This window comes from Puma concolor, chromosome A3 (genome assembly GCF_028749965.1).
Source record: "Puma concolor isolate L17-30 chromosome A3, mPumCon1.1.hap2, whole genome shotgun sequence".
In the NCBI taxonomy this organism is placed as follows: Eukaryota; Metazoa; Chordata; class Mammalia; order Carnivora; family Felidae; genus Puma; species Puma concolor.
Window position 1 is genome coordinate 17,699,442 of NC_141669.1, and position 144,179 is coordinate 17,843,620.

Here is a 144,179-nt window from a genome sequence, read left to right on the forward strand (position 1 = left end):
TAAAATAGTTTATAAGCACCAAGAGTAAGTTAGCATATGGCAAGTGCTTCTAATTCAGAGGCTTCTGTGACGTCACTAATTGAAATGCTTCCCTGGTGCAATGAATCGCATAAAGAGCACCTTCAGGTTTGATCCAGGGGACCTCTGGATTTCTTGGTTGACTGTCCAGCCAAGATGAACAGCCCATGCTTGGGTTTTCACAAAATGTCCACCTAAAAGCTGATTTCTGTCATTCGCTATTAAGAGACCTAGCCAAGTACAGAGACGATTCTAAGACCTGGTTTGAGTACTAAGATATCTGGGTGGCCTCATGTAAATCTTAATCCTATTGGACCACTGTTTCCTCACTGAAAAATGAAGAAGTGCTGTTTCTATCTAATTAGGTGGCAATTTGGCTAATCACCCCAAGTGGTGCACTTTTGTGGGTGAAATAGGGCACTGGGGTAATGGGTAGAAATCAGGACTGTTGGGGAGCCTGGGTGGCTCAGTTCGTTAAGCATCTGACTCTTGGTTTTGGCTCAGGTTATGATCTTATAGTTCATGGGATCAAGCCCCACATTGAGCTCTGTGCTGACTAAGTGGAATCTGCTTGAAATTCTCTCTCCCTCTCTTTCTGCCCCTTCCTGGCTCTCTCTCTCTCTCTCTCTCTCTCTCTCAAAATAAATGAATAAACTTAAAAACAAACAAACAAAAACACATAAAAAAAGAAATCAGGACTGTTCCAGACTGTTCCAAAATCTATGGTCCTCTTTCTAATGCCAATTGTTTAAGGAGATTAAGATATATAGATATGCTTAAAAAGCCCTATTGAGCCCAGAGTTACTTCATCCTCATTAAAATCCTCTTCTTCCGTCAGAAACTCTTTAACTAGTTCTTCTCTTAAAAACAGAGAAACTCAAATAATAACTCTAACAAAGAAAAAGTCAATTATCTAGAAAGTAATATGCAGACTTAACCACAGGAAATTAGTGTGAAATTGTGGATGTTAGCCCATTCAGGAAAGCTTGAGAACATTTTAGAAAAAGGGCATATATGATATGATATGATATAATATAATATAATATAATAGTATAGTATAGTATATAATAGTATATATATAGCATACATATTTTATATGTATTATATATATTTTACATATTATATGTAAGTTTCCTAACAATAAGTTCAGCAGGCCAATGCCAAAGGCCTGGGTACGTTCAGGAAGCAGCTGGGGCATCAGTCCATTGAACTGGGTTCTCTTGCGCTTCTGGAGCAACACTTTCCCATAGCATGAGTTCCTATGTTAGGAAACAAGTGGAAATGTATGGAGACTTCCTGGATAAATAGTGCATCAGATCTAGCCCAAGCTTTAGCCCTTCAGGTATAAAAAGTATGTCTTCCAAACATAAGTTTAGGGACCCTGACGTCTATAAGAAGGCTATCTCAAGAAATGTTGGGGCACCTGGGTGGCTGAGTCGGTTGAGCATCTGACTTTGGCTCAGGTCATGATCTCATGGAGCCTTCTTCCAATCCTCTATCTCCCTCTCTCTGCCCCTCCCCTGCCCTCCCCCGATCTCTCTCTCAAAAATAAATTTAATTTTTTTTTTAAAAAAAGGTATACCTCACTTGTCCAAATGACCTCAGTTATTTGTTTTAACATTAACATCTTGCACAACCATGATCCATTGTCAAAATTATGAAATAAACATCAGTATATTACGATTACCTAAACTACTGAGTTTATTCAGAATCTGAATATGTAATTTCTTTTTACTTTGGCTCTCCAGTAACCATTTAATTTTAGGAGTATGTTGATCTCCCCAAAAGTTATTCATGCACTTCTCAAACAAACACAGGGAGAAGCCCCTGACAGTAACAAAATAGTTAATTTCAATATCAGGAGAATCACTTTTTCCTAAGAATGGTTGGCATTGAGTATGTATGTGTGTGTCTGGCTTGGAAGGGGGGTGATATTTGTTTTCTCCCCTTTAACCAATTTCACAATTGAATGAGCCTCAAGCTTATCTCTTGCTTCAGCAACTCAGAGAGACGCCCACCACAGAGCTGTACCCAGCACTTACTGATAATCTAAGTACTGCATGTAATAGTCCCCTGTGTGCTCCCGGGGGAATATCCACAGAGTCAGGAGGTAGTGAAGCAGAGCATTTATTTCCAGATACAGTCACGCTTGTCTTTGGTCAAATTGTGCTCCCCCCCGCCCCCCCCCCCCCCCCGCTAAGGACTGCCCATTTCATCTTCTAAATCACTGTTTTGAGGCTTTCTTCACAAAAAAGAGCAGAGCAGTCTCTCAAGTGGCTAACACAAGGAGCTGGAGACCAGAATTGGTGGCTGGAATTCTATTTTAGCTGTGGTATTTGGTGTTATAGCACTTGGATTTTGGAAGTCAGTGGCAATTGAAAGAACATAGAATTCAAAGCCTTCTGAACCCGAGTTTTAATCCAGGCTTGAACACGTGTTCACTTTGTGACCTTGAGACATGGCTCAAAGTCTCTGTGTCTTAGCTTCATCTGTTACACAGCAATAACAGTGCTCACTTGTGTTGTTGCAGAATAGAATTGGCACGTGCTTATGTCTGGCAGGTAGCAGAAGGTCTACATGTACAACTTTTTCTCTTTAGCCACATCCATTGTCAGGAAAAGAAAAATAACATGTTGAATTGATATTCAAAGCAGCAAGGGATGTTTACTGAATCTGCTTTCCTTGGACTTGGTCTCTTTCTGAGGAATTCTTGCTAGACTTTTATGGCTGTTGGTTCTTAAATTTATCCTTTAACCAGAAGTTTCTGGTTCTAACTGGGACCAACACAGAAAATAATCACCAGTCACTGAGGGTTTTCAGTTTGGCCCCCAAGCCCCCAGTGTGACTGTCTTCACTCCCAAGCTTGGAGATCTCCAGGGTTCTTGATCTTGGACTGAACTCCAGTTTTAACCTGGCTTTCATGACCTTGAGGGACCAGAGCCAATTTTACACAAACAAACTTGACCCTCACTCTTCTTTGATACACATCCTCTCTTATCTCCTTGGTTTCTCCTCTGAATCTCCTTAATATAACAGGCAGTTCTCTTATCTTTGGAGAGTTCTGTTCTGCCTCCTCTCCAGCTCACTTCTTGAATCCTAGCTGAGGTCTCCATTTCCTACCCCTCCTGACTTGGAGTGCTCACCTGAGGTTAACACCTGGTGCTACTTTATGCTCTAAGTATTCCTGGGTGTCTGCTTTGGGTCCCTAAAAGAAGTGTAAATGTCCTACATGCTGAGAACTTCCCCAAGTTTTGTTTGTTTGTTTGTTTTGTTTTTTTTACAACCTAATAATCACACATACACACATGCAAGATGTCTTTAATCACCACTTTGAAATTAGCTGTTCTGAAGGCATTTCTTATACAAAACATAATTTTGAAGGCTCTCTCTCTTTGCATGAGAAATCATTTCAGTAGATCACTGTGTCTTTTTATACTGGGTAGTCAGAGAGTACCCTTTCTACTTCTAGGAGGAAGTCAAATTTTAAAAGTAATGCCAAAATCTCCAGTGAAGAAAGCTAAAGAATATAGAAAATATTTCAGAATGTCTGAGTTTGTTCACATGTCCAAAGTTAGGTCTCCTTTGGGCATGGAGGCAGAAACTAGAACTTATGAGTATTTAGAACTTTGAATCACTTGGTTCTAGATAATTCTTTCTACTTCAGTGTATATAAATCTCACAGAACTGTGCCTATAATTTTTATGTTAATCAAAATGATAAATATAATTTTCCAAAATAACATGTGGGAGCCTCTAACAAAAGGTTTGTAATATTCATCAACATCTTTCAGTGCTATTTAGGGGGAAAATTCAAGAAAACTAGGAATAATACTATAACAAACACTCATGTTTCCAACACCTTAAATTGGTGGCTGTTTACATTTTGTCTTTTTTTTTAAATTGTCATGTATTTAATTAAAAGTAAATCTTTAGGGGTAGTTTTGTCTTTCCTTTCACAGCCAGTCCCATTACCTATGCTCCTTTTTAGAGGCAACAAATACCACAGATTTAAGATCTTACTGGCCTTTATGATACATATAATGTGGCCTATTTTATGTATGTGCTTAAACACTTGCAAAAAGTAGTGCTATACCCATTGATCCCTATCAGCTTGCTTTTATCCCTCAGTTTCATGGTTTTGTGATGTATATGTGTGTATGTGTGTGAGTTTGGTCTAATCCATACTATAAGTAGATCATATTGTATTATATGTTTATGTCTAATTGGCATTTAAGATATTAATTGGCATTTAAGATACCGATTTATTTTGATACTATAAACCAGGCAGTAGGGGACGCACTTATCCAAAAATGGAAATTACGGAGACATGGAACATGAACATTTTTAATATTACTAGATAGTACAAAATTGCTCTCCAAAGTGGTTGCAACAATTTACACTCCCCCAATTTGTGAAAGTACCAATTTCCTTTCCAAAAAATGTGCTATTGTCAAAAATTGTATTGATTGAAAATTTGACTACCAGAAAACCATCACTGTTGTTTTAATTTACAATCCCTGCTATTAAGGATGTTGAATGACTTTTCATACATGTAGTTGCTTTTCAGGGTTCCTTTTCTATGAATTGCCTGTTTGTACGTTTTTCAACAGTGGGATATCTTTTGTCATTGATTTCAAGTGCTTTATATAAGTTTTATAGCTGGTATTAACTGTTGCAGGTTATCCTAGTCTGTGATGCATATTAATTAGGATACAGGTTAAGGTACTATAACACAGTGGCACTAAAATACAGCGGCTCAAGATAGGATATCTCATTATCTCTAATATAAAAGCCCAGGTTGTCACAACAAGGCTGGTGCCATGGCTCTTGTGTTGTAAGAGTCTCAAGCTATTTCTATCGTGTTTTTCTGTGGAGCTGAAAACTTCTGTCTCATAGTCCAGGATGACAGATCCAGTGGTGGTCATCATGAAAGCACACTCCCAGCAAGAAGGGAAAAATTGTAAGGAGGGACAAACTTTTCCTTTTTAAGGACACGACTTCGTCAAAATGAAGCACTTGCTCTCATTTTACATGGACCAAATTTTAATTATATGGCCACACTTATCTGCAGTGGAGTTTGTGAAATACAGTCCTTAGCTGCATGGTCATATGTGCAGCTGAAATTCTCAGAAAGAAGAAAGAGGGCCATGTTTTATTTTTCTCTTTGTGTTGGGGTCATCTTGAAGAGAAGACCAGCTGCTGAATTTCAGTTGCTGTTGCTCACTGAAAAGCTCTTGTCCCCTCCTCCTTCTCCTCTTTGCCTTTCTGCAAAGGGGGCCATCCCCTGACACTATGTCCCCAGGTTTGGGACAACTTAGAAAACAATGTTCCTCTCCCTCAGTCTTTTAAGAATCTTGGGGATACAAGTTTATTTCCAAAAGAGAAAGATGAGAATGAGTAGTATTTTCTCACAGGGCTCCTGCTTTAACTGTGGTGGTGGTTACTAGTTTTCTTAAACTCCTTCTCTTCATAGAAAAATGTGACAGCAATCCAGGTTTATGAATATTCTATGCAATAGCCATTTGAGATGAACTCTTTGCATCAATTTCTAAACTAAAAATAATAATAATAACTGCTTTTGCTCATTGCCATAAATTTAAATAATGTTGGAACATCATTCTTCCACTCAAGGTGACATTAGTGATAAACCTGGGATGGGTGCTCTGTAAATATTAATAACATACCAAAATGTGTAATTTGTCAGTCAATATTGCGACAAAATTGGCCTGAATAATGGAATATGAGGCATCAGTGACCATCAGAACAAACTCAAAACGTGCCCAGATTGATTAAAAGAATTGGCGAAAATAGTTAATATACAATTGCTTTTTAAATGTCTTTGCATTATTTGGTTGAAAGATTATTGCTGGCATCACAGCACGACATTTTAATGCCATTCAAAGTATCTTATTTTTTAGGAAAGATGTTAAGAAAATGTAATTCACAAATGTTTTAATTTTTATAACTAGCACATATTTATAACTAGGAAATAATACACATTAATAATGGCTCAGGAATTTTGTCTTTTAAAATAAAAAAAGGAAAATTAGAAAATGGAAATAGTAAGCAATATAAAATCTAACCCTCCATTCAAGACACATAGATATGATAGATAAAATATATTTTAAAAATTTAAATAGATAGTGAAATGTCTATGCTCAAAATCATGAGCACAATTTCTGAGTAAAACAGACAAAAAAATCCAGAGCCAAAGGATCTATGGAAAATCAGAACCACACAGAGATGATCTGGTCCAATTTTCAATGCTAATCAAGAAAAAGAAGCCAAAGGCATCTCATGTTTGGTAGGAAACAAGAATCCTGTTCCCTATGTGTAGGTAGAGATTAAAACTCTACACCTTTTGGGGGTTAAGCGTCTGACTTCAGCTCAGGTCATGATCTCACGGTTTGTGAGTTTGAACCCCACGTTGGGCTCTGTACTGAGAGCTCGGAGCTTGTAGCTTGCTTCAGATTGTGTCTCCCTCTCTGTCCCTCCCCCACTCTCGCTCTGTCTCTCTCTTTCTCTCTCAAAATAAACAAACATTTAAAAAAAAAGACACTACACCTTTTCAGCATACTGAACTCATTTTCAGTACCATCCCACACTCTACATGATCTCTGGACAATAGGGAAATTCCTGAAGTCAGTTCTGTATTTCAGTTCCCACAGTGTCAGGTCTTTTACTCATTCTGGGTATGTGTTTTTCTGAAAAATGTCTTGCCTGGTATTTCTACAATATATAAATATTTTGATTTGGCACCACAAAATTGGAGATTTAGATCCCAACAGAGAATCAAAGACAGGTGGGTAGATGTATAGATAGATTATATTATTAAATATCATATAATATTTCCTCAATAACTTTCTCAAACGTAATCAACCACAGCTCTTTAAAAATTATGTATATATATATATGTGTGTGTGTGTGTGTGTGTATATATACATATATACACACACACACTTTAAAACACGTGTATATGTTTCTTTAAAAAATCCTTCTGAATTCCATTATTCTAATGAAGATGTCCCCCACTGTTCAGTTTTGCTGCTGCCATGAAACACACACACACACATACACAAATGGTAAAGGAAGGGGTGAAGGGAATTTACAGTATGATTACGATGATATGATGAAAATGCACTGTATGAGATTCATCTGTTGTATGACTTGTTACTGTGCTGCTCTCTTTAACTGATTATACACACTTGTGAAAGCTTTAAAGCACAGAGGTATATTGTGTATATTTGATTAAATGTTGACTTTGTGTTTTTTTCTCAATGCCAGTACCGGTAAGTCTCTCAATCCAAGCTGCAGAAACACAAACTAACACATCTGAGGTTGCTACTGTGTGCCAGACACTGGAGTATACGCTTAAATCTCTTGACACATTTTACATCTATAGCAACTACTTGAGGTAGATATAATTATACTTTATAAATACCACAAATGAGGAAATTGAACCTCGGAGAAGTAGAACTTCCCAAGATTTCCAGCTATGAGTGCAAGAACAGTATTTGAATCTAAGCTTTTATTCCAAAATACATAATTTCTACAGAAAATCCTTTTTCTTAGAATTTAATGCTCTACTGGAATATGCCTTTAATAGCTATGTACAATTCGGCATGAATTCTTTTAACTGAGTCACATTTTTGCAAACATAATCTTTCATCCAAGTCTTTTTATTTTTTTTTCTGTAGCTACTGGCAATAGTTACTCATTTTGAGTAACACGAAAAGAGGAAATTGTGGAGCAGAAACTCTTTTGTTTTCAAACTGGGAAAGAAATGTGTAGGTGAAGTTTTGAGAGAGGCTGCATCTTGGGATTATATTAGCTCAAGCAATACAAGATAAAGCCAAATACATTTTGAATGCAAGATAAATTATTGCAAAATAGATCATATTTGATGTACTTAAAAATGGATCTTCTGCTCTGGATCCACAAGGAAATGTGGAAATACAATGTCATCTATTACATTAAGTATGAAATCTGATCTCAAACTGACTTTCACTCGGCCTGCCATGTATTTCCATGACAAGAAGGTCTCCCTCAGAAAAGTTTCTTTAAACCAGGTTAAGATTACATTCCCTACCGACTAACATCATTTTTAGTTTTGCCTAAGTGTTTCTAGCTGAAGAGACGACATCTTTGGAGCCAAGAATGCACATGGGATTACATAGGCACAAAGCTTCTTACCCTCAACAGAAAATTCCAGTCTGCCATTTGTAATGACCACTCTCCCCAGATTTTTCAAAGCAGTTCCAATTTCAAAATTTATGTCCCATGGTCATTATATATGTTCAATCAAGCCTATTTCTCATGATCACAGATAATTCTTAAAATCAAATGTATACAAGTATATCCTCTTAAAGAGTAGTAATGAAAGACCTCAAGCAGGTGCCATTTAGGTCTATTCAAACTTTTGTCTCCTGTTCAATATGAAAACCACCTACCAAGAAAAGCCATAATCCATTGTACCCTTCCAAATATATTACACAAAGCAGGCTTATGAGTGTTTGTCACATAGTAGGTACACAGAAATGGCAATTTTAGGTAATATTAATTCTATGCTGAGGGATCCTCTACTTCTTCAGGAAATATATAATGATATACATTGTAAAATATTAAGAACACAGAGCATGTAAAATTTTAATGTGCACACAAAAGTCTTTTACAACCTCCTCACTCACTAAGTGGTCCCACATTAAAATAAAATAAATCTTCACCCAAAGAGAAAGCACTTAAAATGTGCAGCTCTTTCAGATTTTAGTTCCCCAAAGAATTCATTTTTCTTAACAGTGTCAGATATAATAAAACCATCCGTTTCAAGGAAAAAATAATTAAAGCACTTAGCATGATGTTTTACTTTCAGTGTTTAAAAATCAGCTATTTCTTATGATCAGTAATTTGGGATTCCATTAGATTTTATGATACTAAATATAGATTTACACAATAGATACTAATGACTCTGGACTCTCAGACACTTGTTACTTAAGTTATAAACCAGGATATCTGCCAAAAATTTATGTTCCTAAAAATTATGCAGAGAATGCAAAATGATGATGAAGTAGGGCACAGAGAGGAAGAACACAGGTCCTACAAAATGATGTTTTCCATGTGTTTCACATTCTTTTAAAGCCAGGGCCATATTTAAAATTTTTTTTAACATTTATTTGTTATTGAGAGACAGAGAGAGACAGAACATGAGCAGGGGAGGGGCAGAAAGAGAGGGAGACGCAGAGTCCCAAGCAGGCTCCAGGCTCAGACCTGTCAGCACAGAGCAGGATGCAGGGCTCGAACTCGCAAACCGCGAGATCATGACCTGAGCCAAAGTCACTCAGGAGCCCCGCCAGAGCCATGTTTATACAGAGACAGCCCAAATGATGAGTTGTTTTTATGTATTCATTTTAATATATACATTATAATATATACATATAAATATGTATAGGGTGCATCAAGTATACTACATGGGATCTTTTACACCAACTTAAAAAATACATAAAAAGAAAAAAAAAAGGAGTTCCATTCCCTTATAAATTAGGAGCAATACAAAATAAAATGCGTATAGTTTGATGTGCTGAAGCAATATTACTGGAAAGGACAGAGAGCACTGGGAAGAAGTGTTTACTTGTGAAGGTGATCTGCAAAGATCTGCAAAGAGCGTAAAGATGAACATGTGGGAAAGGGGGGAAATTCAGCAGAGCATGAGAAACATCTTATGGAGGCGCCTTCCAGGTCTTTGCTGGTGAGGAGGGTATTTTAAATCTATGCTTCTCAATACGTTTTCCTTCAAGAACCAAAACCAGAAGCCTATTGAGCACTTGTGTAAATGTCCAGGTTTCGCCTGGAACTGTTGGATAAGAATCCATGAGGATGAGGCCAAGACACATGCTAAACCCATACCTGGGCAGAACTTGTATGCTGTATTGGATGCACAGAGGGTGCAGTGACATATCATTTAGAACTCACAGTAGTTTCTCATGACCTCTTCCTTATAAGCTGCTAGCTATAATACTTTCTGTTGTAAACAAAATGTTTCTAATGAGTTGATGATGTTAAATCTTCGTTTTTAAATGATACAAATACAACAAATCCCTTAATCAAAGCATTGTTTATAATGACAGACATTTTTTATGCTTTCTTGAATAAAATCACCTTCCTAAAATCCATGTCATTTTCAGAACTGTGTTAATTGTTCCATGCATTGCCACTGGGTGAAGACAGACACTGTTCGTGCTGGTTGGGGGCAGTTAGGTTTCTAATGAGCAGAAATATCTGTAAGGTCATTAAATAGCATGCATTTAAATTAGTCTGCACCAATATCTCTATTATGTTAATGCTAATAATAATAAATCCCTACCATTATTTGCATATCACATTTAAGATAAAATCTAGACTAACTTTAAAAGCAGAAACACCTGGTGATAATTTGCAATGCCTCACAGAAAATTTCAGCTTTATCTATTACTCAATAATTTAAATCTGATTATATCTCCCTGATCTAAATAACAAATTTCTCCCAACTCCCTTCTTAAGTTTAGAAGCCTTCTAATCTTCCTTCATTACAGTGATAAGCATGGACAGAGAGACTATTGTCCCAATATAGAAAAAGTAAAAAGCAAAATAATAATTAAAAAAAAATACCACACATAGACCAGGTCTAGTCCCCAAGCAGCAGTTTATCTTCGAACAGGAATTTGCCTTGTTAGCATCCATAAAAATCACTATGTTGTTGTTTTATTTCTTGATGTACATCTATGCTTTATTTACAAACAGCTTCAGGGGCACTTGGGTGGCTCACTTGGTTAAGCATCTGACTTTATTTCAGCTCAGGTCATGATCTCACAGTCGTGATATTGAACTCTAGTCCAGCCCCGCAAGTGGCTCCATGTTGGGTGTGGATCCTGCTTAAGATTCTCTCCCTCCCTCTCCTCTGTTCCTCTTCCCAGCGCACACTATCTCTTAAGAAAACCACAAAAAACTGGGGCGCATGGGTTGAGCATCCGACTTCGACTCAGGTCATGATCTCGCGGTTTGTGAGTTTGAGCCCCGCGTCGGGCTCTGTGCTGACAGCTCAGAGCCTGGAGCCTGTCTTTCAATTCTGTGTCTCCCTCTCTCTCTCTGCCCATCCCCCGCTTGTGCTCTCGCTCTCTCTCTCTCTCTCTCTCTCAAAAATAAATAAATAAGTGTAAAAATTTTAAAGAAAAACACAAACAAACCTCAAACAGCTTCATTGTGACTGTTATTTCTTCTTCCTATCTAATATATACCTATCCACATCCCTAGGCAATATATCAAAATTAGGGATGATTTTGTTCATTCTTATTACCCTGATCTCTAATGTGATTTATGAGGTTAATATGAGTAAAAGACATTTCTAAATTTCAGATTAGTTAGAAGTTTAAAATCTTCTTAAAGCTTTATCATCAGAAATTTCTTGAGATATGCCATTTTCCTTTGTCTGACATTTACAATAATATTTATTAAAACAGATCTATGTTTACCTTTATGTGTACTGTATTTTTTTTTATCATACTATCAATTCCTAAAGCAAACAAACAGAGAAGTAAAGACTAGTATTGAAAGACTAGTACATTTAGGGTAAGAAAAGGATCTGTCAAAGGATCCGTCAAAAGGATCTGCTCACTGCTTTCCAGAATTTCATATAGCCTCTTTCTAAAAGGACACAATCTGAAACCAAACAAAGAGCACAAATGATAGCCATTATCATTCAAGCTAAAAGTAGTAACTGTAAAATTTTATTATTTATCAAAAAATGAGGGTTTGACAACTAATGTTTCTTTAACTCCAAAAACTGCTACTGTATGCCAAAGAGCTTTTTCATGTATCTCTGATGTAAATATGAATAAGTCATATTCCTTTAGCTGCTCATTATCTGGGGCTTGGCTTAAAGCACTAGAATAAATAACTTAGCACACAAACTTGGAACTTCCTGGTACAATGAACAACAACTTTGAATATTTATTTTGCTCTGCTATTGTATGTGTCTAATTTGCCCTAGCCACGAGTCTTTTACTTGTTTTATATCAATACATTGTATGGCTAAGAATGGCCTTGTTTGATTTTTTGTAATGAGTTCTCATTATTCCTGTATGGCAATTCTCCATATTTGTGTTTACTCATAAAGGTGTGAATGGTATCATGGATCCATGGTGGCACATTTGGCTATTTATTAAGGTGAGTGTCACTGTGTTTAATAAAATGAGAATTCAAGTTTGGTGATTCATGGAACATTTTTGACTACCTTCCAAATTTCTTTAAATTAGCTTGTAACTATACACATTTCTAGACTGACTGCAGATGCAGACCCAAAATAACCTCAAGAGCTCATAAACACTTTAACTTTCTCTTATCGGATCATCATGTTTTATAATTTTGAGGTTCATTTTATTGATGGAGGAATTGGAGCAAATTAAAAAGAAAAACTATGTACAAATGGCTTAAATAAGAGCCGTATGTCAAGAAAATTGCAGCCAGAATCTGAAATATATTAGCAAACATTTCTAAGGGAAAATGTTGAAAGAATAGGACAGTTTAAGGAGATGTACCTTAATTTATGTAGTTGCCAGTTAGCTCTTGACTGGGGGATACCAATCCATTGTCCCTGGCTTGTGGCACCTGGCTCTGGGACTACCTTAGTACCAGCTGGTTTCCAGAGAACCAAATGAGATTTGGCAGGTTCACAACAGGTGTAAAAATTATTGTCAAGTAAGATTTTCCTTATTTCCTTACTTTGCTTGCTTATTTACTTTTCGAGCAATAGGATTTTGTCATTCAAACATTTTTGTTAGTATTTTAGTTATGTAGATTAGTTCATCTGAACTTTAACTTTTTTGTCCAACCTCTTACAAAATAGAGGCAAGCACCTTACAATACCCCTCCAGGTTATGATCTAGAAACTGGGTAAATAGTCCCGTGGAAAGAAATGACAGCTTCGTGAAGAAATCCATGCCAGTGTGAAACTGATAATTTACATATATACCTCTTTTCTTTTTAATTCTAGTAAATCATTGCCATTAATTCATTCAACAAATATTTATTAAGTATCTACAATGCACTAGGCAAGCGTATTAATAATTCTATATTTGTGGCAAGTGTTATAATTAACATAGGAAAGTAGGGTGAGGGGCACCTTGGTGGCTCAGTGGGTTAAGCATCCAACTTTGGCTCAGGTCATGATCTCACAGTCTGTGAATTTGAATCCTGCATTGGGCTCTCTGCTGTCAGTGTAGAGCTTGTTTCAGATACTCTGTCTCCCTTTCTCTGTTTCATCCCCTCTCAAAAATAATTTTTTTTTGATTTTTAAAAAAAGGAAATAGGGTGATAGAAAAATCAAGTGTTCGGGTGAACTAATTGAGATGAAGTGGTTGTGGGTTTTGATGAAACCTGAAAGATGAGAAGGAGCCAGCCTTGTAAGAATGAAGTATGGCAAGATGGCACTAGAATCCAGGCAAAGCATCTGGAAAATGCAAAGTCTCTGAAGTCATAAAGGACATGACCAGAAGAGGGAGAGGCTACCATGAGGTAAAAAAAGGAGAGAGACCAGGCAAGCAGGGCCAAGTGGACCAAGAAAAGGAGTTTCAGTTTTCTTCTAAAATGAGTGGGGGGTCACTGACAGCTTTCAAACTTGGAAATGATATGGTTTTACTTATGTTGGAAAAAAATACCAGTCTGGTCGTTATGAAGAAAATGAAACATGGTGGAGTAAATGTGAAAGACCAATTAGGAAGCTATAGAAACTGTCTTGAGATATGATTGTTTCTGAAAATATGATCATAAGAGTAATTGTCAAGAGGAAAGGGCAAGTTCAAGGTATATTTTGTGGAGACACTCATGAATTGTCAATAAATTTGATTTTGCGAATGAGGTAAAGAGAAGAATCAAGGATGTTATTTCAGGTTTATGATTTGGCCACAAATTTTGGCCATTTAAGTATAATGGCACTCTTAAAACAGATGAGGAAGAATAAGGGAGAAAGTGCTTTCTGGAAAAGTTTCAAAATAAGTTTTGCTTGTGTTAAATTTAAAATGGTCTTGAAACATCCAAGTGTAGACATTTAATAGACAAGTTTGTAACCTGTACTTCTAGTGTAATGGAGAAATCTCAGCTGGAGATAAGAATTTCATGCAGATACTGGTCAACATACGGTGAGAAATGGATCACCTTGGGGTATAAGTGGAGATAATTAAGGGCTCTGTATTATTCTGTGAGGCATTCCTCTATTAGGCAAGTAATGAAAAAGGAAAAATGAGTCAATTAAAATAATCAAATGAAAGCCAGGGAGAGGGCATGGTGTCATATGAGCCAAGAGAGGAACATCCTTTATCAAGGAGAAACTGAAGAGGTTGGTTGGACAAGGACAGAAAAATGGCCATGGAAAAGAACACTTTCAGTGGAGTGATAAGGACTTGACTGACAGGGAAGGACCTGGAAACATTGCTCATAGGAAACTGTTTGGAAAAATATTGCTCTAAAAGGAGAGCAAAGAAATGGGAATATAGCCAGAGGGACATAAGGAGAAAAGGGACTTTGTTTTGTTTTGCTTGTTAGGTTTTGTTTTTTTCTTAATGAGAGATTCTAAAGCATGTTTCTTTGTTTATAGAAATAAGAAAACAATAGAGCAGAGACTACTGGGATAGAAGAGATGAAACAAATGAAGGAACAAAGCCCTTGACAAGGCGAGGAGGATTAAGATCCAGAGTCCAAGGGGAGAGACTGGCCCACCAGAGGGGTCTTTTGGTAGGCGATGTCTTTTTCATGGGATTTGAAGTCATTCTTTTCTAAATTAGGCCGGAAAAGTCAGTCATCCAATATTTGAAGGTTACCAATTCATCTTGAAGAAAACGTCCTTCAGAGCAGAAATGTGAAATGCATTTTTTTTTTTTTTTTTTTTTTTTTTTTTTTTTTTTTTTTTTACCTCTCAGAATCCCTAAGGGAGAAGTTTGTTCTGGCTCACAAAGACCTACATTCAAGAGTTGCCTACATTCAAGGCAAGTAAGAAACATGCTTGGAAAAATAATGAAGAATCCTGAGGGATTGTGAGAGAAAAATCACCAGATCTTGAAATGAGACAAATAAAAGTTAGTTGGGTTTTTATTTAACAACTGTATAGTAATTTGAACTTGGTGACATGTAACACTGTAAGTAAAATCCTAGCTAATAGATATCACTGTCCGTTATAACAATATAAGCTGCAATTAAGAAAAAACCTAAACTGAATGGGCTGTAATAAAAAAATGGAGGGGCACCTGGGTTGGGGGAAGAGTGGGTTAAGCCTCTGACTCTTCATCTAGACTCAGGTCATGAGATCCAGCCCCACATCAGGCTCTTCACTCAGCACAGAGCCTGCCTAAGATTCTCTCTCTTCTTCCCCTTCTGCCTCTTTCCCACTCACATGTGCAAACAGTCTCAATAAATGAATGAATGAATAAATAAATAAATTAAATAAATAAATGGAATCTACTAGAATCTGAATATTTCAAGGATGACATTTAGGCATACTTTGGTTCAGGGTTCAAACAAAGTGTTCAGGGCCTGCTTCTCTCCTGACATAAATCTATTTTGCTATCTCAATTCTGAAACCTGTCCTTCTGTCTCACATCAGATGACTACACAAAGCTCTCTTTTTAATTCTCATTGAAAACATATAAAGAAAAAGATGAGCAGCAAACTGGGAAAAGAATTTGAGGGGTGCCTGGGTGACTTGGTTAAGCGTTTCACTTTGGCTTAGGTTATGATTTTGTGGCTCATGGGTTTGAACCTCACAGTGGGCTCCCCTCTGACAGTGCCAAGACTGCTTGGGATTCTCTCTCTCTCCCTCTCTCTCTCTCTCTATCTCTCTCTCTTGCTCTTTCTCTCCCTCCCTCTCTCTCTCTCTCTCCCTCTCTCCCTCAAAATTAAATAGGCTACATATCACAGAAATATAAAAGTGGTTGATTATAGATTCTTTGTTGAACTTTACTTCAAGATAAATGATTTTTTAGGTTGTATTTCAAATTTAATATTTTTAGACACAGTTGCAATTCATATAGTATGACAGCCTTTTTCAGAGTGCTCTCTGCTCCTCTTCTTAAAACACTTTTCAATAAACACACTGGAAGCCAAAAAACCAGCTTCAGACAGACACTCAGAAGCATTTTCTAAATCCAACTAATCAAATGATAGTGAGGATTTAAATAATAAGTCAAAAATAAGCACTCAAGAATGAATTTTCAAGAATAATGCTAGTCACAAACTAGTAAAGAAAGGGGAAAATAAACCTCTCAAAATGCATAGCCATACACTATTTTAAGGATCTCATAAAATTTAAAAATGTTCTATGAATCACCCAACTTAAGTATCTGTGATTGCATTAATTACTGCCCCTTTCTGCAGACCCAGGCAGCACATAATATAGGACTGCTTTCCACGTGGGAGTGGAAACTTACAAAGTGAGCATTATTGTCCAATTCTGCTGGGATACACATCTTGATGGGCTCTGGAACATTGCAGATACAGATTCCTGGCCCCATCTCAAGTAAGTATGGGGTGGTTCTCCAGGCTTTCTCAGTTTTAAGAACACCTCAGTAGATTTAAATGTATAGCCCAGGTTGAAAAATACTTGTTTAGAGCATGAAAGTAATTCTTAAGGATAAAGCTTAGTGAAATTAAGAAACTCACTCTTTGACAAGTGTCATTACATATAGTATCTTTGGCATAATGATGGGTATTCACAGTATCTGAAAATTAGGTCATCTTCATTGAAGCACTTGGTTGCGGTACTTGAATCCAGCATGTCTAAAACAACTGCTCTCTCATCTTTCTCCTCCACTCCCGAGCCAGCGCTTCCAGCTCATTGTACCTCTCTTCTGACACACTTTCGATGCAGTTCAGACTGCCTAACTCCAATATCCCTAGTTGACTCCATCTTAAATCCCATTACCAAATTAATCTATCTTGGGCATAACTCAGTTCATCAATCCTCAGTAAGTCTCCCTTGATTACTGCACAAAGCTTCAGGCTCTCAAACTGCCACTTAAGGCCCTTGACCATCTAAACCATAGACAATCTCTCCCACCTTATTCTTTTATTTTCCTCCACAGTCTGTACATTGCACCTAGTCACCTGATGCTTTGTGTACCTATCCCTACTCTTCCCTGCATATGTGCTCTTATTTCCAACTCTTCACACAGTACGTCCAGTCCCTACCAATTCAAATCCCACCAACCCTCCAATTTCAGCTCACATTTTGTCTATTTCCCAGTGCTTTCCCTGATGCTTCTTCCATTTAAAAGTATCTACTTAATCCAACTAGTAAATAATTTGTACTTTTTTTACCCTATAATGTTTCACTTTACAGAGTCAGTATCATCTTATTACCTATAGAATATATAAGCTTTTTAAAGACAGGATTCCTGTCTGATTGATGGGTTGTCCTGTTTCAGCATCTTACATCTATTTATTTTCCAGAAACATTCATTAAATTAATATATGCATTAGAAATACTTTTGATGTGGGGCGCCTGGGTGGTGCAGTCGGTTAAGCGTCCGACTTCAGCCAGGTCATGATCTCGCGGTCCGTGAGTTCGAGCCCCGCGTCGGGCTCTGGGCTGATGGCTCAGAGCCTGGAGCCTGTTTCCGATTCTGTGTCTCCCTCTCTCTCTGCCCCTCCCCCGTTCATGCTCTGTCTCTCTCTGTCCCAAAAATAAATAAACGTTGAAAAAAAAATTAAAAAAAAAAAAAAAAGAAATACTTTTGATGTATCCAGGAACCTCAAAATATAAAACCAAATAAAACTCTCTATACCCTTGCTCCCCCTAAACAACGACAACAATGTCTTCTGATTGGACCTACATATTTTGAAGATGTAAGCTTACACCAAGTTCTATAGAAGTTTGCATCAGATTCTAGAGAAATAAAATTAAATAACACCTGTCATCTTGGAATAGATACAGTAGAATTATCAGAGTGCATATGTTCAGGGTTGAGATAAACAAGTAAACACATATTTTGTAACATTTATAATTTCCATTATATTTAATACAAGCTAGTTATGCACAAATTTCTACATTTTCACAGGTGTGCAAAAGGGGTTACTTTAACTGCGATTTTTAGTAATGCTTAGTAATACTCTATTGAGTCCTGAATAATCTTCTCCACAATCTATTTAGTCTCACCTTGAGATGACCTGCCCACCCAGGACTCCCACTTAGGCTTCTTCCCAGGCTCCATTTTCCCTTACTTCAGCCTCTGCACTTATCAAACATTATCTAGGCACTCACCAAACATTATCTAGGCCACCAGAGAGTCAATTCAATCCCACATAGGATGGTCGGTCCATAAATCACTGATTTTGATTGAGGGAGAGGGTGGATGCACATTTATTTTTCTTCATTCTTCAGAAGAGAAGTCACTTATTACCTCCAATAATTCCAATGATGGAGTGATTTTCCATCGTTAAATGTATCTGCCCCATGCTTCAGATATGTTCAGAAAGGTAAACCACATCCCATTCTTCTAACACCAAGACTCTTCAAAAACATCTATTTCTCTTTACTTTTATTTTTTTTACTCCCAATCCTCTGAAGGTCTCAAAAAACCTGAAAAGCCCTGCCCCAAGTTTGTTCCACTAGGAAACTACCAATTTTAAATCACTTAATTACCAATCAATCTTAAGTAAGTCAAGCAAAAGCAACATCTGACCCAAATTTGTTTAGAAACCCGTTCATTCAGCCTTGTGGCTTCTATGCCATGCAGGAGACCTGTCAGACTAGAATCACGAAAAAGGCTTATTGGATTTTAATGTTGAACTAATGTTGCTTCTGCAGTCTCCTGCATTAGAGAGGTGATGGGGAGTCCAGGAAGAAAGTGAAAAATGGTCTCTCTGTCTCTCTCACTTGTTTTTTCTTTTGCAAAGAGTTCAAACGTTCAATCTGTCCTTTCTATGAACCTACTATTTATGGCAACCTCTTTTAACCTATATATAATGCATGAAGAATTCTAGGCAGAATAATATTGTAGGTAGGCACTCATATGACTGATTGCATTGAACCCTGAAAGCTTTTGGATGTCAGGATCACAATATTGCAAGGTCCCCAGCTAACTCTACCTGCTAAGGCAACTCTTACCAACCTTTAGGAAAATTATGCATAAATTTATACTATGAGACTTCACATGTGGATTCTGTCTTGCTCTAGAGGACTTATATGTCTTCCTCATTTCTCTGTGTCCTTTGTCACAATATAATGCCTTCAATAGAGTTTCATTTATGCTCTCCACTGAATGACAGAGTCTATAAATTTGTGCAGTGATTCAAAGAGCATCTATGACATCTGAACAGTAGAAAATACTGTAAATGAATACCGATTTTCTCATCTCCTCTTTCCCCTGATTATTATAATAGCTGGGTCTTTTTCTTGGCCCCATATCTCACACTCTACTCAGGTCAAAGGAAAGTAAGATAAGGAGTACGCAAGAATGGTAGATACCAATTCTAAATTAGTAATTATTCTAGCAGTGCCTCTGGACTCAGGGCACATGAACCTTCGTTTCTTATTCCTTAGTCAGATAAATGACTGACATCACTGAAATTGACCCACAGTAACCTGTACAGTTTGACTCTTTCATGTCACTATTATATTTCCACTATATCAAACAGCAGATTTGGAATAGCTAAATTTTCATATCCCTGCCCTATTACTTCTGGGAATGGTTACTTGTATTTTAAAGGAAGATCTATTGCCTATCTTTGGGGTCATCCAAAAGCAGAGCCAAGACAGGGACTTGAGTACAAGTAGTTTATCTGGGAGTGGGAATGATGGAGCAAGGAGTGCAAGAGTAGAAAGGAGAAAAAGCCAATGAAGTATGCAGGTTACCACTTGGGGCAACTGAGTCTCAATCCCACAGGGAAGCATCTGAACAACCATTAAGAAGGAGGTAAAAAATTTCCTTATGAAATATTTGGATGCTAAGTCATTTATCCTCCAACTTCTATCCCACATTGTTTAACACTCTCCTCTAAGACTGCTAATTTCCTCCCACTTCCAGGTTGCCCAGTACACATAATTTTGGGCTAAACAAGTTTCTTAGACTTTGGGAAATAAATTCCTCAGGCAAACAAACAAACAAGCAGAAATATCATTTGGGTTTAAAGTGGGGCAATTATATTAAACTTATATCAGAGCTGTATCAAAAAGATGTGGTAAGGTCATGCAAATTATGTGCTATATCCATAGACCTATCAAGGTTTCTCAAGCTCAGCATATTGACATTTGGGGCCAGATAATTCTTTGGAAGCTGCCTTGTACATTGTAGGATGCTAAGCAGCATCCCTGACTTATACCCACTAGATGCCAGTAACACTCCTCCAAATGTGACAACCAAAACTGTCTCCAGACATTGCCAAATGTCCCGTGGGTGGCAAAATAGTTCCTGATTGAGATCACTGGCCTAAGGCAATTTACTAAAAGTGATATGAGGTATCATTCAGATAGTTTAGCACATCAGAAAAAAAACACAGAGAGCCCAGGTTACAGATAATCTTCTAAGAAACTCCTTCTATCACAAAAAATAATAGAATCAACTCATTCATTCTTTACTTCTTTCAAAAACATCCATTTAGCATCTGCTATTTTCCAGGCACTGTTGTGTAGGGCTCTAAGGATGCAAGTTTGAGTAAAAAGTAGATTTTTCCCTGCCTTTGGGGAGCCCACATATTAGTGGGAGAAATGACACTGGAGGATATGGGTCAAGTGTAATGGTATTTGATGGCAATGTTGTTACCAGTTTTAGCAGGGAAAGTTGTGACCTTCTGCAGGAGCTGACACCTCATGGACTATCTAGGTATTACACATCTAAAATCAAGAGTTGAGAATTTAGGATAAGCAAACCACTTAGCAATAATATAACATGGTATATAGTGCTTATTTTATGCCAAACACTGCTATAAATGTTTTATGTATGCTTATTCTTTTAATTCTTAAAATAATACCATAAGATGAGTATTATTATAGCTACTCCCCAAATGAAGAATCTGTGGGTAGGGAGGTATAGTGAGTTGTCCAACTTCCTTCACTAAAGATCAATCCAACTTTGTTTTCAGAGTTTCAGTCTCAGATGGCAGGGATTATAAAAAGGAATAAAATGAGACACACCATTAATTGTGTAATGCTTTTGTGTTTCTTTAGTAAATAATGCAATTGTCTAAATGTTATTATATAATTTATAAGTCAAACCAGGACACTTTTGAGAAGGAAAGTGGGCACTAATAATGATTATGCCTGGACAGTGGTATAAACATAAACTATGTTGGGTAAACTGAGCCCTTTGGATCACTAACCTCAGGTCTAATTGTCTCAAGGAAGAGTAATGCGCTGTTTGGAAAGCTCAAAAAAGCTTTAATGATTCTGTGTTTTCTATAGGGAATATAGTAATTAAGATATTATTTTCCCTGATCCAGCCCTAAATACTTCTGCAGGCTCATCTCCTGCCACTCCTTGCCTCACATCCCCACTCCAAATTATTAAATCTCTTAGAGCTCTTCAGAACTTACCTCTGAAATTTCTTGCCTTTTCCTATGCCATCTGTCTTTGGAATGATTTTCCTCTTCTCTTCTGTTCGCTAAATAATCACTTGGCCAACTTCTCCCTTTATAACTATTCTCCTAGCCAGCATCTCACTTCTATTCTTTCGTTAAGAATAAGACCAACTCTTGGAAGCCTTTCTGAGTCTCTTCTCATCCTCTTTTCCAAATAGGCTGGGTCTATTCCTTGTCTTCCCACTCTGTTTCTACTAAACTCTGATCCTGAGGGGCAAGACCCATATTTTTCCAAACCCGTGCACACTACATACCTACTTTTCATCATGGAATATGGTGAATGCCTGATGACTGTTAATAAATGACAAATGGACAAATTAACAAATATGTTTTTGTCACCTTTGCGGTAAGTATATGTCAAGATCTCTGATTTCTTGAGATCAATGTAGAATTCTGTAACTCGTTATGCCCATTTGTAATAAATGAGATTTTTTTTCAGGTAAGGTGGCAAACTAGTCATTTGGAGCATTTGTCAGAGCAAAAGACTTCATAACGTGTTGGACACATGTCAAGAAAGTGGGTTGTGTTCTAGATACGTGTAATATACTACTACATAACCAGTACATATAATCATTTCCATGATGTTTGACAAAAGAAGAAAGAAATTTTAATGGATTTTGCACAAAAATAAATCTTACAAGTAAAAACAAAAACAAACAAACAAAAAAACCCCTGTATATCTCCAGGAAATTATGCATTTAATATTCCCTTTTAAAGGACCCATCATAAGAAGACACAAGCCATTGGCATTAGCATAGAAAGGATTTTGCTACATCTGTTTTTTTATTAAACAACAACAACAACAAAAATTTTAGTTGTTTAGCTAAGAAAAATCCCAAATTTACTTGATTCGAAACTATATTAAATATATTTATGGCTTAAAAGTGAGAGGAGAAAGCTCTTCCAAATAAAGCTTTTAGTGATATGCTGAAAAATAACCTTCTAAAGAGGTCCATATCTTAATTTCCAGTACTTGTGAATATGTTACCTTCTCATAGCAAATACTATTTTAGAGCTGTGATTAACTGCTCATCTTGAGATGGGAAGATTATTCTGGATTATCTGGGAGAGGCCAATGTAATGAAAATAATTCCTGTAAGTGAAAGAGGGAGGCAGGGGAGTAAGAGTCTGAGAAAAAAATGCAAAACTAGAAGCAGAGGTCAGAGTGCTATATTTGCTGCCTTAAAAATGGAAGTGGCAAAATGGGTGAGGGTGGTCAAAAGGCACACACTATGAACATCATATATAAAACAAACATAACAAAACCTGAAAAGGTGGAGTAAAGAAAGCAGACTGCTTAGACACCTCAAGATTCAAAGAAGTAGTAAATTTCCTGGCTTTTCCTTTCACAAATATAGCCCAGACATGGAACCAGAGAAACCAATAATTTGGAAACACCAGAGGGAGCCAACAAAAATTTAGACTGTGTAAGTTATGTATATTTAATGTAATACCCAGAGTAACCACTATATAGGCTATAGAAAGAGATACAGTAAAAAACAGTGAGGAAATCAAAATGGAATTTAGAAAAAAAGTTCAAATAACCCATTGGAAGACAGAAAAAAAAGAACAAAAACAGAGAGGAAAAATGGAAATAAAATTAAAACAGCAAACTTAAGTCCTTATGGATCAATAATTACATTAAATATAAATTGCCTAAACACACCAATTAAAGACAGAGATTAGCAAAGTGAATTACAAAAAAACATAATGCAACCCAATATACTACCTACAAAGAAACTTACTTCAACTATAACAACCACATTGGCAGGTTGAAAGTAAAAATATGGTAAATGATGTGTCATGCAAACATTAATCAAGGGAAAGCAGGAGTGGCTATATTATTATCAGATAAAGTAGAATTTAGAGCAAAGTAAATTATCATGGATAGAGGGAGAAATTATACAATGATAAAAATGTAAAAAAAAAAAAATCAACCACAAAAAAAACATAGCAATCCTAAATGTGAATGTACAAAACAAAAAAGCTGAAAAATATGTGAAACAAAACCTGACAGTACTAAAAGGAGAAATAGACAAATCTACAATTAGAGTTGGAGATTTGAACATACCTCTGTCAACATTAATAAAACAATGAGACAGAAAATCAGCAACAATATAGAAGAACTCAACATGCCATCAACCAAAAGGATCTAATCAATATTTATACAACACTCTACCTGACAATAGTGGAATACAAATTGTTTTCAAGTGCCCACAGAACATATACCAATATATACTATCTTTTGGATGTGTTAGATTTCTCCAGAAAAACAAAACTAATAGGATATATAGATAAATATATTAAAGGAAATTTATTATAGGACGTGACTCACATGGTTATGGAGGCCAAGAAATCTCACAGTCTGCCCTTTGGAAGCTGGAAAACCAAGAATGTTGGTAGCATAATTCATCCTGACTCTAAAGGCCTGAGAACCTTTTTTTTTTTTTTTTTTTTTATTCTAGATTTTTTTCATTGTTTTTCTTCTAGAGCACAATTTTCTGGCCTGTTACTGACTATGGTCTTCTAACAAGTACACAATTAACTCATAAGTAGACAACATAATGGCAGTATTTGGTGTCTGCTGCTCTATAAAAGGCAAAGTTACCTTCCCACAAAACCTGCTGAGTAGTCTAGACAAAAGGCTTGTACTTGGTGCCCTCCTTCCAGAACCATGTTCTTCTGAATTTTTGTGAATAAGCAATACAGGAGATATGTCTCTTAAAAATAGTAACAGCTGCCATTAATTCAAAATATATAAAATACCCCCTTCTTTTCCTTATTTGGAAGATTCTACTAATTTGTGCCTTCCATTCTTCCATAAATTTAAGATTCAGCTTATCAAAATCAACAAAATAATGACATGGAATTTTAATTGTAATTGTGCTGGATTATAGATCACTTATAGGGGAAGAATTGACATCTTATGGATATTGAGTAATTTTATCCATAAACATGATCTCACTATTTAATTAGCTTTTCTTTAACATAATTTGATGCAAATTTACATTTTTCATAGGTGTCTTGAAACTCTTTGATTACAATTATTTCAAAATATTTTTGTTAGTGATTTATCAAAATACAGCACTTAATTCATCTTACATATTTATTTGTGTTCTATAAAATGCCAACTGATTTTTTACATTGACTATATATAGCAACCATAGTAAATAGTTTTAATAATTCTATTTCTATATTAGATTTTTCATAGACAATCAAATCATCTGCAAATATATAATTTTGATTCTTTCACTTCAAACCTTATCAGTTAATTAATTCATTCTTTCATTAAAAATTTTATTATGCTTTATAGGCATGGCTAGAATTACCAATATAACATGAACTAGAAGTGGGGATAATGTGTACTCTCTTCTTTGTCCTGATCTTGAAGAAATTGCTTTCAATATTTCTCCATTAAGAATATTTGTTTAGGGATTTAATTATATCCTTTATTATGTTAAGTAAGATTGTTTTATTCCTTTTATTTTTGCTTTGATAATATTTTTTCCCATAATGAATAGATATTAAATTTTTTCTAATGCTGTTCATGAAATTATTGACTTAATGTATGGCTTTTATACTTTAATAGGGTGGATTATTTCAATATATTTCCTAATCTAAATACTAATCCAGATATTAAATCTAAATGGCAAATCTAAATCTAGAGTTCCAACATCATATTTCTGAGAAAATCCTAACCAGTCATAATCTATTATGTTCTTTTATTCATTACAGATAGTTTATCAATATTTTAATTAAAGTGTTTGCATCTATGTTCACATGTGAATTTCGCTAATATATTTCTAGGCCTGTCATCTTTCTTAGGTTTTGGAATCAGGATTATGTGAACTTCATAAAATGCATTCCAGAGCACTACTACTCCTTCTGTATTAATTTTGTAACATTTGATTTACTCATTCTTTCAATGTTTGATACAATATGCCACAGAGCATTCTGTAAGATGCTTTTCTATGAAAAGAATTTTATCCACTGATCATTTTTTCATGGTTGTAGAACCGTTCCATTTTCTATTTCTTATTGAGATAGATTTGATAAGTTATGTTTTCTTAGACACTTGTCCATTTCACAAGTTTTCAAAGTATTAGCGTAAAGCTCTTCATCATGACCATTCATAATTTTTTAATCTCTGAACTAACTGTGGTTATGTCTCCTTAATATCCAAATATCAATTTTTTGAGCATTTGCTTTTATTCTTGATAAATCTTGCTACAAGTTTATCATGCTCTTCTGCTCTTGTCTTTATGATTTTTCTTTTTGTTGTATTTTGCTGTTGACTCTTTCTCCCACTTTTATCCCTCCACTCCCAAGGCAAGAAAAAATCTCAATTTGGATACTTAGGTCATTCTTTCAGATTTTTTTCTTTTAATATTTATATCTGCAAATTTCCATCCAAGTTCCACTATAACTATTTCAACAATTTTGATATATGGCAGAAGCATCATTTAGTTCTAAGCATATTATTTTATTTTATTTTTTTTAATGCTTATTTATTTTGAGAGAGAAAGAGAAAAAAAAAAAAAACCCACATGAGCAGGGGAGGGGCAAAGACAGAGGGAGAGAGATTCCCAAGCAGGGTCCATGTTGTCAGCAAGTAACCCAAACAGGGGGCTCAATTTCATGACTGTGAGATCATGACCTGAGCCAAAATCAAGAGTCAGATACTTAGCCAACTGAGCCACTCATGTGCCCCCATAATGAATTCTTCTATAATGTATGTTAAGACATTAGATTTTTAATATGTAAAAAATAAGAATGTTTCTAGTGACATTTTTATTGTTCAGTTATAACATTCATTAGGATCACAGAATATGGTCTGTATAAAACCAGTTTTTTTAATGTGTCTTTAAATTTGTTTCATGTTCCAATATGTAATTAATTTTCATAAATGTTCTCTGAGTTCTTGATAATAATATGTATTAATCATTTCTTGGGTGCAACATTCCATGAATATTAATTGGATCAATGTAGCTAATTTTGCAATTCAATTCTACCATAAAATTATTCACCTATTTTGTCTATGTAATTTATGAATTACTGAGAGAATGGTATCTAACTCTCTCAGTATGATGGTTTATATATTTAGTCAGTGTTAGATTGCATAAGTGGGGTTTTACTGTACATTCTTGGTAAATTGAACATTTCATTAGTGTATAGTGACCTTTCATGTATGTTATTTGCCTTAATATATTTTAGATGCATCACTTGTAAATGGGATACAGTTATATTTGATTTTTTGTTTAGATCCAACTTAACAATCTTTATCTTTCAGCTGGAGTATTTGATCAGTTTATATTATTTTTTTATTTTTTATTTTTTATTATTTTATTATATTTATTTCTAATAAATTTATATTCATTTTAAAACCATTTCAATACTTTTATTTATACAAACTTTTCTATTTATTTTCCTCTATTTTTGGCCTACATTTTTATTGTATTTCTCATTTTGTTTTCCTCTGTACCAATTTGAAATTTACATGTTCTATTTTCTTTGATTGGTACCCAAGGGATGTCAACTTTTTCTTATTAAAATAAGAAAAACAACCTTCTTTTTAATGTACTCTCAAACTCTGCAAAGATATTTATATTACTAATCACTCACTTTTCAACTTCTATGCCATTGTTTTTATTTTTTTAACTTTATTTTAACCCCATAAGACAGAATTACTTTTTTCATAGGAAATAGTTGTTTTACATAGTTTTACATTCACCATTTTCTTTGCTTATTTTTTCTCTTTCCATTAGTTCTTTCATGTTACCTTCATGAAAATTTCCTTTAGTGAATGCTATGACAGTGTATGTGCAGGGGAATATACTGTTTATGATGAGAAAAAAATGTTATAAATTTCCCTTGCTCTTGATTATCTACATTTTCTGGGTACAGAACTCAAGTTTAATAGTTACTTAAAAATAATTTTGCTGGGTATGAAATTCAAGATTAACAGTTATCTTCTCTCAACGTACTGATGACATTCCACTGTATTCAGGCACCCTGTTTCTTTTCTTCTTTTTTTTTTTTTTTTTTTTTTTTTTTTTGCCTTCAGTGTACTTCAGTTATATTATTTTTAAGTACAGGTGTAATGACTTTTCTTAACCTGCCTAAATTTCTTTTTTTAATTTTTTTTTTCAACGTTTATTTATTTTTGGGACAGAGAGAGACAGAGCATGAACGGGGGAGGGGCAGAGAGAGAGAGAGAGACACAGAATCGGAAACAGGCTCCAGGCTCTGAGCCATCAGCCCAGAGCCTGACGCCGGGCTCGAACTCACAGACCGCGACATCGTGACCTGGCTGAAGTCGGACACTTAACCGACTGCGCCACCCAGGCGCCCCAACCTGCCTAAATTTCATAGGGCTTACTTAATCTGAGGATTTATGATTAATGGAAAATATTTCAGCTATTCTTTATCCTCTCTTCCAGAACTCCAGTTAAACAAATGTTAGATCTCTATATTCCAGCTTCAATTTCCCTTTTTCTCTCACATTCTCCATGTCTTTGTTTCTGTGTGCTGTATTTTGGATAGTTTTTATAGCTCTGTCTTTCAGGCCATAATTGTTTCTTCTGTCCTTTCTGAATATTTCATATTTTATTTCTAGAATGTCTGATCGATTATTTTCAACTTAGTTTCTGTCTTAGTCCATTCAGGCTGCTATGAAAAAATACCATAGGTGGGGTAGCTTATTTTTCACAGTTTTAGACATTGGAAGTCCAAAACCACAATGCCACCAAGGATGGGCAGTGGCCCTCTTCCCGCTTGCAGACTTCTTGGTGTATCTTCACATGGCAGAAAGAGTAGGGAAATGTGTGGAGTCTCTTTTATAAGTACTCTAATCTCATTTAATTGGCTGCACTCTCATAATCTAATCATCTTCCGAAGGTCCCACCCTCTAATACCATCATGTTGGGTGTTAAGGTTTTAACCTGTGAATCTTGGGGACACAATCAGATCATGGCAGAAAGTTTCATAGCTTCTTTTTCATTAATGCCTTTCACTTTTTTTAAATTTCTTAAAATACATACAACACTTGTTTTATATTCAATATCTGGCTTTTAAAACACCTAAAAAATTAGGAGTTTCTTTGTGATCTGTATTTATGTTGGTTCCCCCTCATGATAATTTTTTTTCTTTAATTATCAGGTTAATTTTGACAGTTAATTCATATTCCTTAGAAGTTTTTCTGTGGGAATTCTTTCAGGCTTATCTCAATAGTCCTTTTCTCCAGAGGGTATTTGTGTTTTCTTATTTCAGGCAACTAAGAACACTACTAGCTCAGGATTTCTTTAAGCTAAATTCTCTTTCTTAAATTTTAAGTCTACCTGCATAGCACAAATTCTGACTGTAAACCCATACACGCATGGGATTTTGTTAGTGTCTCCTAATTTTTTTAAAAACTTCTATTCATACCAAGATTGGTGGTAGGATATTATTCTTGATTTCACTAAGGTTCAGGTTTATTTTTCTTGTATCTAACACTGAGAGTCTATATCTTGGGTGTCTTAAGGTTTGGGTGTCCTAAGTTCCCTGTAGTTCTTACCGTTTCCATGATGATGATCTGTGTGTGTATTCATTTTTATATAGAGGAATTCCTCTTTGACTTGCTATTTGTTGTATGATTGAGCAGGAGAGGAGCTAAGATACTGAGTAAGGATACAGGCAGTGTTTTAAATCAGGTTGCACAGAAGCACACCCTCAGATTGAATATGGATGTAAGTGCTTTATTAAGGAAATATTTCCAGAGAAATTTGCAGTGAACAGGTGAGGCAGGACAGGAAAAGGGAAAGACCAAAAAAATATATATATAATTTTAGGTAAAGTCTATCTTGATTACACCATCAGTATTATCTTGCAAAAGAACATTCCTTTAGGAGTAGACATTTTGCTTCAATGTTTATTTCAAGCTGGGACTTAAATGTCATCATTGGCTACTAACATCTTGGGCATAGGTTGTGCCTAAATTCCCAAACACATTTTTCTTTCTACAAATGTTTGCAGCCAAAACAAGTCCAGTGAATAAGGTCAGTTCTCTGAATCATCTTTCCAGTGCAGAGTTGAAAGTAAAAGTACTGGGAGGAAGGAAGACTCAAAAATTTTCAAAGACATCTTGGAAAAGATCTACAGAGGATACTCTCTCAAACTTCAACATATGGCTCCCCTTTCTGGGTCTATGCTGGCCTCTCTAGTTGGAGCCATTCCCAAACCAGTAGAAAGGGGAAAAATGTGAAGAAGAAATTGCCTTAAAAAATGAAATGAATGTTCCACTGATTCCCTCTTTCACATTTCATTGATGCAACTTGCTTATTTGTCTCCACCTAACTCTAGGGGAGTCTGAGAAATCCAGCCCAGCTAAAACCCTACCACTGGGGAGACTGGAGCAAAGAGATTGGTGGAAGGACAACTAGTGGTCTTCCACAGCTGTTTCAGCTTATGGGGTATAGATGTACATGTAGAATGGGATATAGTTACTCAATAGTCAGGATAGTTTGACAAGAAGAGACTTTTAAAAAGCTAGCAGGCCTAGTACAATATTTAGAAGCCTAGCATGTCAGAGTTAAGCACATGAAATTTGAAGTTGTTGGCAGTGTGGTAGGAAGAAGTAAACCAGGGTGTAGCACTACCAAAATCTGAAAAAGAAAATGTTTCAAAGAGGAGGTTATATATGCATATTCTAGAATATTCCATAGAGCAAGAAAATAAGGATAAGACTAAAGTCTCAATCTCAGGGGACTGACTTTGGGCTTCTGGTGACAGAGAACTAAATAGTGGGATAAAGAAGGAAAGAGAGATATTGGTTCAGGGTTAGTGTGGAAATGAGAATGGATAGAAGATCAGAGACGAAGTATTTTGAGTTTTTTCTCAGAAAAGAAGCAAGAGGTTGTCAAGCAAAGAGTAGTGAGAAAAGACTTCCTTAGTTAAGTTTCTTAAGAGGTTTTCTTGGCCCTTCTCTCCCTCTGCGGAAATGCATACACACGCACACACATACACACACAAACACACACACAAACACGCACACAGGAGAAGGCAGAGACTGAGGGGCCACAAGCCAAAAACTGTCAGCAGTCACCAGCAGCTGGAAAAGGCAAAGAATGTAATTTCCCTTAGAGAATCTGTAGGGAGTGTGGCCTGCTAATACCTTGATTTCATCCCAGTGATATTGATTCCAGATTTCTGGTGTTCAGAAGTGTGATAGAATACATTTCTGTTGTGTCAAGCTATCTAGAGTGTGGTCATTTGTTACACAAGCCATAGGAAACTAATACACTATCTGCTTACTAGTCACGTGTTTGTTGGCCTCCACCCACAAACCAGAATGCAGGGTCCATAAAAGGAGAAGTCTTGTCTATTTTGTTCACTGCTCTATCTTCATCACTCCAAATGATACCTGACACAAAACAGAACCTCAATAAATATTTTTGAAAGAATAAATGAATGAACGTTTGTATCAAAGACATTAAGTGCTATAAGAACTCAGAAGAAGCTGAAATCAGTGGGCTGGGCTGAGGGAAAGCTTCATGAGAGGGTGAGGGAATGAGGTGCTCCAGAAAGCACAATGACCAGACTAAGCCTTGTGCTTATGGAAATGCTTCCTTATTCTAAATTATGCTGAGATTCATTTCCAGAAATTGCTTTTATCTCCTAAACAGAGGGTGATGATCAATACAAATAATTTTCCCTGGACATATCTTGACATTGTCATTGGCCACAACTGTGCCAAGAAAAAAAAGCATAAATGGCAAAATGTTCCTTGTTCCTGTGCAATCATCCTTTGTGAGTATGATAGTATAACAGGTGACAGAACATAAAACACATAAACCTGAGAGATTTAAATCTGGGCTCTGCCACTTCTAATAGTAGCAAGCATTTATTCACCACTTGCCACGGGATGAGAATTGTAGTTTGTGTTTTATGTGCGGACTCCTCGCCGGTTGTGTAAACTTGGGAAAGTAATTTAACCTTTTAGTGTCACAAGAGGATATTCTCAACCCTAGAGCACAGATTCAGAAATGGAAGCACAGAGAGCTGAAGCACCTTGTTCGAGATTAAATGCTAATCATTTCTGAACCTGGGATTCACACCTCAGGCCTGTCTGATTCCAAATTCCATTTTCTTTACACTAATCCACACATCTCTCTTAGCTATCTTTGTGCCAATCACCTATGTTTTCTGAACCTTAGTTTCTTCATCTACAAAATGGAAAGAACTTAATAGGACTGTCAGGTAAATTAAAATGTCGGTGAATAAAATGTGAAATGCTCAACAAAGGAACAGGTACATTTTAAAGGAGAATGTGCATTTGGCCTTGAGTTTTAATAATGTAGCAACAAATAGGTTTTGGTGTCCTTGACTTTGTCTTTTTTCTTTTAATGTTTATTCAGTTTTTTAAGAATTTTTAAAATGTGTATGTATTTTGAGAGAGAGAGAGAAAGGGCAAGGAGGGAAGAGAGAGAGAGAGAGAAAGAATCTTAAGCAGGCTCTAGGCTCCAATCTGTCAGTACAGAGCTGGCTGTGGGGCTCGAACCCACAAACTGTGAGATCATGCTCTGAGCTGAAGTCAGATGCTCAACTAACTGAACCACCCAGGCTCCCAACTTTGTTTTTTTTTGTTTTTTGTTTTTTGTTTTTTTTTTTTTGAGGTTTCTGCATCTGTTCTCCTCCTTACTCTTCATACAACCTTTCAGTCAGTTGATGCCCTTATCTTGCTCTCTAGAACAATCCAGCAGACATTTCTAATTCATTGTGTGTGTGCCATTTCTTTTCCCTCACCAAGGGATTTGATTTTTAAGCCCATTTCACACTATTCACAGACAAATTTTTCCAGGGTTTAGTAGAGAGAGTTAGGTTCTGAGGTATCTGACAGGTGAACTGATTGATATCTTTGGAAGTGTCAGAGAGATCTGGAGGTCTTCTAAAGATACTCTGCTTTCAAATTAGGCCCTCTCCCTGGTGGGTAACGCAGCACCTCGGTCCCCGGCTCTCATCTTCCCGGTGCTACCAAGCCAAATGCAGTCATCTCTTCTAGTCAGGTGTGAGCACTCTAGAACAAGTGTCTCTCTTGCGCAAGCCGAGTGAACATGTGTGGGCTTGAGGTGGCTCAGTTTTGAGACGGCCCTTCATCTGTTCGCCTCCTCCTGCGCAGACACAAGGCCAAGTTCTGAACTGGTGAATCCATATGACAAGGAGGCCTGTCGGGGAGATGTGGTGTCCCTGAAGCCCATGTTCCTGCAGACGCGGCCCAGAAACACAGTTCTTTCTTTCATTAGAGAAGAGGCTCTGTGCCAGCTCCTCTTAACAAAGCGCTCCAGGGCGGATCCCGCATCACACATCTCTTGCTTTCCGCAGATGTTCCGTGAGAGTGGCTGCCAGGGCATTTCTGTAGCAGCGAAGGTGTTAAAGCTCCAAGGCCTTCTGAATATGTCTGTGCTGACAGATTGGGGAAAACATGCTAAAGCGCTTATGGTGATGAGCATGTAAAAATAGGGCACAGATGTCTAATTTAAAAGACAAGAAAATTTCTTGGCATTTACATCTTATTAGTCATTACTATGTTTTTCTTGTATTTTATTCACACATTTAACTTTGGGTGTTCCTCTGATTTGCTTTGCCAACTGCAAGCTACCATCCCATAAACCAAAAAAAAAAAAAAAAAAAAAAAAAAAAAAAAAAAAAAAACAGAGAGAAAGAAAGAAAAAGAAAAGGTACTACACATTGCAAAAGATCATAAAAAGTATTGGAAGTTTCCGGTGATTTTTGCTTGGAACCTCATTTGGGCTCCAGTGTGACTGTGTTCAAACCAATGTGTCCACACAATGAGCCATCCTGACCTGATTTTGTGTCAATGAAGGAGTCTCATGCTTACAAAATGCATCTATGTAGAGGGACAAGGGCATTTTGAAAATTACCTCCAGAGGGTTCAAGAAAAAAACTCCTCTTTGTTTTAAAGGTTAGGCTTTGCATTAATGTATATAATGACTTTAAGAGTTTTTACCAATTCCCAACCCTGGTGTGTTGAACAAAACCTGAGTGGCTTAAAAAAATAAGTAGTGGTTCTACAGTTACATAAACACTTCTTTATCCATTAGCTTTTTATGAGGCTTTCGATTAGAAAAAGACACTAGTTCACAGACTAAATGGAGGGGAAGGATTTTAATTCAATAGACAGGAGGGCTTTGGAGTCTTCAAAATTCTAGAGCAGCTAGCTGTGTTCACATACAAAAAGAGAAAACAAAAGTAGAGAGAGCAAATGATATCAGATGAATGATTTTCCTTTCCTAGAACACCTTATGGCTAGTTTCCAGTAGTGCAAAGATGAAGGATGCTGATCCATGGTGATAGATATCTCAGAGCAGGAAAGAGAAAAATACTACAAGTTATCAACATCATCTAAGCATGTGCTAATTAAATGCATAACGCTTCTTAGTGCTGTGAGAGGGGTTGCCCCATCCTCCTGGGCTCCTAATGCAAAGGCACACACACTTGTACACACACACACACACTCACGCACACACTATATCAAACCACCAGACTAAACAATTGATAGCTTAATGGCTAAAAGATCCTACAAATAAGCCCCTAAATCTAAATCTTGGCTATACTACATATTGTCTGTGTGACATGGGGGTGGATTCAGAAACTTTTTTTAAGCTTGAGTTCCTTAGAAGTGGAGATCATATTACGAACTCACTCAAATGCTATAGCATTCACCAAATGCTTGTTGGGTACTTTATACATTCTAAACATACACAAAATAATACCTTTTATTATTGTTTGTTCATCTCTTTTTTTGATGTAATATCTTTAGAGGCAAGTTCAAAATAATCATTATATAAAGGATATTCCAGTTTTGTATCATGTTTATTTATCATAAACTTTTATATATAATTGCATGTACCTGAACTCTATTTGCACACACGCTCAACATTTTCAGAAGCTGATAACAGATGTAAATATGCCAGACTCAGGACAATGCTGAGACGCCTTTTGCTGTAGTTTTGGTGGGAAGTTCTGAGTAAGATCTCCTGTCCAGGTTGCTTGTGTTGCACAGGTCTCCTCTTCATGCGTGTGGAAATGAGCCTCCTACAGAGCAGTCCATGGAGAGTGCTCAGAGTTGATCTCAGATATTCTCTCTTCACTGTTCTTAAGAAGATGCACCTCAGAAGCACTATTGTTACAATGGAAAGTCCTCATATGTAGAATGCTAATGAATTTTTTTTTCAGCTAATTCTCTCCTCTAACTTTCTAGACATACACTCCCACAAAACTCATAGAGGGTCCCTCTTCTCATTAATCCACATCATCAACACATCTTTAATCAGTTAAGATAATGCATATGCAGAACATAACCTAGTTCCTGATCATGGTAAGCACTCCATAAGTGGTAGCTATCATTTTTATCATTATTATTATTAGTCCATTTATAGAAAATCTATTTCTAGCACACTTTTAACACGATCATTAAAGTTAAAATCATTAATGCAATCACTATTTGTAGTACCTAATTTTATTATAATTATCTTTATCTTAATAATCCAAATACTACTAATAACTCACAGCTATTTCAATTATCATTAATTACTTTTAACTTCATGGCAATCTATAATGTTCTGGCTGGGCCAGCCCTCGGTTAAACTTCAAGTAGATATACCTGTGTTTGCTTCTTTTCCTTTATTCCTTCGTTTTTCTTCTTTCCTTTCTCCTGTGAAGACTTGCTCCTGGAAAGGTGCTGGATAAATTAATTCTCAGCAAGGGAAACAGGCTGTGCTCCTTTGTCCCTCTCCCAGCACTTGTCCTGTGTCATACTCTCTCTGGCCCTGGCTTTCAGCTGGCAACCAACCAACCCCTAGTGGGTGACCTGGGCCATCTACAAGTGTAAATGCAAATGTTCCCAGAGTCACTGCTCATTAATAGAGACTTCTGAAAAGTCAAAATTTTAAAGTCAACAATGCTGATTTCAAATGGCGGTCCCAATGCCAGTAGTCATAACTGAAGACATTCAGGAGGAATTCTGTAGAGCGAGATCCAATACTAGAGACTTTTATTTTACTTGGAAACCCTGTGAGAGGGCACAATACTAGATGGTGCTAATTCACCTAAACAGAGGGATGATGAATGCCAGGTAGACCAGCGAGTGGCTGTCTGCTTCCTCAGCAGGACTAGCCTGCTAGTAGTAGGGGTGTCCTTTGTGGAGGGGCCTCATTGTGTCATCAACACCCAGAGAAAATGTGTTTTGTGAATTGGAGAGAAAAATTGGCAAGCCATGCCCAATGAAAAAGGATTTCAATTCTAGAAGCTGATGGTAAGTGTAAATTACCCTTCAGGGGTCAGCAAACATTTTCTGTAAAAGGCTTGCATAATTTTCATAATTTTCTGTCTTTTTCTCTGTCTCTTCTTTTGGTTATAATTCTTGAAAAATGTAATACCATTTTTAACTCCAATGTCACTGCTTGTCATCTCCTGCAAAGTGACTAGAAGAGTCCTGGGGAGGAAAAACATGGTGGGCTATGTGTTGGTTTGGGAAGGTTTCTTAAAAAAAGAAGCAGGGGTGTGGACTCATTCTTCCACTTCCCCATTTCCAAACCCTATAGAGGTACAATTATTTTGTTAGTGGTATTGGGGAAAACATCAGTGTAGAATATCCTAAAGTTGAAAGAAAAAACAATACAAAATTCCACCCATCCCCCAAAACTTAACAAAGCTTAGCTATTTCACAGAGGAGGAAAGGGGCGCCTTTCCTTCTGATTGAGCCCATTCTTTTTCACCATCAGGTGGAAAGGACTACACAGGTAAAATGACCTCTCTAAGAATGGAGAGCGGACCACAGTCAGCAATATGGAATCTAACAACCTGAAGGATCTGTCAGAAAGGCAATGTGCCGCTTGAGTTATGAACTCATTAATTAAATATCAGTGTATCAAATGGGCTATGAGCTATTAATTCGAAAGCTATTACTGGCTTTGAAGTTGAAATTATAAGCAAAGCAATTAAAAAGTAACTTCTCAATGAGAGTGTTAAGGGAGCATCCTGTTTACATACATCAGCTCTTTAATTTGGGGATTGAATTGCTCCCTTAAAAATAATGATTATATAAATGATCAAACTACCTATTTTATTGCAAAGCCTGGATGCTATAGTAAGAAGAAAAGTCTGCAATCTTTTCTTTGCTACAATAACACCATGCAGTAGTGAACAGTCTCTTTTTCATACAAATAAATAGGGATCTTTGTGAAAAAACATAAATCAGGTAGTTAACACAATTAAATTTTTGATATTTGCTTTTGTTTATTTCCTCCTAGATATCATATCTTTGAGGGTGTCAGTTGTGACCTGGTGGTGGTAGATGGCTGTGCAATTCAGATGTGGATAATCAAATATATGGCCAAACTCATTTGTGTACAACATTGTTTTTCTCAATGAATATAATATTTTTCCTCATATCCTAATAGTCAACTTTCAGGTTCATTTTCTTTGAAGTGTAATGGAATTCTCTTTCTTGTCAACACTAATGCTTCCTGTCTTCTGTATCCTGTTCTCTGTTTTTCTTTTTTTTTTTAATGTTTTTACTTATTTTTGAGACAGAGAGAGACAGAGCATGAGCAGAGGAGGTGCAGACAGAGAGGGAGACACAGAATCCAAAGCAGGCTCTAGGCTCTGAACTGTCAGCACAGAGCCCGATGCGGGGCCCAAACTCACCGACTGTGAGATCATGACCTGAGCTGAGCGGAAGTCGGACGCCCAACCGACTGAGCCACCCAGGCGCCCCATTGCTCTGTTTTTCTTGTGTAAATATCTTTCCTCTCCCTTTATGCCTTTCTATCATTAAAAAAAAAATGTCCTCCTCTCTCTTGATTTTAAATGCACATACACAAGCAAAGCTACTGGAATCCCATGCAAGTCAGATATCTCTTTGAATTTCATCCTTACTGGAGAGAAATTAATTAGGAACAATCAAGCAAGCAAACAACCTCTCTGAGAAGAAGTTGTTCTTTGGGCAGAGTTAACATTCTGGTTGTTTCGACCAAGGCAACCTTTTTTTCCTAACATGTGTGCACCAACCATTGCTGGTAGGGGTGTGATTAATGGACTAAAACTTATTCTGAAGAAAAATGAATGCTTTTAGTGGATTGGAAGCAGAAATGCCTATAGTTTATAACCAGTGGTGAACCACTCTGAAAGAGCAGCTGGAGACTTTATATCTATTTAGTTGTGGCTTGTAGGAACTTCTATTATTTTTTTTTTCTCAGTGAATTCTAAAAGGTTCATTTATTTCTCCAAAGTGTAACCTTTCTTTTCTGCAACAAAACAAAAATAATGGTGAGCAGTCTGAAGTTGGCATTGGAAGTCATCTCAACCTGGAAAATTCATTCATCCATAGTTACTTCTTGGGTTCCTTCTTTTTGTCAAACACTCTTCTAGGAACTTGAGATACAACAGTGAACTACACAGATAGACATCCTGCCTTTGTGAAGCCGGCACTCCAGCATCAATAATATTTTAATTAACTGCCAATATTATCATGTAACAACACCATTATTCACAAAACAGTGGGCTAGAAAGACTTTCTTTACATCTCTTGCAATACCTTAATTCATTCACCAGTTAATCTCAAACGTCAAAGGAATGAGAAGGAATGAGGAGAGTCCGAAGGCTCATGTTAACAACAGACCAGTTCTGGGAAGTGGTATATTGCATTGCAGGCTTTGGTACCAAGCAACCGGCTCAAATCCCAGCCTTTCCATTTAAAAGACATACGGTATTAACAATCTCATTTGTTTAATGGAGACTCTACTCAAAAGGCTTTGTAGGGATATAATAGGATAATGTGTGTAAAACACTTAACACAGTGTTTTCTCCTCAGCAGGCAAGTGTGAGCATCCCCATGAGGCTTTAGTTTGTTTTGACAGCCAGAAGCCTGCTAAAGAAATGCTGGCAGACTCTCTTTCATCCAGGTGCAACCTGAACTGTGGATGAGGGTACTGAGTGTGAGAGAGCCTGTCTGATGTCTTCCCCTAGGCTCCTGAAGACACATAGGTAGTTAGTGTCTCCTGGGCCAGACAGAAATTTTCTAAGTTTTATGAGTGTGTTGGATTCTGCAATAATGTCTCACATTTTTCTCCATGGCTCTTCTGGAAATAATTTATACTGTTTACCAGAAGAGAGCCAAGACCATCAGATTAGCAAAATCCAGGATTCATATTTATCCTATTGTTAATGAATGATGGAACAGAGGCTACAGTCACATTTATCCCATCATAACAGATTTGCCTCATTTCTGTCACGTGCTAGATTTTTGATCTTTGAAACAAAAGGAAAAAAAATAAGTAGCTGCATTCTTCATATGTTTTCCTGGTGCATCAATATTCTCTCCCAACTATACTGCTGATTCTTTTTAATTAGGGGCAAGCAAATCACAATCACAAAGGTATTAATGCTCATAAAGCCTAAAATCTCTTAAATCTCAAAAGAAAAACTTGGTGTAATTAAAAAGTGAAAATCTATCATTTAAAAAATAGTTTGACATGACATATTTGTATTTTGCATTATAATAGTTAAGACTAATATTTATTTGTGTTTTGCCAGCTGAAAAGACAAAAGAAAAGGCATCTCTCCATTCTCATTCCAAATCCATTCTTTTGCAGCTGGAAATAATTATGAGAGACAGTGTGTGAGGAGAACATGAATACGTATATGTGCTTGCAGGAGGGAGGTAGAAAAGTCCATGCTTGATAAAGAATGTAAGATGAACATGTTCTAACACTCCTAGTTTATCTCTTCCCCTCAAAAATTTTATTGTTCAAAGAATCTACAAGTCTAAGATGTAACTCAATCATGACAGCAAGTAGAGGTCATCTCCTCTCCATCTAACATAATTAATGAAGGCAAATGGGCAGTCCAGAAGGGATTTAAGAAAATTAATTTAATAAGTCTTTGTGAGGATATTTTACATGGTTGGCTCTGTGCTAAGTGCTGTGGGAAATGTGGAGCTCCATGGTACAAGGTCACTTGCTCAAATAAGACACATATCCAGGGCAAACACAAAGAAAGATGACAGGTTCATTAGAATACTAACAAACTTTAAAAATCTTTATTAAAACTTTCTTTGATTGAGCCAAGACAGAATAATTATAATCTATGGATTCCATTACCTTTCTTTTTTGACCGAAGTTCTGTATTATATTTTCATTCCAATAAATGCAATATTTTGATTTGCCCTATTGCGTTAATATGTTTTTGGATATTGTGTCTAATATTAAGATTAAATCAACATTAAGTCATCTGATCATGGGATTATCAAATCATGGTCATTTTTATTTCCTACATTACTCTTCATTGCCCATTTTATATATGTGAATATATATTATATTATATGTAATTATAATTATGTAATATATAATAATTGTGTATATTTTATTTTTAATATCTCATTGTAGATTCTAGCTCAGTGTCTACGCCATAGCCATCTCAACTTTCAGAATCTAATTTTTTTTTGGATTTCTAAAGTAGGAAATGAAACTTCTAGTTAAACATGGAGGTTTGAGCTCCCTTTATTTCTTTGGGTAACTCTTAAATCCTCAGTGATAAAGCAAAGGAAAATTAAGAAATAACAAAAAAATTAGAAAGTGGAGAACAGATGAACAAGTAGTGACTCGTATAACATACCCAGAGAATAAATATATAAACTAGCAATGAGAATAATAGGAATCAAGGGAAGATGAATGTATGCCAGAGAACCCCAGAAAAAACACACATTAGAGATGCAGTAATTTCTAAAAATGAGGTCCAATTGAAGTTCAGGAGAATTGGCTGAAAGTCTATATTAGAAGAAGTCAGATTTTCTAAGAAACTCTCCCATCTCACCGACCATGTAAAAATGGCAATTACTCCTACCCTTTCTAAGATGTGGACTTAGGAACACTTGGACCAGCACAGGGCGAGGGTGCTGTATTCAAAAGGGAAAACAATAAAAAAATGTACATAATGAAATTGAAACCTGAAGCTTTCTAACCTGACTTGCTTCCCCTTAATCCCTACCAGTCAGATTTAGACTCCCAGACAGATATGATGTCTATATTCAGACAAAATTAAATAACTAACTTAACTAACTAAATAATGACTTATAGATAGGAACAGTTATAGGTGCTCCAGTAAAACAGACCAACTGTGTCACCCTACAGTGAAGTCCACCAATATGAAGAACACTCTTGCACATAGAGCTTTTGAGTGTTTCACTGCTAAATATGAAAGGAGAAATAAGAATAAATAGAAGGGGGGAAGAATGCACTACAGTAAAGGATGTATGAATAAATACAAAAAGTGTAGAGAGAGAAAAACTTAGAGCAAAAAGAAACAAAAATAAAGCAAAACAAAGCCACAACCTTCTTTAAATTCTCCTTTCTTTACAGCAATAAAATAAGGTATTCCATGCATGAACAAGAACAGAATGCCATGAAAAGAAATGTCTGGAGAGCCACAAAGAGCTCTTAAAGATTAAATTCACTGGAAAAGATGCAAGTGAAATTTAGGAAATCTCCCAGAAAGAAAACAAAATAGACAAAGATAGAAAGCAGAAAAGACAAAAGTGAAAGATAATTAAAGGGACAACCCACCTTGTTCAACAACCAAACAATACAAATTCCATAAAGAAGAAAAAAAATAGAAGTGAACATTAGAAAAGCAGCTGAGAGCTGGACTGCAGTACTGGGAAGAGGCGATCCAGCACGCAAGGATGGCTATGCATTGTTGTTCTCCTGTTGAACATAAATAATTGCACTAAAAATTAACATCAGAGAAGACTACTCTCTGACTATTATGGGGCAAGGCAGAGACAAGACTACTCCATAAGCATTATGAGTACAGACAGAAATGAGAACATTGTCTAAAACCCCCCAAATACGCAAATAACCTCCTTTCCTAACTAATGTGATTAATTGCTGCTTTTTCATCAGTTGCATTTGATCCAGGCTTCATTTGAGATGAGAATGACTAGGATATTCCAAAGAACCATCCCTACTTCTGATAGCACCCACTCTAGAGCACAGCTAACTTTATTTGACCTTCCCCAGACTTTCTCACCACAAGACCAAACCCTATAATTTAGTCCTTTCTTACACCCTATTCTTTGGATGCACTATGGTTAATCATGGTGAGCATTCTTCAATACCTTTTACAATTACAGATACATGCTGATTGTCTTTGGTTAGACTATATTGACCAAAGAGCATTATGTACAAAATAATTTAAGAAATTATCCCATATCTGAAAGTCATATTTGAATTAAAAGGAATCATTGAATTCCTTGCAAAATAAATAGAAATCTGACCCAAAGGTATTTTGTTATGAAACTTCAAAAACACCAATAATAAATAGAAGATGTCCAAAGCTCCCAGAGCAGGGAAAGAATAGATTGCATAAAAAGAGTCATGAGACAGAATGGCATCAGTGGTTCAGTAACAACCCTGGAAGCAATGTCTTCAAGTTATTCAACTATAAAGACATAATGCAGATTTTTTTAGGCTCTGCCTAAATTAAGAGTGAGAGATGATATTTTGGGAATAGGGTGATCAGTGATATGAGGAGACTTAGTTAAGACATATTCAGAAGGGAAATATCTGGTGATAACCACTGTGAGTGTTAAAGTATAACTCAAATGTTTTTAGTTTGCATGAGTAAGTAGATAGATGGTTGTGAACAAAGAAAAGAGAATAAGCTTCAGCCATTAAAAAGATCATGGAAGAGTTGCCTGAGTGGCTCAGTTGGGTAAGTGTCTTGATTTTGGCTCAGGTCATGATCTCACAGTTCATGATTTGAGCCCCACATTGGGCTCTGCACTGACAGTGTGGAGCCTACTTGGGATTCTCTCTCTTTCTCTCCATCTGCCCCTCCTCCACTTGTTTTCTCTCTCTCAAAAAGTAAATAAACTATAAAAGAAAAAAAAGATTATCAGAAGGTCATGAGTCCCACCGACCTGCAGAATTTGGACCTGTAGAATTTGTTGTATTTGAATGGAGTTGCCAAGTCAGCAGATCAGAGGAGAAAACTGAGTTGCAAATCTGAATGTAAGAAGTAGAACTACATTGCAATGAGGATATAAAAACATTGACATGAATGGTATTGTTGTGAAAAGTTTGTTGCAAGAGAAAATATGGAATGGAAAGACAAAGGGCCAAGGACAGAGTACTGAAAAATGCCAACATCCTAAGTCTTGCTAAAGAAGGAAGAATTGGCACAGAAGACAGAGGAGAAACCATAAGACAGGTAAAGATGCAAGGAGAAGCAACTTGAGACTGATTTTTTTTCTTTTTAATTAATGTTTGTAAATGAGACAGTGCCAATGGAGGGGTGAGAATGGTAGCTGGATCAGAATGAACCAAGAAATTAAGTCAAATGTTGGGAAATCCAGGCAACTATTAAAAGTTAACTTATTAAGGATAAAAAAGAATTTGCACATCATTCCCAGGTAGCATAGCTTTCCCTTACTAGGTTATCTTTCTTTCTTGAAAAAGTAACTAGGCATGTTGTTTAGAATAAGGAGGTTTGAAATTGTTTAAAACTTTCAGTTCCTTTAATGCCACTGTCATTCTTCAAAGAATTCTCATCACCATATTAGGTTTATCTTTGCTGGGTACCTTTCTCACACCATTTCTTAATGCACCTTTCAAAATCTGACTCAGTCTGTGAGCTCCTTGGCATCTTCATAGGGATTATAAAGAATCTTCACTGTATTGCTCATCTAAAGCATTTACCACTGTAGACTCAGAATTCATGTTTTTAAAGTTTAGATATTTTGTGAGAGAGAGAGAGAGAAAGAGAGAGAGAGAGAGAGAGAGAGAGAGAGAGAGAGAGAGAGAGAATGAGTGGGGGGAGGGCAGAGAGAGAAAGGAAGAGAGAGAGAATCCCAAAGAGGCTGTCACTGTCAGTGTGGAGCCTGATGCCAGGCTTGAACTCACGAATCGTGAGACCATGACCTAAGCCAAAGTTGGACACTTAACCAAACTGAGCCACCCAGGTGCCCCAACTCAGAATTCATTTTTGAGATATCCCATACAAGACTGAATCACCTCTCCATTTAAAAACTTGAGTTATGAATTTTTTTTCTTGGTTTTCAACATCTTAGATTCCTAAAGTCTAGTCCTTTTTTCCCAGCTATCATAAATTTTGGACATTATGCTCTCTTCCAAGATACTTTGGATTTTCATACATAAATATTCCTTGTTAGAAACAGAAATTGGTTTTAATGTTCCCCTTTAGAGAGACTAATTTTTACTAAAGCAAACTTATAATGTGTTAGGTGCTCTGAATTTAGCTGACTGAACCTTCTAGCACATATCTGGTACCTTGAAATCCCTTGCATTCCTCACTTCTACAACATACTTGAGACCCATGATTAAAGCACATAATTTCCTCTACTGAGCTAAGCAGCTTGGAATATGCACATATGTTTATTCTCTTAACAAATATTTGTCTACTGCCTACTGTGTGCCAACCACTGTTTTCAAAACATGACTTGTTTTCCTTCCTCCTATCATTTCTGTTTTTATGACATATTTCAAAGAAACCTTTCAAATATGAATGCTTGGGTATTTGAAAGGATACATAAATTAATAAAGTATATTAAAATACTCCAGCTCAATTCAAAAATAAATAAATAAATAAATAAATAAATAGTTACGGCCAACCTAATTTTGATGTTGAAGAGATTCAAAAGAATAGTATTTAAAAACAGCTACCATGTATTAATGCTCATTAAGTTCCAAGTTATATGGTAGGCATTTGTATGTATTATTATATTTAATACCCCATAACAATGTTATTTTTCAAGTTTTTAAATTTATTTTGCTTCTTTTTCTGAGCTACAACTTTTTTTTTTTACAATCTTTAACATCCCTTTAAAAACCCAACATCTCATGACTTACTTTCCTTCCTTCCTTCCTTCCTTCCTTCCTTCCTTCCTTCCTTCCTTCTCTTTCTTCCTTTTCTTTTTCTTTTCTTTTCTTTTTTTTTTCTTTTCTTCTCTTTTCTTTCTATCCAAGTTATTTAGCATATAGTGCAATAATGATTTCAGGAGTAGAATCTACTGGTTCATCCCTATATATATATATATCACCCAATGTTTACCCCAACAAGTGTCTTCTTTAATGCTCCTTACCCATTTAGCCCACCCCCAACCACAACCCATCCAGCAACACTCAGTTTGTTCTCTATATTTAAGAGTCTCTTATGTTTTGTCCCTGTCCCTGTTTTACATTAGTTTTCCTTCCCTTCCCTTATGTTCATCTGTTTTGTGTCTTAAATTCCACATAGGAGTGAAGTCATATGGTATGAGTCTTTCTCTAACTGACTAATTTCACTTAGCATAATACCCTCTAGTTCTATCCATGTTGTTACAAATGGCAAGATTCCATTCTTTTTGATTGCCAAGTAATACTCCATTGTGTGTTTGTGTATGAATATATATATATATACACACACATATATATATATACACATATATGTATATATGTGTATATGTATATATATATATATGCCACATATATACATATATATGTATATATGTGGCATATATGTACACATACACATATATGTATATATGTGTATATATATATATATATATATATATGCCACATCTTCTTTATCCGTTCATCTTCGATAGATATTTGGACTCTTTCCATACTTTGACTATTATTGATAATGCTGCTATAAACATTGGGGTGCATGTGTCCCTTCAGAATATCACACCTGTATCCCTTGGATAAATACCTAGTGTGGCAATTGCTGGGTCATAGAGTAGTCCTATTTTTAATTTTTTGAGGAACCTCCATAATGTTTTCAAGAGTGGCTGCACCAGTTTGCATTTCCACCGGCAGTGCAAAAGAGATCCTCTTTCTCTGCATCCTCACCAACATCTGTTGTTTCCTGAGTTGTTAATTTTAGCCATTCTGAGTGTGCGAGGTGGTATCTCATTGTTCTTTTAATTTGTATTTCCCTGATGATGAGTGATATTGAGTTTTTCATGTGTCTGTTGGCCATCTGGATGTCTTCTTTGGAAAAGTGTCTATTCATATCTTTTGCCCATTTCTTCACTGGATTAATTGTATTTTGGGTGTTGAGTTTGATAAGTTCTTTATATATTTCGGATACTAACCCTTTATGGGATATGTCATTTGCAAATATCTTCTTCCATTCCGACAGTTACCTTTCAGTTTTGCTGATTGTTTCCTTCACTGTGTAGAAGGTTTTTATCCTGAAGTTCCAATAGTTCATTTTTTCTTGTTTTCCTTGCCTCTGGAGATGTGTTAGTAAGAAGTTGCTGCAGGCAAGATCAAAGATGTTTTTTGGCTGATTTCTCCCCTAGGATTTTGATGGCTTCCTGTCTTACATTTAGGTCTTTAATCCTTTTTGAGTTTATTTTTATGCATGGTGTAAGAAAGTGGTCCAGGTTCATTTTTTTCTGCATGTCGTTGTCCAGTTTTCTCAACACATTTGCTGAAGATACTATCTTTATTCCATTGGATATTCTTTCCTGCTTTGTCAAAGATCAGTTGGCCATACATTTGTGGGTCCATTTCTGGGTTCTCCATCTGTTACATTGATCTAAGTGTCTGTTTTTGTGCCAGTACCATATTGTCTTGATGATTACAGCTTTGTAATGCATCTTGAAGTCCGGGATTGTGATGGACTTTGGTTTTCTTTTCAGGATTTCTTTGGCTATATGGGTCTTTTCTGGTTCCATACAGATTTTAGGATTGTTTGTCCTAGCTCTGTGAAGAGTATTGGTTTTATTTTGATAGGGATTGCATTGAATATGTAGATCGTTTTGGGTAGTAGCAACATTTTAACAATATTTGTTCTTCCAATCCATGAACATGGAATATTTGTCCATTTTTTTGTGTCTTCGATTTCTTTCATAACCTTTCTATAATTTTCAGTGTACAGACTTTTTACCTCTTTGGTTAGTTTATTCCTAAGTATTTTATGGTTTTGGGTGCAATTGTAAATGGAAGTGATTCTTTGATTTCTCTTTCTGTTGCTTCATTATTGGTGTATAGAAATGCAATCAATTTCTGTGCATTGATGTTGTATCCTGTGACTTTGCTGAATTCATGGATCAGTTTTAGAAGTTTTTTGGTGGAATCATTTGGGTTTTCCTTTTTTAAAATTTTTTTTAATGTTTATTCATTTTTGAGAGACATGGAGAGATAGAATGCAAGCAGGGTAGGGGCAGAGAGAGAGAAAGAGAGAGGGAGACACAGAATCTGAAGCTGGCTCCAGGCTTGGAGCTGTCAGCAGAGAGCCCAACGTGGGGCTTGAACTCATGAACCATGAGATCTTGACCTGAGCCAAAGTCAGATGCTTAACCAACTGAGCCACCCAGGCGCCCTTGGGTTTTCCATATAGAGTACCATGTTATCTGCAAGGAGTGAAAATTTAAATACCTCTTTGCTGATTTGGATGCCTTTTATTCCCTTGTGTTGCCTGATTGCTGAGGCTAGGACTTCCATTAATATGTTGAGTGGTGAGAGGGGACATCCCTGTCATGTTTCTAACCTTAGGGGGAAGTTCTTAGTTTTTCCCCATTGAGGATGGTATTTGCAGTATGTCTTTCATATATGGTTTTTATGATCTTGAGATATGATCCTTCTATCCCTACTTTCTTGAGGGTTTTTATCAAGAAAGCATGCTGTATTTGTAAAAGCTTTCTCTGCATCTATTGAGAGGATCATGTGGTTCTTGTCTTTTATTAATGTGATGTATCACATTGATTTATTTGAAGATATTGAACCAGCCCTGCATCCCAGGTATAAAACCCACTTGGTTGTGGTGAATAATTCTTTTAATGTATTGTTGGATCCTGTTGGGTAGTATCTTGCTGAGGATTTCTGCATCTGTGTTTATCAGGAAAATTGGTCTGTAGTTCTCCTTCTTAGTGGAGTGTGTCTGGTTTGGAATCAAGGTAGTGTTGGTCTGATAGAATGACTTTGTAAGTTTTTCTTCCTTTTCTATCTCTTGGAATATCTTCAAAAGAATAGATGTTAACTCTTCTTTAAATGCTTTGTAGAATTCCCCCTGGAAAACCATCTGGCCCTAGGCTCTGTTTTTTTGGAAGATTTTTGATTACTAATTCAATTTCTTTTTTTTTTTTTTTAATTTTTTTTCAACGTTTATTTATTTTTGGGACAGAGAGAGACAGAGCATGAACGGGGGATTACTAATTCAATTTCTTTACTGGCTAAGGGTCTGTTCAAATTTTCTATTTCTTCTTGTTTCACTTTTGGTAGTTTATATGTTTCTAGGAATCTTTCCATCTTTTCCAGATTGCCATACAATTGTGCATAATATTCTCTTATTATTGTTTGTATTTCTGCAGTGTTGGCTGTGATATCTCCTCTTTCATTCTTGATTTTATTTATTTGGCTCCTTTCCTTTTTCTTTTTGATCAAACTGGCTAGGGGTTTATTGATTTGTTAATTCTTTCAAAGAACCAGCTCCTGGTTTCATTGATCTGTTCTGCCTTTTTTTTTTTTTTTTTTTTGATAGCATGGATTTCTGCTTTAATCTTTATTATTTCCCATATTCTACTAGTTTGTGGTTTTATTTGCTCTTCTTTTTCCATCTCTTTAAGGTGTAAGGTTAGGTTGTGTATCTGAGACCTTTCTTCCTTCTTTAGGAAGGCCTGGGTTGCTATATACTTCCCCCTTATGACCGCCTGTGCTGTGTCCCAGAGGTTTTGGGCTATGGTTTTATCATTTTTATTGATTTCCATTTACTGTTTAATTTTCTCTTTAATTTGGTTAACCCATTCATTCTTTAGTTTAGATGTTCTTTAGTCTTCAAGTTTTTGTTGTCTTTCCAAATTTTTTCTTGTGGTTCATTTCAAGTTTCATAGTGTTGTGGTCTGAAAATATGCATGGTATGATCTTGATCTTTTTGTACTTGTTGGGGACTGATTTGTGACCCGTATGTGATCTATTCTGGAGAATGTTCCATGTGAACTCAAGAAGAATGTGCATTCCACTGCTTTAGGATGAAATGTTCTGAATATATTTGTTAAGTCTATCCAATCTAGTGTGTCATTCAAAACCATTGTTTCCTTGTTGATTTTCTGCTTAGATGATCTGTCCATTGTTGTAAGTGGGGTGTTGAAGTCCCCTACTATTATGATATTATTGTCAATGAGTTTATGTTTGTGATTAAGTGATTTATATATTTTGGTTCTTTCACGTTGGGGGCATAAATATTTACACTTGTTAGGTCTTTTTGGTGAATAGATGCTTAATTATGATATAATTCCCTGCTTCATCTATTGTTACAGTATTTATTTTAAAATCTAGATTGTCTGAAATAGGTATGGCTACTCCTGCTTTCTTTTGGCGACCATTAGCATAATAGATGGTCCTCCATCCCCTTACTTTCAATTTGAAGGGGTATTTAGGTTAAAAGATATGTCTCTTGCAAAGAGCATAAATGGATCTTGCTTTCATATGCATTCTGTTACCCTATATCCTTTTATTGGAGCATTTAGTCTATTGACATTTAGGGCGAGTAATGAAAGATATGAATTTACTGCCATTATGTTGCCTGTAGAGTTGGAGATTCTGGTGGTGTTCTCTGGTCCTTTTTAGTCTTTGTTGCTTTTGGTGATTTTTGCTTTGTTTTGTCTTTTCTTCCCTTACAGAGTCCCCCTTAAAATTTCTTGCAGGGCTGGTTTAGTTTTTGTTTGTCTGGGAAACTCTTTATCTCTCCTTCTATTTTGAACAACAGCCTTGCTGGATAAAGAATTCTTGGCTGCATATATTTCTAATTAAGCACATTGAATATATCCTGTCACTCCTTTCTGGCCTGCCAAGTTTCTGTGGATAGGTCTGCTGAGAACCTGATCTGTCTTCCCTTGTAGATTAAGGACTTTTTTTTTCCCTTGCTGCTTTCATGATTTTTTTTTCCTTGCCTGAGTATTTTGTGAATTTGACTATGATATGCCCTATTGATGGTTGGTTTTTGTTGAACCGAATGAGGGTTCTCTGTGCTTCCTGGATTTTAATGTCTGTCTTTCTCCAGGTTAGGAAGGTTTTCCACTATGATTTGCTCACATAAACCTTCTACCCCTTTTTCTCTCTCTTCACCTTCTGGGACCACTATAATTCAGATGTTATTCCTTTTTAATGAGTCACTGAGTTCTCTAATTCTGATATCGTGATCTTTTGCCTTAGTTTCCCTGTTTTCTTCTGCTTCATTAATTCTCCATAATTTTGTCTTCTATATTGCTGATTCACTGTTCTTTTCCATCCATCCTTACTACCGTGGCATCCATTTGAGATTGCATCTCAGTTATAGCATTTTAAATTTTGTCCTGACTATATCTTACATCTTCTATCTATGCAGAAAGGGATTATATGCTTTTTCCAACCCCAGCTAGTATTCTAATTATCATGATTCTAAATTCTGGTTCAGACATCTTGCTTATATCTGTGTTGATTAAGTCCCTGGTTTTCATTTATTTTTGTTCCTTCTTTTCGGGTGAATGCCTTTGTTTCATCATTTTGGAGGAAGAAAAGTAATTAATAAAATTAAAAATTAAAATTAAAAAATTAAAAATAACATGAAAAAATTAAATAAAGGATGATAGATTATACTTGTGTTTTGGCTGGCTGTTTAAAGAACCTTGATGAAATAGAGAAAAAAGAAAAGAAATGAAAAAAAAAAGAAAAATTTTAAGGAAACTTTTGAAAATATAAAAAAGTGAATACAATGAAATAGAATAAAGTGAAATGATGAAAGTAAAATGGAGCAAAAAGTTTTACAAAAAATATAGTAGAAAAAATTAAAGAAAAATATTTTTTAATAAAACAGAAGATAAAAATAATTTTTTTCTCTATTTTGAAGAATAAGAACAGAAAAGAAAAAGAACAAAATTGAATAGATGGACCAGTGAACAGAATGGAATATGAATGAAATTAGATCCAGTTTCCCATAGAAGCCAAACTATGAAGAACTTTATAGTCCATAAACCAAGCAGGTGGAGAGACTTGTGGTATTCCTCTAGAGCTTGGTTGGCACAGTTGGACAGGGTTTGATGTAATGGCTCAATTCTCCACTAGATGGCGCTGCTTAGCTTACCGAAGTGGATCCTTGTGGGGCATGCACACGTGTCTGTGCATTAGCAGGAAAGGTGAAAATGACATCACCCAGCTACCCAATCTTTAGCATCAGAACTCTGCTCTCCCCAACTTTCTCTCCTGCTTCTGCCCACCCCCTGCTTCTATGCCATCCATGACCAAGCCATCAGCCTACCAGGTGGCATCTCCCTCCTGAATTTTATCTCAGATGGGGCTGTGTTTCCAGACCCCTCACTTGTGAGGGCCCTGTGTCTTGGACTTGCTCCAACCCTCTGGGAGAGGGTCTTGCTGAGCAATGGCTGGGGGCCGGCCTGTTCCTGGGAACATCTGCAAGACTGTACTGCCACAGATGTCCACAGACCAGTTGGGTGCCAGTCCACCCCAAAAAAGTTCATGTGATCATGTAGTGCAGCATTTCAGGGATTATGGTAAATCACAACACACATCTGGCACCAGGCTTCACCACCCCCTAACATCCTTGTTCCAACACCAGCAAACATGGCTATTCTCTGGGGTCCACTGGGACCTTTTCCTGTAGGGAGGCCACACAGCCTCTACCAAATGTCCTCTCAGCAGGGGAACCACCTCTCCTCATGTTGCTGGATGATCCCAAGGACCTCACTGCTCCTGGGGATTTGTCCTTCCCACCAAAGCTCCACCAGGTATCAAGCTGCAGAGTTTCCTAGAGTCCTATGGTATTTAAACCCTTTCCTTTCTCCTTTCTCCCTTTCTTGTTCAGTCCTTTATGGGTGTTTACACTCTTTCTCTTTCTCTCCAGCTGCTTTCGGGGGGAGTCCTTTTCCTGTATTCCCCCTGACACTGTCCTCTCTCCACAAGCTCTCCCTACCCTCTGCAGCTTCTCTCTCCCCCAGCTCACTTCTCTGCACCACATACATGCTGAGTTCTGTGGCTCAAGTTATGCAAATTGTTGTGTTAATACTTAGATCAATTTTCCAGGTGTGCAAAATGGTTTGGTGCTGATCTAGCTGTGTTTCAGGGATGAGAGAGGCCGAAAACTCCCATGTTGCTCTGCCATCTTGGCCCCTCCCCTTATGGTATATTTTTTTAACCCATGGAGAAACTGAGATTAAAAGAAAAAAGGTTAAATATATTTGCTGATGTCACACAGCTAATAATTGGTGGACCTGGTTTACAATTAAAATCTATCAGTATTCAAACTGTCCTTGAGGAATTTGGTGTAGTTTTGGAGAATAGAGACACCTACAGAGAAGTCAGTGAGAAAATACTAAAAAACAAACAAAACAACAACAATAAAAGCATTTCCCTTAGGAATGGCCCTTGCTCCTCTATCTCTATACTTTTCTGAGATTTTTATTTTTCATTTTTTAATGTTTATTTTTGAGAGAGAGTATACCCACATACATATGCACCCATCCCCCCCCCACACACACACACATGAATGAGTGAGGGGCAGATAGAGCGGGGGACAGAGGTTCCAAAGCAGGCTCTGTGCTGACAGCAGCAAGCCCAATGTGGAGCTCGAACTCACGAACCATGAGATCATGACCTAAGCTGAAGTTGCATGATCAGCCAAGCCACCAAGGTGCCATGATTTCTCATTTTTGGGGTTCACTCTCTGCTCCTGGGTCCCCACTAATTGTCCATATATTTCACTGATTTGTATCACTCAGAATATCTATTCATATTTAAGGTCACTTAGTACTTCTAAATTTGAGCATATAAACTGAAGCTCCTTGACCAGGAAGGAACCCTGATAGTTTTCAGAAATTGAATTCTTCCACTGCCAGTTTTGAGACAAATTTGCAGGTATCAGTGGATTTTCCTGGCCCCTGTACATTATTATTATTATTATTAGGTAAGAAATAGTAACACAGAGAGCAGAAATGGTAGCCACTGCATCACCACATGGTGAAATGCAAAGTTTGTTAAGAACAGACCAAACCAGGAATTGACCATTGTCCTTGAGGCTTTTTGGGGGGCCTTTCACTGTCCAAGGGGGTCAGAAGTTTGAAACACTTGTGTTAAATAACTGAGAGATTGACATTCTGTCAAATAGTCAAACCAGAGGGTTTTCAGACAAACACTATATTTGGGTGAAATTCTGATGAAAAAGGTAGAACATCTGCTGTTACGGAAGTACAGAGTCAACTCACCAAAACCCCTAACTCCCGTGAATTAGTGGTTATTACATGAGGAGGAAAACACAAACTTTGTTAATACTTTTCCCATCCACTGTGAAATATCAAAACTCAGCTGTGATGTAGCATTTAACTGCACATCGAATCAAGAGTCCAGTAATAGAAATTGCCTTTTTGCAGTAGAAAACAGGGTTAGAAGCAAACCAAAATAACACATAAAACAGATCTCCATGGAGAAAATTGAAGACTGTTTCTAGCATGTAAAGATCAAGGACGCAATTCCTGTTCTGTGAAAAGCTTTTTTCCTGGGGTTTTAAATTTTCCTCTTGATTATGTGTGGAATCAAGGGGTGTCTGTGTGATTGCACCCATGCATGACTCCGAGAAACAGAAATGGGGCAGACACAGACAGATGGTGACAGGCTCATTTTTAATCCCAACCAGCAGGGATAGAAGTCAAGAATCCAAGGCAGATCATAAAAGTTGGCATCAAATTTTCATTTCCAAATTCTATATCCTCAATTGGTTAAAACTAGGTTTACTTCTCTAGAAAACAATGGATTCAGAACAAAAGAGTAATGAGGAGTCTTTTTTTATTTAACTAACTGATTTATTAATTTAAAAAAAATCATCTATACTCAGTATCAGTAAAGGTGAAGAAAAATGAACTTTCCCTTATATAATTACTTGATAAATATGTTGGAATCACATTTCTAGAAAAATTTATTACACAAATAATTATTTGTAATAAAGAAGAATTAGAAATAATATACTTTTCCAAAAGCATAGTACTTCCATCTCCATTAGAGGACATCAATACAAATTAGGTTTTCAACTAATTTTAAAGATACAGGAACTCAGTCATGAGGCCATGTTTTATGAACAAAATGGGATACAAATCAAATATCCAGTATAATCCTCATAGATGGCTATATAGTGAAGTTTTTCAAAAGACCTGACACATTCCAAAATGTTATCAATTGTATAATCTCTCAGTATTAGAAAATGGATGATTTTATTTCTGCTACTGCAGCACATTAAATATTTTTGTTGTTTTAGAATAAACATTGTTACAGTGAAAGATTGTTTAAAACACAATATACTGTCTGCTTTTTAAGTGCAAATTCTTTTGTATCTGCCAATTCATTTTTCAAAGCATATCCCTATATAATCTTAGGGAGAGAATCTTCCTCAGCGAGGAGAAACACATCTATATTGCTTTTGTTGAATTTCAGTTCATAATCCCTTTCTTCTACTATTTGATATAACCAGAGCTAGATGTCAGAGTCAGGATCACAGTCTGTAAAAAATACACACACTATAGCTCCATCTCTCAATTACTTCAACTCTCTACAAGACCGACCACGTCCACAGGAAAATAATTGCCAGACATTCAAGGGGTGCTCCCTTGAGTATGCTTTCTAAAGAAAAAGTTTCTACCCATGGATTTCCAAAGGAGAAAATAAAAAAGGATGAAGATACTCAACCTTGCATGATGGTAAATCCTTTATGACTTTCTCCAATCCTCTCCCTTGCATATTGTTTCCTTTTTCAGGTCATGCCTTCTTTCTTCCTTTTTAAGTAAATTCATTCTCCACAAAAATAAAGGAGTTCAATAGAACACTTCTAGTACTTCTCCCTACATTTATACCTCAATTTGGTTAATTTCTACATCACAAATGGTCCCTGACTTACAATGGTTGTATTTAAGAGTTTTTCAACTCTACAATGATGTGAAAGCAATATGCATTTGGTAGAAATAATACTTCAATTTTTGAATTTGGATCATTTTCCTGAGCTGGTGGTATGTGGGATAAGGCTCTCTTGTGAAGCTGGGCAGAGTCAGTGAGCAAAGTATCCAGTCAGTCACGTGATCCTGAGGGTGAACAATCAACACACTAACAACCCTTCTGCACCCATACATTCTGTTCTTCATTTTTAGTACAGTCTTCAATAAATTACATGAGATAACACTTTAGTATAAAATAGGCTTTGTGTTAGATGATTTGGCCCAACTATAGGCTAATGAAAGTGTTCTGAGTACATGTGAGGTAGACAAGGCTAAGCTACAATGATGTTTGATAGGTTAGGTGTGTGAAATGCACATTCAACTTATATTTGCAGTTTAGGAGGAGTTTCTTTGGACACAGCTTCATCATAAGTCAAGGAAGCTCTGAACTATGAATTTATTATGTGACAGACACTCTTCTAAGCATTCTTCTCTTTTTGGCTCTTTCTCTGTCAATTAATGTAATCAGCAAAACAATCTTATAAGGTAAGTATTATTATTAGCTCTATGGTGTCAAGAAATTTGCGATTCAAGGAGATTCATTTATTTGCCCAAGGTCACAGAGCTAATTTGTGTGTGTGGGGGGGGGAGGGGGTAGGATTCAAACACAGGTGTTTAGGCCCTATGATGGCTTCCTCTCTCTTTCTCACTCTTTCTCTCTCCCTTATTTACCTATCTATGCCAGTTATTCTGTAAAGGATACTATTGTCCCACTTGGTCTAAATGCGCAATAATTCATCAGGTTACAGGGAAAACCTCTGATCCAGGACCCAGTATGCTTCCTCAAGTTAGCAAAAACTATTTCAAGCTTAGAGCAATGATTCTCAAAGTACTTGTAGACCACAGTTCAGTTTCACCTGTGATAATGTAACAAGTGCAAATTTTTGTACTCCCCCACAACACTGCATGTATACTGAATCAAAATCTCTGCAACCCATTAATCCAAAGAGTTGAAGCATTTCCATCTGGGCCATTTGGATAGTCTCCAGCTGATGAAACAAGACTACTTACACTTGAAGACTTTTTGACTCAAGGGGACAACCAGGATTCCTGGTTTGGGATTTAGGTAGCTGTTTAACAGTCACCCTACAGTTCAAACACCAGCATGCAGTATTGCAGGACAATTTAAACACACAAGTACGTGCTTTTTCAGATGGGTATATAAATGGATAAATATAACAATTCATATTCATATTTGAACACTATTTGTGTGTGTGTATGTATATGTATATGTATATGAAGATCTGGAAAATGTTAATCATGTCTCTTCTTTTTGTCATAAAAAACAAGATAGATAATTTTTGTAAGTTACTGTTTTTCTTTTCATTGCTTCCTAAATTAATCAATCAAATTTTCTATGTGTACCTGTGGTATTATAGTATCAAGTATGAAGTATGGCTGATTTGGGTGCCTTCAACATTGCAATGATGTTGAAGTAAATTCTACTGAATAAGTCATTTCTTCCACAAGTTTATAGTGAAGTTGAGAGTATTTTCTGCAGTCTAATTAGGATAACTAGAAATACAGCTTTGTCAACATTTAATTAAGACACAAAAAAACATTCCTAAAGTGTGGAAAGAGTTGATTCCTTATGCTTGAGATATATTTGAGCTATTTGAACCTTGGTCTATCATGTAAGCTGCTTTGACCTCTTGGTTTAGATTAAAATGTTCTTAACAGGGCTCTTCTAAGTTTTATGATTGTGCTCTGCTTGAGTCTGTCTGTTACTACTGCCCATTCTGAAGTTTATTCTATTCTAGAAATTCTTTATTGGTTGGTGGTTAGATCAACAGACTGTAGAAAAAAAAAGTTTAGAAATATTGCCAATCTGAACACTTTACCCACTTAAACCCATTCCTATGGGATGTTTTTCAATAATTGAAATAAAAATAATATTCAGCCAGTGTATGGCTATTTTCTTTAGCCAAGACAATGAAAAGTGGATTTATTATCTACTTTTCCTTTTAAAAAAAGCTTTTGTGTAGAAAATAATTATGACAAACTCACATAAAAACTGTTTGTGGGGTACAATTTTCAAATAAAACTCTATTATATTGATAGACATTGAAATTGCTGCTCATTGTGCAGGGACATAAATATCCATTCTGCCCAAAACAAATTTAGCAAAATCAAAATATGTAACACTAAGAACATTTCAGCTTTTCTCTAACACATGGAGCCAGCCATACATGCCAACCCGATTTTATCGCCTCTCCTCATTAAGCTTGAAAGCATATTTTGTGTTGCTTTTAGCAGCTCCTAAAATTTCTTTGTCTCTTAGCACAGCACCATAAAAGTTCCCACCTGACAGATCATAAATCGTTCTCACAGAGCAGTCTGTCCCCTGGCACAGACTGGCTACATTCTATTCTCCAGATACATTACTAACAGCATTTATGCACTTGCGCACAAAACTTAGTTTCAGGATCTGGAAAATGCTTGACCCTATCCCATCAGTTCATAGCATGGAATGGTCTACTTGAGACAAAGCATTTATTTTCACTGAAAGTGAAAGGAGAGAGTTTCCTTTGTGATGAAATACATTTGGAAGAGTAAAGAGCAGGTTATCTGAGGCCAAGGAAATCTGGTCACACAAATACTACCTGGATATTTAGGGCTTTCTCCCAAACTGTAGGATGCATAATGGTGGTTTCATCAACCCGGTTTCTAGAGGACATTTAAGGACATGTAATTTTATGCCACTCTGTTATTTGTTTCTTCATTCCCTAAACATTCATGGAGAACCTGCTAGATCTAGACATTTTGCCAAGTGATACAATCTCAGAGATAGAGAAGATGAGATCCATGCCTACAGTTACAAAAGATTTGCAGTATGGAGGCATTTTCATTAAAGTATAATAAAGGTATTGGTAAACAAGGAGAAACTTACTCTGTGGGCGAGAAAGGAGGTCAGGAAAGCTTTTATGGAGGAGTTAAAGTGTGAGCAGAATTTTGAGATCTAATGGAATTTCTCAGGTGGTTATTAACTAGCAGGTGATATATAAAAGGTACACAGTTTTGAAAGTATAGTATTTTGGGACATCCGTTCAGAACGAGTGGAACCCATGCAGTATATGGAGAGAGGATGAGGCTAGAGAGGTACACAAAGTCAAATCCCAAAGGATCCTTGATGTTAGCATAAAGCCTTTATAGGGCTTTTTTTCCTAATGGTAATGGAGAGCCAATGAGAGAAGTGACCCAGGGAAGTCAAATGGCCGGGTGTTCATGTATTCTTATTTAGATAACAACAACAACAACAACAACAACAACTGGCTACAAAAGCAATAACAGTAGATTGCAAAAATGGCCACAAATTCTCTCCATCCGTGTGTGTGTGTCCCTTTGTAAACTAAGTCTGCAGCAACTCCTATCAAGAGGTGACATGAGTTTCTCTAATCATTGAGTCTTTGCTTGCTATGTGATGTCCTTTGGTTAATGGAACCATCAGAGCCATCAGAGACTTGGAAATGGCTTGCTGGTCTTGGAAACCTCAAACTGTATGTGAAGCAGTCTCGGCTGGCCTCTTAGATGATGAAAGACTTATTTCCCAGTCACCCATTGCACTATTGGCCTGTTAATAGCTGTATATGTGAGGCTGCCCTAGATCTTCTAGCCACCAGCCAAGCCATGATGTGATTTTGTGACCTGACAGCCGATGGTAGGAGCATAAGCAAACCCAGGAAAGATGAACTGAACTACCCCAGACCAGGTAAAGTAAGCATCCAACCAAAATAACTGTGCTAAGTAAATGGTGGTCTTAATCCCCTGAGTTTTGAGGCAGTTTTTTTTATGGAACAAAGTTAACAGACACACAAAGAATATTATTTTACATTTATGATATTATAGTAACTACTCCAAAAATGGTATGTGCATTACTTTATTTAATTATACAACATCTTCTGAGTTATGACCTCATCTTATAGATGAGGAAAATGATCTGTATCCATTGCTTTTCTCTGTTGAATAAACTGAACTACAGAGAAAGTAAAACAAAACAAAACAAAACTGAAAAGACAGCAATTTCTTAATTAGTGATGAGTGCTTGGTACTATGGAAATTCTATTTACCTCTAAAGGTTTTATGACACTATCAATATGAACTTCCTGATACAAATCAACTTTATAAATCAGTGTTTTCCTTGTTGGAAAACTTAATTTCTGATTAGAACCACCCAGGAATATGAACGAATAAAGAAGTTATAAGCTAAATATAAGAGGAAAAAAATGTATAGCACATGCCCCATGTAAGTAAGCAACCTCCACCTAATTGTTGCCATGTAAAATGTGGGCCCCAATATTCCCAATACTTCCAAAACATCTAAGCTTTTAAAGTAGAAATACTGTACTTGTGAAATCTTCTAGTATTTAAATAATTGTAACTAATTTATAATAACATAAATCAAAGATGTGTCACAAACAAAACATTTTTTGTTAGCATTTGGCTGGTGGACATCCAGTCTGTGATCTGGAACAAATATTTTTGATGGTGGTAGGTGTTGTGGAGGTTGGCCTGTTGATTATTAGGTTATTTACATCTGTCAGTGTACTTCTAAGTTTAGTGGAGGGTTTCTGGCTGCAGGGTCAGTTTACCTGGAGGAATGAATCAAATGGTTTGGTTTTCTATTGAAGAAGAATACCAGTTGAGAACTGTTCTGACACCATAAAGGGTGGACACTTTGCACTTCTGGCTATAAGTTGCACATTCAAAGATTAGTATAGTAAATGTTTCCTAGCAATAATCCAGGAAATATTTGGCACCTTCACTCTCAAAGAACCCTGTCTTATTTCAGTGTTCCCAACCCTCCCCTAAGATAGTCACATTTTGGCAGATTAATCAATTCTTTTTCATTTACCACCAAAAGAATGTCCAGTTATTCTTGGTTTTCAGTCACTTAATCCTACCCATACTTTCTAAAAAAACTGTCATGCTATTTTCGTGGGGCCCTGCCTGTCCCTCTCTGGATGCTTCTCAGTGCTCTGACTTGTCCGTGTCTATGAGAGAACTCAGGAGGTTTTCCCTCACTCTCCACTTCTGCAGGGGCATGAGAGGGTGGTGGGACATCTAAGTCAATCCCAGTTCTGGTAAGACACCATACGATAGTAATGTCAAGTATTGAGAAAGTGCCAAATGGCTATAGCAGGGACCATTCAAGTTCGTAGAGGACCTGTGACTTAGCAAACTTCATTGTTTCTAACTTGTTTCCAACAACTCTTGCTTCCTGTTCGCTACCAGGCCGTCCACCCTGTGCAGGTGACAGTGGCAAATGGGCTGGAATTTTAATGTCTTCATTGTATTGATTTCCATTTATTTTGATCTTTACAGTCTTTTCTCTTTGCCAGATAAAGTTTTTGACCAAGGGAAATGCTATTCAGAGTTGGTTTCTTTCTAAGTTGTAACACTTTAAAACACACTGGTAAGTAATAAGACAAGTGACAGATAAGGGTCAAAAGATGACTGATCAAAGGTAAGTTGTAGGAAAGCACATCAAGGCAGAGTTAGGAAGAAAAGCAAAGCCTGGTGCCCAGGTCCATGTTTTTCCTCTCAGGTCTGTCTCAGGCTCTGAGAATAATCATACCTTCAGACAAGAGAATTTGACTTTGCAGAATTTCAGCTAAGGGACTCAGAAATTTCAAGATTAAGTCAGTTGTATTTTGAATCCACTCTGATCTATGCAACAGTACTAGAAACATGCCTCGTGCTTTTAACACCTGTTCTGACAACTAACCCTGCTTCAGTCACCTATCAGTTGTTCAGTTCCTTGAGACATGAGGTCACAAGTTTCTTATTCCAGGTTCTTCCATGGTTGGAAGATTAATCAATCCAGTGAAACCCAGTGAAGTTTTTGGAGCCTGTTACTTGTTGATAATTTTTCCTAATGTTTTTGTGTATGTTGTTTTCTAAAATTCCTTATCCTTCAGTGTCTAGTTTTTTTTTTTCTATTTGAACACTTGTGCATAAACTCTCATTATACTTGTTCTATGCCAATTAACTTTTAATAGCTTTTCAAGAACTTGGGTATCTATGCATTTAACATTTAGATATGCCCCAATTAGATTCAGGGCAAATCAGTAGACACAAGCCCTTCTTCCATCTCTGTTTCCATTTAGCATTCCTGATCTGATGTTATTTCAGTATGATGTGTCTAGGTGTGGTTTCTTTTCAATCATTCTTTTTGGATAGAATGCAGTAAATCACATCAAGTCAGCAATGTTTGTAACACCTAGAAAATAGTTAACATAAAAATACTATATTTTAAAAGACATAAGAGGGTTTTGAAAGTAATGAAGACTAGATAGATTAAAATTCCAGAGAGGAAAGAGTGGGATTTTGGGTGAGTTAACATTCACTGCCCATTATTCTCTCCTGAAGGCATTTGTACATTCTAGATATTGACCAATGATAAGACTTGACCTGGGCAGAAGGATTCTACTGAAGGAGAGAGAAAATAGGTGGGAGGTTTTTAACATTTGGACAGGCTGATGAAACAGACTGGAATGTTATAGGGCCCCCAGAACGCAGCCAGTTTCCCCTACAAAGCATTTGCTAAGTTCTGGGTAGCATTGGAGTTTAGGCAGCTAGACCAGAAACTTCTAAAAGGTAACAAGAAATCTCTTGTGGTCTCTTAGTGTTTTGAAAATAAATTTCAACCAAAAGGACTCAAACTGTGTTCGTCTCTTCTGAAGCCTTTGGGAAAGAAATTAAAGAGCTAGGATTAAAACTCTAGCAGGCAGAAGTGAATCTGCTAAATTCAAAAACCCCAAGGATGGCACATTCTAGAAACAAATGAATCCAAGGTGGGTACTGTTACTAATACTGAAGCACAACATGGAACATTCTAATCCCTGGCTGTGATGATTAGTTGCTCATCCTCTATGTCTAACAGAGCACAAGGTGACACTCTCTGGGGGAAAGTTGCATTATTCACAGTCTCTTGTGGTTGTTGGTACCATAAAAAGTCATGAAACATGAAGAGCCAGGAAAGTATATCTGAAAATCAAGACAAAAGACACATAATGGAAGCAGACTAACAGATAATTTAAATATTGTTTTCAGCAGGCAAGAATGTTGAAACAACCATTTCAAGAACATTAATCTTTTTAGAGTTTATTAAATTGCTTTGATATATCTCAATATTTATGGAATTTTTCTCAGCCATTGTCATTTTGAATAGTACCCCTTCCCTACTGTCACCTCTGAAATCTGGTTAGATATATTGTGAATGTCATTATCCTAACCAATCTATATCGTGTTCTTTAAATTTGAGTTTTTAATTTTATTTTTATACTTTTCTTCCATCAGAATATATGCTTCTTTACAGTATGGATTTTAACTTTTTTTTATTGCTGTATCTCTAGACACTAAAAAGGCACTTAGTCTAATAAATTCTACAGAGTATTTTGACTTGGGGAAAATAATGCCTCTGAAAAATATAATTATAAAGTATCTGTACAAAATTCTGAATGATACATACAACAAACTCAGTTATGTGCTTCAAATTAAAAAATAAAAACCATAATAATAAAATAGTGAAAGACTAGAAATGCATCTGTTAAAACAGAAGTAAACTAATAGTTAATATTTATTAAATGTTTACTTTGTGCTTCTATTCCACCTCTATTACCCTATACTGCTTCAGCAGTATTATGATATAATCTTGGAATTCTTATTTAAAGCAAAAATATAAAATAAAGGAAATTAATAAAATAATAATTATTTGTACATATTATAGCTTTCTATTGAGAAAACTTTGGACTAGCAGCTGAAAATCCATTAGAATTAATAAGACTTAAATAAAAAATAAAATTAAATTAATAAGAGAGTTAAATAAAATGACTGAATACAAAATTAATTTAAAAATATTTCTATATACTAGCAACACTTGTTTGGAAAATACATTAGAAAAATTATCTATAATAACAAATTCAAATAATATATTTGAAAAATGTAAAGGAAACTTACAGGAACTAAGCATAAAAGAAAACTTGGTTAAGACATTTAAAAAATAAAAGGAAGCAAATGAAGAACTATTACACCCCTGACTAAGAAGTCTGGATGTTGTAAAGATGACATTTATTTTCAACTTTATTTATGGCAGTGTTTCCAAATGTGAATGCTTAGGACACTGATTTAGAATATGTCAATGTGGACAAAATATACATACAGACAAATCCATGCACATATGTACACATTTTATGACAAAGAAGTTTGGGAAATGCTACTTTTTTTCTTTACTGGAAAATGGAAATTTCCATGTGGAAATTCAACCATTGGTAGTTCTCAGGTCATTTGCCATAAGTAAATCTACAGTAAATATAGCTTTGTTTAACCAAGACTTAATGAATACATGTCTTTGATAGCACCTTATTTACCTATGACATAGTGTTGTGCAAAACAACATTTTGGGGAAAAAAGTGCTAACTAATAGCTTTAAACTTAATATAAGTCAAAATCCCAGTAGCAATTTAATGTTAATCTTAAAGTGATTCTCATGTTTCCCTGAATGAATAGCCAGTGGTCACTAGTATAAACCATTTTACAAAGTTATTATCATGAGAAACTTCTCCTTTCAGATATTAAAACATAGTCCAAATCATAATAACTAGAAAATCATTTTGGAAATAGATGGAAATATATTACTCCAGAAATTCCTATGTATTAATCTATCCATTAATAAATATTTACTGAAGAGTTAGTGGGTCAGAATAGTGTACTTCTGTGTATGCCTTAGTTTATCTAAGAATTTCATATTCCTAGAGAAGAAATTATAAATCATTGGAAAAGAGAAGGATAATTTATTAAATGACATTAGAAAATTGTTTGGTTATTTGAGTAAGCCATCAAACTTTATGTAAAATCTCATATAATGTATCAACACAAATAATTCCATATTGATATTTGGATTAGTTTTTAACTATAAAAAATACAGAAAATGTATGCAAACATCAAAAAATATGTTTGGATGGGGCAGATCAATCTAAGTTTGACAATATTAAAGGAATGGGTGGAATAGGTAATGGGAATTAAAGAGTACACTTACCATGATGAGCACTGAATAATGGATAGAACTGTTGAATCACTATATTGTCTACCTGAAACTAATGCAGCAGTGCAATCAAAATTTAAAAACTTAATAAAAATAAACAAACAAATAAATATCACACATTTCTGATCATATATTTTCATAATAAATTTGACTACATTTTCAAAGAAAAAAATAAAGGATGAATAGATTTGACATCATAACAATAAAGCATTTATTTTCTAAAAATTATAAACAAAGCAGAAAAAAAATTAAATAAATACTAAAAGTAATAATTATTCATAAGAAATGCATAAATATTTATATTGTAAAATATTTTAATGCCATTAGATAAATGTACTAAGATCAGCAGCAATAATTAAAAAGGAAAATTCAAATAAATAAATAAGTATACATGCAAATGTACACTATACATGAACATTTCTGTTCATGAGATGTATATGAATATTATGTTGTAAAAATAATGTACATATCAAATGTATTAGAGAATGTTATATAGCCCATCTTCATTTGAATGGAATCCTGAAAGCCTGTCCTATTGATCACACATAACATACCTCTCAAAAGAAATATTCTAGATCATTTCAAAGAACTGCATAATGACCACATAGCAATAACCCCTAGAGCTATGAAAACATAATAGCAAACAATGGGCCTTTCCTGTCTTTAAAACTGACAGTGAGTTGAAGAAAGCAAAGTAGAAAAGGAGAGGCCAGAGCACCCAGTTGACGTTTGCAAGTTGGATTTATTTGTTCTTTTGTTTTATGATTTAACCAGCTGTTGACTTGATTGGTTCTGCAAAACACTAAAGAGTGAACGTGGTGATAGATGTAGGAAAGTTTGGGTAAGGGAGAAGGGAGTTGGTCAGTGTATTTCTCCAAAGAAGGTCTTTGAATCAACAACAGTCTGCCCACGTGAGAAAAGAAAGAAAAGTGGACCTCCAGCTTTTCTTTCCAAAGCAATGCAAAAAAAAAAAAAAAAAAAAAAAAAACAAACACCAAAAAAACAAAAACAAAACAAAACAAACAAAACAAAACAAAAAAACACAAAAAAACACAAAAAAACAAAACCAAAAACAAAAAACAACAACCCCACTAATTTAGGACTGGATTGTAGTCATGGTTCTCTCATACTGCCACCAATCAGATACTACAGATTATCTCTGGAAAAGGGCATTTGGGAGAAATGGGAGGCCTATGGGTGGCTGCCCACCAATTTCTTCAATCACATGGACATCAGAAATGTCACCCATAGTTTGACTTTCATAACTCATGCTGTTCCTTTACTGCAAAGGTGAAAATTCAGAGCAAATTATTATAAACAAGCCCTGCTCTCCAGCACGGCCCCTGTGAAAGCGAACCCATGGTTGTCATAAAGTTGAAAGCAGGTCTTCAGAGGTATCTCTGGTATTCCTAGAACATTCATGAACAAAATGGCCTTTTCATCAGGGATTTTTTTCCCCCTCAGTTACTCTTAGTGATGGTACATTGCCTACTATGTATCCCCTGAAATGGGATATACCCACATTTTTTATGTGAACACAGTTTTGAGGTAAAACATCAGGCGGCTGTACCTGGGGACATGCATATGAAGACAAAGCAATGATCACAAAATAAAAGCAAGAAGCCTAAGTAAGAATGTAGAGAAATTGGAACCCTTACACATCATTAGTAGGAAGGTGAAACAGTGAAGCCACTACACAAAACAGTAGAGAGGTTCCTCAAAAATTGAAACTAGGACTACTATAGGATCCAACAATCCCATTTCTGGTTATTTATCCAAAAGAATTAAAATCAAGATCTTAAAGAAATACTAACATTCCAATGTTCATTGTAGCATTATGTTTAATAGCTAAGATATAGAAATAACTATGGAAATAACCTAAATAAATGCCCATCCACAGATGAATGGATAAAGGAAATGTGGTGTACACATACAATGGAAATAATATCCAGCCTTAGAAGAAGGAGGAAATCCCATCTTATGGGACAACATGGATAAGTCTTGAGGACATTATGTTAAGTGAAATAAGCCAGTCACAGAAAAGCAAATACTGCCTGATTCCACTTAAATATGAGGGGTCTAAAAAGGTCAAAATCAAAGAATCAAAGAATGGAATGGTGGGTTGCCAGAGGCTGGGACAGAGGGAGAAAATGGGCAGTTATTAATTAATAGGCATAAAGTTTCAATAGGCAGGATGACTAGAGCTAGAGATCTACTTACTGTACAACATGGTGCCTTTCGTCAACAATTATATATTACACACTTAAAAATTTATTAAGAGAGTATTTCTCACATGAAGCATTCATGCCACAGTAAAATAAAATTTAAAAGAAGAAAAATCTCTAATTTTCCTGTTTACATTAATCAGCTGTGAGAAGTGGTTTTCCAAAGAGGCAACCCTACATTTTTCTCCTCATAACATTTTCACACCTTTCACTCTTCCTGATGGAGAGTGTTCTCTTGATTGCCGTTTTCTGTAGCCAGAGGGCCCTGTATATCCTTCCTCTCCTTACTGTGTACGTCCAGCTGGGCAAAGTTTATTCTGTTTTATGTACCATAATCTGTCATGGCTGATTTTGTTATAACAAGATCTGAACAGATGGGGAATGGTTTGCTCAAGAATTACTTGCAATATGAGTGACCTATAGAAAAAAATTGGGAACTGGAATGCAGTCATTGCAATAAAATCCCAAACTCGTTATCTTCCCCACAGGATGCCTGTGTATCTCGCCCCCACATGAAGGTGTTAATGACTAATCCAGAGACCTATAAAGGAGTCCAGTCCTCTGGTAAATAGCACATGCACAAAGGAATAAGACAGCAACGGAGAAAGGCAGTAATAATTCTTTGTCATAACTTGTCTTTCTGATTTTTTTTTCTTATCAAGTGACATATACTTAAAAGTTACAAACACAATCAGTTAACAATGGAATGGAAATGCTGCAAATAAGGCAATTTCCTTAGAACTGGAAAATCTCCAGAATTAGACAGATTCCCATCAGCATTTAATAAACTTTTTTAACACCTACTGAGTCCAATTTCAGAGTTTTTCAAAGTTCTCACTAAGCATAACGAGGAAGATAATCAGAAACCCTTATGGACAATATGCTGTCTGAAAAGAGTATTAAGAAAAAAGAAAGATCAGGCAACGAGGGCGCCATTAATCCTCTAATCCAACTGCCCATATTTATGTTGATTTTACAAAAAAAATGCCATTCTAAGTTGTTAATGCCTCCGCCTCCACTCCAAAGAGGCCATACAAATAAATTAAAAAATCCTTCTCTGCATAAGTTCTTTGTGGTTTAGTATGTTTTACAGCGACTGCTCAATTAGAGCCAGCCTGAAGCCATTTCTATATTTAAAAAATTGCAACATTAACCATATGATCTTTGAACAGCATTTATGATCCAGCTACATATTCCCTGCGGTTCCTAAAATAACGTGAGTGGTGAAAATAAAGAAAATGAAGGGAAAGGAAGCTTTCAGTGTTTATGTTATATCATAGGAGTTTCTCTTTCTGAAATGCACTACTGCTTTTTCTCTCCTGACCTGTATCTAGGCATTGTCCATTCTCCTTGAAGCCTTCCCTGGTGCTGTGCATCCATATTAAAACACAGGCATCATTCTTTTTTCAAATCAAATATAAATGCTTGATTAAACTGTGCCACCTTTTCTGTTTTAGGAGAAACAGTTTCTTCTGTACAAGCAAAATTATTTGAAGGTTGAGACCAGTGACCTTCATTTTCCATAGTTTATATTAAATACCACTAAATAAATAAGTGCTAACTTCTATAGTTAATACATAATAATAGAGTATTAATATCTAAATTTCATTTTTATGGTCAAACGATTCACAATATGCCTATTGGGGAAAAAAAGCTTAGAGATAGATCATTCACTGATGGTTAGATCTGAAGCTGCTTCATTAATGGGGGTAACAACAGATTTGAGGAAGCACTTTGAATTTTCAGCACCCCTCCCCTGGCAGCTTAATGCCTCAGACAAGGTGACAGAAGTTTCAAACTTGTCATCCTTAAGTTTTATCTGTGCCCTGCACCCTGAGTTCTGCATAGTTAAAAATCTAGGGCTTTACTACTCTGGAAACTTTCCTCACTATGACTCACAAACTTTGCCAATCATGTTCTACAGCCACTGCAAAAAATGAATCACCAGGGTAATGACACTCAACATTTCAATAGCTCTTTATCCATGTTAGTTAATTATCCTGCAATGCAGAAAATGACAATGGTTCTTATTTAAGAGGAAAATGAATGGTTTCGCTAAAGTTGGGAAAGTCAGTGAAATTGGTCTCTAGAACACTGGCACTTTACGTCACACATATCCAGGAAGATAGATTTGTTTCCCCCTTTTCTCTCCCAGACACCCAGCAACAACGACTTTTATTTTCCCTACTATGTTGCCCTCTGTTTATCATTACCATTTACCATTTACCAAAATTCTGATAACTAGTCTTTCAACTCCATCTGATGAACCCCTTCCGTGAATAACATAAACACCACCAAACACTTGAGAGCCATTGGGCTAATGGCTCTGGCTTTGTTTAAAGCCATAAAGGTTCATGGCTTGAACAGATGAAGAAGCTGTAGGAAAAATCCAGAGGATTCTTGCTGCTTGCCAACCAAGTCTTCCTCCCCCGAGCACTCTCATTAGTCATTAGTTCACCACCATCACCACCCCACTGCCACACACACACACACACACACACACACACACACACAGCCACACCCACATGCACTCACAGCCACTGTTTTCATCAATCTTGGTCCCTTGCTCTCCTTTCCTCTTCAGTGTAAAACAAATCTAAATCCCTTGCTTTGTCCTCATCAGCATAGCTGAGATGGGCTGGAATTTATCAAAGGTTTATTATAGACTAAAAAAACAAGTAGAGGAGAAATATATATGACTGCCACTTCACTTTCCTCCCAGGGAGTTACTTCTCTGTTCTTTCTGAAGAGGGAGCGACAAGGAAAGTTAAGAGTAAAACAGAATTTTCTCTGAATTCTATGGGCTTTTAATATACTTCCAAATCTGGCTGGTGGTGTGTGTGTGTCTATATGTCTGTGTGTGCACAGGTGTGTGTATGTGCATACAAACCCAGCTCTGCCAATTAGAGGACAACATTCAGAATGTATATTCTAGTAAGAAGGTAGGTCAGCAGAGACATTTTTTTTCTCTTTATTGAAATAGAGAAAAATACCTATTATATATGTCATGTACCCAGGGCTCAGAAGAGAAACTACTAACTTTTTGTCACATCAACTATAACCTTTTTCTAAGGAATAAGTATCATCCTTCGTCCCACATCCATTGCTCCATTCTCTGCCCTGTCTCCCTAGAGTTGCACACTATTATGAATTATATGGGTATCTATCCTGTTGGTATATTGCTTGTTTTGCTTAATATTTTTTTGCTGTCTGCTTTACCTTTCCAGACATAAGCACACACATTATTAATTACATATCAAGAGTTTTTGGAGTATATTTTTTTTAAATTTTTATTTATTGAGAGAGAGAGAGACAGCATAAGCAGGGGAGAGGCAGAGAGAGAGGGAGACACAGAATCTGAAGCAGGCTCCAGACTCCAAGTTATCAGCCCAGAGCCCAACGAGGGGCTCCAACTCATGAAATGTGAGATCATGACCTGAGCCAAAGTCAGACGTATAACTGACTGAGCCACCCAGGTGCCCCTGGAGTATGTTTGAAATATATATATTTAGTACATATTTTAAATGTTATTTTATAACTTGCTTACTTTCTTCAACATTATGCTCTCTAAATTTCTTCATGTGGATGATAGGTACATACATACATGCATATACACATATATATGATACAGAGGAGAGAAATACAGAAAAAGAGAGAAACAGAAAAGAAATAGAAAAAGAGAAAAAATGAAGAAAAGAAGGAAGTTGAGGGAGGGAAGAAGGCAGGGAGGAAAGGAAGGAAGGAAGGAAGGAAGGAAGGAAGGAAGGAAGGAAGGAAGGAGGGAAGGAAGGAAGGAGGGAAGGAAGGAAGGAAGGAAGGAAGGAAGGAAGGAAGGAAGGAAGGAAGGAGAAAAAAATATATTCTTGGTTATGATATCTGCTATGAGTTTTGAATTAAGAATGTGAGACTGGGGCTTCCTTCCCAGTTCTACTTAGTTCATAGCTTGTTATTTTCTCGGTTCACTTCCCCACTGATTTGTAACTATGTCAATCATACTCCATTTCCCTATAGATATGTAGTTCAGTCTCTTGACTCTCTCTTCCCTTCCACTTATGTATTAGTTACCACCACATTATTACCACACATTACTATAATTATAGAATATCCTATTTTTGAAAAAAGAAAGATGCACTCTCTTTTCCTACTTAACTTCCCTTGGCTATTCTTGAACCTTTACTTTTCCATGGGTTGTAGTGAAATTGGTTTGTGGTAAGTTTATCCTGATTGTGAGATAAATCATTGCCACAAAAGTACAGAAAATCATATCTAGGTAATAAATAGTATGTTGATGGCTCTATTAGGGTTCCCAGACTCAATTCCAATGTGAGGGCCATCCCTCCCACCAACCACACTCACAATTAATTCTCAGACATCAGGTGGGTGTCCAAGAATTCAACTTAAGTCTGACACTATCTACCTGGAGATAACATCAGATTCTACACGTTAAGGGTTCAGTCCTCTAAGAGTGCCCATCATCTACCCCATTCTCTGGATGCCAGTTGCAAGACCAGGTCATTACCTGTGCTTCTGACCCACCAGCTACAGATTGGAGGTTCTAACCTCCGTCTTATGTTCCATTAATTTGCTATAATGGCTTACAGAATTCAGGGAAACAGTCACTAATGTTTGCCCATTTATTAAAGGACATGAAAAAGGATATGAATCAATAGCCACATGAAGAGATATATAGGGCAAGATATGGGGAAGAGCACAGAGCTTCCATACTCTTTCCAGACATGCCTTTCTCCCTGAATCTCCATGTGTTCACCAACATGGAAGCTCTCTGAAACCTCTCTTTTTTTTTGGTTTTATGGAGGCTTCATTGCATAGTCATGATTAACTAAGTCATTGGCCATTTGCTGATTTAGCCCCCAGCCCCCTTCCCTGCTCTAGAGGTCTGGAGGTAGGGTATGGGACTGAAAGGTGGAGGGATGGGTCAAGTGGGCAGGAGGCATTGAGGAGGGCACTTGTTGGGATGAGAACTAGGTGTTACATGTAGGTGATGAATCACTGGATTCTACTTTTGAAATCATTATTGCACTGTATGCTAATTTGGATGTAAATTAAAATATAATAATAATAATAATAATAATAATAATAATAATAAATAAAATAAAATAAAATAAAATAAAATAAAATAAAATAAAATAAAAGAGGGGCACCTGAGTGGCTCAGTTAGTTAAGCCTCTCACTTCAGCTAGGGTCATGATCTCACGGCTAGTGAGTTCAAGCCCCATGTCATGCTCTGTGCTGACATCTCAAAGCCTGGAGCCTTCTTCAGATTCTGTGTGTCCCCTTCTCTGTGTGTGTGCCTCCTCCACTCGTGCTCTCTCTCTCAAAAAATAAACATTAAAAAAATTTAAATAAAATAAAATAAAAAGAAACTTCCAACCTCCTAATCTCAGGATTTCCTCCCTACAACTAGCCCCCTACCCTGTCTGCCTAGGGCAAAATCAAAAACCCACCTTCACTAACACAACAAAAGATTCCTTTATTGCTCTTAACAGTTTGGAAATTCCAAGGGTTTGGGAGCTGTGAGCCAGAAACTGTGGACCAAGACCAAAGACTATGCCACCAGGCATAGTTTAACTGGGACTTTTTAGAGCAAATCATTCAACTTCTGTTCTCTTGATCCTTAGAAGAGCAATCAGAGTGATAACAGGCAAGTGAGCAGGCAGCTATCCATCCATGGGAGGACTTTTCAGAAATGCAGAAACTCCTCCTGTGGAAGTGTCAAGGCTGGGAAGTGTCAAGACCTGGAAACAGCAACTCTGTGGAGGAATTATTCCCATATCTACTTATTAAGGAAGGACAAAGGCCAGAATATCTTCCATTCATATTTATAAGCTTTCAATTTAAAGAGGTAACTGAGAGTTTTGAGCCACTATCAGCTCCCATTAAGGCCCTGATCACAGAATAAAAGGCTAGATCAAGAGGTGTGGGAAGTTTATTCTCTTCACTGAGTGACAGGCTTTCTTTCCTGCACCCGTTCAACAAAGGTGGTGCAATGCCTTCCAGGTAATGACTATAAGGAAAGCACTGGGAGTTTGGGAAGGCCAGGTAGAGGCTTTGTTCAATGCTCAGGGGCTGGATAATGTCTCATTTCTTGGGAGGGGGTGGTGAGGGGGGAGTGTCAAGAAGGAAAATGAATTACCACACAGGATCTTCATCAATCTTACCCATGGCCTTTTAGCACAAATAGAGGCAGGTAACTGTGCTAACTCTAGCCATGTTACAAGGACAGTGTATTATCACGAAATTACTAATTTGTTGCTGGCGACAGTACAATTTACACATCTCCAGTCCCATCTCTAATTGTCTGACACTTATTTGGTGCTGAAAAGAAGCACACAGCAGGAGAGGGTCTAAGAAGCAAGCCAATCAGTTGAAGGCTTTCAGAAGCCACAATGGCTATACTCCTGGCTTGTAAGACTTCATAAGGAAGGGTTTCAAAGGGGGGAGGAGTCCCATTTCTGCTGCAAAAAGAGATTTTTGAATCAGAAAACATTGTTTGATAGAGACAATATAAAAATTGGGACAATTTCTACTTTTTCTTCCTCATAAGTCTGCTGTGATGGAATTTGATATCATGGAAAAATGCTTTGTGAACCCAGAATCCTGACAGATGTGAGGGAAGCAGATGTGTCCTGGGAACTGTGTTATTAATCAGAGCTGGAATTCTCCAGCTTGTTGGATAATCCACTGACGCCATTTTTTCTGTAGCAATTCCTCTTGGGGATTGCCACAACTTGTCTTTTTGTTTTGTTTTGTTTTTAATAATGCTAGATAGCTAATCAGCCCTAGACTTCCTGTTTTCATCCTCTCTAACTATTTTGGCTTATATGCAAGGAACAAAGGAGTGCTGTCATGCCATTTTCTCTTGCCACCAAGAGAATTGGGAGCTTCTGGAGTTAATGGAGCCCCATCCTGGATGCATCAAAGTCATAAAGAGCTGCATGTAGCAAATGTAGGGCCTCTTCATCAGCCCCCAAAGACCACAAAAGTAATGAGGAACAATAAGCTGGGAATACCTTACTTCTAAAGTGAAATGCAGACAACAGTCACTTAAGTTGCAAAGGCATGTTGCAAAGCTGAAAAATGTTCAAATACCTAGGAAGATGAATTGTACGAATACTTTGTGGAATTAAAAGCCCTTGTTAACAAGAAAATTTGAATGTCTTCTAGGAGTTTATACACACAAGGACATACATACACTTGTGTGTGGAGAGAGAATTAACATTACAAAGTAATAAGGTGTTTGATCAGCTGTCAAATATATAGGTGCTCACATAAACAGGCTGTAGGATTTCAGGGAATGAAGGAATTCCTTCCCACTGAGGAGAGGCAAGTTTCCATGGAGGAGGCCTCATTTAGATTTACCTTAAATTGCAGGCAAATGTATGTGTGTGTGTGTGTGTGTGTGTATTCATATATGTGTATATATATATATGTGTGTGTGTGTGTGTGTGTGTATTCATATATATATATGTATATATATGTGTGTGTGTGTGTGTGTATATATATATATATATATATATATATATATATATATATGAAAAGGATAAGCAAGATATAGCCAGATCAGTTGGAGATATCATTAATGAAAACATTAAAAAAGAAACTGAGCAATCTTTGTGTAGAAGACAGTGGGATCACTTAAGTGGAACCAAAGGATCTGTGCAGAAGATAAAAGCAGATAAATCTTGAGAAGAGTCATTTAGCAAGATTGCAGAGGTCCTTCATTACCAGAATAAAATAAAGGGCCATGAGGATTAAGGAGGAGAGATTCAGTCAACAGGCATAGCATCAAGCAGTTCCAACAAAGACCCTAGTAACTGAATGAAAGGAAGATTAATCCCAGGGAAATCAGAAATGTTGGTTTCTTCCAGAGGCTGTCAGTCAATTAAATGTGATTTTATATGTTTTAAATTCATTACAATATTCAGTGCTTTAATTGTTCTTATTAAATAAGCTTGTGGAAAACGAGCTTTCCTTTGTGACATTTTAACTTTGTTGAATCATTTTATTAGCTCTATGAGATAATACTCTAAAAGAGTCAGCAATGGGTTGACTTGCCAAAATCTCAACAAGATGTGAAACCATTTCAAATAAACTATCAAAAAGCTAATGGAAAAATAGTTTACGTCTACCTGTATCAAATCATTAATCATCAAAATAATATGGGACAAAAAGTCAGCATGATGTGTAATCTTGGGTCAGAGATAGGTCACAGTGGAGCCCAAGCTTATATTGTAAGTGAGAGTGTGTAAGCCTAGCACACTCTCATAGTGACTGTGAGAGAGGGCCACATAACCCCATTCATGTGATAAGTTATGAGTCAGGATCCACTCAGTTTGTCCTAATCAAATTGGTATCACTAACTTAGTCCACATTTCAGACTATAAGACATTTAAAAGAGGAAACAAATATGATTTCAACCATGGAAAATGTCCCTTAAAAGTTAATTTATTAGAATTGTTTATCCAGAGATTTGTCCACTAATATTTGCCAAGAATATATTAAATTTACCTGGAGATTATGAGCAACTGAGGAGCCCCCTCTGAGAAAGATTGAGAGGGAAAATAAGTGATAATACAAATTGGGAACCAAATTTCAAACTATATATGTACTTCTTCCAGAGACTCATTTGTTCAATTAAATATTTATTGAGTGTCTATGATATGGTAAGCACCATTCTAAGTATGAAAACATAACAATGAACAAAAATAGTCTCTGTCTCCATGAAATTTTTACTCTAGAAGGAGACATGGATAATAAGAAACAAACAAAAAATGAAGTTAGTGTTATGTCAAGGAATGGCAAATTCCATGAAGAAAAATTAAGCAGAGTGAGAAGACAGATTCATAGGCAGTTTTTAAATAAGGTGGTCAAGGAAAGACGCATTATTTAGGCTTTCCTCACATTTAGAAAGAAACCGGACCTAAGAGAGGAAGATGGTCCTGCAAATAGCTGGGGTAAGATTATTAAAAGCAGAAGGATTAGCAAGTACAAAATATTAATGTAGGATTATGTTTCCTGCAATGAGTGAAGAGAAAACACCAATAAATCTAGAGGAGAGTGAGGTAGAGAGAGTGGTTGATGAGGCTGGAGAGTTAGACAGTGGGTCAAATACAGGAGCATTGAGTTAAAGTTAAGGACCTTAAATTTTTACCAAAATATGAAGGAAAGCCTTAAGAAGGTTTTATGTAGAAAACTGATATCATTTATCTTCTAGAGGGTTCATTCTAGCTCCTTTGTGAAAAAAAGACAGAAGGAGGAAAGTACAGAAGTAGGGACACAACAGACTATTGCAAGAGTCCAGGTAAGAGATGTGAAAGCTTGAACTGTGGTGGTAGCTATGGACATGGCAAAAAATTAACAGCTTGGGGATAGATTTTGAAGTTAAGGCCAACAGGATGGATTGCATGTGGGAGAATGAGAAAAAGGAGTCAAGGAATGTCTAATTTACAGTTGAGATTAAATGTCCTGATACCATGTCCTGACAGAGACCCAGGAGGAAGAACACACTGGGGGTGGGGATGGCATTGAAAAGTGGATACAGTGAGTACGTACTTCATTATAAGTCTGGAGTTCCTTAAAATTCTGGGCTGGAAAGAAGACTTTAGAGCCTTATGTAGATGGTTATTTAAAACAATGGTACAATCCAGGGGTGCCTGGATGGCTCAGTCAGTTAAGCATCCAACTCTTGATTTCAGCTCAGGTCATGATTTCATAGTTGCTAATAATGCAGAGCCTGCTTGGGATTCTCTCTCTCCTTTCTTTCTGCCCATCCCCAAATTGCATGCACACGTGCACTCACACTCTTTCACTCTCAAAATAAATAAATAAACTTAAAAAAAAAGAAGTTGCAAATTGAAGAGGAATTCACCAAGGAGATTGAAAATATACAGCAGAAAATTAGGAGGATTACTGAGAGGTGTCCACAGGTCAGGTGAAGTGTTTCAAGAAAGATGAGGTAATCAATCTACTGACTAAAATAGATATATCAAATAATACCAGAACTAAGAAATAATGACCTATGCTCCTAATGGACATGACTGGTATTAAGGGAAAAAATTCAGTGCAGATACAGGGACAAAAGTCTGAGTGAAGTGAGTTCAAACACCAGAAAGATTTTATGTGATGAAGAGAAGAGAATAGAAAGAGAACTAGAGACAAAACTTGTTTTCCAGTTTGTTCTGTGTGGAAAGTGGACAATTTACACCATGGGAAAAAAGCAAGTACATCTCCTCAAGTGGGTAAAAACTTAGCCCAAACTGGTTATTGTCCAGATGAAGGTGGTGAATGTAAGAGAAAGAGACTTTCTATCATTAAATATATCTTCCATAGAAAAATGAGTACATGTATTTACATCTGCATATACACTTATTTGTATGTATATATGTATGCATGCATGTATACAGAAAGAGAGAGAGAGAGAGAGAATGCATTTACATTTTAGTATGAAAAGAAACATCATTTACCTACTGTCCAACTTTAGATATAATACATCAGCAGAACTTAATAAACTACAAGTATGCCCCTTAATGACTGCCTCTCTTTCCTTTCTCCCACTACTTTGAGTTTTGTATTAATCATCCCATTGCTTTTTAAAAATAGTTTTATCACATATTAATTAATCTATTTCCAAACAGCATTACTGTTTAGTTCAGTTCATTATAACAGTAAGTGGAAATGCACTCTTAAATTTCTTTATGACTTCTTTTTCTTTTTTTTTCTTTTTTTTAAATGTTTATTCACTTTTGAGAGAGAGAGTAAGACAGAGCATGAGCAGATGAGGGGAAGAGAGAGAGGGAGACACAGAATCCGAAGCTGGCTCCAGGCACGAAGCTTGATGCAGGGCTTGAACTCATGAACCACAAGATCATGATTTGAGCCAAAGTCAGACACTTAACTGACTGAGCCACCCAGGGGCCCTATGACTATTTTCTCAATAGACATTGTATTTTTGAGATCCATCTATTTTAATTTATGTAGCTATAGCGCACTCAGTTTTACTGCTGTGTATTTATTATGATATATGAATATACTAAAATTGATTTATCTATTTTATTGCTTCTAATATTTTATTTTTCAGAAAATGCTTGCAATGTACTTTTTTGTACATAATCAATCCCTATTCTTTTAGGCTATATGTCCAGGAACCAAATTTATGGGTTATAGGATTCATTTTCAAAACAGTTGTACTAATTACACCTCCTTTGCCAGTATATGATGGTTCTTGTCACTTCAAAACCTTGCCAACACTTGGAATTCTCAGACTTCAATTTTTTATTTATTCTATGGCTATAAAATGGTACCCAATGCACTTAAAATTGTATTCCCTGGTTATTAATTATGTTAAGCAGTTTTTACTATGTTTATATCCCATTCAGATTTTCTGTTTTGTGATGCCTACTTTTTTTTTCTCTCATTTTTCTACCGGGATGTTTGTCTTGTGATAATTTCTTCAATGTCTGTATCTATCTCATTATGAGCTATTCCGTCTCATATGACTTCTAAGTACAATAAGGTAGCAGGTTTGACACCATCTTCCACTGGAAAGAATGACACTGGAATGTTTTGCTTTGCTGCTTCATATTATTAATTGAAATGTCTCCAAACCCTAGCAGGAGAGACACATGTCATAAGCACTCACCCATGTTTATTTACCTCATAGGTTCTAAGTGCCATGTGTATTAACTGAGCAGACTGACTATAAGACTGCAGCCTTCTCTTGTCTTGTACTTCATCACTCCAAACAATGTCATTCCCAATGCAGGACTGACAGGCATTCATGTCCAGCTTCAGTTCTATATCCCCAATCCATTAGTATTGGCTCGAGGTTAGCTTTTTGAATACAAGATCAATTCTAATATAGTTACATTGACTTCTCTGTCTATCACAGAGTAGATAGAAAGTTGAGAAGGATCAATAAATTCCAAACAACAAGTCAGAAAATACAGAGTATATATGAACCAGTTAGCATGCATGGATTTCTCTGTGCTAGTCATTGATTTAGATATAGGTAGTCCAGAACTAATGTGTTTGTATACGCATCTAAAAGCTAAAAGGGATATCAACTCCTTGAGCTATGGCTTTAGCTGAACAGAAAATAGGACGTGACAAAATTCTTGGCTCTGTACTAAAAATATTACATCACACCCATCATGTCTTCTTTCCAGTTGTTCCTGTTGGACTGGTCTAATTTGTCTTGCCCTGCAATATGTACTCCTTTGTGCATATTTTTTCAGTCTCCACAAGTAGCAAACCTCTACCTTTCAATTCCATCATTGCCATAAATTTCCTTTCTATCTCTTTTCTGCCTAAAAAGACCATCCTATAACCAAAGCCCTGCTCAAAAATATATTTTCTATTCTTCCATTAAGCCTTTAACCCCATTACTCTGGAGACCCTTCAGCTGCCAGAATCCTTTAGCATTTATTCTTAACACTAATTTAGAGCCTTATCATGACTTACTAGCATGGTTAGTTTTCTGTGTTTGCTACCCAACAAAATAAGACACCTGAAGATCTGGGATTGTGTTTGGGATATTGATATATGCTTGACCCACATTGCCTGCATATAAGTAGCTACCCAATAAAACTAATTCATTATTCATTACTATAGGTATCAGCTTATACTCAAACCTCTTGCTAATGCCATGTTAATCAAACTTGACCAATCTCCTCCAGGACTCTGCTCTTCTTTTAACCTGAGGCACTCAGTCAGGCCAGTTTCTACATTTCTATCCTATTCTTCTTCCACCCTTCCTGACTGTAGTTTAATCTTCTGAGGTGAGTATTTGACATTAAACAAAGAAAAATCAAGCTAAAATAGTCAATGTAATCCTGACTGAAATATGTGGACTAATATGCACCCTATTCCTCCTTGAAGTCTACTAACACATTCTGGTATTTTGAAGACTAGTATCTTGTTCCTAAATTTCATCATAAGTATTTTACATTTTTCTAAAGATGAGACAATCCTATGCTCATAGAATCTTGCACTCTCTTTAGGTCTGATCACTTACGAAGATATTGGTAATAGTAAAGTTAATAGCAATTTTTAAAATTTCTCTTTCTTTCTTTCTTTCTTTCTTTCTTTCTTAGACAGAGAGAGCAAGTGAGCAGGGGAGAAGTAGGAGAGAGAAAGAGAAAAACTTAAGCAGGTTCTTCATCCAATGCAGAGCCCAACACGGGGCTCAATCTCACGACCATGAGATCATGACCTGAGCCAAAATCAAGGGTCGGAAGCTTAATCGACTGAGTCACCCAGGTGTCCCAATAGTAAATGTTTTTGCTAAACAAATAAATAAATAAATAATCCCTTATATAATGCTTACTTCCCACTGAGTACAATTCTTGGTGTTTTATAGATATTAACTCATTTCATTTTTATAAAGAAAATATGAAATAGATACTATTACTCCAATGAATATTCTCCTCTAGACACTCTACATCCAGTCTCCTCCATTCTTCACCCTGCTTCAGGCTCCTTGAACTCTGGTTTGTTCTTAAATCCAGGCAGTGAGAGATACCAGATGTGAAAGGGTAGGAGGACAGGACAGTCAGTAATTTTACTCCATCAGTTTTCTCTATGCCAGGCTGCATTCTTACAATAGGTAATTTTCTCTGCCAAGCCCACAACATCCATTGCTGATCTACTCCAACAACAATAACTCCTGTAACATTCCATTAGCAATTCTCTGCCTGGCCCCTTCAGGTCTAGGAAGGGTGAGATTCTTTCATTGTCAGGGTACACTACTATCTCTTATAAGTTTTCCTTACGATTGTTCACAACTTTGTAAATATTCCTCTACTGAAACTCTCTTAAATTATCCCTTTTGAGTATATATCTTACTGCCTAGACACCAACCTTTATAAGTAAGGAAATTGAGGGATGATATTAAGTTACTTGCTCAAGATCATGCAACTAGTGAGTAGCCTCATTGGGATTCAAACCTGGGATGTCTGGCCCCATAATGTGTGTTCTTAGGACTATCTAATGCTGTCTCTAGGTCTCCAAATTTAGCCAGATAACTGGTTTTAATACTAGTTTAGGCTTTCAATTTCTTCTTATTGGCTGAAACCACAAGCAAAGGTTTCTTTTTTCCAGAAGCTAAATATCATCAGACCAATTTCAGAAAGGATATGGGCAGAGTTACCCATGAAAAAGGAGAGCATTGCATTTGGCCATGGTTTTCATATGACCTTCTTCCAGGTTCTACTATTGTTCGTTTTGCATTTAAACAGGAGAGATGGATAGGCATGGATTTATGATAAACTAAAAATACTGCACAATTAAAAACATGGGGCAAGTGAATAATGAAGAACTATAGTATAAAATCAAAATCCCAACTGGACACGTCAAACACTGAAGCCAGTCCTTTGTCTGAACTAAAACCAACAGAAAGATTGAACTTTAATCCAAAAAGGAACTTTGAAAAGGAAACTCCCATGAAGTCCATGTAGCTGATAGCATACTCAACTCAAATCCTACAATATATTAGCCAGAAATTAACCATAAATTTAATAGTGTTTTAATGCCACTGTGTACTAAATACCTACTATGTGTGTCAGACTTTACCTACAAATAGTATTAACTTTCTCCACACCCTTTAAAGGTAGATATTATTAATGGGGCACATGGGTGGCTCAGTCAGTTAAGTGTCTGACTTTGGCTCAGGTCATAATTTCATGGTTCATGGGTTCAAGCCTTGCATCGGGCTCTGTGCTGACAGCTCAGAGCCTGGAGCCTGCTTCAGATTCTGTGTCTCCCTCTCTCTCTGCTCCTTCCCCTCTCGTGGTCTCTCTTGCTCTCACTCTCAAAAATAAATAAACATAAAAAATTAAACAAAATAAATAGATATTTATTAGTCACATTTATCAGTGTGGAGGATCAGACTGATCAAATTATTTTTCTCAGAATCAAAACATGACTGCAAAACCAGGATTCAAACTCAAATATGACTCTTAATATCACATGTGTGTTTTTTCAATTATTGCACTCACAGGTGCAGAATTACACAATTCAAAATTCAATGTCCTTGGAAAGGTGAAAACCACCTTGAATTCTACTTAAGCTTTTCCTCGTTCTGTAATATGTCTGTTATTTTGACTGACTTTGGAGATTATGCAGATATAATGAAATTTATTTGTTTTCTTTTTTAAGTTTCCCTGAAAGCAGACACAAGTGAGGTAAGAATGCCTACAGTTGGGATTTTCACATCTGATGGCTAAAATAACTTAAACTCGTGATCTCTAGAAACAGCTGCCAATTGCAGAATATACCTGGCTTTATGTAACACACAGATCTCTGAAATCTTTTGTAATCCAAAAATATGGCAAACCATGTCCTTTTCTTGATACCTTCTAAAACCATTTAAGAAGGAAACTTCAATTTTGGATAGAGCGCCTTTCTATATTTCTCTTCCCCTTTCTTCCCCATCCTTGACAATGTACTCAACAGTAAATCAAGCATTTCACTTAAAAACATATTTTACACAATGCACGGTTAGGTAAGCATAAGCCATGAGTATCTATAGTAATTATTCAGTTTGGTGCGGGGTTGATGGGGGCAGGTACTGTGATAGGCAGAAGCACAAGATATGGCACGTGGGCTTTTCCCCGCTGCAGACAATTTTCTACCCAGAGGTAGAGAGATTGTAGACTTCTGTGGTTGTAGGAAGTGCTGCTAACAGTGTTTACAAAAATGGTTGAGAAAACCTATGTCTGTCTGACAGCTTTTTACCACATCAATTATAAATGCATTTTCCCTTGGGTGGTATTATCTCTCGCCCAAGGAATTTTCCACTGTCCTGGAGCATTTGCTGAGGAGAATTGATTAGGAAGGCGGCTTCCCAGTAGATGGAGAGAAACTGCAAATGCTTCTGTTTGTTGATGCTGTTGCCCTCGTAGCATAAGTACTGCAAGAATGGAACAATTACAGCCGAAAATGCGAGTGGAAGCTGCTATGATAGGATTGGCAATTCACGCCTATGGAGTGGAACAGCCCAAGATATGTGCGGTTTGAATACTTCTACCTGGGCAAAGCCCTATTTGCTGCTTAGGGAATTATAGACATCAGCCGTCTATAGGGGTAGGAGGAAGATACCTGTTTTGTTTGGGGTGGACTGGAATTATCTGGATGGGCCATACTGAACAGTTTTTCTCTGATTATGTTTGTGTAGACTTTGTTTCCTTTTCTTCTTTTGCTTTTGATGATACCATCTAAGTTAATTATTAAAAGGATAAATTTTTATAAGAAACTTTAAACAATGCTGAATACATTTCTCCATACTTTCTGTTCATAAATGTGACCAAATGTTAAAATTTATGTTTATTTATGTTTTTATTTTACTTCTACAACATAACACTGGGTTGTGTTCGATTCTGAAGTAAAGCTATGACATCTCAACCTTCCTCTCCATGTGATTACATATTGGGGTTGAATGGCAATATTTTATGTTATAGGACTTTTTCTGTAACATCTGGCTCAGGATCGATATATAGGAAGTATTGAATTAATTAGCTAATTAAAATAAGCATACAGCTTAAGTATGGGAATTACTGTATGAAGCAAAGTCTTGAAATTGTTCGACTTTTGAACTGGTGGTCCCGTGACTATGAATTTCTCTTTAGGGAAATATGTTAAACCCATTCTGTATAACACAGTACCCATAAGCCTTATTGAGTGCTTGATATTTGCCTAGTCTGACTGAGATGTGCTACCATATGTAAGTGATATGCACACTAGAGTCTGAAGACAATTTTTAAAAAAAGAATGTAAGATATCGCCGTAATAACTTTAATTTGATCGTATGTAGAAATGAAATGCTTTTAAGGTATTTGATCAAATAAACTATAAATATATTATTAGAGTTAATATCACTTATCTCTTTTTACCTTTGTAATGTGGCTGTTAGCAAATTTAAAGTTATGAGTGTGGCTCACTTTTCTGTTTTGCATTTTATTTCTATTGGATCAATGTCCTAAAAAGGAAAAAGAAAAAAAGGGCTGTACGTACAGAAAGATGTTTATGACGTGTTTCATGGCCTATGATGCAGGCATTTTAGTGTGCAACTGAAATACTTTTTCAGTGAAAAAATGGCTACAAACATTACAATGTAGATATGTGATTCAATAATATGCAGATGATAGAAATGGCAATCTGTAGAATACACATATCAGTGGGAAAATAGGAGAAAATTGTATGTATAGTACATATGGAACTTTGCAAAAATATGTATTTGAACAGAAAAAATAACTGGAAGGTAATGTGAAAGATAATACTTTTCATAAGGGAAGTAAAATTTGGAAGCATTGCTTTTCTACTTCAAAACCCCCTTATTGGTATTTATAGTATTGTTTTCACAATTAAAACAACTAGGGTGGAAAGATGAAACTGGTATAGAAAGGTATTTTGGCTAGCTCTGCATCTTCTAGGTGATGTCCTGTTAAGACTGTACAAGCATCTTGCAAACCTGGGTAGCCAGTCATGGCTGCCAGAGAGCAATCCGTGTTTCTGTTGTATGAATGTACTTAACATATGGTTCACCCTTGGGCCTCATGATGGAATTGCTAAAGACTGCACAACACCACCAAAATAGAAGAAATAGAAGAAATCTCTCTCTCTCTCTCTCTCTCTCTCTCTCTCTCTCAGACTCTGTCTGCCTATCTCTCTCTAAGAAATCAATTCAATTTCAATTGTGAAACAAGTGGCACAAGTTCTTACACAAACTCTGCCTGCCCATCATTCCTATTTCTATTACTTCCCCCCATATTTAAGCTCCCATTGTCCCACTGTCTCAATGTATCATATTTTTATTGCTTGACAGCAGCCTTCTGAGTGTTCTGCCTCCATCCTCCCCAGACCTCCCATATTAGACACTGCACAAGATAGCTTCCCTAAACTACTTCTCTCACAATGTCTTGCCCCTGCTGATTGGGAAAAATAATGAAAACAACTACTTTCTTATCTGTAGATTACAAATCAGTTGCCATGATGGGGGTCTTTCTTCAATATCAGCACTCCAATCTTCTCTCACCGTGACTACTCATAGGTTCTAATCTCTTGTTTACCTGGTTTAATTATAGCAGTCTAAATAATTTCTAGTCTCCATCAATGAATGCCAGATTCACCTTTGAAGGTCTAGCCTCACTATCACCTTTTAATAAAGTATTTCACCTACTACATCCCAGTTGTTTGGACAGAGGTATAAAAATGAGGCACCTGACTTTAATAAACACTCGATGCTATATTCGTATCACTGAGATCTATTCAGTTCTCAAGCTAGACACAGGAGACTAAAACTCCCCTCTGCCTTTTCCTTTATGCCTTTATCAAAGCACCATTTTCTGTTGGTTTTGATTTCTAAATAGCCCTTCATTTCCTCTCTTCTTCTCTCTACTTGACTCTAGTTTAGGTCTACCCTCTTTAACATGCCTGGATTTGGGGACCTTCTAAATGTCCTCACCTGCCCTAATCTTGTTGCACCAGCCAAACCACCCTCCTCATAAACACTGAAAATCTTTTTATATTAAATGTAATTTATTGTCAAATTGGTTTCCATACAACACCCAGTGCTCATCCCAACAGGTGCCCTCCTCGATGCCCATCACCCACTTTTCCCTCTCCTCTACCCCCCCTCAACCCTCAGTTTGTTCTCAGTATTTAAGAGTCTCTTATTTTTTGCCTTCTTCTCTGTCAGTAACTTTTTTTTTCCTCCCCTTCCTCTCCTCCATGGTCTTCTGTTAAGTTTCTCAGAATCCACATATGAGTGAAAACATATGATAACCACTGAAAAATTAATCCTAAAACACAAATCTTATTATTCACCCTCTCCTTGAAGGCTTTTCCTTCCTCTAAATCACCTTCACAATAATATTTATAGTGCTAAATGTACAAAACTCTCCATTGCTGGCCCTATCTATCTAGCAACATCTTTCAGAACTTAATAGTATACAGTTTGTGCTCCAGTAACACCATGGTCATGTGGTTTCAGGTTTTTGTCTCTTTTCTCTGCTTCTTTGACCATTCCCCTCCCCTCCCCACTGCATATGAGTGAATTGCACATGACTTATTCTTCTTAGTTTCCTTTGAAATTTCTTTGAAATTAAAAGGAGCGTGTTTTTCTTTTTTTACTTTTTAGAAAATAATTAGAAAATCAGTCTTGATTGATATTGACATCTGGTTTCATTGCATTTCGGCTATTCTCTCCATTCCTGTGGTGCTTTCAACATACAGCTATCTGTTCGTTTTCACAATGTTTCAAAAATATTTGTGTTTGTTCCCCTCAGCAGACAGTGTACACCTTGAGAGCAGAGAATATATTTTATCTTTTTTTGTGTGTTTTTCTGTTTTTGTTTTTGTTGTTGTTGTTGCTGTTTTTGCCCCTAGGTCCTAATATGTGGTGGGCACTCAATGCTAGTTTGTAGAATGAACTAGCAATAAAAGAGCAGCTTAGTTCATCATGCATGAAAGAGTTCTAATGACAAGTTCAACCCCATTTTAGTTGTATTAGTGCCAGTGATCAAACGGATATTTTAAAAATTTAACGTAAAGCCTCTTTTCTGTCCTAGCCAAAATACTAGTGCTAAGGGAACAATTCTCTTGGTTCTTTGGCATGTTAGTTTTCACATAACAAAAGATCTTGACACAGACTACCTAGAGAGACAGAGAGGGAAGGAGTGTGCAGACAGACGTCACCTTGAACTTATTGGGTATGTTTCAAGTTTATAAGATCAGTCAGTTACAGCTTGCTAAGGTGAATCCAGGTCCAGGTAAATGTTAGTATTAGATATTTGAGTTTTGCAAGAAAAACATTTTCCATTGGGTTGCTCCTTTTAAATACCATGACCAGAAGTGTCCACAGGGAAATCAAAGAAATGTATTTGCCTTTACTTCTCCTTGTTATATGTGTTATCTGTTCCAGGAATGTGACACTGTACTGCTTTTGTTTGGTGAGTATGGATTTCCTAAGGGGCCCTGAAGTGTCTTTTGAACTACCAGAGAAATAAATTCTCATCTTATACAATTGAATGGATAAGAATTTATGTTAAACTTACAAAATGCATGCTAAGGGATTTTTAAAATCTGGCTACATTTACATATATTTTTCCTCTTATACAATTTGTTTTAATAGGAACTAGAAATAAATGTTTCTATGAAACAAGTGACGCGTTAAGACCTGGTTCTAAATGATGGAGAGATATTTGAAAAACAACAACAACAACAACAGCAACAAAAACAAAATACGTCTTGTCAAATAAAATATGTTTAGACTATAATTTTAAAAACTACATGAAATGATGGATTTTTGATAGTTTGATAATTTCTTTTGTAATTGTCTACCAAGGAACAAGACCACTCTTAGTTTCTCCAAATGAGAGATGCAGTGAAAAATCTATCATAAAGGTTTCTAGACTATAACATTCATTTTAAAAAGAAGTATCTTCTGAAGACTGATCCTAAACTTAAAAAGTGAGTTTCCTACAAACATTCTTAATCTTGCACTGCCCTTAATGGACTTTATCATTGATTTGTTAGCAAACGTTTTTTAAATGTCTCTTGTTACCAAGCTACTGTACTAGAATGTAAGAACTCTAAGAAGACATGAAAATTCAAAGACTCTTCTCAGATGATTGGGGCAAGCTTCTATTGCACATCGGTGCAATCACATAATCGGTGAAATCACATAATCAATTTGGGAGACTCGTTTAAGGCCATACGGTACCCAGATGTCAATGAGTATAGCACAATTTCTCCATTCATCAAATGTGTCCAGAATATAAGATGCCATTTACAACCACAGGTCCATATTTCCCATTGAAATGTTTGAAAATTGTAAATGGTATAGTGAGGAGTAAGAACATACTAAAGAATTTTAATATTTTAAAGTCTTTCCTTGTCAAGCCTAGAGGGTAGGAATCATACTACTATGTGTAGAGTTTGGATCAGGTGTATAAGGGATTGTCACCACAGCCCCTGTTTTTCTACAGATGGCCCATTTCAGAGTAAAGAGCAAAGGCCACTTTTTTGGCCAGTAGCCACTCTCTACCCTAATGTTGTTAGATGGCAGTAACTCAGGCTTTACATAGCAGCTGATGGCCAAATAATCCAAGTGTAATTAAAAGTCATGTTCAGAAAACAAAAAGAAATCCCCACAGAGCGGTTTCCAGGAGGAAAGCTATCAGGCATCCACATGGGAGGCCAAACACAAAGGATATATGAGCCAAAAATGACTTGGGAAAGAAAAGGGACCTGGCTGAAGATGGAAGCATGAAGGAGGGACGCTGAAAACTCTCTGGCTCCAAAAGCAGTGGCTGCTCATTGCTGATTAGCTCACCTGAAGGTGACAGAAAAGGAAAATAAGAAAAATCCCTGCCTTGGACCTGAAACAAGAGAAATGCCCTAAGCTCATTAGCATCAGGGAGCCAAAAGGCTTTGTTCCCACACAAAATTAGCAGAGAGAATTACAGAATAATGACCGTCTTTGGTAAACAGACTTAATGCCTGGATGTAGCCCTGGCGCCCCACATCCATTATTTTTCCTGCGGACAAAAGGGGACATTTGAATTGAAGCCTTTGACGTCAGCAAACAGGCTTGGCTGGACTTTCCCTACGGGGCATGAGGAACTTATTGAAGCAATGAAAAATTATAAAGTGGTAAAACAGTTTTGACAGGCAAACCCTTTGGAAAAAAAAAATCCTTCATCAAGGCAAGTTTCTGTGATTCAGGTTAGAAAATAAACATATCAAATATGTACTCCAGGAGAATTGTACTACCTGAGTCTCCTTGTCAGGAAGGCTTGAAACTAAACACAGAAGGAAGCCTCTTGGTTGACACAGTTTTTCTCCTGGATTATCTCAATTTGGCACAAGACATGTCCTTTAATGAGATATTTATGCTATAAGAGGGGAAGTGAATTTCCCTCTGTATAAGAAGATTCATTTTCTAAAATTACTTTCAGACTATTTGATTTCTGCCCATGGAACAGTAAGAGGGCATTATTTGGATAACCAGTCCTACAGAGCAGAAACCCACACAGAGCCTGGACTGTTTTGTGAAGCGTGCAGGATAGTGGTATTTTGGCACTTAACAATGGGTGTTTTTAAATATATAGAGAGTGCTTAGTAAAATGTACATAGAATTATTTTTTGTCAACCCCCAAAACTGGATAAATGGGCACCATATATGAGTCATGCATCTGGCTTAAAATAGAGACTATGTGGCATTCATGATATTCAGTTAGGGGGAAAGTGCTCTGGAGGATCTCATAAATGACCCTTACCTCCAGAGCAGCTAGCTAGAAGTGAGGCTTACTGAGAGGTTTCTGCAATTGTCAACCAGGAGGGAGGAATCATACACAATAACATACTATGTACAGGGAAAACAAACAGTGTTAACTCTAAACTGAAAGTCACTGACAGATATTTTGAATCACAGGCAGTGATGTGTGACTTAGTGGCTTCTCACATGGGCAACTCTCCTATGAATGGCTGCAAGTCTGCTCCGGTTTTAAACAATACTTAAAAGTCCAAGGATATCTTAGGGAGCGCATATATTTTGGAATGACCGTAGAGATTTTTTTTTTTTCAAAACATATTGAATTAAACCACAGATGTCTCTGGTGTAGGCAACTAGCTCCTGGGTTTTTTCTGCCAGATGAATACAGATGATTTCATCGGAGAGTGCAGTGCAGCAGTTAGAACTGATGTTTACGAAGTAAAATAAATCTAGAACACAATTCTAGTTCTCCCTGTATACTACTTGATTTTTCTTTTCTTTTTTTCTTTTTAAAAAATGTTTATCCATTTATTTTGAGAGAGAGAGCAGGGGAGGGGTAGAGGGAGAGGGAGAGAGAGAATTTCAAGCAGGCTCCACACTGTCAGTGCAGAGCCTGACACAGGGCTCGGACCCATGAAATGTGAAATCATGACCTGCGCTGAAACCAAGAGTTGGTTGCTTACCTGACTGAGCCACCAGGTGCCCCTACTACTTAATTTTTCTGAACTCCATTTTCTTCATTTATGAAACGGAGATACCTATGTCAATAATTTTCATAAGTATTAAGTAATGTTTGTTCCTTGATTAGTGCAGTTTCTGGCATAGGATAATCACACAAAACGTACAATAAAATAAATTAAATAGAATAAAAAAATCATGGATGACTTTCTGTTAGCAACCACGTTAGAGATTCACAGTGACTGATAGTGAGTAAAGGTTTCTTTGACAAGGAAAATTCCATGAATACAAAATCTTATAACTCCACAAGGAATAGGTTGTAGCAGCTGCTATTATTATAAGGATACCCAAGAACTCAACAAAGAATTCTCATATCTTATACTTTGTCTTCCTAGATTTTTCAAGGTGGTAAATGACAGTTCCATGTGACCTTCTTTTTTCTTTCCTTTCTTCATTTCACAAAGTTGCTTTAGTGTGCCTCTTATATTACTATTTTGACAAGAGACACAGCCTCACCTATATGTAAACTTAAGGTAATTTATTTCTTCAAATCTCAAGGTCAAATTTGAATGTTTTTTTTTTATTTTATTTTTTTAACGTTTATTCAGTTTTGAGAGTCAGAACAGGTTGTGAGCTCAGGAGGGGCAGAGAGAGACAGGGAGACAGAATCTAAAGCAGACTCCAGGCTCTGAGCTGTCAGCACAGAGACCGACATGGGGCTCGAACTCACAGACAGCAAGATCATGACCTGGGCCGATGTCGGAGGCTTAACCGACTGAAACACCCAGGCGCCCCTCAAATTTGAGTTATTAAAATGTGAGATAAAGGAACCAAACAAAATAGGGGCATCTGGCTCTTTTAAGCATCTGGCTCTTGATTTTAGTTCAGGTCATGATCTTGTGGTTCATGAGATCGAGACCGAGGTCGGACGCTGTGCTGAGACTGTGGAGTCTGCGTGGGATTATCTCTCTCCCTCTCTCTCCCCTTCCCCCAATCCCTCCCTCTCTCTCTTTCTCTCTCTGTCTCTCTCTCTCTCTCTCTCTCAAGATAAATAAAATAAACATTTAAAAAAAAGGAACCAAACAAAATACCAAATAAACCCTCTTCTTCATTCATTCAACAAGGGAGAAGTTTGGAAATGGGGTGAATAGGAGGACACAGAGGGTATTATGGGGGATGTGATAGTTCATAGGTGCAGAAGGAGGCTCTTAATTCTGAGTTAAGAAAGAGCAGGCTCTTCCTGACTTCCTCTAGTGGCCTGTGGAATACCATGTTACATTACTTCCTACCAAGTGGATTCTTCTTTATCAGGACAGGATACCCTAGATGGCCACATATATTCAGGAAAGGCAATAATTTCTGTGTAAAACATATATGATTTTGGTGTTTTGATCAATAAAAGTTACAGTTATTCATTGCTTTCTAGAGCCACACAATTTTATTTAAAGAAATCTTGGCTTGGGGCGCCTGGGTGGCCCAGTCGGTTAAGCGTCCGACTTCAGCCAGGTCACGATCTCACGGTCTGTGAGTTCGAGCCCCGCGTCGGGCTCTGTGCTGACGGCCCAGAGCCTGGAGCCTGTTTCTGATTCTGTGTTTCCCTCTCTCTCTGCCCCTCCCCCGTTCATGCTCTGTCTCTCTCTGTCCCAAAAATAAATAAACGTTGGAAAAAAAAATTTAAAAAAAAATAAATAAATAAAAAATCTTGGCTTATTGCCATGCAAACTGTTATCTTTACCAGCCTTAGACCTTGAAGCATCACTGTTTAAGACAACTTTCAAGAAATTAAAGTCAAATGTATACAGAAATTACTATCACTATTTTACAGAAATCATTTGGCTTACCAGGGGAATTGTTAAAACACTTAAATAAACTTTATCTCTGTCTCTGTCTGTGTCTGTCTGTCTCTCTCTGTTTTGTGGGGGTTTTTTGTTTCTTTTGTTTTTTGTGAAAGAGAAAAAATCCATTCCTTAAGGCAATTTGGGAAGAATTTTTTTATTTGTTGACTTACTTGCTACATGTATTTGATCTTACCGATAAAGCAAAAATTTCAATATATAACCTAGAAATCATTGTTATGACCCCCACTGGTGAAGAGGAGTGGAAAGCAAACACCAAAACAAAACTATGTCCTTTCTTGGATAAAGTAAGTTTCCACTCTAGAAGAAAAGATTGTGCTGCTATAAAACTTCAAATATTTACAAAATGTCTTCCATTGGCTACAGCCAACAGGAGAAAAGTCTTTGTGTGCATGTGTGCACACACACATTTTTCAAGAATTGGACATCTGTTATACCTTAAAAGAAACTATAGAATTTCTTTTTAGAGGTTGGTTCTGTTCAATAATTTCAAAATTTAGGTAGATTCAGAGAGGTAATAAATTCATAACCTGCCTCATGCTCAAGATAATATCCATGATGCAGACTTTGCCTAAGATTGCCCAATTGACTCGAGGACAAAGAAAAGAAAATACTGGGACATAGATTCAACCTGAAGGGTTTTAAAGAATTCTCTTGTTCTTGATGAGAGCCTACTTTCATCTGCAATGTGAGCCATGGGAACTCTGATACTCTCTGCTTATCCTTACCTTTGTACGTCAAGAGCTTTCAGCACTTGTTGGAATCAAAACAAAAAGTTAGAATCAGTTGAATGTCAAAGTTGGCATCTCATTGGAATTTATTTCTCAGTAATAAAATATTTTATATTCTGTTTATTTCGTATGGTTTGGGTTTATTCACCCCTTTCCAGGAAGTAGGTATATTTATTTTTGCATGAAAAACAAGAGGCATAATATTTATGAAGATTTTTACAGTTAATAACATGTGAAGGAAATACATTTACAATGCAAAAGTAAGTTGTGTGGGGGAGAAATGCTTGCATGTGTTTATGTGCATTTTTCTGTGAAGGAACTCCATAGATTTTGCCAAATTCTCAAAAAGGCTTGAGAGTGAGAACATTGAACAACTGATCTGTCTGGAAACTATTCTGAATGATTAAAAAATTAGAATAAATGACTAAATAGGTACAAGAAGTTTAGAGTTTGAAGGATATTAAGTAGAGTTGTAATTTGTATTTTAAATGCTCGTATTAATAAAAAAAAGATGGAATGAAGAGGTTATCTTTTCTGAAGTTGGGAAACGTCAAGGCTTGTGGCCATGTGCATCCAAGAGCCCAGACGAATAAGGCCAATGAACTTTCTATAAAGAAAAATACATTTTCCACCCAGGAGCCATTTGAATTTGAAAATAGGTCCTTCATTAATTAGAGACATAGAATCATCTAGCTAAGTTATTAAAATACTGAGTCAGATTCAGTGAACATCTGGGATGGAGCCTGAGATTCTGCATTTCTAAGAAGCCCTTGCTGCTTCTCTGTCACAAGTTGAATAACCATGCCTAAGGCTAACAGATGCTGTGGTAAGCAAAGAAAAGGTTGTGTGTTTTATCTGACTCACTAATTTACTTTGCTTTGGGAACTTGGTTAACTTTTCCTTGTTACCTACACCCTCGGGCAAGCACCAGTACCTTTGTGTTATTGACATGGCCTCCTGATTGTTCTCCCTACCTCCGAACTATCTTCCTTCTTCAAATTATCAATATTATTATTATTATTATTATTATTATTTCTATTATTCTTTTTTTATAAGGAAAGAGAGAGTATGAGCAAGGGAGAGGAGTAGAGGGTGGGAGAGAGAGGGAGAGGGAGAGAGAGAGATATATATATATATATAGAGAGAGAGAGAGAGAGAGAGAGAGAATCTTAATCAGGCTCCACATACAGCCCAATGTGGGGCTCATAACTTGAGACAAAATCAATGGTCAACACTCAACCTACTGAGCCACCCAGGCACCCCTGCCAGGTAGTCTTTTAAATGCTTCATAAGAATTGATTCATGAATCTATCCCGCTGCCTTATTAGTTATCTTCCAAACTATCATTCTTATCATATTACTCTCAAGCTTCAAACCTTCCATCAGTTCCAATGGTTCTCTCATAATAGATTCAGATCATTTTCTTCTGAATGCTCCCATTCACCATCATTGATCCAGGGTCAGATCTTGGTAAGTGAGGCAAATCTCAACTTTGCACCATTCTGTATTAAATGTAAACTCTAACCTACCATTAGTTAACAGAGTCACTTTTTGATAATCTGTTAATTACGCTATTGAATGTTTTTTTTTCATGTTTTCCCTAGCTGACATGTAAGGCTTTCATAATTTTGATAATCTTCTGTGGACAAGAAAGTACCAAAAATTAATATGTGTAGATTTTTCAGTGTTTAAAAGTAGATGTTAATAATAAAAAGATTCCAAGAACTCTCCAGGGAAGAGCAGGAGAGGACCTGCTAAGACCAAGGTTAAATTGGTAGGTGCATCTTAATTTTTCTTGTGTATATCCTGATGACACATTCATCTAGTTCTTTGTTAATTGATGTAGATGATTATAATATTAAGTTAGAAATATCCTAAACTTATGAAGGGGTGCAGTTTTCACTAACTGTAGAATTCTTGGGGAAAAGTATATATTTTCACAAGTTTTCATATCTCACTATTCAATATAGCACAAGGTAGAAATAACCCAAATGTCCATCAGCTGATGAGTGGATAAACAAAAGCAGTATATCTATACAATGGAATATTATTCATCTCTAAAAGAAAATGCAGTACTGATATGTACAACACACATGAAAACATTATGCTAAAGGAAAAAAAACAGACACAAAAGTCACATGTTGTATTATACCATTTATATGCGATTTTCAGAAAAGGCAAATTGATGGAGAGAGAAAGCAGGGAGGAGTGGTTGCCAGGAGCTGAGGGAAGGGGAGATTGGAAAGGGAAGTTTCCTTATGAAGTGAGGAAATATTTTGAAACTAGACAGAGATGATGGCTTCAAAACATTGGAAGTATAATAAATGCCACTGAATTATACATCTTAAAGTCATTAAAATTATAATTTTGTAATATGTGAATTTTACCTAAATTATAAAAAAATACATGTTTGTAGGAGGTTTGGGGTATTATATTATCTATTTCTTACTGGATTCGTTGGTTTCCTGTGCATATTAAAATCTTCAGTAAGTGTTGGCAGATTGGCCTCCTCTTTAAAATTACCCCCAGGATCTCAAATGGCCAAAAAGACTGCAAGGAAGCCCTTGATTCAAATTCCTCCATGCTAATCTTAACCAATTCAAACCAATTTATCTAGAATTCTGAGCCCTTCATAAAATGATTTATCATGACTCAACCTTATTTAGCATAGCTCCCCAAATTTAACCTCTGCTTCACATAGATAAATCACATCAGAATTCCATGAATACATGAACATAATTGTCACCTCCAAATCCTTCCTGATATAATTAACTCCAGTGGAAATACTCTACCCTCATTAGACACATTCTAGCCCAAATTAAGTTGCATCAGGATTTATTGTCACCTTTTCTGAAAGATATTTCCTTCTGAACTGGTGAGTTATATCCAACCCTCAAAGACCCATCATGTGTTGTCTGGGATGCCTTGAATTTTCAACCAGTTCATAAGAATTGAGAATTGAGACCATCTATGTTATTATGACTTAGATAAGACTATAGACCTCTGACCTAAAAATAATTTACTCGTTTGTTCCAAGAAAGCTTTGCCCGGAAAAGATAAGCTATAACTTAATAAATAATTTCACAGCATGCTTCAGGAGCTTCCCACAATCAGCGTATAAGAGACAGCTAGGAAACAGCTTACTTATTAACCACAGCTTACTTATCAAGATTCACTTCAAGACCTTCACTCTACTGCATCTGCCATTCTAACCAATTACCTTACAAATTGTACCCAGTTCCAACAAATTCCCACCTTTAAAGATGTGACTTAAACATAAACTTAAATTCAGATCCCAAAGCCCTATAAATATTCAAATTCTGGTTTCCTCAGTTCAGGCGTTGCTGAGATTCTGTCAAGATGGTGTTCTTCCTTAATGCAGTAAATCCTAGCAAAGGTTTGGTTTTGCTTGATCAGCAGCTCTCTGGTGGTAATCTGGGGGGAGTTCATCATCCTAAAGTATGAATCAGTCTTCCTTACACTCACTTTACCCATGAACCATGATGGATACAGAGGAAGACACTTTCTAGAGGAAGAAGAAAAGGAAAGAAGGGCTTGTGCAAGAAGTTAAGAAGGAGAAGAGGAAAGAAAGAAAGAAAGAAAGAAAGAAAGAAAGAAAGAAAGAAAGAAAGAAAAAGAAAGAAAGAAAAGTAGGAAGGAAGGAAGAAATGAAAAAGTGAGCAATAGTCCTGGGTGTCATTTCTTTTAGGAATCCCATGATCATCATGCAAACAGCATGTGTTACTAAGAGTTAAGGTCTGGGGAGGATCTAGTTGTGAGTCAGAGCTTCTCTTTTAATTATACACATGATTATTAGCTACATCTGGGACATATAATTTCAAATAGAAAATTATCTTCTCTGGTATTTTAAGGTAATTCTTCTTAAATTGGAGCATAGCTCTCTAAGGAAGCCAGGATCCATAGATGACCTCCTGAAGTTGTAATGGAGAGGTGCCTCTGGATTCTCTTCTCTTTTGTGGGAGTATCTATGGGGGTTGGTGTGATTGAACAATTACTGGTACCTAGGATTATGTAGAGTAAGTTTCTATCTCCATTAGCATGCTTAGCACCGATTACTCCCAACTGCATTCTTGTGCATCACTAGTGATAACCGTATAGATTATTCATTACATTATGACCTGAAAATTAAAGGAAGAATGAAGGTTAATAAATAGGGAAATAACGCTGAGAAACCAGTGCATCTAGGGAACCAAAAATCCTACCCTCAAACCTTGGATGGAAAAAGCCCTTAATCATGCTATCAGGAAAACCTCAGAATTATTACTAGAGAGAAAGTGATAAAGGATACTGCATTACAGATTGGCAGGTGGTGGCAGAAGCCTATTTAGGTAATAGGCTAAATCTTAACCACAGAAGCATTAAACAGAAGAGTTAGTCTTTCTCAATGAAGACAGCCTTAACTTGCCATTGGCTTTTGCCTTGCTTACTTCAACTTGGGATTTCCAAACACTAAGATATTACAGACTTTCTGGAAGGTTTTGTGCCCCCTTTTCTTTTTCCTAATTATTAATTATGCAGCCCAGGAATTCTCCCTGTAGAAATTTCTTAAAATCTGTCTTCTGCCTGAGACTCAGGAAAAGTGGTGCTCTGTCATCTCAGTACTTTGGAAAAATAGTAAAACTCTTCCTGCAGCACTTGATTGTAAGTTAAATAATAAATCAATAGATAATTAATAAAATAGACATATGCAAATCTGCTTTAAAGAAAAAGGTTTCCAGGCCAATTAAAATCTACTTAGAGTAAATGAATATATTAACATATCTAGGAAAGACTATTTTGGCCAGAAGGAGTGTTGGTCCTATGAAAACTTGGGAGAAGGGCAGTCAGAGAGATCAATGCTGCTGGTGTCCACTTAGGTGAGGGGGGGGGGGGGATGTTTGAGTCCCACTGACAAAACCTTCCCTAGAAATGCAAAGTATTCCCCAAGCTCTCTTAGAGACTATGTTCTGAGATTCTGTAAGACACTATGATAGTCCCATGATTGCAATCTGACTTCCCACGTAGGCCTTCAGATTGTAAGAAGTTGGTTTAAGCCCATGAGTTCTAACTCTTCTGTGACCAACATTTTTCTCACTACATATTAATAGGTACTTAGGTTAATTATGTCTCCAATGACTTCTTACAGAGATCTCTGAAAGAGAAATCTTCCCATATGATGATGAAATTAAGATTCTGAACCTATAAAAGCGATGGCCACTCTGTTCAATACACTATGCCATTTTTTTTAATGTTTATTTTTGAGAGAGAGGGAGCTTGTCAGCACAAAGCCTGATGCAAGGCTCGAACTCACGAGCCGTGAGATCATGACCTGAGCCAAAGTCAGTCGCTTAACCAACTGAGCCACCCAGGTGCCCCAATACACTATGCCATTCTATTCTTAATTCTTTTACACAGCTACTCTCCTCCTCAACATCATTACCCTCCGTGAACATCTCAGCTCTTCCTCTCTTACCTTCTGTATTATAGAGGAAATAGAAACCACTAGATAAGGCTTCCTCATCTTCTCTTTGTTCCAAACTCACCAAATCACCTCACGTATATCTTCAACCATGTGTCTTCTTTCTCTGCTTCTCTCTGTCTCTTTGTGACTCTCTTTCATAGATACCTTAATACATACGTGTGTGTGTGTGTGTGTGTGTGTATCAATCATTTTTCTACTTCTTGAGGAATACATTCTTCTACTGTGCTTTGAATTTCATCCTCTCCCTTTTAACTGACTCCTGCATGTTGCCAATTTTTCATTCAGCACATATTTATAAAATGCTCATTATATTCCAGATACTATTCGGCAGCACAAATTTTCTCGTATCCTCATCACAACCTTTCAAGGTTGGCATTCCTATCAATTTTGCAGAGAAGAAAACAGTTGCAACAAGGTTAAGTACAATACAGATGGTAAGTGGCACAGCTGAGATTTGAAACCAGGTTATTCTGACTCCAAAACACTTTTTCTTGCTTATTTTTTATATTGCTTCTTCCCTCCATCAGAATATTGGCTCTCTGAGAGCTGGGATCTGTCTCTGTGGTGAAGAACTATATCCTCAAATCCTCCAGTAGTGACTGGCACATAGTACTTATTCAATTAATAGTAGTTGAATAAATTCATGAATGAATAAATTAATTCCCCTTCTACTTTATGGATATGGAGATTGATGATTCGTTCCCTTGACACCTTTGTTCACTATACAGAAGTTTGATGTTCCCACCCTACGTATCACTGTGTCAATGACTTGTGATTCTTTTTTCCTTGGAATTCATTAACTTGACTAAAGTATGGCTTACTGTTTTTCATTCATAGGTTTCCTCTTGGCGTATTTCCAATTATTCCTCTTGAAATTATTCTTTCCTGAGTGACTCTGGCTACTGCTGGAACATCCTGTGCAGAAGGCTGGAGGGGAGCAATTTGGTGTATTTATCAGCCTCTACATGACCTTGTTGTTCCAAACATCCTCAGGCCAAATCTAATTTATCTTTTGCCTCAAGGGCACGTATTACCCAGGTTCCTATATTCACTAGCTTGGTGTGGCTCAAATCAAAGTCCTTTAGCTTACAAAATCTCTGTTCAACACCCTTGCTCACCAGATTTCCTCCTAAGAGAACAGGCTGCATTTTAAATGATAGAAATAGCTGGTAGCTTTCCTTCTTAAGCCTCCCTCTCTGACGACTGAGGAATGTTGAGCAATTTTTCCACAGGACTGTTTTCCACCTCTTCCTTACCCCGTGCCTGACCCCAGATCTCATAACACGGATCAATAGATCATTAGACATGCTTTTTGGGACATCTTTATGCTGCTAGAAGTCTGTAGTTCAAACTTTTATCATGTTCTTTCTTTGTTGCCATATTCATGAAATTAGGCAAAGCAGCTTAAAATTTTTGATCTGTAGCAGTTTTATCCATGGAGTTTGGTGCACCGTCCCTTTGCATTGCATTTGTCCTTTTACATCTAGTAGCTAATTAATGTAAACTATAAGAAAGTTAAAATACAGATTCCCAGGGCTCACCCTCGGAGATGCAGATTGCAGATCTGAGGCTGCATCTATCTGCAAATGCACATTTTAAAAGTTCTATAAGTAATTCTGATGTATGACTACTTTTTTGCAACACCATGCGGGTGAATGATTCATAGATGATCTATTCATTCATAGATGATGAGCAAAAGGAATGGGTCTATTACTGCTATCTTTTCTAGACAGTAAACTATTATAGAGGTAGAGGTTTGGCTTTATTTATCTTAATTTTCAACGTTGCTTGTGAAACAGTAGTTAAGACATCTCATCAATGCTTTCATGGGTTTCCTGAAGACTAGATTTCTGTACAAAGCTGGAAGCTAAAGAGTTAAGTCAGATTTCACCTAACCATAAATGAGGTAGAGGGAGAGAAAGCAGATTCTGCCCCTGGAGATTTGAAAGGACTTAAATGTTAGCACTAACATATTGAACCTAATTCTCAGCTTCAGAGGTAGTCAGGGCAATCACCCAAGAGATCAATGCTTGTTCGCCCCTGGGGACAGACGCACTCCTGCCTTTCCTATTCCATACCCCAAACCTCATTTCTGACCAACTGCCCAAGACGGAGAATAGTTGTTGTTTTTCTTCTTCTTCTTCTTTTTCTGTGAAAAATTCATTTAGGACATAACATCATAATTTTCCACCCCCACTCATTTTTCTTCTTTTTGTGAAAATCAATAACCTATAGGACTGGATTTTATGAAGGCTGAAGCAGTTAGAAGAAAATAAAGGAATGAATCTTTGGCTCATCATATTTCACACACCCACCTGCTTACTTACTGCCTTTGTGCCAGCCAGAAGAGACCAGGAAACACCTAGATATGGATGTCAGTGTCTGAGCAGTGTGTGTGGCTGGATGGAAAGGATGCACATCCACCAGAGAGAGATAAAGAGATAGACAGACACACAGAGGAAGAGAGAAAAATAAGCACACAAAAGAGAGAGACAGAGAGAGGGAGAAAAGGAGAGAGTCAGAAAGAGGAGGGAGGGAGGGAGGGAGCTATACGGCCAAGGGTGCCAAAATTCTGGTTACAGTGCTTCTCTCATGAGAAGCCAACTATTACATATATGCTGACTGCTAACTACCTGACTTATTAAAAAAATTAATAAATGAATACAAGAATGGATATTTGGTAGCAAATCAGAGCAATTCAAGTAAGGAAGATATTAGAAGTCCCTTTCATGTAAATGGTAGTGGGAAAATTCTCTCTCTCTGATCATAGGGTATGATGATCAAGAGAGTACTGAAGTTTGCTTAACCTGACAGCAGTATGCAGGATATGTGAGACTAGGGAATAATAATTATAAACAATCCCATGTGGCAAATAGTACCATGCTCTAGGCATGTTATGAAGGTCAGCCCTGGGAAAAGGACAGTGTTAACAGGGAGAGGTGGGCAGTAAGAGATAGTATGTCAGGAAATTAGATAGGAGAATTTAGAAAAAAATTAGACTGTGGGGTTAAAAACAAAGAAAACCTTAGGGAAAGACACTTTCTAACAATTCAAGAAATAATCTCCTCTAGGATAAATTGTCCATATGGTTAATTGCTACCTTCTCTGGATTTTCACTATAATACATGCGTGATTTTTTGTAGAGTTTGCATTGGGATTCATTGCTATTTATTTGCTCAAATCTTTCTTTACATTGGATTGTTAGGCTCTTTGGAAAAAGCATCTACTCCCAAGCAAGTGGGAACCAGTGCACTGGTTCCAGGAATGGGTTCCAGGAACCTGGGAGAATTGTCAATGATTAGGTATTAGTGTTTTAAAAGGGAAAAGCCAAAACATAAATTCCAAGGGTAAGCCAGGATTTAGAAGTAAGAATTATGATCCAATAGAAGAACTGCCTATAGAATCAGGGCACAAAGGACACAAAGGTATGAGGCCACAGGGTAGAAATCAGAGACACAATGAATACATGATATAAGGTCTATACCAGTAATGGGGATAATAATTATGGTGATGATATAATTTGAGTATTAACTATGTGCGAACACCATGGTAAATACTTTAACTTGTTAGTCTTTACCTAGACACTGAGAGGAATATATTCAAAATGACAAAGCTTAAATAATAACTTTTATTTTACTGTTGTTTATCTCCTTTCTCTCTGCAAGCCCATTAAAGTTACAATAAACACATTTAAAAAAAATGTATTATATCAGGAAGACAAAGTGAATAAAAGAAAATGCAACCAGGGGTAAAACTTGCTGCATTTTTACAGAGGTTGGAGAAATGAAGACTGTCTTAGTGAACAGAAGTTATAATCTCCGTGGCTACTGAACTCCAGAAATCTCTGCTCTTCCCTGATGGGGACAGATTTCCTATTAGTGGTGGTGAACCCCGGGTGGAGAAATGATACAGACTTGGCCAAGATAAAAAGAAACACCTTCTGTCCTACTTCTTACCCCTCCTCCCTTACCCAAGCTCCCGTCCAACTCTCTGGTACTCTTAGGCTGCTCCCAGAATCTCCACTGCAACATCCACTCTGAGTCAATGACATGTTTATAATTTGACAAAGAGTCCGAGGTTCTGTTCTTTTACAGACCTGAGTAATTTAGGTTTATGGAAATGATTATTTACAACAGACACTGCCTTCAGATATTACTCCTCACATACTTGTGGTTTTCACATTTTGACATGATCTTTAGTTCTAAAGAATGAGGCAGGTGCTTCAAGTTCAATGACTATCCAGTGTATAGCAGGAAGAGAAACTCTGGATCATGTTGGCATGCGATTAAGATGACAATAATAGCAATAACACAAAGGTACAATAATAAAGTGAGTAAACTTAGAGGGAGGCTGCTAACGTTTCATTCTGGTTTCAGTTCTGGACTCCTGTTTTGAATGGGGAGACATGGAGCATGATTCTCTCTTCTCTCTCCCATTGAAGTAATTGTGTTAACATTTGCCTTTGAAGAACACAAGCCCTCAGACACTGGGATTAGTCACAATAGTTTTTAATAAGGATGAAATAGAAAGGGGTAAATCATGTATCTTTTCCTCTAATCTAGTGTACCAAATTTTGTTCATTTATGATAGTTTTTCTATATTTGTCATTAATTCACAAATGATCTGGAACAGACTACTGGTAGCACCAAAATATTATGCCCCTCCCACCACTCCAAGAAGGTAGTGTTGGGGAGGACAAAGACTTATCAGAAGAGAAAAAGTCCAATCCATCTTGCCTCCACTGACAGTGTTCTCATCTGTTCCCACACATCATGGTTCAGTAGTTACACTCCAGGTCTGACAGCATAATATAAGCAACAAGATGAATTGGGAGGTTACAGAAAATGCAAAATCTCTGGGTAAATGTCTGAGTCAAACTACTTTGGTTGTCTTCACAAGACGAAGTTGTAAAAGCCAAAAATTGAAAACAAAAATTGTACCTAAATCATACATGTTCATGTCTAGAGGGAACCTCATTGGTCACCTGGTTTTACCTTCTCCTATCATCCCTACTAAATTATCATCCTGTCTTAGTCAGGGTACCTTCCAGTGCAGAGAGAACTGACCCTCAATAAGTGGATACAGCAGACATGACTGTAAACTGCACAGCGTTTCATTTCTCTTCTCTTGCTGTGGAATTTAGCATTCATTCATTCAAAAACACTGATTAAGTGCCTCCTGCATACCAGGAGTTTTTCTTAGCATTATGACAGAAGAATGTGGGTGATAAGCTTAGGAATCCCCCCCGGGCTTACACCAAAGGGTTACCAAGGCATGAAGAAATACAAAGTCATAGAGTGCTCATGCCTAAGTTTGGGTAAACCAGACTGGCACCCCAAGAATAGGGGGGGTGCAAAGACACCCTGAGAAGAGGGAGGCACAAAGGTGCCAGGAATAGGGAGGTACAAATACACCCCAAAATAGAGAGGAGTGCAGAGCCCCCAAAAGAAGGGAGAGGCAAAGGCCTGAAATAAAAATGTCACAAAATTGCCCAATACATAGGTATATGAAATAAACAAGATTAGATATTCAGGGTGAAAACACCCCAATTTAGTACTATGGCAGAAGAGCTGTTTTCACAGGAGGATAGGGCCAGGTTAGGTAAATTGGTGAACTGGACTATGGACCACTGCGCTGCAGGCAAAGCAGCTCAGAGCAGAGATGGTTAACAAAAGAAAAGATGCCTTGTCAACCCTGAGGTTACTTCCCCCATCTATCTCATCCCCTAAGGTAAGATAAACAGAGGTGCTGCCTCACGTCCACTGTAAACCTTCCTCCCAACTACCCAGTGCTCAGATTTTGTTTTCTATTAACCCAAACCCCTAACCACAAATATCCTCAAGACCCCTTTCCCACACATCCACAAGTTAATGTTCACAGATTCATTGTCCCTTTGTGCACATCCATCGCCATGTTTGTAAGCCTTCTGATCCTAATAAAAATGGGGCAAGGACCCCTATTTGGGGCTCTTGTCTTTTCCCAGACATTAGTCATCTCTTACTTTAATCCTGCATCTGCTCTTTTGCTGGCCAAAAGAGAACTTTAGACTTAGAGTCTATGACAGAAGAAGTTACACATTCATCCACTCTTATGAGTTTTAGCTAATTATTCGTTCAACAGTATTAGCATTTGGCAACTCTTCCTGTCTAAATCTACATCTACTATTCTGCATAAGGTTCTTGACATTCTTCAGCTCTGCAGAGCCTTCTCTCCAAAGAGACCTCAGAGCTTGGAGTATTATCACAGCAGTGAGACTGAAGCAATTCCAGGCACAATGCTTGTCAACACATACTCGTTAAACAAATACCAAACACTGGGGTAGGCAGGGTGAGTTAGTACAAGCTAATTTACAGATGGTCTCTGCCCTCTAGAGGTTAATTATCTAGGAGAATTCACAATAGCAAACATTAAGCATCAAAAGGAAGGCATAGCCAATGTGTAATAGATCTCCAAAAACAAAACAAGACAAAAAACAAAATAAAAAACAAACAAACAAACAAAAACAAGTCATTGCTATAGATGAAGGAGTCTTCAAGGGGGAGATGGCATTTGGAAGTCATGACTGCTAACAAGAATCTGAATATTTGTGTGAACTTGAGAAACTCCAGCTTCTCTACTTTTAAAATGGATACAAATCCATCTTCCTTTTTTTTTTTAATCTCACACAGTGATTCCATGAACATGATTGGAGGTAGATTAAGAAAGTGGAGGGGCACCTGGTTGGCTCAATGGGTTAACAAGCGTCCAGCTGTTGATTTCAGCTCAGGTCATGATTTCACAAACTCTGAGATCGAACCCTGCCTTGGATTCTGTGCTGAGTGTGCATGGAGCCTGCTTGATATCACCTCTCTCCCTCTCTCTTTGCCCCTCCCTGCCCGCACTCTCTCTTTCTCCATCTCAAAATAAATAAATAAACTTAAAAAAAAAGAAGGTGGTAATCCACAAAATTCAAAGGAAGTTTACATGCCAATGAAGCAGAAAGTCTTTACATAGCACAAAGTACACACAGGGATCACCAACCAAACGCACCATAGACTGAAAATATAAAACACCCAGAGGATTATCTTAGAAGTCCTTGGGTCTTCACCTGTTCATGAAGACTAAGCAGAGAGGTATTTGATTATAGCCCTACCCTTGTAATACACCATGTGCCTTCCCTGTCTCTCCCCAGAGATGGCTTTATCAGAGCCAGGGTATCGGTAGTTACGACCACTAGCAACAATTCCGTAACCAGAATCCTCTGTATTTTTGGGATGTGTCACAGAGCCTCTGAGATTACTACACCCATCAAAGCAAAGGAACTGTTTGACAAGTGACCAAATAACCCAGTTTTCCTAGAATAATCTGGTTACTAATATTCTCTTTCACTCTCAAAAATGGCCCTGGTTAGATGATTAATTTTATGGCAACCCTAACTATTCCCTGCTTTCCAGAGGCCATGCAGAGGTGGGCCACAGACAGCCAGTTTCCTGCTGCAGACATATGAGCAGAGCCATGAGGATAGCTTGAGGTTTGCTGGTGGAGAACAGAACAGTTGTTTAGAAACTGAACCATAGGCAAAAAGCCTCCACAAGCTTTGCAAATAAGCTATTGTCAATTTAATCTGGTTTCATTCTCTCTTCATACTTGATCTTGTTTATATTTTTGTTGTTGTTTATTTGCTTTATCCAATTATCAGCTGTTTCAAGGTTAAGTTAGAAGCTTCTGGAAGGCAACAACCCAAGATGATGTCAATATTCGGAGTGGGCACATGTGCCTCATTTACACTTTACAAGGAATCCATGACAATTGTTTCAACTGACTCTGAAAATTCTGTAAGTAATCCTAATTTCACAAGCAAAGAAACTGAATTCCAGGTCCTGACTGTTAGCTGGTGTTGAACTGATGGTGCCAGGACATAACCAGGTCCTCTGAAGACAAATTCTAATCTCTGTCACCAGATTGCACCTCGGTTTTTGTTAGTAATGCTTGCAATTACAACAGTCAGTTGCACAGGAGAAGCAAAACGGAACCAGGAGACCTGTTAGGCACTCCGGAGGGTTTTAAAATGATCTCATAGGAGTGCCTGGGTGGCTCAGTCCATTAAGCATCTGACTCCTGATTTTGGCTCAGGTCATGATGTCACAGTTTGTGAGTTTGAGCCCTACTTCAGGCTCTGCAGTGGCAGTGTGGAGTCTTCTTGGGATTCTCTCTCTTTCCCCCTCTCTGCCCTTCCCCTGCTCATGTGTGCATACTCTCTCTCTCTCTCTCTCAAAATAAATAAATAAACTTAAAAATATGTACGCACCATCTTCTTTCCTTGCCAGTCTCTAATTCTCACATAGTTCTTACCTTGCCAGTCACTTCATCTAACCTGGAGGGGTCTTCTTTCACCAGCCTCATACCCTCCATATGTTATTCAGATCCTCACCTCCTCCAGGAAGCCCTTCTTGGTGCCTTAGGTCCATGGGAATTTCTTTCGTTTCTGAGCTCTTACATCCATGACTTATAGAAAACTTTATTTGGAATCTCAGTTGTTGACTGTTTTTATATGACTGATTCTTATTTTCCTAGTATCTTTTCAACTCACTGTGGACAGAAATTGTACTTGTTCATTGATATAACCCTGGCACCTCTCCCCCAACTCACCCCCACAATATGGGCAAAGACTCAGAGACATGGCAAGCAGAGTACACACAGACACAAGAATGTACAAGACAAGGGCAACTGAATCCTTTTGGGAAGCTCTGGCAGTATTGTCTCCTACTGTTAAACTCAATCTGAACTGAGATCAGGCTCCCTCATGCGTGGTGAAAGGAATAGATCAGGCTCAGGGACCCAGCAGCAAAAGCACCTGCCCTTTGACCTCCCTGTTCCCTCACACATCTGGGGTCTAAAGGGCTTTTGCCCAAGGCAGGTGGAAGGTGGCAAGTCTGAGCAGATCTCTGCACAGAAATCTCTTTCCCTGAGGCCGGAATGTGTTAATGACTGTGACAATTTCTGACTTCTTATGTGTTTAAATCTGTAACCATCAAGTGGACTATGCCTCATCTATGGATGTAGTATCCATCCTTGTGAGGTTTTACTATCAATGGTGACAGACTCTACCATTTCAAATCTGTTAATTTAACTTACATTTCAGTATTGGATAAATCAGAAGGAGCAACAGGGGCAGGCACACAAGTATAAAAATCGGTTATGCCATTGGAAGATAGATCGATAGATCGATAGATCATCACCTTTCACGAACAGTTTCTTCTCTTTTGAATATCCCCCCCTCCCAGATGTGCATGGGCTAAACCCCTCACCTCCTTCAAGTCTTTGCTCAAATGTTACCTTTGCAAGGAGACCCACCCTAACCACTAGAATTAAAATTGTTATTGCCTCACCTTGGTAGCTCTCCCTGAACTCTTTCTTGTCTCGTTATCCTGCTCCCTTTTCTAATACCTTATAAAACATATCTATATATTCCATGCAGTATTTAGTGTGTGTCCCCTCACTATGTAAACTCTATGTGGTTGGCAATTTTTGATCACTTTTGTTCACTGATGCATTGCAAGCACGTAGGATAGTGCCAGGCATTTAGCAGGTACTGAAGAAATTGTTTTTATAGAATAGAATGGGATAGAGTATAATAGAGGAGAATGAATGAACATTATATCCTTACTAATCTTGGTATCTCAAGAATGGTTCACCTAGAGATAGAACAATAAGAGCAGGTGTCAAGAGACCTCCGAGGACACAGAACTACCTGAGAATATGCAAATGAGCACAGACACACAGTCTCTAAGAGTGGATGTCGGAATACTCTCTGTAGTATGGGATTTCCACTGGTACCTTTGTTGATACAAGCTTTGAACCAAGCTGAGGGCATAATAGTACTACCACTTTCTAAAGACCTAAGAATCTGAGAAATTAAACTTGAAAAGATACACATCAGCCCCTACCCACCTCTTGGGGACAGAGCATGTGTACCATCTTCCCAGCACTGCAGTTAGTATGAGTAACAAAAAACAAGGAGCAAACGTTGACCCTGACATCATGGTATCTACTGTTAGAACCCAGGAGACAAAAAAGGAATAATGAGAATAATAAGAAATAAATAGATGGCAGGATAAACACATAGAATCCAAACATTCACTAAGTATCTATTATGATTCAAGCTCTATACTGGGTATTAGAGATATGATGATGACAATATAAGGTTTCAGCCAGGATATAGGGAGGGGTGGTAAATGCATCATTAGAATACAATGCAACAGGTGCCGTAAGATCTGTACATAGAAAATGCTTTGAGAACACAGAGACAGTGGTGAATAATTTTCCCATAAATGAAGGGAAAACTAAAATGTCAGGGTAATATTTTCTTTTGGACTTGAAGGACAAATTGGAATTTTCTGGAAGAGACAGATGTGCATTTCAGGAAAAAAAAAAGTGTAAGTGGGGGCAAGTGCAGATATCAGGATTCCCTACATTTTGGAAAGGCAAGACCCTATAGTTCTTACAAGATTATCTTTTCCTCACTGTCCCAGCATATGTCTAGTCCTCTCAATCTCCCAGAACATTGGACAGTGTCTGCTTCATAGGACACACTCAAGTATATACTGAGTAAATGCCTGAAAGAATGAAAGCAATCAGGGTCTAACCAGCTCACCAATCAAGGCTTACAGCCAATTTCCTTATTTTTAACAGAAGGGCTGACGTTTTTGAAGACCAGCTCTTATAACCCAAGGTCTTATAGGACTCTGCTCTGATTTTAATCTGTAATACCTTCCTTCTACAGAAGTGATGATTAAACCCCGTTGTCATACTGCTGCTCCTGAACCTGGTATTCCCAGCACAAGTTTGGGCTGGGGGTGGCCATGAGAATATGGTATCAAGGGAGGATAGCACAGAGATGCATTCAGAGAATCAGGCTGCTCAAAGTCTTCCCCTGCCAGCTACTACTATGTGTTTTTGGACAACTACTCAATAGCTCTATGACTTTATTTATAAAATAGGAATAAAAGGATCCAGGTATTAGTGTTGTTCCAAGGCCCAAATAAACTAGGACTATCCAAAATCTTTAAACAATACCTGCTACAAAATAGGCGCTTTGTAGTAGTTAGATGCTCTTATTAAGAGTTGCAATGAAGTGTGCCTGGGTGGATCAGTCGGTTGAGCATCTGACTTCAGCTCAGGTCGTGATCTTGTGGTTCAGGAGTTTGAGCCCCACATCAGGCTCTATGCTGACAGCTCAGAGCCTGGAGCCTGCTTTGGATTCTGTGTCCTCCTATCTCTCTCTGACCGTCCCCTGCTTGCACTCTGTCTCTCTCTCAAAAATAAATAAACATTATTTTTTTAAAAAGAGTTTCTACAATACTGATTTCATTATTCCTCATCCACGGTGCCACTCTCTTACACTGCTCTGACAGATTTAGCAGATAGAAGGAGCTGTATAGCAGGATTCAGGAGGCAGTTCCTAGTCTTGGCTCTGTCCCAAATCAACCATCTCATCTAAGGCAAATAACATTCTCCTTTCAGTTTCTTAAAAGGGTTATGTTAGGCTTGGATGTATCTACAGGGATAAAAGAACTGTACCCACGTTCCTAGAAGACCTTTGGGTTTCCAGTTTCTCCTTGTTCCTGAGATGCACACCATGAGGGTACTGATGCAAATTTCCCAGAGGACTCTTGCTTCTTCACAACTGGTTAAGAGGTAGGTAAAGAGAGAAAATTTCGGTTCTGAGAGGAAAACCTGACCCTGTGCCCAGCAGAAAATTTGTGGAGGCTCCATTGCCAGCCCCCTGCTGCTGCAGTTCAAATACACCTTGGGCCGAACAGGTGCAGGTGAAAGCAACCACTCTGTGTTCCTGGCACAGTGCTAAATGGAAGGAAAAGTTCCCTTCCTGCAGTAAGCACAATGTTATGGGGACATGGCAGCTAAAGTTTCTATCTTCTCCATTGTGACCCTTAGCTCACAGAACTAAAACTGCAGGATTTCCTCATCTGTGTGTCCTGCAGAGCATGAGCACAGTAAAAGCACTAATTAGTTATTATTTGTATCTATATTCATAGCATCTTGAAAGATGGAACAACAAATATTTGTTGAATGAGGCAATAAATACATGAATAATAGTAGTAGTACCAACAAGGACAAAAAGTAACTAATGCCTTTACTATGTTTTATTCTGTGGGAGCAGTGTACAGGTGCCACATACACATTATTTCAATTAATCTTCAGAGTAGGATGGAGGTGGGGGAAAGGCCTATCCCTGTTTCATAGACAAGGAAACAAAGATTCAGAAAGAATGAGAAACAGAAACAAGTTTACGCAGCCAGCAATCAGAAGAACCAAGTTTCCCATGGACCTCTGCCTGAACCCAAACCAGTGGTACAAGTGGGTGAGATATTCAGCATGTGAAGGGGCTAGCCAGAGACCCCAAACCTAGAGCTAAACTCAAACTTAACTAAACATAGATTCCATAACTTTCTCCTTCTCCACCTATTTTTTTAATTAAAGCACATAAAACACATTAAAAATTTTGAATTCCTAGTTTTCTCAGTACCAAGTATTTACTTGGGTGGGTTGACAAGTCCATGATGCAATGGTGCTAATAAAACCACTATTGAAAGCCACCTCTAGGAGTCCAGAGCCTGTATGTCCAGAGGGGAGGGGCAGAGGGACTTCCAGTGTTGAAAATCAACACAGGTGCTTTATTCTTTCAAAATTATTGTTCATCAAAAACTTCAGTCTAATAACTGAGTTTCATTTTACCATCATATTGCAAATCTGAGTTTAACTGGAGTTGTGCACAATGCTCTGCTAAGTCCACTCTGGTGGGAAGCCTGAGTTTTAGCCTAAAGCCAATGGCTGTCGACCTATTTGATAACAGGACTATTTTAGCTGAACACCATGCAAAAATGGGGCTCTTCAAAGTGCTGATTTGTTTCATAGATGCCTAATAATTGCAGACGTTGGAAATTCTGGAATATTATAAAACTCTACTGACATTATGGATGAATTTAATCCAGTGACAATTACTTTGATGAATCCCAAGTGAGAGCCTGGAGGAAGAAAGAAAGAGCAATATGATCCATTTAAAAGCTCTTTTCAGGGGCACCTGGGTGGCTCAGTTGGTTAAGCATGTGACTCTTGGTTTTGGCTCAGGTCATGATCTCACAGTTTGTGTGTTTGAGCCCTGAGTTGGTTCTGTGCTGACACCCTCTCTGCCCATCCCCCACTTATGCTCTCTGAATAAACAAACAAACAAACAAATAACCAACCTTTTCAGAAAAGAACTGATTCAGAATGATTTACTTGCATAGTCACATTCTAATCTGACAAAGCAGTAAAGGAAGCAAGAATTGTTATTTCTTGGGGTCATCATTTCCATTATTGTTTTTATGTGTATTGAATATGGGGAAGGGAATTACAGCTCTGGAGAGTTAAGACCCATGTGGTCTCAAAGACTGGAAGGAGAGATACAGCAGAAGAACCAGGAATAAAAAGAATCAGAAAGGACTCTAGGGGTAGGTTCCCAAGTCTCCTCACCTCAGGAACCATAAGTGTTGAGCATAAGATGAGAGGAAGTCCTGCCTCATGGGCCATATTCTGGCCACAGAGTACTGGGTTTCCCTGGGCTTATGAAGATTAGTTTAAAAAATCTGATTAAGAGATGGAATGTCTAAGGGTCTCAGCAGCAAGACAGGTGAAGTATCAACAGCCCTAGGAGTATTACTGAAGAAGAGACAGCTACCATGTGGAAAAGCCGCACATGGACAAAGGGCTTGCAGGTCACAAAGGATAAATTCAGACTAAGGGAAATAGAAACTGAGGCCTCACGTATGGGCAGTAACAGCACACCAGCTCCTCGATATGACACAGTTTTGGACTGGAGCTCCAGGTTCCGATCCACAGCCCACTACTGATTTCTCAGGGCTTTGTATGGGATAAACATGAAAATAAAAAAGTGAACTACACATATGTGGTCCTGGGTCTTAAGTTTATCTTGTAGTGGAGGACATAGAAACTGCAAAACACAACACAGAGACAATTGCAGGGTGAGATAAGTGACCCATAACATCCTATCGTGTCCCTTTCCTTCATATTCAGAAACATGAAAATAATAATGCCCAAACTGCCTACTTCACAGTGTAGGGTGAGAATCAAATGGAAAAGCTCCTGAGAAACATTAGTAATTCTATTCAAGGAAGATGCTATTTCATTGTTTTAAATTGCTTTGAACAGGATGTTAAAGAATTACAGTAATTAACATAAGAGATTAATATGGATATTGGCTCAGAATGATGAAGGATGCCTACAACTGTTAAAAAAAAAAGACGGGTGGAGGCTGGAATCAAGTGAAGAAATAACTCTTCTAAAAACGGTGGGAAATGACTCAACTAATACCAGTAGCCAAATTTGTGAAGTAGCATATGCTCCCTTCTAGGAGATAGCTGTCATTTTTGGAACTTCTGAGTCTCTCTGTGCCAGTGGAAGATGACTGAAGAAGACAGTTTATGAGATGGCCTAACACCCAATATAGAGGACTAGTGTTCTCAGGAACCAATTACAAATGGATTTTCATCAATCTGAACTATCAGTGTACAGCAGAGAGGAGAGAGATTAAAGCAAGAAATCAAGAAAGGATGCTCATGAATATCAAAGGAAGAAGGTAAGTCTAAATGAAGGGCCAGAAAGAGGGGTAAAGACCAGGAGAGAAAAAGAGAGAGGGAGTGAGAGAGAGACTGAGAATGAGAGAGGGAAGGAGAAATAGAGAGAAACGGAGGCTGGGGACCAGGCAATACCTACAAAGGATAACCTTGTGGCAAGATAATCACTACAAAGGTGTTTAGAAAAAAAGAGTGAGAAAATGATGGAGATTCTGGAGAGTATTAAGTGGGGCTTTCCACAGAGAATGCTTGGAAGATTAAAGGCTACAACTCTGTAAACCACCTAGCATAATCCTTGGCCCAGAATAGGCACTGATTAAATGTTGGTTTCACTATATTTTCCCTTGACCTCACTGCCATAAATAAATTACAATCAGATGGCATCTCTCATGTTTTGGAGTGTTTCACAATGTCTTCGCTACTGCTATACAAACACTTAGTGATTAGGAAGAGTTTTTGTTGTTGTTGTTGTTTTGTTTTGTCTTTTCATTTCTGCAGCCCTGCTTCCCTGTCAGGTAACAGAAGCCTAAAAGCCTGGGGCATCTTGGTTAAGAAGGACAACAATAACTTCAAAGCACCTCAAGAGAGAGCAGGTAGGAATGTAATGTTCTTATATACTGAAGGAAGTGGAGGTTGAGATGCTCTTGGAAATTTTACTAAAAGAAGTGAAAATAAAGTTTGTTAAAGTGAGGTGATGGTTACAGGAATGGACACTTACCTAGAAATACATCAAAATATATCAAACTGTTCATTTAAACTTTATGCATTTTTTATACCTTATTGCATGTAATTGATACTTCAATTAAAAACATGTACTAGAAGGAATGTAGTAGAAGGTCAGTGCACTTTCTGAATTCCTCAGAACACACTGGGTTACTGCCACTAGCAATCAGTAGCAGAGCTGGACACGACTCAGGTTGTGTACTGGCTATTCTAAGCTTATGTTGGTAGTTGAAGGGGACTTCTAGAAGGAGTGAGCTTGGGACAGGCTAAAATGGCATGGGACCAATGGTTGTGCACTCTGGACACCAAAGATTCTGAGGAAAGGAGAATGAAAACCAGCATTCTTTGCGTGCTTACCTCAAGCTTTATACATGTTATCTCATTTAATCCTAAATCTAGTTAACAGATAAAGTAAATGAAAGGAACTTGGAGGCGTTAATTTTCCCAAGGGAGTGATGTGCCGTGAGAAAGAGAAGATGATGGCTGAATCCTAGAAGTCTTCTCATCCTAAACCAGAATACTGTGTGTTTCCTTACTATTTTTCTAATCTGGTGTTTTGCCTCAGTTCTGCTGTTGGTGAAGCAGTTTCTGTCATAGAAAGAGGTCTAATCTAGACCATATGCTCCCAGTGTTATGGAGAAAAGCAAACTTCTAAGCTTCCCCTGGATTAGAATTTCTCTGTGATATCCATTCCCCAGATCAACTGCCTCCATTACTGACCAGATGAAAAATATCATTAGTAGAGGAAAACACAGAGTGGAAGCTTGGGAGTAGCAGCTGTAGTTTCTACTCAATCCCATGCATAACTTCCATTAGCAGTAATGTCTGTGATGTGTGTGAACTGAGGGAATACTCCACTTTATTAAGAGGAAATGATATATACAGTTACTTATGAAGTAAAATCAAATAGCAGAATTGCTATTTGTCTATGGGAACTCTTCCTTATTAGTGTCATATAAATGCAAGTAGATACTTAAAGAGATTGATAACACATGGGCCACGTACAGTCACACCATTAGAATGACTAAAAACCAATTCTAAAAACAGATCCGTATGATTTTTTTCCTGACATTTTGTGATAAGAATATTCCAGTTCTAGAACTACAACCTCACCTCTTAATAAACATAGAATGCAATATTGCTAGATCTAAAGCAAATCTGGAAGGCAGAGAACAAAATGTGGTGATGCAAGCATGTTTTCTCTCACCTTCACCTTTTCTACTAAGCAAAATAAGTTAATGAGTCAACTCATTTCCAACCTGCATGTTACGTGCCAATTGCTTAAATCAAACGAGAAGCTCTTTTTAGCGCAGGACCCAGAGCTCAAGTGAAAGTTGTCAGATTTGATAAAGTAGATTTGTTCTAGAAGGAAACATTCCCTTTCTATTTTCCAGGGTACATCTGTTTGCCAGAGTGCATTTCCCAGCTAATACTAGTTTGTCGACAGCATTTGCAATGAACTTTAATTGTGTGCTTTACCTGACAGTCTTAATTGTAATCTGACTTCCTTCAGGTAGCAATCAGCCGAGTGAGGTAATCATATCTCCCTGAAGCCCATAAACACAACCACCTGCGCCTCTTCTATTTAGCCTTCCTCTTTTTAACTCCAGTATCACATGGAGAGGGGATACAGAGCCTGAAAAGGTACAGTGTCCTAAAATAGCTGCTATCATCTCAGTGGTGTATAATTAAACACAGACAGAGTAACTGAAGACAAAAATAATCCTATAATTTTAAATTGTAATAGTAAAGCTTGGGTACAAGCAGAGATTGGCTTTTTTACTACCAAAGAAATTGGTTCTGCTTCATGCTTATGCCTGCGTTTGTAGATTTCCCCAAATGTTCTTCTTGGTATGTGGTTTTCTATGTGAATATCAGGGGATTTCCCCTTCATACACCCTGTCTGGAAGCTCCACACTTTTCCCTATTCTCTGTCCCCACTGCTCACATCCCTGATCCTTATCACCTCCCACAGGGATTCCTAAAGAGGGCTCTAAGTCTGTGTGTCCAATTTATCTCTGTCCAAACCACACCATTTGTGGTATTTGAATAATCTTTCTAGAATGAAAATCAGGTCAGGCCACAGATTTAGCGGAAACAATCAGTGAATTGAGCTTCCCAGAAAGATGGCAGTGGAATCACTGATTTGGAAGTTATCATGACCAACAAAAAACCAGGACAAACTTTCATGATGTTAAACTAATGAATAGACACAGACCAATGCCAAAATTATATACAGCAAATAATCTCATTTCTTCATAATATAAATATATGCATTACATTTTCAAAAGAAGACACAACCATAATTAGCATCATGAATTCATTTATATGTCTCATAAACTTTTTAATTAAATATTCATCTACAATTAATGACATTTTACTGGTTGAATATAATTTAATTGCCTTTCACAGCAATTTACTTATCCACTTTCCTTCTTCCAACATTTACTTTCCCCCCAATGTTCAGAAATAGTAGAGATGAACAATATATAATTAAAAGTTTTCAAGCATAATCAATTATTTCCTTGGAGGAAAAATTCCTTAATGCAAGTGAAAGGATAGGCATATTATTGAAACTAACAATTTCTTTTACACATTGCTCTCTAGAAAGAGTGTTCTTCAGTGACACCAACCAATCTGTTGGTTTTCCCTACTTATATCAAGATTGAAGTTAATGATTACTTCCTCTGATTATTAGCCATATGTATTTACAAATATATGTGTGAATCATAGATATACATTATTTCTCATATTTTTATCGGCATGTTTATCTATTTCTTGTTCATCTGGAAGAGCTCTTTATATATGAATACTAATCATAATACATTTCTCTGGTGCATTAACTCAGTCTCCTAGGTGGTTACTTTAGTCATTTTCTGTTTTGTCAAACCTGCAATACCTCCTTCACCATCCTTAATCTTACTGAGTGACCCTTTTTCCTTGCTTCATTGAAAACCTGAAGCAATTAGAAAAGAACTCTCACAAGTTGTCACATATGCATTCACCAACATCTGCAGCCATATGTGCTGCCTTCTTTCCTGCAACTACAAATGAACTCCCCCCATGCTTCTGGCTGAGATCAAGCCTTCCTCCTGTGTACTAGCTCTCAGGCCCTCAAGGGGTAATCAAGGACATCACACCAGCACTTTCTCCTATCTTTTCTGTATCGACAGCTTCCCCATCTTTACTGGATTTATTTCCATCAACATATGAAATTGTTCTTTTCATTTCTCCTGTCTTAAAAAGAATACTCACTGCTGTCTTCAATTCTACCTCCAGCTGACAGTAGGTATTTCTTCTTTATTTTACAGCAAAAGTCCTTGAAACCACTGTCTATATGTCTATTTTAATATCTGCTAGACCTGTCCTTCCAACTCTCTTAAACCAATTCAGACTAGAGCTTCCCTAAAACTCCAGTATAAGTTCTGATATATTAGTAGCATTTGAGTTATGCTTCTGAAATGATTTCAATTAATTTCTCAGATATCACACACTTCCAAGTTTCCTCCTAAACTATTGACTCACCCTTTTCAGTCTCCTTTGCTGAAGGAAACTGTTAATCTTTTAACCATTTGTGTTGGAGTGCCAGGGGTCTCAATCTTTGTTTTTTGACATTTTAAATATTCCCTTCCTTCTACTCTCTTCTCTGTTTATATCCAGTCTCTCTCTTGGAGTTTTTATCAAGTGTCTGGATTTAAATACCATGTATAAGTTGGACAGTCTAGGGATTGTATCTTAGTACAGACTTATCTCTTGAACTTCAGGCTCAGGTTTCCAACTGCCTACTCTATGTGGAGATCTAATAACCATCACAAATGTGATAGATCCCAAACTGATCTCTTGTTATTTCCTCTCAAGCCTTCTTCTCCCAAAGTCTCTTCTAGACCCCATATGGCATCTCAATGACTACAGTGACTAAGATAAAAATTTTCCTCGATTTCTCCCTTCTTCTTTCAACCCACATCTAATCCATCTGCAAAATCACTTGGCTCTACCTTCAAAATATGTACAGAATCTTACTACTTCTGATAACCTCCACTGCTACCACCTGTTCTATGCTCTTAAAATCATTAAAATAACTCAATAACTTGTTAACTGTTTTCCCTGTTTCTACTCTTGCCCTTTTATAATTTATTTACAACAGGGTAGTCAGGATGATCCTGTGAAAACATAAATCCAGTTGAGAAACTCTTCTGCTAAAAGTGCTATTGGCTGGCCATCTTGCACAGATTAAAATAGAGACCTCTTTAAATGGCCTGGAAAGTTCTACACCATTAGACCGATGATATCTCTCTGATTGTATCTCCTACCTCTATCCCACTTATTCACTTCTCTATAATCATGGTGGCCTCTTCTGTCATTCAAGCATGCCAGGTACACTTCTACAACATAGCCTTTGCATTTGTTATTCTCTCTACATGGAACCCTCTTCCCTACATCATATACACATTGCTCACTCTCTCAAATGCCACCTTCCCAGTGAAGACCATGTCTATTAAAATTTCCACTCCAAAACCTGAATTTCCACATCACCCTTCCTGCCTTATTTTCTCTCATAGAGTTATCACTGTATGACATGCTCCATAATTTACTTATTTATTTTATCCTTTGTCTAACTCCACAGATTAGACAATAAGCTCAATGAGGGCAGGATTTTCTCTTATTTATTCATTAATGTATGCCCCACAGCTAGAACAGTACCTGGAACACAGGGTGTCCGATAAATATTTGTTATATGAAGAAATGAAAAAACTAAATACCAACTCCTCTGATTAAACCACCCAAGTACCTGCCCCAGTCCACACACACAGGCCTATTGTATAAATTGTAAATAAGTCACTGATAAGTAGAAGCATTTAGTAGCTTTGAGAGAGAGAAAATAGATTTTTGAAGGCCAACAGTCAGATTGACACCAGACTGACTTACCATCAGCATAGTAGGTCCTACTACAGGAAATCTCAACGTGCTGAGGGAGAAACTGTCAAGTTTAAATTCTTTAATCAGCTAAGCTACCATTTGAAAGCATGAAGTAGAAATAAAGACATTATAGACATAAAAACTCAGTTGTTCTAATCAACACACATTAGTTTTCTAATTGTGTGGCTTTTCTCAAGTTACTCAACATCCTAGCTGTTGTTATCTCTTAATAAGTGGGTAATTATATTATTGTTCCATAGGGCTCATTGTAAGAATTCAGTGAGGCTATACCTGCAAATCTTTAACATAGTCCCCCAAATTTTAGCTGTTTTTGATGATTAATATTACTATTTTATTATTAGAAAACATGGAAATCTTTCTACTTTATTTTAAAAGCATAGCCTAATCCTAATATTTATCTTGGCTAGTAAAATGAAATAAAAATGTCAATTTCAATTATAAATTTAGATGAAATATCATAGATAAAATATTTGTAAATCAAATACACCAGTATGTCATTACCAGTGAGGGTGTATCCCAGGAATGCAATGCATGAATGGATTAACATCAGGAAACCTATTAATGTAATTCAGTGTATTAAAAGATTAAAGGTGAACAACTATATTATTATCTCAGTAGAGTGTTGATAGAACTCAACATTCATACTTGATAAAACCCTCAGTACACTAAGAGAAGAAAACTTTCTTAATCTGAAATGATTTTCTAAGTATTACCACTCTGAGTTCAGCCCTCTAAGTTCTGCATTCCATTATCTATTATGCGCCCTAAGCAAGTTGCTTATTTATTCTGGCCCTCAGTTTGCTCATACAAAAAGTGTTACACTAAGGGTACAGTGTCATTAGTATTAGAAAGATTAAATGAAAAAAAAATGGTAAGTATTCCCTAAATTACAACTTAGAAATGCCTTTGATTATAAAACATGTTTCTCACTATATTAGTGATGAAGGCATCTTAAGATGTTCCAGGTCAAATCTCTTTTTAACAATTGTTAACATTTTATTGAGGGTCCTAACAAATATGTTAAAATAAAATAAATGGAAGTAAAATATTGGTAAATAATATTCAAAATAGTTACTCATTAAAAGAAATTCAAATTATTTACATTGAAAATTCTAAAGAATTGACCAACAAACTATTAAAAATAATGCAAGAGAATTAAGCATCTGAATACAAGATAAAATTTGCATAAGACATTTGAACATTTAGCCTGGTAAAAATTTTAAAAGTATAATTTTAAAAATCCATTCACAAATGCTCCAAAAAGCCATTTAATCCCTAAGAACACATTAACAAGAAGTATACTAGATCTCCGTTAAAAGTGATATAGACTGGGGTGCCTGGGTGGCTCAGTTGGTTAAGCATCCCACTTTTGATTTCAGCTCAGGTCTTGATCTCATGGTTAGGAAGTTCAAGCCCCATGTTGTGTTCTGCGCTGACAGTATAGAGTCTGCTTGGGATTCTCTCTCTCTCTCTCTCTCTCTCTCTCTCTCTCTCTCTCTCTGCCTTTCCCCTGCTCATGCTCTCTGTCACTCTCAGAGACATTTAAAAAAGACCTAGAGAGTCCTCGTTAGAAAGACTCAAAATCGCAAATATGTAAATTTCTTCTGTACTCATTTATAAATAAAACCAACAAGTTTTGAAAATACGTGTTTTCCTGGTGATTCTACAACTGATAAAGAGAATGCACAATAGTAAAGAAGTATAAAGAGAATAATGAGGTAAAACTTGGCCTAATTCAAACCATATGGTAACTGAAATAGTACTACATACTAATAGAAATGAAGAAGCATATCAATAGAATCAGCTTCAGATCTAATAACATTTTACTTCATTAACTTTGTGAGAGAAAGGTAGTTTAATATTTTTTTTAGAGAACTGGTCATCTCTTTGAGGAAAACAAAAACTTTATACTTCCATTCTAATACCTCTAGATTCCTCACACTGCAGGAGAGCATCCTTTTAAAATGCAAATCTGTTAGGATGACTATTATCAAAAAGACAAATGTTGGCAAGGATGTGCATAAAAGGAAACTCTTAGACACTGTTAATGGGAATGTAAAATGGCACAGCCGTTATGGAAAACAGTGTGGCTGTTCCTCAAAATTAAAAATTGAACTACCATATGATCCAGCAATCCCACCTGGGTATATATCTGAAGGGATTAAAATCATTATCTTGAAGAGATATCGGCACACCCATGTTCCTTTCAACATTATTCTCAATAGCCAAGATATGGAAACAACCTAAATGTCCTTTGACAGATGAATGGATAAAAACAATGTGGTATATACATGTAAACAGTGGGATATTATTGTAAATGTAAATGTAAAAAGAAGGAATTCCTGTAATTTATGGCAACATGGATGAATAGGAAGGGCATTATACTAAGTAAAATAAATTATTTGTTCATTCACAAAATGGACATGTATATACATCATTGGAAAAAGTGTAAATTTATATAATTGCCTTGGAAGAAAATTTGGCTATATTTTTCAAAATTAAGAGGGCAAAATTAAAAATTACTCAAAGGATAGAGGAAAAATGATTATAATATATCCATACCATGGTATTCTATGCAGCTTTATAAAGAACAATAAGATATTTAAAAATATATTAAGAAAAACTAAGTCACAAAAGACATGTGATTATTTAATGATACCATACATGTGCACATATACATATATACACATTAAAATCAAAATCATTAAAAAAGACTTGTGTTATGTACACTAAGTCTTTAACAATGGTTACCTCTGGGTAAGATAGAAGAGGAAAAAGTGGGGACTAGTAACAAGACTTCCACATCTTATTCTATATTTATAGCAATTCTCTGGAATTGTTATAAACTGTTGAGCAAGTGGCATCTGTTGCTTACCACCAGGATAACACAAGGAGTACACACTTCTGTCCACTGCACATTGGTAGTGGAGACGTCAAGGAAAACAAAGTGCAGTCAAATACTGAATGGAGCAATGCTTTGCTCACATGGAGAGGGGACAAGGAAAGCTCAGCTTTAGTGGTGAGTGTTGGACCCAATGGCCAGCAGGCACTCCTGGAAGCTAACACAGGGCCATTGGCTTGCATGCTACCCTCTTGTACCTCAGAATGATCTCCTCCCCTCCCCACAGAAGACAGATAAAGTAATGGGGCTGGCCAGGTGTTTAATGACACACACATAAACAGAACAAAGGAGTATAAACTGAGTATGAAACAGGGAAGATAGTCCCACACAATGTGATAAGCCCAGTATAGGCTGTGGAGGCCCGTTGTCTCTTGGTAATGGACTGTGTCAGGCCCCAGGTTCATTCTTAGCTAAGTGGGGCTGAAAGACTGAACACACAAGACTGCCTTTCCAAACATACAATATGGGAATTTTTGTATTACTTATTACAAATAAAGAAGGAAAGGGAGACAAAGTTTAAAGAATTATATAACCCTAAGACACTGGTGGGTAAACAAGCATTCATCTCTTTTTAGACCCTACTGTATGCTAGGAGCCATAGGGCATTCTTCATAAGACTGAACACTCTCACTCCTACAGCAACCTACTGAGTTAGGGATTTTCACTTACAGTTTATAATTGGAGAAGCTAAAGTTTAGAGTGATTTAGTAACTTCTGTTTTCTGGTTCAAAAATTTTCACATAACAGCAACAATATCTGCAAGAGTCAAAGACAGTGGTCATGCTATGGTGAGGAGGAATAGGGAGAAAAAAGGGACAATGCCACACGGAATATTAGAAGAAAGCCAAGCCAGGCTCTGCTCTTGTTGGCCAAGAGTAATCACTCGTCAAGGTGCTGATAAATTTTCCAGGAGCTCCACGCAAACAGTTTGAACCAACATTTTATCATAAGTCAGAGGAAGATCTGGAAGTACATATTCATCAGACTATCTCAGAGCACCCTCCCTGCCCCACAGTACTCTGCCCAGACAGGTCAGGAAGCCACAGAATTAAATTGCCTGAAAAAGGTGATCAATTTATGTCTTCTTATTCCCTATGATCCAATATAATACTGACTTAGAGGTTATTGCCATTTACAGAGAATTAAGACAGTTACTATCTAAGGGCTTCTTAGAAACAAGAAACATGTCAATAAAATTTTACTCTTCCTTTCATCTCCAAACGCAAACAGGAATAATCAGGAGTCATTTAACAGATTAACATCTCCTTAATTATTATTTTAAAAATCACAATAAAGGGGACTCTTTAGAGAGATTTCTAAATAAGTCCTAAAGAATTTAGTGTGATTTTCTTCAGGATAAGAGATGTTTGACAATTACCTGGCCACTGAAGAACCTAGAAAAGGAAAGGCTGGAGAGAATAAAGCGTTTTAAAAAACTTAGTTCGAGCAGATGCTGCTGATAAAAGTCAGATTTTCATATTTACCCAACAAATATTTACTGATTTTCTGCTGTGTGCCCAGAACTGTGTTAAGCATAAATGTTAAATGTTAAGGGAATGAGAACCTAACAAACCTGTTCCTGATTTAATTGACCTGAGAGATGTTAGAGAATTGTTTTTCAAGGAAAAAAAATACAATTTTCAAGAAAAATACAGAATAATCTTACTTAGAAACATAGATCCAATAATTCAAAATGGAATACCAACCAAAATAATCGCTATAACAAAAAAAGGCTTTATAGCATTTGCTTTATAGCAAATTAGTGTTTATTCCAAAAATGAAAGAATGGTTGATAACAAGGAACTATTAATAATATTCTTATTAGTAGGGTAAAAAAGGAAAATCTATCTGACCATCTCATTAGATATGATGAATTTTAATAAAATTCTTCACCTAATAAAAAAAACCTATATAAAATAAGAAATAAGAACCTACCCTAACAAGATAAAAATTACTTGTAGTGAAGTATTAAGAATTCTCATTGAGCCCAGGAGCAAAACATATACTAGCACTCACCATGTGATTTAGTATTTCTCTGAATGTCTAGCCATTGTAGTATGATAAAATTATTTTTTTCCATCACTGGGAAAAAGAAGCTAATGTACAATTATGTATAGATTAGATGATTAACAAGGTTTTAGCATATAAATGATTGCAAAATAAAAACCTAAAAGTAATTATATCCGTGTGTACAAGGAATCATTGGTTAGAAAAACCAATGGGAAATAAATGGGAAAATAAAAATTAAAAAAAAAAAATAAACTGCATATAAATATTTATCAGTTCCCCCACTGAAACACAACACTTCACAGAAATTTTTATTGCAAACAGTAATGTAATGAACATATTTGAACTCATCTAATAGTACATGTTCTTATTTTCATCATTTTATAATCTTTCCAAGTTAGTTTTACTGTATGCATAGCTCTTTTGACTAGCACATGGCTGAATTTATTTTATTTTTCCAATTCTTTAGATACTGATAAAACAGGTGAGCTTAATAATTATATTCTATTATACATTAGCTACATTATGGCTGTTCATATCATTTTATTGTATGTCTTCCTTTAACCGTTCACTATGTTTTTCTGATTTTCTGCCCTTTATTGGATTGGCCAAGTATTTGGTTTGTTGTTATTGTTTTGTTTTGTTTTTAAATTGAAGTATAGTTGGGGCGCCTGGATGGCTCAGTCAGTTACGCACCCGACTTCGGCTCAGGTCATGATCTCGCGGTCGGTGGGTTCAAGCCCCGCGTCGGGCTCTGTGCTGACAGCTCAGAGCCTGGAACCTGTTTCAAATTCTGTGTCTCCCTCTTTCTCTGACCCTCCCCTGTTCATGCTCTCTTTCTGTCTCAAAAATAAGTAAATGTTAAAAAAAAATTAAAAAAAAACCCAAAAAACAAAAAAATAAATAAATTGAAGTATAGTTGACACACAATGTTACATTAGTCTCAGGTATACAACTTAGTGATTCCACAAGTTTATACATTATGCTATGCCCCTACAAGTGTAGCTACCATCTGTCACCATTACAATACTGTTGACTATATTTCTTATGTTGTGCCTTTTATTCCCCTGCCTTATTCCATAACTGGAAGCCTGTACCTTCCACTCCCCTTCACCCATTTTGCCCATCTGCCCACTATCCTCCCCTCTGGCAACCATCAATTTGTTCTCTGTATTTATAAGTCTGATTCTACTTTATATTTGTTTAATTCGTTTTGTATTTTTGTTTGTTTGCTTACTTTAGATTCTACATATGAATGAAATCATGTGTCTTTCTCATTCTGACTTATTTCACCTAATATAATACCCTCATGTTTTATTCATTTTTGTGTCCTCTACCTGTTGGAAAGGTGTACATACTCTTTCTTTTATTTTAGTCACTACCCTTAACATTTAACATAAATACTCAGAATAGTGAAAAGTTAATCCACCTCTCTAGCCTCCTTTGTTTATAAGAACTTTAGAATTCTTACAGAAGAATCTTCCTAACTGTCTCCTTTCCTATTATTGTTTGGTGTCTCAGATCTACTAGTTTCTTTACTTTCCAGATGAGTCATTCCTATTATTTACTGCCAATGCTTATTTATATAGATCCCTATTTGATGTTTCTTTCATCCTACTCTTTCCTTTGGCTTCAATATCCTTCTTGCTGACACATAACCTTAGTTGTTATTATCAGTCTGCCTGAAGGAAATTCCCTCAATCTTTGCTAGGAAATTCCCTTATTTCACCCTCATTCTCCGCCCCCCCCCACCTACATTTTTGTATACTACTTTTGAGAGAGAAAGGTGGGCAATAGGCAGAGAGAGAGGAAGAGACACAGTTCCAAGCAGGCTATGAGCTCAGGACAGAGACCAATGTGGGGCTTGATCCCATGACTCTGGGATCATGACTTCAGCCAAAATCAAGAGTTGGATGCTAAACTAACTGAGCCACTCAGGTACCCCTTCACCCTCATTCTTAAAGAAAGTTTAGCTTGGGTTGAAACTCTAGGTAATCAGTTATTTTTCCTTTGAAGCATGAGGGTATATTTCACAGTGTTCTGGATTTGACATAGTTAGTGAAATATTTGTTGTAAGTATATTTGGTAACTCTTTATAAGAAGTAATTGAACTTCTCTTTCAGGAAGTCTAACTATTTTTTCATGTTTATTGCTGTGTGATTTCACTATAATTCAGCCAAGTGTGGATATGTACTTATCCAATTTAAGACTTAGAAAGTTTAAAAATCTGAAAATTCAGGCACTCATCAATATGGACATTTCTCAGTACAGTATTACCTCTCTCTTATTCTGTATACTCTTTCATTTGGAACATTTAAACTCTATTTTGCCCTTTATATCTCCTAAAATCTCTTTTCTATGCAATTATCAGTCCATATGATCCCAGATGATTTCCTACCCTCTGTCTTCCAATTAATATATTCACTCTTCAACTATATCCAATCTACTTATCACTTGATCCAAAGAGGGATTTTTTTAATGTTAACATTTGTGTATTTTGTTTTTTAGACTATGTATTTGTTTCCTTTCAACGTTGCCTTTCCTATATCATAATTTAATATTGTTACAGTATTTATTATTTCCTTTGTCTGCCTGAAAATTTCAAAGTTTATTATCCCCAGTTCTCTTCTATTTGGTGTGCTTGCTGACTCCTGCTCAATATTTTATTTCATGTGTGGTTTGTAATTTTTAAAATAAAATCATCCTCTGGGCGCCTGGGTGGCGCAGTCGGTTAAGCGTCCGACTTCAGCCAGGTCACGATCTCGCGGTCTGTGAGTTCGAGCCCCGCGTCAGGCTCTGGGCTGATGGCTCGGAGCCTGGAGCCTGTTTCCGATTCTGTGTCTCCCTCTCTCTCTGCCCCTCCCCCATTCATGGTCTGTCTCTCTCTGTCCCAAAAATAAATAAACGTTGAAAAAAAAAAATTTAAAAAAAAAATAAATAAAATCATCCTCACAAGAAACCACATTCAGTGGAAGTTCTATTTTTTCCTAGATTGTAAAAATATCTCTTCAGAAATATTTGCCCCTAATAGGTATTTTCCCTTAACAGCTGGTGGTGTGGATTGTGGAGTGTGAGTTTAGACTTCATAGAAGGGGAAAGGCACCGAGTTTATAATTTTTCCCAGGTCATTTTTTCTGTCCATGCCCTCAAGCAGGCTGCAAATTTTTGTGCTATTTTCCTAGATTGTTAAGAATTTGAATAGTTGCCATTTTATGAATGGATCAAACTTTATGAATCCTGGTTTTATCTGTAGCTCATTTCTAATGCCCAGTATGGCCTCTGCTCTTTGAGTGGGTAGCAGAGTCCCATGCAGCCAGTAAGACCTGTGTGTCCTGGGCTACAGGTTCCATTCACTGCTCCAATTTTGAATTCCCTCTGTATTTGGAGGTTTGTTTGTTTTGTTTTGTTTTTTAAATCTCTGTTTGTATCTTGAACTCAGCCAAATATTTACATTTGCAGTTATGTTTTAAATGGCACTTCTATATATTTGAAATAGGAAAGAAGACTTTCTGGGTCAGCTCAGCCCAGCTATTTAATGGAAATCAACTTTGCATTTACATGAAATATCCTAATTGTCAATTTAGTTTTAGTCTTCTATGCAGAATGATTTCCTTGAGGAAAAGAACTATATTCTATTCATCTGTCTTTCTATTTGTTGAACAGATGAACTTATCACCTATGTCCTCATCTTATTCTTGCCATTTTCTGGTATTTCAGAATTTTGCTGGGTGCTGATAGAGTTTTTGCAACATTTGGTTGCTACAACACAAACATATGAAACCGCAGTGACCTTTAGTGTTTGGTGGGGTTTAATGAAGCTTTGTCTGAATGATGGTTTGAAATCCAGATGTAGAAAGCAGGCTTTCCCAGTCTCTGTTATTAGGAGAAAATGAAAACAGAAGCATAATTATAATGTATGTCTTTAGTAAATCTACCACCTGGGATTAGAGGTAGGCTTCTTTTTATTGAAAATGTTAAATAGTTGCTTCAAAAGTTCAATGAATCAATTAACATTTCTTTGTACTTAAGCCTGCATTTTTGGGGAAAGAAATTTGAAATCTTTGTACTGATTCTAAAAACAAAATTGAGCAATATAATTTTGTTAAATATTTTCAGCAAGTCTCAATCCAATAGAATGATAATGTTTTAATTTTTCAACTCTATTAGACAGTTCTATTTTTATGGTTACCTACAATAACTCTGAAGGTTTAAAAGACATAGAAATGGCCATCCTTTTCTAGATTTTATGCTTTCATTGTTTTTGTGACTATAGTTTCATTATATATATTATGAACTATATGTGTGTGTGTGTGTGTGTGTGTGCATGTGTGTGTCTATGCGCACACACACACTGCATGGCTATATTGTGATTATATCTATATTGTATCTATTTAGATGTTAAGTAGTAATGTGCCTTTTCCAATAAGATAGTGAAATGACTACCCTTTCCAAGAAACTATTCTCTTTATTTCTATTATAACAATTAAATCAGGATTTCTCATCCTTTTCTTAACTCATATCCCTTACAATATTTTCCAAGTTCTCTGCATGTTCCCATTGGTCAAGCAAATTTCATAGAGCTTTCCTTTGTAAGCCTGTTTTAAGAAAGCAAGTATATTGAAAATGATGTTTCAAATTATGTCTCTGTACGTTGGACTATTTCTCAGAGAATCAACAGCTGTTTAAAATGTTTGGGTGGCTCATTTGGTCAAGTGTCTGACTCTTGGTTTCAGGTTAGGTCATAATTTCGCAGTTCATGAGATAGAGCCCCTTGTCTGACTCTACATTGACAGCACAGAGCCTGCTTGGGATTTTCTCTCTCACCTCTCTCTGCCCCTTCCCAACTTGTGCTCTCTCTCTCTCAAAATAAATAAATTAGAAAAAATAAAAAATAAATAAAATAAAATAAAATAAAATCGGGGCGCCTGGGTGGCTCAGTCGGTTGGGCGTCCGACTTCAGCTCAGGTCACGATCTCGTGGTCCGTGAGTTAGAGCCCCGCGTCGGGCTCTGGGCTGATGGCTCAGAGCCTGGAGCCTGCTTCCGATTCTGTGTCTCCCTCTCTCTCTGCCCCTCCCCTGTTCATGCTCTGTCTCTGTCTCAAAAATAAATAAACGTTAAAAAAATAAATAAATAAAATAAAATAAAACAAAATAAAATAAAATAAAAGTCTGCCTTAAACTAGAGTGGGACCTACCATAAACAAAATTTCACAGTTTCTATCTGTCAGTAAGAACAGATAAAACTCTAGAATCCAACAAGATGTTCTAAATTTCTACTCTAACCAGATAAGAACTGGTTTACCTGAGGGATTGACAAATAATGATCATCAAGACAAATCCAGCCTGTGACCTATTTTTTTGGAATAAAGGTTTATTAAAGCATAGACATATTTGTTTCTGCAATAACTATGGCTCCTTCCTGGCTATATCAGCAGATTTGAGAATTTCCAAGTGTTGCAACAGACTGTATGAGCCACAAAAATAAAAATATTTATCATCTGGCTCTTTACAGAAAAGTTTGCAGGCCCTTGCTTTACATCACTTAGGGATGCATTGGGGTCAAACTTCTTAAGCTAATTAATGCATAAGGGGCTTTACACTGGCATGGCTTTATAATTCTAGAGCCAAATATTAGCAAACTACTTGAACAGAGAAGGTGATATTATTTTCTGTTCAAACTATTTGCTGTATCTTTCTGGGAGGAGAATTATATTTTCTGGCTCCTTTAACATCAGGTCTAGCCATATAACTTCTTTGCCCAATGAACTGTGAATTGAATAATGTGCTTCACCTCCAGGAAGAAGCTTTAAAATCCAATGCATGACTTGCCATGCACTCTTTTCCATCTGGAAGGAGACTGGCGATGTCTTAGAGGTTGTCCTGACAGCCTGAACCCTTAGTAAAGTAACATGGAATAGAGCTGCAACTAATCCATGGTATTTATCAGCATGGGTGAGAAATAAACCTTTACTGCGTGAAAGCCATTGAGACTCTGGGATTGTTTTCATTGCACAATAACTAAATGTAAGCTGACTAATGAAAAGTTCTTTTCTTGAAGAAACATGTTTTTATTGGCTCATTGAGAGATCAGAAAGCTAGAGTGAAGATCAAATAAGCAAAGTCAGCAACAAATAAATGAATGGATTTTTTTTTTTTAGTCTGAGCCCAAATGAAAAACAATTTTAAGCTGTCTCCAAAAAACTAATATCACATCTAGGAAGCAGTATCAGGATCAATTACACAGAGAACACAACTGAAAAAGACAAAAAAACAAAACAAAACAAAAGAACACACACACAATGGAGACTGAAATGAAAATAATAATCACTAAGCTTCAAGAGTGCAAAGTTAAAGATAAGCCTAATTTTGCCACATTTCTACCATACACAGGCAATAGAGAAATAGATATTTAATTCTATTATTCGACCAGCCATGTAGGGGTCTGTTTTATTCCTTATTGATTCATGTACTGGCATCTAAAAGAAAAATAAGCCAATTTCATAACTATTATAAATTTTTTAAAACGGCACCTGGGTGGCTCAGTCAATCATCCGACTCTTGCCCTCCCCTCAGGTCATGATCTCATGGTTTGTCGGGCTCTGCACTGACAGTGTGGAGCTAGCTTGGGAGTCTCTCTCTCCCCTTCTGTCTGCCCCTCCCCCCTCAAATAAATAAACTTAAAAAAATTTTAAAGTATAAATTCAAAAAATGAATATCCTCAGATGAGTTGTCATAACCAACCCCAAAACTTTAAAAGTAAAAAACATAAATAGCCGATACACGTATGAAAATTTCACGCATAATAAATATGCTAATTAATGAGGAAACACTGCTTTCCTCTAAAAGACGAGCTGGTATCTTAATATCTAATATTGACAAATATATAGACAAACATGTATCTTGCCCCACATATACTGCTGGTAGGATTGCAAAATATAAAATCTTTTTGGGAGGCCATATTATGATATGTATCAAAGATTATTATAATAATCATAACATTTGATCCAACAATTCTGCAACTAGGAATTTATCCTAAGGAAGTGATTAAGCATGTGTGAAAATATTAATTTGCAAGAATAGTCATCTGATCGCAGTTGATAAAAAATTGAAAACAACATATGTTTCCTAAACATGAAAGTGGTTAAATAATCATGCCAAATCTTTTTATGGAAATCTATTTAGCAATTAAAGGTTAGGTAATGGAAAAATAATAACATGGAAATAAGGTCACGGTGGATTATCAAGCAGAACAAACCAATGAACAACAGGGTAAAAATCATTATATATGGTATGAGTACATATTAGAATAGGAAACATTCTAGAAGATATACACAAAGTATGACTAATGATTAACTCTCAACTGTTAGATTAAGGATGATACTTAATGCCTTTTTCTTTATTTTTAATTAGTCCATAATATGCACAGATCACTTTAGATGAAAAAAATTTAAATTAAAAATCATTAAGCCTGGGCACCTGGGTGGCTCAGTCAGTTAAGCGTCCAACTTCAGCTCAGGTCATGATCTCATGGTTTGTGAGTTCGAGCCCCACATCAGGCTCTGTGCTGACAGCTCAGAGCCTGGAGTCTGCTTTGGATTCTGTGTCTCCCTCTCTGCCCCTCCCCTGCTCACACTCTATCTCTCAAAAATAAAATAATTAAAAAAAATTTTTTTTAAACTCATTAAGCAACTGTAATTAGGAGTGCAGAATAAAAAAATATACATATATATCATATGTGATGTATTATACATAGTATGTATTATGTATTTATCTCTCCCTCTATGTATATACATGAATACATATTCCTCCCAATGGATTTACAGAAAGTTCATAGACTATATATGATGCTTAAATTTGTGACAGACATCAAAACACATATAGATAGGAAAATAATATGTAGTATATCAAATTAGATATATTTAGATATTTTAAAAGTGAAAAGTAAACTACAGAAAAAAGTCTCTAAACTAATGAGAGTTATATGCAAACACATAAATGTCATAATTTTTATATCATTCAAATTGCTAATTTAAAATTTTTCAATGATAATTAAAATCTTTAAGGAAAATATTGATATGTAGTGCTCAAATATTTGTTTTTATAATTGGAAATAAATTTTAACACTTTTAGAAGCACTTATATAAACATAAATAGAAAACACACTCAGAAAAAAATATGTACTGCATCTAATAAACTGGTAAAAAATTTTATAGACACAGGACAGAATTAGGCAACTCAGAAAAATCAAATTGCAACAAATAAAAAAATATGCAACTCAGAAAAGAAACATACATTTAAATAAAGAATCTTACATTTTTGTTAAGGCAGAAACACATATATGATGAAAGCCAATGAAGGAAAGGTTATGAAAAGCTAACATGGTAATAAGTGTAGCATGTGTACATTAAGATGCAACCCTCCTGGAAAACAAATCTGGCACTTGGAATCAAGAGTCATGTCTACGTGGATATACTTTCAATTACAGTTGCAGGACCACCATATTTAACACAACATGCTCTCGTGGCTGAATTTACCCTACCCTGTATTCCCAAGGGTTTCACCTATGAAAGTGTATATTTGATTGGAATTACTGAGACAAAGATGATGCATATTTGACAGTACTTGCCAAACACTTTCCATTAAGGATGCACAAATGGGAAACTGAAGTCCATGTTCAGAGAGTCACTAGAAGGCCTCAAAAGACTCAGCATACAATTTTACTCATGGCTGGGATGTATTACAGTGACATAGTAGGGGCACACAGCTAGATCATAAGGGTAAAATAGTCAACAGAATCTGGAGGAATCCCCAGGTAGACTTCCCTAAATACTCTCCATCTCATGAGGGGCCACACCGAACACTCTTCCTCCAGCAATGAAAAGGCAACAAACAATATGTGTGTGATGTCTCTCCCCAGTGCATTAGAGATGCAATGCCCAAGGTCTTCATTGGAGGCTGCTCATGTAGGCACCTTCTATCTGGCATTTACCAAAATTCCAGAAAGAAAGCAAGTGTTCAGCAGAAGCCATATTATTGTATAAACAGTACAGGCCCAGTGAGTCACTGTCCTCTATTAGGAAAAAGTGGAAACCCTGTGGAAATTCAAGTTCCCAGCTGCCCCCTTTACAAGCAGGCTGTTCTAAGCATCAGTTCGGCTATATTAATCCTTTCTGCACAGAAACACACCAGCAGCATGTGCTATTTCTTGTTTTGCTTTGCCTTGGTACACAAATGCTCTTGTAATACTTTTTAAAAAGCAGGGAGAAGGTGAGTTGGGATAATAGGTCAAATTAATATTTAATTTTCATTTTTATTTCTTCAATCAATACTGAAGTTTTGTATGTGTTTATCTACTTGCTGGTCACTTGTTTTTCTTTGAAGTACTTTGTCAAAGCATCCATTAGACAAATTTGTGTGAAGAAAATTAGCCATTTTCTATCATGAATTACAAATGGTTGTTATCAATTTACTGTTAGTCTTTTGACTTCAGTTAGGATCTTTTTGAGCACTCTGATATTTATTTAGGACAAGGAAACATTTTATTCTTCTTTCGTAATTTCTGGTTATATGTTATGTTTAGAAAGGTCTTCCACAGTAAAAAAAATATATATTTTTACAAATAATGCACCTGCATTTCCTTCTAGTACTTTAGAGTTTACTTCTTTACACTTAAGTATTTCATATAGTTTCAATTGCTTTTGTCATGATCATCTATGTTTATTTACTTTTTAGGTTTTAGAAATATTTAGCCAGTTATCCCTATAGCATGAATTAGGTTAACATTGTTATTCACTTACCTGTAATACAAATTTTAACATATGTTAAATTGGTACAGACTGTGAATGGGGGCTAATTTCTGCTCAACGATTTGAGTATCTGGTCTAGTACCAAGAACCTGATACTGAAGTGCATCTAGAATAAGAAGAAGTAGGTGAGGCTAACCAGGACAAATCCAGAAAGATGTGAAATGGGAAGTGGAGGGTGGGGAGACTAATGCGGCAATGCATCAAAATGTATTGTAAAGTCACAGTAAACTTTACAATACACTTAAAAATTTTTGCCATGAACTTTTATTCCTCCAGAAGAACTTTCTTATTTACTTACTTACTTACTTACTTACTTACTTACTTACTTAAATTCAAGTTAGTTAACATACAGTGTAGTATTGGTTTCAGGGGTAGAACCCAGTGATTCCTCTCTTACTTATGACACCCAGTGCTCATCTCAAGTGACCTCCTTAATGCCCAACACCCATTTAGATCATCCCTCACCCAGCTTTCCTCCAGCAACCCTTAGTATGGTTTGACTCCCTGTCTCTTTTTATCTTATTTTGCTTTCACTTCCCCTACGTTCACCTGTTGTGCTTCTTAAATTACACATGAGTAAAATCATATGATATTTCTCTTTCTCTTACTGACTTATTTTTGCTCAGCATAATACACTCTGGTTCCATCCATGTAGTTGCAAACGGCAAGGTTTCATTTTTTTCAACTGCCAAGTAATACTCCATTGTGTGTGTATGTATATATATATACATCTTCTTTACCCTTCTTTACCCTTCATCAGTTCATGGACATTTTGGCTCTTCCCATAATTTGGCCATTGTTGATAGTGCTGTTATAAACATTGGGGTGTATGTGCCCCTTTGGATCAGCATTTTTGTATCCTTTCGATAAATACCTTGTAGTACAATTGCTGGGTCATAGGGTAGTTCTATTTTTAATTTTCTGAGGAACCTCCATACTGTTTTCCAGAGTAGCTGCAGCAGTTTGCATTCCCACCAACAGTGCAAAAGTGTTCCTCTTTCTCCACATCTTTACAACATCTGTTGTTTCCTGAGTTAATTTTAGCCATCTGACAGGTGTGAAGTAGTCCCTCATTGTGGTTTTGATCTGTATTTCCCTGATGATGAATAACACAGAGCATCTTTTCATTCTGTATGTCTTCTTTGGAAAAGTGTCTATTAATGTCTTTTGTCCATTTCTTCATTGGATTAATTGTATTTTGGGTGTTGAGTTTTATAAGCTTTTTATAGATTTTGAATACTAACCCTTTACCCAATATGTCATTTGCAAATATCTTCTCCCATTTCACAGTTACCTTTCAGTTTTGCTGATTGTTTCCTTCACTGTGCAGGTTTTTATCTTAATGAGGTCCCAATAGTTCATTTTTGCTTTTATTTCCCTTGCCTCTGGAGACATATCAAGCAAGAAGTTGATGCAGCCAAGGTCAAAATGTTGTTGTCTGTTTTCTCCTCTAGGATTTTGATGGCTTCCTGTCTCAGATTTAGGTCTTTTCTCCATTTTCAATTTATTTTTGAGTATAGTATAAGAAGTGCTCCAGGTTCATTCTTCTGCATGTCGCTATCCAGTTTTCCCAGTACCATTTGCTGAAGAGGTGGTCTTTTTTCCATTGGATACTCTTTCCTACTTTGTCGAAGATTAGTTGGCCATACATTTGTGGGTCCATTTCTGGATTCTCTATTCTGTTCCACTGATCTGTCTGTTTTTGTGCCCGTACCATACTGTTTTGATGATTATAGCTTTGTAATACAGCTTAAAGTCTGGAATTGTGATGCCTCCAGCTTGGTTTTCTTTTTAACATTACTTTGTCTATTTGTGGTCTTTTCTAGTTCTATACTAATTTTAGGATTGTTTGTTCTAGCTCTGTAAAGAATGTTGGTGTTATTTTGATAGGGATTGCATTGAATGTGTATATTGCTTTGGGTAGTAGAGACATTTTAACAATATTTGTTCTTCTAATCCATGAGCACGGAATGTTTTTCCATTTCTTTCTGTCTTCTTCACTTTCATAAGTTTTCTATAGTTTTCAGTGTATATAGATCTTTACCTTTTTGGTTAGGTTTATCCGTAGATATCTTATGGATTTTGGTACAATTTCAAATGGTATCAATTCCTTGATTTCTCTTTCTGCTGCTTCATTATTGGCATATAGACATGAAATCAATTTTTGTATGTTGATTTTATATCCTGCACCTTTGCTGCATCAGTTCTACCCATTCTTTTGAGTTTTCCATGTGGAGTATCATGCCATTTGTGATGAGTTTGACTTCTTTTATTTTTTAATGTTTATTTATTTTTGGGAGAGACAGAGACAGAATGTGAGTGGGTTAGGGGCAGAGAGAGAGGGAGACACACAATCCTAAGCAGGCTCCAGGCTCCGAGCTGTTAGCACAGAGCCTGACGTGGGGCTCGAACTCACAATATGTGAGATCATTACCTGAGCCAAAGTAGGACACTCAACCTACTGAGCCACCCAGGTGCCCCGAGTTTGACTTCTTCTTTACCATTTTGGATGCCTTTTGTTTCTTTTTGTTGTCTGCTTTCTGAGGCTAGGACTTCCAGTACTATGTTGAACAACAGTGGTGAGAGTGGACATCCCTGTCTTGTTCCTGACCTTAGAGGGGAAACTCTCAGTTTTCTCCATTAAGGATGATATTAGTTGTGGGCTTTTCATACATGGCTTTTATGATGTTGAGGAATGTTCCTTCTCTCCCTTCTTTCTTGAGGGTTTTTATCAAGAAAGGTGCTGTATTTTGTTAAATGTTCTTTCTGCATCTGTTGAAAGGATCATATGGTTCTTATCCTCTCGTTTATTAATGTGGTGTATCACACTGATTGATTTGAGAATATTGAAACAGCCCTGCAGCCCAGGAATAAATCCCACTTGATCATGGTGAAGAATTCTTTTAATGTGCTGTTGAATTTGATTGGCTAGTATCTTATTGAGAATATTTGCATCCATGTTCATCATTGGTCTGTAATTCACCTTTTTAGTAAGGTCTTTGTCTGGTTTTGGAATCAAGGTAATGCTGGCTTCATAGAATGAATTTAGAAGCTTTTCTTCCTTTTTTAGGGGAACAGTTTGAGAAAAATAGGTGTTAACTCTTCTTTAAATGTCTGGTAGAATTCCCCTGACAAGCCATCTGGCCCAGGACTCTTATTTATTGGGAGAATTTTGATAACTGATTCAATTTCTTTTCTCATTATGGTCTGTTCACATTTTCTATTTCTTCCTTTTTAAGTTTTGGTAATGTGAGAGTATCTAGGAATTTGTCCATTTCTTCCAGAGTGTCCAGATAGTTGGCATATAATTTTACATAGTATTCTTTTATAATTGTTTGTATTTCTGTGGTGTTGGTTGTGTTCTCTACTCTTTCATTTGTTATTTTATCTATTTAGGTCCTTTCTCTTTTCTTTTTGATAAGTCTGACTAGGGGTTTATCAATTTTGTTTACTCTTTCAAAAAACCAGTTTTTAGTTTCATAGATCTGTTCTACTGGTTTTTGTTTCTATATCATTTATTCCTGCTCTAATATTTATTATTTCCCTTCTTCTGCTGGCTTTGGACTTTATTTGCTGCTCCTTTTCTAGCTCCTTTAGGTGTAAGGTTAGATTGTATATTTGAGACCTTTCTTGCTTCTTGAGATAGGCCTGAATTGCAATGTACTTTCCTCTTAGGATTCCCTTTGCTGCATTCCAAAGGGTTTGGGTTGGCATGTTTTCATTTTCATTTGCTTCCTTGAACTCTCCATGTTATTATATTAGAAATGCACTGTTGGCATTTTGAACGGATCACTTTGAATTTACTTATGTATTTTGTTTTAATTACTATCTCTACTTTCTTGAGTTCTCCAATATTGTTGGTTCCTTTTATTATTCTTTTATATCAGAAGAATTTTTAAGATTTATTTAATTAAAAACCTATTTATTTTTGATAAATATATCTCTAGTAAGTTGGTTTTATTTTTACTGTGGAGAGATTTTTTTTCCCGTTTATTACACTGTGTAATTAAGTTTTATCATACAATATACATTGGTAAGCTACCGATTGTTTTAAATTGATTTTTTGTTTTCACCTGTTTTGCTGTATTACCTTATAATTTCTAACTTTTTAAGCTCATTTTCTTGGAGTTGCTTCATAAATAACCATATAAGATGCAATATACAAATATGACAACTTTACCTTTTTAGCAGCATTTGTATATGTTACATTGTAGCTTCATCTAATTACATTTGTTAGTATTACCAGAACACATTTAAATAACACTACTAATAATGAGTCCTTTATCTTCTTGGTTTAATGGGATTACTTACATTGTTTATTTTGTTAGGTGGGGGAAGTGTTGTTTTTATAGGGGTGGTGAAAGAAAGAGAGAGGAGGAAGAAGATGAGAGTCAAGGAAGTATACATTGACCTCTATTTGCTAACACTTTTTACAAGACATGAATGTTGACTTTTATCAAAGAATTTTACTCTGGAATGAAACTCTGGAGGACAAGTGTCATCTACTTAGAGAGACACCCATTGCCACCTTATCCGAAGTGACAGCCCCAAATACTTTCTATCTCATCTTTCTTTATAGTTACTCTACATCATAGGTCAAAAATCTCTAAGTGATTGGTAAACTTCTTTATTTGGCTACTGTCTATTTCTCCCTAGGAGTGTGAGCTCTCCAAAGACTTTGTCTACTATGTGTCTGCTTCCTATCTATAGTTTTTAGGAGTTTTAGATTCACACATAGTAAGTGCTCTAGTAATGTACTGAATCAAAAAGCAATGTATTTTAAATTTACTTCAGGTTTAATTACTAATATTTATTTTATTTGGACTTTGCACAGCCATTCCTAAATGAATTGGCCTACAGTTGCATTGGCATTTCTAAACTAATTGGCTTATAGTTTTTAGTACATGCTTATTTTTCATTTTCTTAAAATGACATTTTAAAAATGACATTTAAATATATATATAATTATTTTTTTCTCAATGTATAAAAATTGGTGTTTAAATATTTAATGTAATTTACTTGGAAAAATATCTGAGCCCTTCGATTTTGACTAGAGATGGCTGTAATAACCTTCTCAAAATTTCATATGGATTAAAAGTCTGTTTAATTTTTTTATGTGTTCTTTATCTTCTGTGTGTTTTCTCAGTAATTTTTATTAACATATTTCTTTCTGGAAATTTGTATTTGATCTAGATTTTCTAAATTATTTGTGTAAGGCATAGATACAGGTGCAATTTTGTATATCTGTTAGTATTTGTCTTTTTTTCCCCACTATTTCTGAATGTTATTTGTAACTTCCTGATTTTTGTTCTTGATTTGTCTGGCTAAATGTGACATTTAATAAATAAACAAATAAATACATAAAATATGTTTATTTAAAAATAAATATATTCTTAAAATGTATTTTAAAATATATTTTATAAAATTACTTGTGATAGGTTTTCCTACTTTTGTTTCTATTTTCATTCTTAATATCTATTTTTGTATTTCGGTTGTAAGTGGCAATGGCATTTACAACTTCTATAAACCTAGGAGCACCTAGGTGGCCCAGTCAGTTGAATGCCTCACTCTTGATTTCAGATCAGGTCATGATCCCAGGGTTGTAGGTGGAGCCCTGTGTCTGGCTCCACATTGAGCATGGGTACTACTTGAGATTATCTCTCTTTCTCCCTCTGCCCCTCTCCCCCACTCCCACTCTCTCTCTCTCTCTAAAATAAAAAAAAAAAATACAACTTGTATAAACCTAATATTTATAAATTTTGTAATTTATTGATATTCTGGTTTGTTAAGTGTGTTTGTATATATACATTACTGAACATTTGAATTTTTTTGTTTTGCATATTTGATATTACAGTAGTTAATTTTTATCACATTTATATCTTCCAATATGATTATTATCACCAATTTAGGAATTTACACTAAGGAAACACTTAAACTTTTCGATTCCAAACTAATAATGATTCTAGGATATGCCACCAATTTAATACAGCTTGTTAATAATATTTAATAACCATGTTAAATACACATAGATTATCATACTTACCCTGATTTTAGAGTAGTTAAGATATTAAAAATATTTATTTTAGGAATTAGGGTTTATAGTCATTCATATGATGAAAACAGAGACATTCACAAATATATTTAAGGCAGAATTATTTAAAACAGTAAACTAATATTTAATAAATGCCTACAACTAGATAAAGATCTAAGTGAAGCATACCCACTCTAAATCTTATGCAGCAATATAAAATAATTATGAACATATAATTACAAGGAGAATATTTATGAAAGAACATTAAATGAATAGGAAAAATTAAAAAAAAAAAACACACAACTATTTCTCTAGTTTCAGTGTGGGGCCTAATGCAGGGCTCACAAACCATGAGATCATGACCTAGGCTGAAATCAAGAGTGGAAGCTTAACTGACTGAGACACCCCGGCACCCTATTATAGGGGGGAAATTTAAAAAGCACTTTAAATATTCCCAATAACAGGGCTGGAGGAGACTGCATTTTTTTTCATAACCCCCTCCCCAACAAAATTTTGTTTTAAGGGTATTTGTGCAATAAAGGAAAATGTAGCAAATTCAGAGATCTAAAGAAAGCAGTAAAGGCTGGTCTTGCATGATCTACCCCTTCTCTCAGAAGGCTGAGAGGAGGAATGAAGAACAGAGCTGCATAAAGTCTTGTTCCCCAGCTTCCTCCCTGAGATGTCTAGACAAGCAGGCACTGCCCACAGGCATATCTGAAACAAGCATTGTGACACGAGATTGATGGTCCAATTCAGGAGTCCAGATGGACACCTCTATTGAAAGGGTCCCATTTCCTAATAAAATGATATTAATCTACTACTCGGGTAGTTTTTCTGTTCATAAGAATTTCCCTAAACTGATGATTGATGACAAATGTCAAGAAAGATTTAGGAATGGCCATAACTATCTTTTATTCAAGAAGTAGCTATCCCATAGTCTGCTTCCCCTCCCACCATTGATATCCCTAGCTACTTTCTCCTCTCTCTTCTTCTGTTTTGTTTTGCTATGCCTTGAATTCCCAATAAATTCCACATTGTTGAGGAAAAGACCCATGACTTACTTTTTTTAAAAACCTGCAATATATATGTATACATATATATATTCAAAAATGTCATTCTTTAACTGGTATTGCTATTTTTTTTTTCAACGTTTATTTTATTTTTGGGACAGAGAGAGACAGAGCATGAACGGGGGAGGGGCAGAGAGAGAGGGAGACACAGAATCGGAAACAGGCTCCAGGCTCTGAGCCATCAGCCCAGAGCCTGACGCGGGGCTCGAACTCACGGACCGCGAGATCGTGACCTGGCTGAAGTCGGACGCTTAACCGACTGCGCCACCCAGGCGCCCCTGGTATTGCTATTTTTTAACTAGTCCCTGAATTTCCTCCCAAATAACCTATTTTAAGGTGGAGTTTTGACCAAATATTTCATAGAAAAATGCCTATATAATTATGTTGTTGTTGTTATTGTTGTTATTATTGTTATTATTATTATTATTATTATTATTATTATTATTAAAGTTTTACACTCCAGGGATACTGGGAGTAGATTGCCTTAACAATGTCAGTTTCCCACCCAACATCTCACATTTGCCCATGGCTCTCTTACTGGCATATTTCCTGGCCTGCTGGTATTTTTGTTTCCTGAACTCTGTGTTGACAAATGTTATCACTTTCCCACTGGCATCCTCATTGTCAAAATCTATTTTCTTCACTTGATCCACCTTGTTTTTTGTAAAAAAAAAAAAAAAAAAAATTAATTGCATGCAAAATCCAACATGTGCTCTATAGATTAACCTCACACACACATATTTGGCTTCTCAAACCAATATTTATGGTGGGGGGGGGTCTGGATGGTTATTTCTGTGTTTTCCAATACTTTGAAAACATGATTATACCAACTATATATGAATTTTACATTGTCAAAGTATAATTTTCAAAAGCTAAAACAATAAATTATATGCAAATGTAAAGTGAGCACATGTCAAAGACTGTTGAGCTTACTGATGAAGAAATCACCAGGATACTGAAGCTGGTTTAAAAGTATTGAGATATGGAGATATTTATAGTGGCTAAAAAGAAAAAAAAATATCTTAGAAAGATTGCCAGTTCAGGTGTAAAACTAGTTAAACTTCATCAAGAGCATCTAATTCTGTAATCTTTGGTCAAGAACCATTTGCAATTTGCACACAAAATTAATTCCCGTTGCTAGAAGATTGGAAACAATTACATTGCTGTCCATTTTCTTCAGGGTAACATGTATCTTTGCAAAGTTGCAAACTATCATTTTAAGTGATGGTAAATAGCAGGTCAAACAGGGAATATACAAAACAAGAGGATTGGGTAATTCCTGGGCAGGGCTGTTAGATAATGTCTAGCAATACAATGAAAAGACTTTCTGTAATCCTTTCTCTGTTTTGGCTCATTTTCCTTAACCATCTGAATTTCTGAATGATTATCAATGCTTCATGTACATATTGACCTAACTACAAACATGCCCACATTTGATACAAAAGGAGGGGAATTTCCATTCCAGACTAGATTTGAAGAATCTGGAAGTTCAGAGTTTTTGGCCTCTGTCCAATCAGCCAATGCAGACTGACAGAGACTGTTCCAAGTGGGTATCCTTCCTTCAGGAAACACTTATGGATTGCCTACTATGCTCCAGGTGCTGTGTGTTATACAGAAGAAAATTCAATTCTTCCTCTTTGCGGCTAAGAGCCTAATTGAGAAGACAGATGTACAACCAATTACAGTGGAATCTGACAAGTATTTGCAGGATGCCAGGAGCTCCCAGGGGAGCAGCTCCTCATGTCAGGGCTTCTGAGTCAAACCAGCTGAATTTTACCACTGAAATCATGTTGTTTATTGACTGCACAAAGTATCCATAATAAACTTTTATACCTCAATTCTAAGCTTGAAATCTTTAAAAAATGCATGACACAATTCTCTGACTCCTGAACCTGAGGATATAAAAATAACTCAAATTGATTAGATGACTCTGGGTCATTATGCTAAATACACAAACCATCCTGGACTGTCACTCAGCAATGACCCAGAAACTAGTGAGTCATAAAGGACATATTTTCCCCCATAATAAATAACCCAGCCTGCTATGTTTTTAAATTACTATTTCTGCTTTATGCGATTTTATGTCTCCTGTAGCACTGGCTGACGTTGCTTCGATATATACAGTGAAAATATTTGTCATAGTTATTCTATGTTTTGTATGAAAATGATATAAATATGTGACTGTTGGACTGTTATTTTTCACATAATGATAATGTATATTGTTGTTGCAACGTGAAGGATAAATTGTCCTATACTTTAGTCTTCTGGTGGAATGACAGACAGTGATGATGGGGTAGTAAACTAATAAAGAGTTCAAAAACAGTGAAAACAATCTTCTGTAAGATGAGGTTATGAAACAAGAAGAGTGATATTCTAGGTGTATAAAGTATAACTGAATAGTTAATCTTGTTCTGTATTACTTTGAAGAAGCTTTCAACACCTCATTATGTTCAATTATACTCCTGATTGCTCAGAGAGAGAAAATCTGGGAAAGTTGTAAGACATTTAATGGTAAATTGCTGATGAAGTACTTTTTCATTGCCTTTGTGTCCTAAGTGGGCAGGATCATAAGTCCCTTGCAAAAACCTGTGAATTTTAGTGTTTTTATTTTTATTATTATTGTTTGTTTTAGTTTACAGTGTTAATGGCTAGTGGTATTTGTCAAATATTTAAGGGCCAGTATGAATTAAGTTTTCTGGGGAAGAATGCACAAAACGGAATTCCATTTCATAAACCATACCTCCCTTCTAACCTCTGTGATATTAACTGGAGATTAAGCCATTTAGAAGACAAAAAAAAACAAAACAAAAATGCCACAAAGATGGTACTAAAAGTTACATAGTTCAGTCCGTAATGAAAATACATGCTTTAGGTCCAAAACCAAAATTTCTTCCTGACAGGTAGACCATACATTACAGATGTTTGTGTTTGTTTTCTTTCTCAGAAAGATAAAGACTCAAGAACAAGAGAAAAATCTAGGCTTTTAATTCATTCAACCCATAATTATTTCTTGTCAAATATGTAGATAAAAAGAAAGAGTTATTTTCTTCACTGAATTCATAAACCATCAAGAAATATCAACATTGGGCAAGGCTGGTTAGCATCCTGGGTTATTTGTGGGTGATGTGCTGGGTTGCATGGGCATGTAGACCATGAAGACTTAGCATGGCCTTGGAGACAGGAAATGGTGTGTAAGCTGAGACATGAACATGTGCTGGGGGCTGGGCAGTGAGTCTCAGGGAGAGGGTTCTCTCTAGGCAAACTGAATCATATGTGCAAAAACACAGAGAAGCTATAAATCAAGTGGCAGCTTTAGGGATCCTAAGGGAAAACTCATGTGGACAAAGCCAAGAATGCAAAAAGCAGAGGGCACACAATGAAACTGGAAAGTTAGAAGATTCCCAGGTCTTAATGAAGATTTTATTCTGAGGGCAATGGGAAGTCACTTAAAAATCCTAAAAATGAAGATTTAAGGAGAAAAATGGTTATTGCCATAATCTTGGTTGCATTTTTAAAAGACTGCTTTCCCTGAGTATGAAGAATATATCAGAAGAGGCAGAAGTCTACCTTAACAAGTGGCTTTTTGCTTCCTTGTTGTTTTCTTTTGTTTCTTTTTTTAACACAGTGGGTAGAATGTGCCTAGTATAGGTTTGGACCACCATTGAGGAAGCTGCCCTGATTAGAAATAAGACCCAGAGAAAAAGATCTCAAGGTGGGACCTATACTTGCATGCTCATCTGACTTCTGTGATGATAAATTCCATTGTGTTGAGTGTATCAAGAAAAGGGTGAGATGTAAAAAAAAAAAGTAGAGATGCACACCTAATAAGAGTCTTCCTACATATTCTTCAGTTTCTCTCTGTTGCCCATCCATGATAGGTCAGAGCCTGGATATGAGCCACAGTGACTAGCTATGGTTGACAAAAAGCATACACAGGGATCCCAAGATGTGTCCCACTTCCTGACATAGCCAAAAGAACATGTCCAGGGAGTTCAAGAACTGAATGTGTGTGTGGGAGGGTGGCATCCTTCCAAGGACCAGGCTAACCCAAGATAAGTCATAGGAAAGGTCCTATGGCATAAACCAGAGCTCAACTATTGAGTCAGGCAGCTCAAAGCCCAGAGCTGTCCATCAAGGATAGGGTCAGCAAGAGAATCATCTATGACAAACTTCCTGAAGCCATATGTTCCTTCTGAAGCTCTGGGCTGGGAATCCAGGTCTCCTCTCAATGCTTCTTGAAGTGACAGATGCCTGGGGCAAGCCATGAGAATGGCAGCTGACATCTATATGTTATGCCTTAGCTACCTGTCACATATAAAAAAATTGAAACAACGGAATAGTTTCTATGGGCAGGTAGGCATTTTGTCTATTGATGAGCACACAGTTGACACCAAATAAATATTTAATTAAATATAGTATTTAAAAGATCTCATTCTTGCCTATTAGATATTTAGAGAATCTGGGATAATAAATTCAAATACTTTTATCAAACCATTTTATATCAACAACTCCCCAAAAAACAGTTGGACACAAAATCAACATAGTGGCAAGTTAACAGATATTTTTGTTGTTGTTTTTCTTAAGCAGGAGTCTGTGTGATCCAGCATCTTTTTTTTTTTTTTTACTATTTTTTCCTTTCTTTCCTGAACATACATCCTTTCTTTTAATTTCATCCCTCCAGATTACAAAGTCTTGCCAAGAATTAGGTCACTAAATGCTTCACCCCACAGGAAACTTTAAAAACATAAAAGAGAAAATTAGTTCACCTTCAGGAAGTAATTTTAACTTGACTCTGAAATAAAAACTCAGGACTTTATATTGACTAAAAAGTAGAGCTTCCTCTCCTCTCAGCTAAACCATTCCTTTCCCAAGTTTCAGACCAGAAACTCTTGCCACAGACTCTGCTCTTTTGGTTATGAAAGATACTGTGTGGAATGTAATGGCAGGAGTCAGCATGGCTCTTACTGACACCTTCCCACATGACACTCTGGTGATTTATTTCAATCATTATTTCCTCTGTATCTCTATCAGCTAGAAGACTGAAGGGTACACAGTAGGCACTCAATCAATATTGGCTGAATAAATAATTAGGTGACACATTATAAAATCAATGCATACTAATTG